Genomic DNA, 144,179 nt, shown 5'->3' on the forward strand with positions numbered 1-144,179 from the left:
AAGAAACTGACATTCAGAGGAGGCAAAATAACTTTTATCAAGTTGGAAAGCTAGTTCCTTTGGAATATTTTAGACTTCACATCTAAAGGGGATTTTTTTTTATTACTATGACTTAGTTGATCAATTTAGTTGCAGGCTTTATCCATTTTATCCTTCTATTCTCCTAACCCTCTATTCTCATTCTTCAGCAATAATCTCATTCATATTTTATACAACATTGGCTCACACTTTGTAATTTTAATTTTACAGCTTACACTTCCAAAATACTTATATGATTTCTCAAAAAAAACATTGAAGATACACTTTTGGAATTCTGAAGTGTTGGCAATTGGTTCCAGTCATGGGATCAATAGAGTAAAGCTTCAGTCACAGGCATTTTGAACCAAGAGGAGAAGCTGGCACCATTTCCCACCCTCTCTTATTACTCAAGCATGAGTGCAAAAATAAGTAAATAAACAATTTTCATCAGAAATACTAGCATATGTAAAAAGAACAACGGATTTATGACATAAATGTTATTTTCACATTTCCTTTACCGAATTTCTGTGTATATTGCCCTTAAAGCTCAACATGGTAAAACTTGGGTAATTACTTTCTCCACCCATCTTCCTCTTCCATCTCTTCTCTCTAGCATCTTCCTGGCTTGGCCACAGAATTATTTCCAGTTCACACTGGTCTCCTCAGGGTCCCTCAGCTCATTCTGGTCTTCCGTTCTGTATTATATCTTTGTAATATAGTCTTTTGAAAAACTCCCCATTTAATCCTTACAAATACCCCACAAAGTGTGGCCAATGGTATTTTCAAAGACGGCCACACCAGTGTATCCCAACCACGTGTTCTTCTTACAGTATGATGTTGCCACTCCTCTGTCTGTGTTTGCTCCTCTTGAATCTGGGTGGGCCTTGGACTATGGTGGACGTGACTCTGCATGATGTATGAGGCTAGGCCGTAAAAAACGTTAGAGTTTCTCCCCAGCTCTTTCTCCCTTGGGGGTCTTCTGCTGCCATCTAAGAACTTCAGCTATCCTGAAGCTGCCATGCAGAGATTACATGGAGAGAGGGAGGGAGGGAGGGAGGGAAGCAGGGACAGAAGGAGAGAGACAGGGGAAGAGAGGAGGGAGGGGGGAGGGAAAGAGAATTAGAGAGAAAGGACTCCCAACTTCTCCAGTCCCAACTGTTTGAGCCTTCCCAGACCAAGCACCAGACATGTAAGTGAACAAGCTTTTAAATAATTCCAGCCTTCATTGTTCAGACCACCACAGCTGAATACCCAGTAGAGAAGAAATAAGCTACCACCTTCATTCCTTGCCCAGACCGTGGCAAAATAAATGTTTTCTTCTTTTGAACCATGAAATTTTCTTGTTTTAAACCATCCTGTTTGGGGGTCATTTGTTACACAGCCATAGAAACTAGCCAAGACATCATTCTACTTTTAGGATTCATTTCGGTACAGTTGAAAAGTCAGTTTATACTTGTTTAAGCTTAAAAACATATGTATCAACTTATATAACTGAAAGGTCCAGGGCTGTTGCTGATATGCTTTTAACAAGGACCATATATGATGTCCCCAAGGCCCAGATCCTCTGCATCTCTCTACTGTGTCCATCCTACCCATGCTTTCAGTCTGTGAATGTGCAATAAGGGTTGAGCAGCTCCAGATATTTACACTGTCAGATTCAGTTTAGCAGCAGCAAACAGAACTCCACTTCAGTAGTTCAAACAAAGGTCATAAGCTTAATCCCAGTGACTAAATTTGATTTGTCCCCATCCCTAAACCATGGAATGTGCTGATCAGCCAGGCTTGAGGCACATATATGGAAAACCAGGAATTCATTCATATACACCAGAAGTATAGGAATTGAGGAGGCTATTTCCCCCAAAGAAATCTCTGGATACATAGTCCGGGAATAATTGGGTATTTGTTTTTTACTAGCTAATGTTCACTGACCCCAGCTAGTAAAAAACAAATACCCAATTATTCCTGGACTATGTATGAGAAAACAGATTTCAACAGTGTTCCTCAGCTGTAGCGCTACAATTAGATGAATAACTTTGGCATTTGTTGCTCCACGATGAGCTGAGTCAGGATTTGCACACAGGTCTGCCTGATGCAGAACTTTCTTTGCCTCAAACAATGATGAAATAGCATTTCTACTCTCCTTTCTTTTCTTCTGATTTCTTGTACTTCACGAAGAGTAAGAAATTTGAGAAATAAAATCTTTCTGTTGAGAATAGGAACGTTCTGTGACATCAGAGAGGTAGTTTTCAATTATACTGTTTACCTTCTTCCTTAAGCTTCCTCCAGCTTTCTAGTGTAACATCAAGCAATACTTCACTGTCAGCCTGCTGTCACTAGCATGGCTTGAGATTCTATGCAAGAAAATGTCTTCAGAACTTGTTTTTAAAGAATTTATTCTATACCAACAGAACAGCACGTTTTCTTTTTTATAACATCTTTATTAAGGTAAAATTCATAGGTGATACAGTTCACCCATTTAAAGTGTACAATTGAATGGTTTTGTTACATAAACAGAACTATGCAACCATCACCACAATCAACTTTAGAATATTTTCATCACCATAAAAAGAAAGCTGGGGGCTTCCCTGGTGGCGCAGTGGTTGCGAGTCCGCCTGCCGATGCAGGGGACACGGGTTCGTGCCCCGGTCTGGGAAGATCCCACATGCCGTGGAGCGGCTGGGCCCGTGAGCCATGGCCACTGAGCCTGCACGTCCGGAGCCTGTGCTCTGCAACGGGAGAGGCCACAACAGTGAGAGGTCCGCGTACCGCAAAAAAAAAAAAAAAAAAAAAAAAAGAAAGCAGCTACTTACATTCCCCTCCTCTACTTCACCAGCCCTATGTCTCTACAGCTTTACTTCATCTGGACATTTCATATAAATGGGATCATACAATTACGTAGTCTTTGTGACTGGCTTCATTCACTTAGCATAATGTCTTTTTGTTGCAGCGTGTATCAGTACTTCATTTCTTTTTATTGCCAAATAATATTACATTGTATGGATATACCACATTTTGTTATCCATTTATCAGTTGATGAACACTAGGGTTCTTTTCACTTTTGCAATGCTTCTGTGAACATCCATGTACAAGTTTTTGTGTGAACATATGTTTTCACTTCTCTTATCCAAGAGAAGTGAAATATACCTAAGATTGTAATTCCTGAATCACATGTAACATTTTGAGGATCTGCTAGACTGTTTTCCAAAGCCGTTTTACCATTTTACGTTCCCATCAGCAGGGTATGAGGGTTCCATTTTCTCCCCATCCTCGCCAACACTTGTTACTGTCTGTCATTTTGATTATAGCCATCCTAGTGGGTGTGAGATACTATCTCCTTGTGGTTTTTATTTGCATTTTCCTGGTGGCTGATGATGTCAGGTATCTTTTCATGTGCTATTGATCATTTGTCTATCTTCTTTTGAAAAATATCTTTTTATTCTTTGCCCATTTTTTAATGGGGTTACAGTATTTGTCTTTTTATTATTGACTTATAAGTGTTCTTTATGTATTCTAGGTATGATTTACAAATACTTTCTCCCATTCTGTGAGTCAGATTTTCACTTGCTTGGTGGTGTCCTTTAAACTACAAAAGTTTTAATCTTTGATGAACTCCAGTATACTATTTTTTCTTTTGTATTTTTTCTTGTGCTTTTGTTGTCATATAAGAAACAATTGCCTAATCCAGGTTCACAAAGATTTATGCCTGTGTTTTCTTCTACGAATTTTATAGTTCTAGGCTCTTACATTTAAGTGTTTAAAATAGGTTCCTGGACCCAAATCCAATGTGGGTGGCAGGGGGGAGGTCCCTACACACCAGCAAACAATTATCAGACACCAGCAGGGTGCCCAAGAATTCACCTCAATTCTGATATTATCTACCCAGAGATAGCATCATATTCCACAGCTTGAGGGTTCAATTCTCTAATACTGCCCCACCCATCCACTTCAGATGCCAGTTGTAAGCCCAGGTTATTACTTGTATTTCTGATTGGCTGGCTATAAATCAGAGGTTCCCACAACCACCTCCTCCTCAAGTTCGATTAATTTGCTAGAGGGGTTATAAAAATATGTAACTCAGGAACACCCAGATGGAAAAGATGTGTAAGGCAAGGCTACGTGGGAAGAGGCTTGGAGCTCACATGTGCTCTCCGAGCGCACCACCCTCCCAGCACCTCCATGTGTTCACCAATCAGGGAGCTCTCCAAACCCTGTACTTTCTGGGTTTTAACAGAGGTTTCATTACATAATTGTGATTGATTAAATCATTGACAATTGGTGATTGATTCAACATCAAGGTTCTCGCCCCTCCCAGAGGTCAGGGGGTGGGACTAAAAGTTTCAGCCCTCTAATCACATGGTTGATTAGCAAACAGGTCCCATCCTTAAGTCAAAAAGTCACTTCAGTAGCATAACAAAAGATACCTTTACTGTTCTCATCACTTTGGAAATTCCAAGGGTTTGAGGAGCTCTGTGCCAGAAACAGGGTGAAGACTATTTCTTACTATAAAACATAATATCACAGTGTTCCATGCATTTTTAGTTAATTTTTTGCATATGGTATGAGGTAATTGTTCAATTTCATTCTTTCGCACGTGGCCATCTGGATGTCCTGTCATCATTTGTTGAAATGACTATTCCTTTCCCATTGAATGGTCTTGGCACCCTTTTCAAAAATCAGCTTACCGCATGGTTTATTTCTGGGCTCTAAATTCTATTCCATTGATCTAAATGTCTATCCTTATGCCAGTACCACACTGTCTTGATTACTATAGCTTTGTGGTAAGTTTTACAAATTGGAAGTGTAATCCTTCAAATTTGTTCTTCATTTCCAAGATTATTTTGGCTATTCTGGGTCCCTTGAATTTCCATATGAACTTTAGATCATCTTGTCAGTTTCTTTATGACTGTTTTTATGTTTGTTTCCATCTATTTCCATGCATAAATCTTGTTCATTATAATAGAGACCACCATTGATAACTTAAGCAAGTTCAGATGTAATTTTTGCCATAGATTTGTGGTTGCCTGTTTGATCTCATCCAGGATGTTTTCTCAGGTAAAGTGGCGTCTCATTTATAATCAAAATCTTGTTTGAATCTTAGTCATCAATTTCACAGCCTGAATCATTATCAGACCAATCAGTAAATGTGTTTTTTCATCCTCCTATTTGTTGCATCTCTTCAGCAAATAAAAGAAAATCAAGTCTTGTTCTTCTGGAGGATTCAGTTGATTTAATGCCTCATCAGGCACAGACGTTGACTCCTTCAGTTTCACTGGAGATACACAGTGTCCCTCTTTTTACTTCTATCCGAGGCTTTGAGTCTAAGTCAGCCAAACCAGAAGATAACCTCTAGATATTGCTTGAATATTAGTTGTTTCAGTATTTTTCTTTGGACTCAGTAGACTTCCAATTCTTGAAGAATTTGGGGCAGACACTATATATGAACCAGAGACTTGGTCTGATATGAATGCAAAACAGCAATTTTTTTAAGGTCTTCCATCAAGAAATAAGTTCCTTGCAACATGTGAAACTATTTTTTTTTCTTTCTTTTTTTTTTTTTTTTTTTTGCGGTACGCAAGCCTCTCACTGTTGTGGCCTCTGCCGTTGCGGAGCACAGGCTCCGGACGCGCAGGCTCAGCAGCCATGGCTCATGGGCCCAGCCACTCGGTGGCATGTGGGATCCTCCCGGACCGGGGCACGAACCCGTGTCTTCTGCATCGGCAGGTGGACTCTCAACCACTGCGCCACCAGGGAAGCCCTGAAACTACTCTTAATTAGAATAAAATAAATATCTGCTCAACCTTAACCCTTGCATTAAACAAGTGATTATAACAGATGAAAAAGAAGATTTTCATCCTTCCCATGTCACTAACATCTTCCCTCCAGAAGCGCTCCACTTACTGCTTACTAAACCGATGGCCCATTCATCAACTGACAGGATACCGCCTTAAACAAATGTGTCTATTTCTGACTCAGGAAATGGAAGCTTCTAGAGTGGAGGATCTCAATCAGTGGCATGGCTAAAGAGTAGAAGTTCACTGCAGGAAAACCACATTTAAAGCATTGTCAAAACACGTGTGTCTGCTCACTATTTCCCGGGCTACCCCACTCCTGGAATACAAGGATAAGGGTAGAAGAAATAGGAAGGTGAGAAATATTTATCTGGGAAAATTTCACAGGTCAATCTGATAGTCACTGTTCTACAGTCATGCAGAAAGAAACAAAAGTTTCATAAGCCACCAGGAGCCAATCCTCCATCCCTGGGGGAAGAAGAGAGAGAGGAAAAGGGGAATGGGCTTAAAATCAATACTTTGTTTAATTCAAATCATACAGAAAACGAGAAGCAGAAATGGGCTACTCAGTCTTTTTGTAAGAGCTTCTTTATTTTTATACAATTTTTTTATTTATTTTTTGATTTTTTTAAGTCTTTCTTGAATTTGTTACAGTATTGCTTCTGTTTTATGTTTTGGTTTTTTTTTTTTTTTTTTTTGGTTTCTTTTTTTCATTGCTTCTTATTGCTTTATTTGTGCTTTGGTTTTTTGACCACGAGACATGTGGGATCTTAGCTCCCTGACCAGGGATCGAACCCACAATCCCTGCATTGGAAGGCAAAGTCTTAACCATTGGACTGCCAGGGAAGTCCCTATACAACTTTTAAAGGTTACACTCATTTACAGTTATTACAAAATATTGGCTATATTCCCCATGTTGTACAATACGTCCTGTAGCCTATCTTATATACCCAATAGCTTGTACCTCCCACTCCCCCACCCCTATATAGCTCCTCCCCTTTTCTTCCCACTAGTAACCGCTAGTTTGTCCTCTGTATCTGTGAGTCTGCTTCTTTTATTCACTAGTTTGTTTTATTTTTTAGATTTTACATATAAGTGATATCATACAGTATTTGTCTTTCTCTGTCTGACTCATCTCACTTAGTACAATGTCCTCCAAGTCCATCCATGTTGCTGCACATGGCAAAATTTGATTCTTTTTTATGGCTGAGTAGTATTCCATTGTGTGTGTGTGTGTGTGTGTGTGTGTGTGTGTGTGTGTGTGTGTGTGTGTATATACACCACCTCTTTATCCATTCATCTGTTGATGGACACTTAGGTTGCTTCCATGTCTTGGCAATTGTAACTGATGCTGCTCTGAACATTGGGGTGCATGTAATCTTTTTAAATCAGTTCTTGGGTTTTTTCAGATATATACGTAGGAGTGGAATTGCTGGGTCATATTGTAGTTGGGCTACTCAGTCCTGCCAACCAAAAGGGCAGAAGCAATGAAAGGACCATAAGAGTAGAGCAAATAAGTTGAAAAAGATAAAGAAACATATATCAGAAAATAATTGATGACATGAAAAATAAGAAGAATGGTAGAGCAGAGAGAAAAGAGAGAGCGAAGAGCTTGTCCTAGGGAGTCAGTCAGGATATGAGAATTTACGCAAGAGACCACTGATTTAAAATGGAATTACAGACACAGAACCAGGGAAGAACCCTTGGGGAATGGCTCTAATTTTATTTTTGAAGAAGTGAACAAGGATTTGAGAAGAAGCAAAAAAGAATAAGTAGCAAATTTAAAGAACTCTTTTTAGAAGAGAAAATAAACTTATGAGAAAGAAAAAAATGAAAGAATAGCATAAAATGTTCAGCATGAGAGACCCATTCAGTTTAAGACATCTTATTTTCCAAGTACATGAGGCCAACCTGTCCTTGATGGAGACTGTATAAAGTTAGATCTATAAACATCAGAGTTGTATCTGGCAGGGAGAATAAGAGTGAAATAAGGCAAGCAACCAATTAATTAGCCTCCAGTGCTCTTACATAGAATTTCAAGAATCTACCGGGTAAGCCACTTTTTAAGGAGATGATGTAGGAGACTTTTTTAATATTTCCCTGAGGGAAGAAACAGATCAGTTAAGGAATACAGCCAGACCAAAGGCACTGCTGAATTTTTGTGTGTACTTTCAACTCAGATAAAATCATGAGTGCTGTGTTTCCAATTTTCTTATTAGGTACTATTTGCAATACTTTAAATTTTTCTTTTCCAGTTCCACAGATGTTCTGTTACGCAGTTAGCCAACAGGAAGTGATTTTTGTAACATGTTTTGTTTTTTACAACATCATCTTATTTTTTATTGACGTTTCAGTGAAATTATTCATCACTGTATTGATTGGTCCACCTAGAAACTAGGGAGATTTTGGTACTGAGGAGCTGGAGTGAGATGGTTCCAGGTCCAAACCCTACTCTATCACTTGCTAGATGTGTAATTCAAGACAAAGTATCTCATCTCTCTGTTCTAAGGTAATCCCACCTCAAAGGAGTAAATTAGGCAATTTTTATAGAACATTCATTACAATGCCTTGTACATAGTAAATGCTCAATAAATAGCCATTATTGTTATTAGTATTATTTTTTGGAACAATCCTTGTCCTAAAAACAAACAAAAAGCCTATATTCAAAAGAAAAGGAAGGAAATAGACACTTAGTAGCATTAGGAAGAAGAAACGGGCTTAGTCTCTTATTTTAAAGTAGGGACAATAAAAACACTAAAGTGGCTGTGAAATGGAACAGCGCATGTGAAGTACCCCACACAATGATCGATCAGTGTACTTAATGACAAGCACCTGGTTAGTGCTGTATAGAAACGGGCCTTTTCACTGCTCTAAGTTGAGAAGGGTGATCGTGCTATATCAATAACCAGCAGAGGAGTCTGGCCACACTGACACCGGGTCAAAAATGGTAATCTTACAGTAGCACCATGACCATGTCAAAGTACTGCAAAGCAAGCCCTATGTTAATGCAAAGATTTGCCATTATTAGAACGGAGACTCAGATCAAATATACATAACTGAAAAAAGAAAACCTTTTGGGTGAGTGGTTTTGCTTCCAAGCAAAAAGATCTTGGAAACTTGAGATGGAAGAAGCGGGCACCGAGGAAGGAGAAAAGAACCCAGAATGGGGAGATTCGAAGCCCGTGTTGTCTGTTTCACAACTGAATCAGTTTACTCGAGCATTTGGAATCAGGGTGTGGAGAAACAGTGTGGTTGCCTCCAGGCAGCTGAGTGAAGCAGACTTGGAAGGGCTTTGGCACTGGGCAAGTGAGGGAAAGGAAGCCAAAATGGAAGTGGACCTGAAGGGGGATGGAGGAGAGGCAATGCTCTTTACAGTTGAGCTGACCTGAACATCAGGAGAGGTGTTTTCCTGAAAAACAGAAAATTTAACCATTAGTCGATGAGCTTTGTGCCTGGATTTGGGCTTTTGTTGAGATGCGTTGGTATCACATGGAAACATCTGACAAGTCCCTTCTCATGACCCAACATGGGAAGCCAGATTGATTTGGAAGGTTATGCTGTGGTTTGGAGGCTATTCAAAGTTTAGTATTTTGTTTTATCAGCGTATAGAGCTCCAAACTGAAAGGTTTCTCAGTAAGTCCAACATAACCAGTCTTTCCATTGACATACGGACAGGAAGGGCCACTGCACGTGGGGGTGGAGGCTGTGCCTTGCCCACAGAAGGTCTCCAGAGGGGTGAGTGGGAACAGATCTAGCCTGATCTTTTCACCAAGATGCAGGACAGGAGCTTTTTAGTAACTCGTACAGTCGTTCTACATGAGTTAACAGCGGGTATGGGAGTTGATTTCTGTTGATTCGCTTAAGCCCAAGGTACGTTTGTGTTTAGGAGCCGTTTGGACCTAACAAACAAACAAATGAACAATCAAACCCTAGAATCATACTTGGCACAAGATGAGCACAGTATGAGAGGCTTATGGACATGGGACTGAAACTGACAGAGGGAAGGGAAGATTCATGTCTCTCCTTTCATCTCACACTTACGTCATGGGCCTACAGTCATCCCTGGGTGGAACGTAAATGGAATTCAAGGTATTGCCTCACTCTCTTTCTCTTGATGTCAGGATACTAGCAGATACTCTCAAAAGAGGTGATTGAAGAGAGTTTAATGAAGGGACCTTCTACAAAAATGTGGACAGGGTTAAGGGAAACCAATAAAGGATGGTGATTCCCCATGGTTGGCAATCTGTAAGTCAGAAGTGACAAGGGAGGGAGTAGTTACCAGAATTTCCAGGGATGAGCTGCCCTTCAGGAGCCATGACCTTTTGTAGAGAAGAAACACAGTCACAACCAAGAGTGCCTTTCTTCCTTATAGTACCGTCGTAATGGCCCCTATGCCACTCAAAGAAGAATGTTCTGGAGTCAAGGTCAAATGGATTCTTCTTCCTTTCCACCAATATTCAAAAAGCTTTACACATTTTAAAGTGCATATTGAACTCTGACTTTCTTTTATAGTTTTCTGTTTTTCTATTATTTCTGATTGCTTTTAATTTTTCTTGTAGAGGAGCAGTACCTCCCTTCTTCTCCATGTTATGAATGGATTCCAGCTTCTTACTCATGCTAACTATTTCATGGAAGTCATTCCATTTTTATTCTTCTTAAAGAACACTGACTCTCCCTTTTAATTTGGATTATTGATTTCTAGGCCTGCTGAAGAAATGTTGTTCTGAGACTTATTTGTAAAAAATGATTATAAGAAGTGTAAGTAATTGTATTACTGGGTTAGCTTATCTTTTCCTTTATCCCACACTTTTTCCTAGATTTTCTCCCTTGATTAGATGAATAATATCACTTAGTGATATGCAAAAGAAGATACGAGTGACATCTGTTTTTTTAAGTGCTAGGTTTTTTTTTACTTGATTCTAATTTATTTTATTTTTTTATTGAAGTATAGTTGATTTACAACGTTGTGCCAGTCTCTGCTGTACAGCAAAGTGACCAGTTATACACATATAGACATTCTTTTTTTATATTCTTTTCCATTATGGTTTATCACAGGATATTGAATATAGTTCCCTATGCTATTCAGTAGGACCTTGTTTATCTATCCCATATGTAATAGTTTGCATCTGCTAATCCCAAACTCCGAGTCCTTTCCTCCCCCACCCTCCTCCCCCTTGGCAACCACAAGTTTATTCTCTATGTCTGTGAGTCTGTTTCTGCTTTGTAGATAAGTTCATTTGTGCCATGTTTTAGATTCCACATATAAGTGATATATGGTATTTGTCTTTCTCTTTCTGACTTATTTTACTTAGTATGATAATCTCTAGTTGCATCCATGTTGCTGCAAATGGCATTATTTCATTCTTTTTTATGGCTGAGTGGTATTCCATTGTACATATGTACCACATCTTCTGTATCCATTCATCCATCAATGGACAGTTAGGTTATCTCCATGTTTTGGCTATTGTGAATAGTGCCGCTTTGAATATAGGCGTGCATGTATCTTTTTGAATTAGAGTTTTGTCCAGGTATATGCCCAAGAGTGGGATTGCTGGATCTTATGGTAATTCTATTTTTAGTTTGCTGAGGAATCTCCACAGTGTTTTCCATAGTGGCTGCACCAACTTACATTCCCACCAACAGTGTAGGAGGGTTCCCTTTTCTCCACACCCTCTCCAGCATTTGTTATTTGTAGACTTTTTAATGATGGCCATTCTGACTGGCGTGAGGCGGTACCTCATTGTAGTTATGATTTGCATTTCTCTAATAATTAGTGATGTTGAGCACCTTTTCATGTGCCTACTGGCCAGATGTATGTCTTCTTTGGAGAAATGTCTATTAAGGTCTTCTGCCCATTTTTCGGTTGGGTTGTTTTTTTGTTGTTGAGTTGTATGAGCTGTTTGTATATTTTGGAGATTAAGCTCTTGTCTGTCGCATCATTTGCAAATATTTCCTCCCATTCCGGAGGTTGTCTGTTCGTTTCTTTTATGATTTCCTTTGCTATGCAAAAGCTTGTAAGTTTGATTAGGTCCCATTTGTTTATTTTTGCATTTATTTCTATCTACTTAATTCTAGAATGGCTTATCTGGTTAATGTGGAATGGGCTTTTATATTTCTTGCTGGCTGCTAACTGAGAGAATACCAACCTTCAGCTACAGGTTAGATCATCTTTAGATGTAATATAATCTGAAAACCAAGTCTTTAATCACCTTGAGATAAGATAAATTCTTGACTGTCATGAGTATTATTCCAACTGCTAACATGCTGTTGGTTTCACCATTTGGACCTATGCAAAAACCACTGCCTGCAGGATAGCAGAGTGACATGAAGTATGGGGAGTGCCAGGGGAACCAGCACCAATGATGAAAAGTGAGAACAGCCTGTACCTCGTCTTCCTCACTTATCTGTGATTTGAACCAGGCCTTAGGCAAAACACTGAAGCCCACAAAGGGAGCTAGGGGAGATGTAAAACAATCTTGGCAAAGAGTCCTTGATATGAAGGGCCTCATCCCCTAGAAAGCACATGCCACAAATGTATTTTAAAAAGAAAAAGGCTGGGCTTCCCTGGTGGCGCAGTGGTTGAGAGTCCGCCTGCCAATGCAGGGGACACGGGTTCGTGCCTCGGTCTGCGAAGATCCCCCATGCCAGCGGAGTGGCTGGGCCCGTGAGCCACGGCCGCTGAGCCTGCGCGTCCAGAGCCTGTGCTCCGCAACGGGAGAGGCCACAACAGTGAGAGGCCCGCGTACCGCAAAAAAAAAGGAGCACCTCCTTAATATTGCACCCAAAGCACCTCTCTTTCCACACCTTAGTCCCAGCCCTGATTTTAGGTTTTGTGAGTCACGCAGTCTCTGTAACAATTTCTCAACTCTGCCATTGCAGGGTGAAAGCAGCCATGGATATGTGAATAAGTGAACATGGCTGTGTTGCTATAAAACTTTATTGATAACAGGTGACAGGGTGAGTTTGGCCTGAGGGCCATAGTTTGCTGACCCCTGCCCCAAGCTCAGGAGCCACAAATACAAGGAACACAGTTGGGCAAGAATAAAAAAGACCACAGTAAATAGAGCTGGACCAGAGGAGACCCTCCCATTCAGGGTGGTTTTCCCTACTCCATACTGAGCAGTGGGCAGCAGTGGCATTTCCCAAGTCCTGCAGAATTCGTGACATGTTCCAAAATGTCTTTTTTGTTTTCTCTCACATTTGAACGTGGTCACATTTGGCTGACTATAGAGTTTTGGTGTAAAAATAGTTTCCCCTCAGAACTAGAGACACTGTCTGTTGTCTTTCAGTATCTTGTATTGATGATGGAAAATTCATTGATATTCTGCCTCATATTTTTTTGTCAGTAACCTCTCTTTTTTCCTCTGGGAACTTTTAGGATTTTCTCTTGATCTTCAGAGGGAAGAGAAAAATCCACAAGAAAGAATAGTGAATGGGAAACATAAAAAAAAAAAATGTCAGGACAGGATCCAATAATATGAATGAATTAACTTCCTTTATCAACAAACAGAAAAAAACTATTTTTTAAAAAATCCAGTCATATGCTTTTCGTAAGAGCCGTATCTAAAACAAAATGACCCAAACAATTGAAATAAAGTTTTCCAGAAAAGATATCCAGGGTAAATGCTAGTAAGAAGGAAGCGAGTATGGTGATGTTAATTTCACATGCAGTAAATTTCAAGATGAAAAATTTTGAAAAAGAGGAATATTTATATTGATGAAAAGAACAAGCTACAAAAACAGAACAGTCAAAACTTTTACCTGACATAACTTGGAAAGTATAAAATAAAAATATTAATACAAAAAGAATTTGACAAATGCCCAAACACAGTGGGAAACTCATATATATATCAGAAATTGATAGATCAAGTAAACAGAACTTAAGAAAGAATGAAAAGAATTTGAATAATATAATTAACAAACTTGATCAAAAATATATTTTAACTCCCCTCCAAAAAAAGAGCAGGCACATTGTTTTCAAACACCAATGAAATAGCTACAAAAATTGAACATAAACCCAGTCAAAGAGAAATATCTCCAATTCCAAGAAATTCTTGAAAGCAGAAATCATAATCTTGATTCTCTGATATCAATGAAAAAAGTTAGAAATTAAAAAGATGACAGAAACGCTTACAATGTTTCTGAAAAACTCTTAAAGAGGAAATTAAAACTAATATTAGAAACTGCTTCTAAATAAACTAAAAATGAGAAAAAAAATTATCTAAAACTTAAGTAATATACCCAAAGTCATACTCAGGGGATAATGTATCAACTTAAATAATATATTAAAAGTCAAGAACAATTAAAAATAAATTAACTCAAGACACTAGAAAAAGAAAAACAGAATAACTCAAAGAAAATAAAAGCAATTAATAAAGAACTAATATAAAACGTATTAAATAGACAGTACAACTTGTTCAGTAAGATCACAAGTTATTTCCTTGAAAGAGCAATGAAATAGATCTTTGGCAAGTGTGATGATGACAAGAGAGAAACACCAAATAAACCACATAAGGAAGGGAGACAGCTGTAGAGATGAAGGAGGTTTGTTTTAACTTCTGGAGGTTATTGAAGACCAGTATCTCTATGAAGTGAATGATCTTATTGGAAAATATACATAACAAAACTTTTAAAGGGAGACAGAGAGAGAAACTATATAGATGAAACAAACAAAGTTAGAAGGTATCTAAAAATTTTATGCAAAAAGACACGCTCTGGGGAAAGATGACAGTGGCAGCATAGTTTTAAATCTCCACAAATCCCTCCCAAGAAACAGAGCAACTAGGATGGAGTTGAAATCTGCAGGAGGAGTAGGAATTAACTAGGTAAACTTGGGGGAAAAAAAGGCATCTGGGGAAGAGGAATAATTTATGCAAATGCCCTGCGACAGGACAGATCGTGGCATATATTGGGAATTGAAAGAAAGGCCAAATGCCCTGTGTGATCCCCATCTCTTGAATATGGGTGGGAACTGGGCTTTCTTCCACCTAATAGAACATGGCAAAGGTAACAAAGATGGGCCTGATTACATGTGCCTGATTTCATTCCATAAAATTGCAACCCATCTTTTTTTGAATTTATTTTATCTTTATTTTTGGCTGTGTTGGGTCTTTGTTGCTTTGCATGGGCTTTCTCTAGTTGCAGCTTAAGGAGCTAATTCGGTTCTCAAAACAAATTGTTTTCCCCAAAAGAACTGTATGATTTGTATGACAAGTATACCCTATAATTGTAAAATAACTTGTTAAATTTCTGTTGTTTGACCTAATTTCACCAATTGTTTACTTAACAACTGATTATGTGGAATCTACGTGGAAAAAAGATGCTCATTGAATAACTCACAGGCAAAAAAAAATTGTGTAAAGAATTTCTCTATGTGAATAAATAATTTTGATTTTAAAAATTGTCCTAAATGGGGAAAAAAAAAAAAAAAAAAGAAACTGAAATCCTTGGTTCAACAGTCAGTCCAGGAAAATGGACAGCTGCCAACAGCCACATGTGCTTGAAAGTGGATCCTTCCTCCCTCAAGACTCCTGTGAGACGGAAACCCTGACCAGTTCCTTGATTACAGTATCATGAGACCACGAAGCTGAGGACCCGGCTAAGCCATGTCCAGACTTCTAACCCACAAAAACTGTGAGCTAATAGACACGTGTTGTTCTCAGCTGCTCACTTGTGGTAATATCATTATGCAATACATAAATAAGTCATGACCAGAAGGCTAATCGTCACTCCCATGAGGGAGAGGGCTGTGGAAGTGATGGTGTGTGACTGCCAAGGCTAGGTCTTAAAAGGCAATGCAGCTTTTCATCTCACTCACTAAAATACTCTCTCTGGAAGCCTTCAGCCACCATGTAGGCAATCTGGTTGCCTTAAGGTTGACACATTGAGGGTTTTCCAACCTAGTGCATGTAGAGGGACCACATGAAAAGGCCCTGAGATACAGAAAAGGAAGAAAGCCCAGCCATCCTCAGTTGTGCCAGCCCTCCACTGATCCAGCTCCAGCCTCCGTCTGAGACCCTAAGCCGAGAGCACCAGGTAAGTCCTTCCTGAAGTCCTGACCCACAGAAACTGAGAGAAAGAACATTTTTTTAAAGCTCGAGTGATTTTTTTTTTTAATATACAGCAATGGGATAGCTAGAAGAGATAATAATAATAAAACGTATTGGTCTAAGTTGGAGAATACTAGAAAATCAACTCATTATTTTGAAAACTAGCTAATAAAAAAAGCAGAATCAAGCATTTATTTTGCTTTTCTTGTATGAACTATATATCCAGATACCCAAATAGTTTATGATGGGCAGTTTCCCTCTATAGACATATTTCTGCTAAGAGCTGAAAAACAGTGATCGAATGAGTTAATAGAGTGAATGACCCCCAGATGAATTAATAGATGTAAACATTAAGCTTCCATGGCTGTCAACATCACAAAAGGAGTGAACACAAGACATACGTGCCTCCTGATGGAAGAACATACCACCTATGACGTAGTCTTGCCAAGAGACTAAATAAAACATTTAAGGATCAAGCCTCTAGATTTAAAGGAGCTACCAATTGACAGGAAATACAGAGTCTAGAGGAAGACGGGAACCTACATCACAGGGATGCATTCAGCAAAAGCCAGACCTGTGGTGTCCAGTACTGTTGCTATGAGTCACATGTGACACTTTGAGCAATTGAGTCCAAATTAAGAAGTGACATAAATGTAAAATGCAACACTGGATTTGTGTCCCCAAAAAAGAATGTAAAATATCTTGATAATTTTTATATTGATTACATGTTGAAATGATAATATTTTGGACATACTAGATTAAATAAAATATATTATTTAAATATATTTCACCTGTCCCTTTTTACATTTCTTATTGTGGATACTGGAAAATTTAAAGTTACACATGTGGCTCTCATTTTATTTCTATTGGATAAAACTAATTCAGACCACAGGAAACTATATGGCAACCTAATTTCCTCAACAAGTAAGTTGAAAGAATAAAAACTATAAAAGAAAAGCAAGATTAAAACAGACTTTAAAAATATATCAGACAGCGTTTCCCTGGTAGTGCAGTGGTTAAGAATCCACCTGCCAATGCAGGGGACACGGGTTCGAGCCCTGGTCTGGGAAGATCCCACATGCCGCGGAGCAACTAAACCCCCGTGCCACAACTACTGAGCCCGCGTGACTAGAGCCCACGCTCCACAACAAGAGAAGCCACCACAGTGAGCAGCCCGCACGCCTCAGCAAACAGTAGCCCCTGCTCACCGCAACTAGAGAAAGCCCGCGTGCAACACTGAAGACAAAACACAGCCACAAATAAAAATAAATTAAAAAATATATATATCGACAATTCCAATACATGGATCTTATATTTTTTTTAATGTTTGTTTTTTTTAATTTTTAATCTTATATTGGAGTATAGTTGATTAACAATGTTGTGTTAGTTTCAGGTATATAGCAAAATGATTCAGTTATACATATACATGTATTCTTTTTCAAATTATTTTCATATTTAGGTTATTACAGAATATTGAGCAGAGTTCCTTGTGCTATAGAGTAGGTCCTTGTTGGTTATCTATTTTAAATATAGCAGTGTGTATATGTCAATCCCAAACTCCCAATTTATCCCTCCCCACCTCCTTTCCCCTTTGGTAACCATAAATTTGTTTTCTAAGTCTGTGAGTCTGCTTCTGTTTTGTAGATATGTTCACTTGTACCATTTTTTTTAGATTCCTCATATATGCGATATCATATGATACGTATCTTTCTCTGACTGACTGACTTCACTTAGTATGATAATCTCCAGGTCCATCAATGTTGCTGCAAATTATTTCATTCCTTTTAATGGCTGAGTAATATTCCATTTTATATATATACCACATCTTCTTTACTCATTCATCTGTCAGTGGACATTTAGGTTGCTTCCATGTCTTGACTATTGTAAACAACGCTGCAGTGAACATAGGGGTACGTGTACCCTTTTGAACAATGGTTTTCTCTGGATATGTGCCCAGGAGTGGGATTGCTGGATCATATGGTAGCTCTATTTTTAGTTTTTTAAGGAACATTCATACTGTTCTCCATAGTGGCTGTACCAATTTACATTCCCACTAACAGTGTAGGAGGGTTCCCTTTTCTCCACACACTCTCCCACATTTATTGTTTGTAGACTTTTTCTTGATGGCCATTCTGACTGGTGTGAGGTGATAGCTCACTGTAGTTTTGATTTGCACTTCTCTAATAATTAGCAATGTTGAGCATCTTTTCATGTGCCTTTTGGCCATCTTATGTCTTTTTTGGAGAAATGTCTATTGAGGTCTTCTGCCCACTTTTTGATTGGGTTGTTTGTTTTTTTGATATTGAGCTGCATGAGCTGTTTGTAATTTTGGAGATTAATCCCTTGTCAGTCACCTCATTTGCATATATTTTCTCCCATTCTGTGGGTTGTCTTCTCATTTTGTTTTTACTTTCCTTTGCTGTGCAAAAGCTTTTGAGTTTAATTAGGTCCCATTTGCTTATTTTTGTTACTTCCATTACTTTAGGAGACAGATCGAAAAAGATATTGCTGTGATTTATGTCAAAGAGTGTTCTTCCTATGTTTTCCTCTAAGAGTTTTATAGTATCAGGTCTTACAGTTAGGTCTTTAATCCATTTTGAGTTTATTTTTGTGTATGGTGTTAGAGAATATTCTAATTTCATTCTTTTACATGTCACTGTCCAGTTTTCCCAGCACCATTTATTGAAGAGACTGTCTTTCCTCCATTGTATAGTCTTGCCTCCTTTGTCGTAGATTAAATGACCATAGGTGCGTGGGTTTATCTCTGGGCTTTCTATCCTGCTCCACTGATCTATATTTCTGTTTTTGTGCCAGTACTATGCTGTTTTGATGACTGTAGTTTTTTAGTATAGATGTGGACCTTATTTGTGATTCAAACAGACAAATTGTAAAATGTCATTTAGGAGACAACTGGAAATTTGAATACTGATTTGATTATATTAAGGAATATATTCAAATAGCCAAGGAATTATTGTTATTCAAAGAATAATATTCCTTGGAATATTCAGGCAATATAGTCAAGGAATTGATATATTTTGTTTGATAAATGTACTGTGGTATGTTTTCATAAAGAGTTTTTAATCTCTTAGTGATCCATATTGGAATATTTACACATGAAATCATGTAGCATCTAGAATTTGCTTTGAAATAATATTTAAAATTCAAGCATACCTCATTTTTTTGCCCTGTGCTTTATTGCACTTCACAAAACCTTTTACAAATCAAAGGTTAATGACAACCCTGTGTTGTCAAGTGATAATTAGCATTTTTTAGCAGTTAAGTTTTTTAAATTAAAGTACATACATTGTTGTTTTTAGATATAATGCTAATGCATACTTGAGAAACTACTGTGTAGTGTAAACATAACTTTTATATGTATTGGAAAACCAAAATATTCATGTGACTTGCTTTATTGCAGTTTTTGCTTTATTGCAGTTTTTGCTTTATTGCAGTGGTCTGGAATGGAACCTACAGTATCCCTGAGGTATGCCTGTACTAGATTTAACAATTGACTGTCAGTTGACAATTGTTGAAGCTGGGTGATGGGAGCATCAAGTTGCATTATGTCATCCTCTCTATTTTTGTATATGTTTGAATTTCTCAATAATAGAAAAGTTATTAAAAAAGAATGAAAATGCACCAGGCCAAGTCCTTTCACAGAAGAATTCTAACAAGAAATTATGTTGTATGAATTTTCTAGAACATTGGAAAATATGCAAAGCTTCTGAACTCATTCTTGGAGATTAGTATAACTCTAATATTAAAAGCAGACAAGGGGGGCTTCCCTCGTGGCGCAGTGGTTGAGAGTCCGCCTGCTGAGGCAGGGGACACAGGTTCATGCCCCGGACCGGGAAGATCCCACATGCTGCAGAGGGGCTGGGCCCTTGAGCCATGGCTGGGGAGCCTGTGTGTCTGGCGCCTGTTCCCCACAACGGGAGAGGCCACAACAGTGAGAGGCCCGCATACCACAAAAAAAAAGAAAAAAGAAAAAAAAGCAGACAAGGATATAGTATTAAAGAAGAAAAGAAAACTCTAGGCTAATATCATTCCTGAACATACCTGTGAAAGTCCCACGTATAAGAGTAACAAATTGAATATGGAAATATATTAAAGAATAATACAACATGACCAAGGTAAGGTTTATTCTAGGTAAACAAAGTCAGTCCACTATTGGGTAATCACTCTGTGTAATTTATGGCACTGAAAAATTAAAGGAGAAAATAGTATTTTAGAAAAGTCAATGCTCATTCATGTTTAAAAAACAGATTTATATCAATAGCAATCTAGAACATAAAAATCAGCTTATACTTTTTACCCGTTACTTCTGAATTCTATAAATGTTCTAGATAACTTATGTGTTCAATACTTGTTTAATTTTAAAAAGTTTAAGTCATGTACAAAAGTTATATGATCAAATGTATGGCATAATTTTCCAGCTCTCCACTTTTATATTTCCAGCAACACAGCCTTTGTTGCAAGATCAAAAATAATATAAACTTCTTCTAAGTGGGTAAAAACAAATAGGATAAATAAGTGTGAAATGTATAAATTTATTTCCTCATTGATTTTGAACACATATCCATTTACTAATTGGAATTCAAGGCACCCATGGGGTATTTATTCCCTCCCAATTTATGTAAGTCATCACATTTCAGTAGATTCACACACATCATTAATTAGTTTGAATAATTTCATTGAGAAGAGCCTTGTGAATTCCTAGTAAACGTAATGATTGTGGCACACAGCTTTAAAGTCATTCTTTTTTTTTTTTTTAATTAATTTTTGGCTACGTTGCATCTTCGTTGCTTGCCCGCGGGCTTCTTCTAGTTGCAGCGAGAGGGGGTTACTCTTTGTTGTGGTGCACGGGCTCTAGACACGTGGGCTTCAGTAGCTGTGGCATGTGGGCTCCGTAGTTGTGGCTCATGGGCTTAGTTGATCCGTGCATGTGGGATCTTCCCCGACCAGGGCTCGAACCCGTGTCCCCTGCATTGGCAGGCGGATTCTTAACCACTGTGCCACCAGGGAAGTCCCTAAAGTCATTCTTAAAAGTTGAATGTTGTTGGCACATGAAGGACTACACTAGAATATCCAGAATGTGGGTGTAGAATAAGGAAAAAGTCATCACCTGAAAGTGAAAACAGAATGTAATCGTAATACCAATAGCTGAAGAGACAACTTACAGATGTGTTGTTGGTAGAGTTGGAAATGACCAATCCCTGTGTCAAGAAGACATGGCTCAAATGCCACTAATATAAAATGAAACTGTTCCTTCTCTCCAACTGCACTGTAGCTTGCCTGTCACGTTGAAATGGTACCTGTGGAATTTGTCACTGTTTTCCAATACTCTCCAAGAGGAGGCTGCTTTGATTCTAGAAGACCAAGAGCTCTAATCTGGATAAAAGTATCCCCAGAATAAAGAAAGCTAATTTCCCAGACTTAGATGACTTAATGGAGATATCTTTTGAGAGCATCTAACACTCTGTGTCCTATTCTGTATCTGTCAAGCAAATTATTAACACGTAAACTGGTTTTAGAGGGAACCTGCTATACAGATAACAGGATCCCATTGTTAAGTCGGGTTTATTTCACATGGCAATGTATTAAATTTTCCCTTGAGGAGACCAGTCTATTGTTTGTCGGTTTAGTTAGTGTTTCACAGTCCCCTATAGGTTGATCAGCTTTCAGCAACCTAATGGAACTACTTTTGGACCAGCTCTAGTACCATGGAGATACCCTTAAGCTATTTTTTTTACATAAAGATCATTGTAAAGCAATTATACCCCAATAAAGATGTTAAAAAAAATGGAGCACGAAATTACCAACAGAAAGTCTATATAATATAGTTGATGTACAGTGAGCAGGTCACAGATAGTTGGAAAAAAAAAAAAACATAGTAGTTTCTCTTTTGCCTCTCTCTTCATTTGCAATAGATATTTTCAAAATAAGAAAATATCAGTAGTAAATATCCAACTTACTAATATTTATTTAGTGTTTGGACATTTTCTAAAAATGCATTTTCTTTGCATATGCCAATAAATGAACAACACCAAAAGAAGAAAATTATAGACGATGAAATTTTGCAAGAATTGGAAAGAAATTGTTTCTTTTCAAAAAACGATTTGTCTATTCCCAACAGCTTGATTTGACTTGGTCTCAAGTTACCCTGTGACTATAGAAACACAGGATCAGAACTCACTCTGGGGACAGGAAACCAGCACCAGGCAGAATGAAGCTGGGGAAACTGAGATCTACAAAGACTGGTCTGAAACAAATGGCCAGGAAACCCCAGAAATAAAACTGAAGAACGGAGAGCAACACAACTCTTTCTAATTATGGAAGCATTTGGGGACCAGGTATCCATGTAGGCATCAGGGCACAGGAAGGAGAAATCCGATAGTAGTCAAAACTCAGTAGGCGGGGCTTCCCTGGTGGCGCAGTGGTTGGGAGTCCGCCTGCCGAGGCAGGGGACATGGGTTCGTGCCCCGGTCCGGGAAGATCCCACATGCCACGGAGCAGCTGGGCCCGTGAGCCATGGCCGCTGAGCCTGCGCGTCCGGAGCCTGTGCTCCGCAACGGGAGAGGCCACAGCAGTGAGAGGTCCGCGTACTGCAAAAAAACAAACAAAAAAACTCAGTAGACAAACAGGTCGTCTCATAATTGTCTAATAGAAATCTCAAGTTTTAACTGCCTAAATTTAACTCTTACTAATTTGATTCCCCTAAAATTTTTTCTGAAGTTGTCCACAACTCATTTAATGGAACCACCCAGCAGTTAAAGCCAAAGCCTAAGAATCATTAATTCCACTCTTCACACAGCCCTCAACAATCTCCTCCTCTGTTGCACACACATCTTATGTCTCAACAAGGCCTGTTAACTCTACTGGCAGATATCTCAGATCTGTCCATTTCTTTCTCTTTCCATTCCTGCGATCTCAGTCCAAGCCACTTCCATTTCTCATGTGGACTACAGTGGTCATTTAGTTGGGTTCCTCACTTACTCTCTTACCCCTTGCAGTCTGTTCTGCATACAGCAGCCATCCAATGCAAAGTTGGTGAGCAGAGTTGAAATAGCCAATTCAGACCATGGGATCAAAGCCTCACGTTGAGGATGACAAAACAAGACAGAGCGTGGATTCCTGAACCATTCTATCATCTCTGCACTGCTTATTCTCAGAGAAAGAAGTAAACTTAAATATCATTTAGGCCATTGTGTTTGTTTGTTTGTTTCTGTTACAGCCAACTAAGTGTAACTGCATCCTAATACAGATTTTCTGTGGAATGATGTGCTCGACAAGGGACATGGATTTAAAGAGGTAACATCTGTCCAGTGTTTCTCTGCCTTCCATGGAGGACCCTGTAGACAGGGTACCATCAGCCCACAGGGGGCTGCAGCCTGTGTATCCTGGGCCCTAAGAACAGCAGGTAAGCAGTGGTTCAGGGTGGGATGTCAGCAGAGCAAGGCTAAAGTACGGTTTTTGAAGCGATGTGAAATGACCTTCAGAAGGAGGGAAAACTAGTTCTTGGGTTTCCCCATAAGATTGTTTGCCCCTAGAAGGCAGAGTTTCTATCATATCATTCTCTGTAAGCCCACGAAGATCTTGAGTATAGTAAGTACTCAGGAAATGGAATAAAGGCCTTTCTAAGATGCAGCCATCTCTTTGAGCCCAGGCTGAGCTTGGTCTCCTTCTTTATCAGTGAAAATTATGAATATTTACATTAACTAAATCAATTACAATTCCTATGTTTACTATTCAACCTCTAGGCAAAAGGTATTGCCTTCTTTTGTTTATATACCAGCTAGAATAGTACCACATGGAATGAAATGCTTAATAAATGCTTTGAAATGATAGTGATAACAATTTATTGAACAGAAACTCTTCTTAATTTTTTAAAGTCTAAGCATTAATACATTTAAAGCATCCAGATGGTAACTGAAAACTATTATTGACAATATAAGAGCCAATACTGTATTAGATTCAGTATAATGATACAGTGAGCACAAAATGTAAGATTATAAAGTAATGAGAGTAGTTGAATAAATATATATGAGAGTAGGTCATTGTTTAGTGATTACTCCTTAGAAATACTCATGATCACTCTGGAAAAAAGTATAAACATTTTTTCTAGCCAACACACATTTTTCTGAGCCTGCATAGGGAATAAATGTGGCTTTGCTTGCTTTAAAGTAGCAAAACTGGGGAGGGTGGGGGAAGGATGGGAGGATGGGTGGCAGAAACAGGACTTTAACCTACATATCCTGCTTGGGTTGCTTCTGAGTACCAGGCAGGCCACTAGGGTTCCACTGACGTTAAGATTGCCTCGAGCTGTTGGAAGAAATTATGACGAAAACTTTAGGAATGATGGAACTACCTGGAATGGTGAGATTATTACCCTCTAATAAGGAAGGAGACAGAAGAGGCAAAGTCTAGGTACAGATTCCTTCATGTAGAGAGAGAATGAATTCACTCTGTGACAGGAGGTCCCTGAGGCACCTGGACTTCTAGCAGGTAGTGATAAGGAGATTATTGTCATTACCCACGCAACAGTCATTTCTTTTTTTTAATTTTATAGGAGTATAGTTGATTTCCAATGTTGTGTTAGTTTCAGTTGTACAGCAGAGTGATTCAGTTATACATATAATACATATATCCACTCTTTTTGAGATTCTTTTCCCATATACAGAGTATTGAGTAGAGTTCCCTGCACTATACAGTAGGTCCTTATTAGTTTTCTGTCTTATATATAGTAGTATGTGTATGTTAATCCCAAGATCCTGATTTATCCCTCCCCCACTCTATGCTTCCCCTTTGGTAACCGTAAGTTTGTTTTCAATATCTATAAGTCTGTTTCTGTTTTGTAAATAAGTTCATTTGTATCATTTTTAAAATTAGATTCCACATATGAATGATGTCATATTTGTCTTTCTCTGTCTGACTTACTTCACTTAGTATGATAATCTGTAAGTCCATCCATGTTGCTGGAAATGGCATTATTTTGTTCTTTTTTATAGCTGAGTAATATTCCATTGTCTATATGTAACGCATCTCCTTTATCTACTCCTCTGTTGATGGACATTTAGGTTGTTTCCATGTCTTGGCTATTGTAAATAGTGCTGCTATGAACATTGGGGTGCATGTGTCTTTTCGAATTATGGTTTTCTCTGGATATATGCCCAGGAGTGTGATTGCTGGATCATATGGTATTGATAGTTCCATTTCTAACCCCCTTCTTCCTTGACAGTGGAGCTTTCCTCCTATTCCAGAAACTGAATATGCCAACATTCTCACCTTTGCATTCTCCCTTGCATCTAGGGCGTGGGCATACATCCAACTCTGGGCAGTAGGGCCCAAGGGAAGTCTGTTGGGGGCTTCTGGGAAAGATTTTTCCATCTAATAAAAAGAGAGACGTGCACATGAAACAAAACCTCACTTTCTTTTCTCACTTCTGCATGTTTTTGTGTGAAGTCATGATACCTGGAGCTGTGGCAATCATCTTGTGACTTGTGTGACAAAGACACTTCTTTAATAATATTGAGGATAACAGAGGGGGAAAAAAGAAAGAGCCAGGAATCTCGATATTTTTGAGTTACTGAACCCACCCTTGAAAAACCTACCCCAAGACTTCCTGTTGTAGATGAAATTAAGCCCCTATTCCTTAAGCCACCTTTAATAGCAATAGTGTCACTCCTGGCACCGAAAGTATCCTATCTGAGAAAAGTGAGGGGAGGTCTGTTTATTGAAACAGGGTGGTACCATCCCAACACCCTCTATGTAAGCCCTTGGAAAGTTGTCCCAAGTATTTGAGATGAGAGGACAATGAAAGCCAGAATTCTTTTTAAAGGTGTATTACGAGCCGTAATCACTAGTGGGCCAAGAGCCTTACCCAGCACTACCATTTACAGAAGTACAAAGCCACTGCATGAGCACAACTGCAGGGCATGTGGCTGCAGAAGGATGACAAGCAGACTAGAAGAGGCTACCATGCATCAGAGCAAAGAGCAGAGAGAATGACCCCCAATCCAAGAGTGGTCACTGCATTGAAATGAGTGTCTTTGAAACCTTGGGAAGGGAGGAGCTGTAATAATTTGGAAGGGGAAGAGAAGACTGTAAATACTAAACCATTTTGTTTGTTTCCCAAGTTCTTGATTATCCCACAAGGTTGGTGTGACTTGGAGAAACAAAAGGAAATCTAGAACAATGACTTCTTATACAAGCGTCTAATGTATCATAGGTGTGGCTCAGCAGAACAGAACACTTAAAAGACCTTGGACCTAAGGAGATGGCGGGGGGAGGGGCAGGAGGTGGATCCAGAGCATAGGTGAGGGAGATTAGCCCGGGCCAGAGAGAAGGGCATCTTTCCCTGAGCCTGGAGAAAGAAGAAAACGTGTGTAGAGGCTTATATCTGTCAGGATAATCCTAGTTATGCTGTGGTGACAACCTCCAAAATCATCACGGTTGACAACGAGAAAGGTTGATTCTCGCTCACATTACACGTCCAGCACCTGTTGGCTCTGATTTGGTTCGGTGTCACCCACATTTCAGAATTTAGGATCATGGCTCAGCCCCCAACTGGAACCCTGCAGTCTTGGTGGCAGAAAGAAAAGAGAGAATGGCAACCACGCCTGAGTTAAAGCTCCTGCAGGGAAGTGTTGCATATCAGCTCAGTCCACATTTTCATGGCTAAAGCAATTCCTGTGGTCATGCCTGAGTTTAATAGCACGACGATGTGGAAGAGGGACTTTGAATACGGGTGAACAATGCAAAAGAGAGGGAGTTTGAACATGGGCAGATGATATAATCTACCACAAGGTCCATCCTACTTTTGCCGGTGATAGAAATAGCTCCATTCAGCCAGTAAATATTTACTAAGCCCCTGCTGTGTGCCTTGCACTACACGTGGCTCCGAGAATAGACTTCTAAAAAAGACAGACCACTGCTCTCATAGCTATGGTAGTTTAGGGAGTTCCTAGTGATGACCTTGGTTTTTCTTACATAGGGGACTCTATCGTCTGCTAAGAGGGAGACAGTTGTTTGAGGGTAAAGAGTTTGAGGAAGGAGGTAAACATTTCAAAACACTGCTGAGCAAAATGGGAAAGACTGCTGAATGGGGGTTATAAAAGGACTGCCAGGCAGCACCACATTGTCCTGCTGTGGATGACAGATTCATGGCTGTGTGATGTTTCCTACTGGTGCTCAGCAGCCGGGATACTCTAAGGGCAAAAAAGGTAAGGGTCTGAGGGCCAACTAGGAAATAAGGGGGCCACAGATGATGCTGACACTAGAAGGAACAGGGCTAGGTCTAGATAAGGAGGAAAGTGAAGTCTTATGGCCAAATGCTGAGCAACAAAGTTCCAGGAGGAGAGTGAGTGAGTGAATGAGAAAAGCAGGATATACTGACCAGAGAAAGCAAGGCTGCAATGTAAAGTTTCACGGGTGGAGCAGTTCTTGGTAGAGAAAAAGTCCAGGGTGTGTACGTTGGGTGGAAGGTGGTTGATCTTTATCCAGGCCTTGATTGTTCCTTGATTGTCATATCTATATGCAGTTTTACCTTGATTTTACAGTCCAATGCTGAATATACTGGGAATTATGAATCAGCTACCTGTATTGTTTTATTTCCCCCAACTCCAGATCCCAGTCACTTCATAGCTGCTTTGGAAAAGAACAGAGGACAAATGTGACATTTCTTTTTGAAGTCTTCATGCTTCTTTGTACATTACTATGTATATACTAGGTGTTTTTATATTCCTATTGAACTTAATTGTATTCCTTTTCCTGCTTCCTACTCAATAGCAAGAAACTCCTTTTGACATTGGGCTTCTATAAATGTTCAGCAACTTCAACACAACTATCCTTTCTTGTTTTTTTTAAATTTTTCTTTGAGTATAGTTGATTTACAATGTTCTGTTAATTTCAGATGTACAGCAAAGTGAATCAGTTATACATATACATATATCTACTCTTTCTTAGATTCTCTTCCCATATAGGTCATTACAGAGTATTGAGTAGAGTTCCCTGTGCTATACAGTAGGTCCTTATTAGTTATCTATTTTATGTATAGTAGTGTGCATATGTCAGTCCCAATCTCCCAATTTATCCCTCCTTTGCCCCCTGGTCATCATAAGTTTGTTTTCTACATCTGTGACTCTATTTCTGTTTTCTAAATAAGTTCATTTGTACCTTTTTTTTTGGTTCCACATATAAGCAATATCATATGGTGTTTATCTGTCTCTGTCTGACTTCACTCAATATGACAATCTCTAGGTCCATCCATGCTGCTGCAAATGGCATTATTTCATTATTTTTACAGCTGAGTAGTGTTCCATTGTATACATGAAACACATCTTCTTTATCCACTCCCCTGTCCATGGACATTTAGGTTGCTTCCATGTCTTGGGTATTGTAAGTAGTGCTGCAATGAACATTGGGGTGCCTGTATCTTTTCAAATTATGATATATGCCCAGGAGTGGGACTGCTGGATCATATGGTAGTTCTACATTTAGTTTTTTGAGGAACCTCCTTACTGTTCTCCATAGCGATTGTACCAATTTACATTCCCACCAACAGTGTAGGAGGGTTCCCTTTTCTCCACACCCTCTCCAGCATTTACTGTTGATTTTTTTTTTTGATGATGGCCATTCTGACAGGTGTAACATGATACCTCATTGTAGTTTTGATTTCCATTTCTCTAGTAATTAGTGATATTGAGCATCTTTCCATGTGCTTTTTGGTCATCTGTATGTCTTCTTTGGAGAACTTTCTATTTAGATCCTTCACCCATTTTTTGATTGGGTTGTTTGGTTTTTTTTTAATATTGAGCTGCATGAGCTACTTGAATATTTTGGAGATTAATCCCTTGTGTATCACTTCATTTGCAAATATTTTCTCCCATTCTGTGGGTTGTCTTTTCATTTTGTTTATGGTTTCCTTTGCTGTGCAAAAGTTTTCAAGTTTAATTAGGTGCCATTTGTTTACTTTTTTATTTTCATTACTCTAGGAGGTGGATCAAAAAAGATCTTGCTGCGATTTATGTCAGAGACTGTTCTGCCTATGTTTTCGTGTAAGAGTCTTATAGTATCAGGTCTTACATTTAGGTCTTTAATCCATTTTGAGTTTATTTTTGTGTATGGTGTTAGAGAATTTTCTAATTTCATTCTTTTACATGTAGCTGTCCAGTTTTCCCAGCACCACTTATTGAAGAGACTGTCTTTTCTCCATTGTATATTCTTGCCTGCTTCATCATAGAGTTGTTGACCATAGGTGCATGGGTTTATCTCTGGACTTTCTTTCTTCTTCCATTGATTATATTTCTGTTTTTGTGCCAGTACCATACTGTTTTGATTACTATAGCTTTGTATCAGTAGTATAGTCTGAAGTCAGGGAGCCTGATTCCTCCAGCTCTGTTTTTCTTTCTGAAGATTGCTTTGGCTATTTGGGGTCTTTTGTGTTTCCATACAAATTGTAAGATTTTTTTGTTCTAACAACTATCCTTTCTCTAAGGAGAGCAAAATGGTGTTTATCTCCAAATCGTGTAAAGTAAAATGGGAACATGGAAATGGAAACATAAGAAAACAGAATGGGGAAAGAGGGGGAAAATATTTTAAATGATTTCAAGAAAACCAGTCTTTAGTTTTCTTGAGATATAATATATACACAATTCACCAATTTTAAGTATAGACTTCAATTAATTCTGACATATGTGAACAGTTGTGTAATCACTATCACACATATCATTTCCTTTACCCCAAAAAGTTTCCTCATGCCCCTTTGCATTCAGTCAGCTTCCCTTAGCCTCAGCCTCTGACAATCACTTTCTTTCACACTAGTTTTGCCTTTCTAGAATTTTATATACATGAGATCATACAGTATGTAGCCTTTTCTGTTTAGCTTCTTCAAGGAAACCAGTCTTCTGTTGAAGATATGAAAGCAGCTGACAGGTTAGGAAAGGCAAGGAAAATAACAAAGTTCACCAGTCCAAGTGCCCATCAACTTTGGCTTCATCCTAAGTAATGATTCCCAAGAAAAAAATTGAGTTTTGTGTGCTAGTTATATTTTTCTAAAACTCATTAAAAATAAATACATAGGGCTTCCCTGGTGGCGCAGTGGTTGAGAGTCCGCCTGCCGATGCAGGGGACACGGGTTCGTGCCCTGGTCTGGGAAGATCCCACATGCCGTGGAGCAGCTAGGCCCATGAGCCATGGCCGCTGAGCCTGCGCGTCCGGAGCCTGTGCTCCGCAACGGGAGAGGCCACAACAGTGAGAGGCCTGCGTACCACAAAAAAATAAAATAAAGTAAATACATAATAATTGAAATAAAAATGCATATCTATGTACCACTGATATGTACCACATACTACCATCAGTGATAAAAACTCTCTTAGGGAAACGCTGCATGAAAATATCTTGACAGTCTTTTATAGTCCTAACAGTCTCATTCTCTCAGTCATTGATTGTGGCCATTGAGTCTAAAAGTGGCCATCAGCAAAATTTATAAGTAATTATGACATCCAAATCCCCACTCATAGCATCATAACATGTACACATTTTCCTTACTTTGCCCAGGAAAATAGTTAGTTAGAAGAGTGTAGCACAGTCAGACCACAAGACCATAGAAAGTGTACCAGAACATTTTGTAATGGAAGGTCTATGAACAATCCATGTATGTGTGCTAATTCTTCCTGTATGTGGGTTACATTTACTCTATCATTTCTATACTTTTAGACTAAGACTCAGCAGTTTTCTGTGCATCTCTATGTGATTGTAGAGGACCCAGCAAACTGAGTCAGGGGTGGGCAGCGCTGATAATCAGATTCACAAAGACCCATGTCTTTCTGTAGATGAGACCTTTTCCTTACAAAATTAGAACTCTGGGGTGTCCCCAAAGGGCCATGGAAGTTTGAATAAGAAAAAGATTCAAGTTTAATTTAAAAATTCCTCTTTTACATTTGTCTTCGTGACAGCTTTTGCTCCTTGGTTAGGCTAGAGAAAGTTATGTAGGGTAATGGATAGGACCATTGTCAGGCGTTCCGGGTGGGTGAGTCCCACACCTACTTCTCCAGTGTTATTACTGAGGTGAACTCAGGTTTGATTAGAATATCCGAGGCAACTTTGAAATACAAAAGTGTACCAAAGGCTGTCTGGAAGGGTGTGTGGAAACAAGATGGTGCAGGAAAACCCACTTTGATCAAATGTATGAGTCACAGGCCTTTCATAGCTCTCTGAGGAAGATAGACAAGGAGCTGGATGCCCAATTCACCAAGCTTGACGGGCTGTTTGGTAGGAGTGGCAGATTAATCCAGGACTTTGAACAAAGTGAGGGGGCCCATTTGAGTCTTTGTTTTCGTCATCATTTGTCATGTTGCGGGGACCTATGAGAAACAGTTTCTCAGATCTTTTATATGCTACTAGATAAACATACTAAATGCTAGCTGTTAAATTGTCCTTCGGGGAGGCCATTTCAAAATGAAACCTTGACTTTGTATTTGGTGATAATTTCATAGTTGTAAATCCTGACTAACTCAAAATTGTTCCTGCTTAACCATGTAGTTACATATAGAGTGTGTCTAATTCTACCTTAGACAAATGGTCATTTTCTATTGGTAACATGACTTCATTTTCCTCTCTGGAGGCTGCTGTGAGGGTTTAAGTTGCTAATATGGGTGCAGGCTTTATGAGTTTCTGCGTTTAACAAGCAGTGTAATATTAACATTTTTACTTGCACTGATATTAAGGCTTTTCACCTTAAAACTGTAACTTCAGCTCAAAGAATGCAGTTCAAATTTTATTTTGCTTTTTTAAAAAAATGCTACCATAAACAAAGCCCTCTTTGTAATCAGAATTCTTTTTTTTTTTTTCCTGCATAAGGTGCATAGAACAATAGTCAGTTATATACATACATGGATTCCAGGAAGCTAAGCAAAAAGCATTTATCATTTAAGTAAAGCAGGTTATAGAAATTTTAAATGAATGAAGGAAAAAAAGCTCCAAATTAAGAGGAGCAAAAAGGATTATTTTTCTTCTTTGAATGGCACTGCTTAAACTAATATAACAGAATCTCCCCTAATAAAATTTTTTATATTTTAATTATTTAAATAGTTTTAAAAGTAATTTCCCCTAGTAAACACACGTAAGGTCAACCAAAAAAGCCTCGTTTGTCTTAAACCTCGTTGTTGAAAATAATTCTAAATGCATTAGCATTTTTCACTACCTTGGTGAGTGCCTAGGGATATCTCACTACTTCTGTGATCTTTGCTTGTGCTGCATCTACCTATAGATGGAGGCATTTGTCAGGAATCTGTACTGACTCCGTGACATTGTCTGGACTGAAGTTGCTTTTAATTGAAGCGGTGTCAGTTTTCGGGCAATGAAACTCTCAATTCACAGCCTCCACCCCGACCCCCCACCCCCATAAAATGAGACTTTCACTAATTTGAATGACAATCTGTAAAGTTCCCGTACTGGTTTTCATTAAATCGCTTTTTCCCAGCTACTTGTATCTTGTAAAACCTAAATCTTAAAAAAAAAAAAAAAAAAACAGCTATTGATCATGGGGACAAAGGGAATCTTAGTTTTACGCAAAAATGCAACCACGTATGAGAACTGCGCAAATAGATGGTCCGCATTTGGCTGAAGTCATCCGACGTCGTTTCACTCGTTTTTTTATTTCCAGGTTGCCAACCCGTTTCCCAAGATTGAGCGATTACAACGATGACAAACGTCAGTCTCACACCCTGTCAAAGACTTGGCTCGTTGCCGTTTACTTCTCGGCAATATTAGATTCAACTAGGTCTTGTCCTTTGATTATCTGTGAGGATTGAATTCAACCCCCGACTTTGGGCGCAGTCTATTTTCTCGGGGACAGTCTAAGCATCCTCAAAGGATCAAGAGCTCAGCCATAGAGCCGGAGGAAAGCGGAGTCGATGCGTCAGATTAAAGGGGACCCCCAGACCTATTCCTCACCGCCGCTCTTCAGATTTTAAAGCGAGGGTTAGGAGGACCAGGAGGGACACGAGGGATGGAGGCAAAAGGCTCGATCCTTAATCCGAGCCAGAGACAAAGGTGAGTACGTGCGCGAGGGGGACGGAGAGACGGGCAGAGGGAGGCTCCTTGGCCCCTAGCCGGGTGGCGTGACTTCAAGAGGACTCAGAAAACGGGCCAGGACTGGGTAGGATAGGAAGGTGCCAGCGGGGCGGGCGAACCGGCTAATCGCAGAGGTGGCGAGGCTGGGAACGCCCCCTCTCGGCCCCGCCCCACTGCGCCGGGCAGGGAAACGAAAGCCAAGCCGGCGCCCGGGTCAAGGGCCGGGGCGGCCTCGCAGCCTCAGGCTTCCCGGGATGGGCGTCTCCGAGAAGGGAGCGTGCCTCACGTCCTACCCGCCCCGCCCCCTGCGCGCTGCGCACGCGCGGCCGCGCCCCGCCCCTCGCGTCCCCGCCAGGGCGATGGGGCGGGGGCGGGGAGTCGGGGTGAGGAGGCCGCCGGAGTCCCTAGACTGCGAGCGCGCGCGCCGCCTCCCCCGCCGCGTCACGGCTCCCAGGCCTGCCCTCTTCTGGTCCCTCCTCCCGGCTCCGTTTCCCCCTCCTCTCACCCTCCCTCTCCGACAGAGCGGTGACTTAAGCAACGGAGCGCGGTGAAGCCCATTTTTCTCCTTCCTCGCAGCCGCGCCGGGCAGCCCGCGGCGCGCGGCCCCTACACTCCGGCCCGAGATGAATGCTGCGGCAGAAGCCGAGTTCAACATCCTCCTGGCCACCGACTCGTACAAGGTAGAAGCTCGGGGCGGGGGCAGGTGACGGAGGAAGAGAGGGCGCGTCGGGGACCAGCGCGAGGCTGCGGGGCAGGGGCGGCCGGGCTGGGGTCGTGGCGCGAGGCGGCCCCGAGGGAAGGCGCGGCGGCGGCGGCGGCGACTAGGGGCAGGTGAGGCTGGCGCCGCAGTGGGGAGGAGGCGGATGGAGGAGGGATGGAGGGATAGACGGCAGGAGGCGGGGCCTGGGGGTGCGTGGTTGGGGGGGGCGCGGCGAGGGGCTGAGGCGGGCCCGAGCTGGTGCCGCTCGCCTGCTGCCCGGGGCTCGGGGCGGCTCAGCTCGGCTCAGCGGGCCGGCGGCCGGGGTGGCTGGGGCGTCACCGGCCGAGCTCACGCCTTCCGCAGGAGCACGGCCTTTTGGCCCCGGGCCGGGCTGAGCGAGGGCTCGCCCGAGGAGCGGGTCAGTTAGGTAACGGCCCCTGGGGTTCCACGGTGGAAAGACTGAGCCGGGTTTGAGAAGTGGGGTTTCCCCCGCGGAGCTGAGTCGAGCGCGCTCACGCCTTAGCCGGCAGGTACGCCCCTTCCCGAGGAACGGGTGGGCGAAGTCCTAGTAGGGGTGCCAGAGCAGCCAGCCACGTTCCTGTGCCTGTGGCCCGGCTGGGTCCCCCGTCCCATTCCACTGGGCTCCGTTTCAGACTCCCTTGCTCCTGGTGATCACTCACGCTCCGTACCTCTTCTTGGAAAGGCCGATCTGTCCTTATTCCATTAGGATCCCTGTGAGGTTTCTGTGAAAAGGAAAGTGAAACACGAGGTGTTAAAGGAACTGTAGTTAACCTTGGAGAACTTGTTGAGAGAGAAGCGACACAACATTCTCTTACTATGGCTATTGGACGCTTGCATGTATAGCTGACCCGTTAATTTTATTTGAAACTCACACACATTAGTAAAGGGAAGAGTGATTAAAGAGAAATCCGGCAAATATCATTTCCCCTAGTTTCCAAATTATATGAAATAAACTGGATTATACTTTGCTAACAAGCTTTGTTAGCCAGGACACCTAAAAGATGATATGTCAGACTGGAAACTCCACTTTCGCAGAATAAATTTTCGTTTTTACTTGAGCAGCATGGTAGTTTGGAATATAGTGATTAAAGCATAATGTTTTCAGATTTTGGTTTTTGTTGCGGTTTTTGTTGCTTTTTGTTTTTTCTTAAATATTCCAATAAAGTATTTTGGAGAATCCCATTTTACTTAAGTTCTCTGTTGAACTTTCCTTCCCAGCTGGTTTAAGATTCTACTTATGATAATTTAGGTGGGTTATTATTTAAAGTAGAACCAAGTTTCTTTAACAAGTGGTCTTTTAAATGGAATTTTAAAGTGGAAATCTACACAATTGCAAGGATATCATAGTGCTATCAAGGGTATTTTTACTTGTGCTCCTCTTGTGGTCTCTTAGTTCAATTATAGTGTTTTGACTATTTTTAACAGTGATTTTAGAATGGTCTCATGCATAGTTTTCTAGAACTTTATCCTTAACTAAATCTTTAAAATAATTTTCAGATTTTTTAATGTAGTAACTTATTTTATTGAAAATGGGAAATATAAACGGAGGTTGATTGGTCCAACTTTTAAAAAAAACAAAACAGACGTTTAAAGTATATATTCAGGGCTTCCCTGGTGGCACAGTGGTTAAGAATCCGCCTGCCAATGCAGGGGACATGGGTTCGAGCCCTGGTCCGGGAAGATCCCACGTGCAGCGGAGCAACTAATCCCATGGGCCACGACTACTGAGTCTGCACTCTAGAGCCCACGAGCCATGGCGGCTGAAGCCCGTGCGCCTGGAGCCCGTGCTCTGCAGCAAGAGAAGCCACCGCAATAAGAAGCCCGCGCACCGCAACGAAGGCCCAAGACAGCTAAAAATAAATAAATACGATAAATAAATTTAAATAAATAGATATTCATTTCTGTAATCTCATACTTTATTATACATAATGATGAACTAAGGAAATAGGTAAATGTGGTTGTTTCTTCTGTTTTTATCCTGGGTTCTTGTTATAAATGAAAAGGACACTTAAGTGTTAACCATTTATATTTTCAAAATGGTTTAAACATTACAAAACAGTGTGCAAGCTTCTTTCGTTTGTAGTTCCTCTAGCCATTATATATAAGGAATGTAAATTGCTTTAACATCAATTTCCTGGGATGAAAGGTAAGAGTGGTTACCTTAAAGTTTTCTAATTTGCTAGCAAGGCATACTTAACAACACTATCAGAATTTGCATCTATTTAGTAAAGTTTATTCCTGTACATTTTCAGGTCAGACTGGTGTATTTTATCCCATTTCGAATATAAAACCTTTTAAGAAGATTATCACCTGCGTAAGATATTTCATTTCCCTCCCTTCCCCACAAAAAAACCCTCAAGAGGATTCAGTCAGGATGATATGTTTTATACCAGTGGTTTACAGCAGTACAGTAAAATAAGTAGTGTATTGCACACTCACAATTTAGTCGTTTAAGTTTCATTTTCCTTACACTTTTAGTGGTCCTTATAGCCTCTTTAGTATTTTTGGCTTTTTATCTTCTTAGATGAAGAGGAGACAGAAATGGTAATCTTGAGTCTAGAAGTAGTGAAATTACACTTTTATTAGGAAATTACATGAGAATGTTACATGCATATCCTTATCAGTACTTGCATACTGTTGGCCAGTTAAAGTAGGGAGCTAACAGCTTTAGATGTATTGGTGGAAGAGAGCAGGATATTGTTGATTTATTTTTTCTAGAACTGAAGCAAGGATAATTGGCTGTCTAGGCACTAGAGAAAGGTGTTTTGCAAGTAGATGGGATAGTGTCCAAGTGCATGACAACATGTGGGAATTTTGTTTTCACTTGTATCCTTTCCAGAGGGATCAGGACAATTTGGGCCAAAGGAGAGGCATTTAAGATACATACTCATTTCTGTAATCTCATACTTTATTATACATATTGATGAACTAAGGAAATAGGTGAATGTGGTTGTTTCTTCTATTTTTATCCTGGGTTCTTGTTCCAAATGAAAAGGACACTTAATCTTAAGTGTTAACCATTTATGTTTTCAAAATGGTTTAAAGTAAAATTATCTACTGTGTTATATCTACATTGTGCTAAGCCAGCTAGAGAAAGGTGCGTTTGGGCTGGCCTTAGCCATTGCAGTGCTTAAAAAGCATTTGGAACGTTTTTTTGTAAAAGAGACAGGTCATTTTTTTCAGTTATTTCTGGGATAGCCATTGATCAGTTTCTGAATAACCGGATCATTAAAAGATTCATTTCTGTTCCATTCTTCCTTCCCCTTCTATGTAGATAATGTTTGTAACAGACTACAGCAGAGAATCATTTAAACATTTCTGAACATTTTACCTGTTAGCAGATTAAAATGGATGATGTTGTCAATTGAGCCCTAGTTGGAAAAGATAATGTATAGCACAAGAAAGTAATCCCTAAGCAATTTACAGTTTAAACCACATCACATGTTAGTTATGAAATGTGCCGTCCAGTGTGGGTTGCTTCTCAAAAGGTCATTTAAAAATGGTTATCTAGAACTCAGCACATTTTCATGCATTAATTTAATAAATATTGGAGACCTACTACATATTATAAAATACGAAAGATGTCCCTTACAATCTAAGATGGGTGAAAGTTGATTTTAGAAAAGTTATAAGAGGCTGTATAATTCATGTATGATGATTAAGCACCCAAGTTAGCTTTTTTTAAAGAAGAGCTTGCTTCCTCATTAGTAGCGGAATAACAAATCTTAATTTGGGGCTTTTTGGAGGAAAAGATTTGGGGATAGATGACAATCTTATGGGCAAGTTAGTCCTGCCTTGGACTTTTAGCTATGCAGTGTCTTCCTCTGAGCTGTTCCTGTTTTTCATAGTTGCTTCTCTTTCACCGCTTCTGAACAGGCACTTAAGTATGGTCACAGCAGCAGCCTAAGCCTTGTGAGACACGTGGTCCTGCTGCAGTTTGTATGTCAGAGAGTACCTGTTCATTCTTAGGATAGAGTTTTTCCAGTAAGTTTTATATTATAAATTATAGGAAAAACTCAAGCAACAGAAATAAAATCCTGCATGTAAATCATGAACATACCTCCTAGGAAGATTGGATTAGGTCAGTAATGATTGTAGAGTATCTTGCAAAACAAAAATACCAGAAACTGGTATCCTTTTTGTCAGTATGAAATCTCTCTTAAAGCTGCGGCAAAAAAAGGTATAAGTTGCCAGGAACTCTGCCCGATTTAAGGGAAGAGGCAGCATAATGATAATGGCTGGTTTTACAATTTATCACCTTCACCAAAATAATGTAATCCAAAAATCCTTTAAGTTGTATTTTGAAGTTACTACTTCAAAAGCCAAATAGCAATGAATTATTTTCTGGGGCAACAGAAGTCCAGGGCTTGACAAATCTTGAATAATATTGAAAAGAAGAAAGAATCAGTTATGATTTTTGCTGTTTCTGGCACATCACCTTTGAAGAGGCAGAGAGTCTTAGCCAATGGAAGTGCCTCTTATGAGTGCCCTTAGATATTACATAGGTAACATAGCTTAGTTTGTGACTTTGAGTCTGTTATTCCACGTGCTCTTCCATACACATGGTGCTGTTAAAATGTTGGCTTGTGATTATTTCTTAGTGATTAACTGTAAAAGGTGGTTAGTAGTAGTTGCCTTTGGTCGTGTGATCCCATTGTGGGAGGAAAGCTCTTGGAAATATATCACGTCACCCTTATGGGAAATCTAGAGAAGCTCAGGAGAAAATTATACTTCGCTGTCACAGAAAGATTCTATGCAACTTAAATATTTCTCATACCTCTCTTGAACTGTTATACAGGGATATCTGGGATTGCAGTTTTTAGAAGCTTATTTTTTCATGAAGTAAATCAACCACATAACTAACTGTGAAACTAAGTTTTATTAGAAGAGCTACATTTTCCTGTGTGCCTCTGTTCTTACCACACATATATTTAAGTACTGGCAGTACTCTGTTAGTTGCAGGAAGGCTATGCCACTTGAGGAAACATTTTTAGGGGTAATGTTTGCTGAGGATATTATGAGAAATTTGTTTTTTTTCTCTTCATCTTATAAGTAATTTTAAATTTATTGTACAACTCTTTTCTCTAGTAATGTAAGTCAAAGCAGTGCTGAAAAACAACATGATTTAAGGGCTCCCTTTTGGCAGGTCACTTTAATTTTGAATATTATGAAACTTTTTGTTAGTGTTTACTTAACATATTTAAAACTAAGCTCTTGATTTCCTTACCCAGTCCTTCCAATGGCTTTCCCCATCTCAGTAAATGGCACCATTATTCACTCAGTTGTCAAGCCAAAAATCTAGGAGACATCCTTAATTCCTTCCCCTCTTTATTCCCAAATCTAATCTATCAGCCTACTTCTCCAAAGATACTGAGCCAGTCTCTCACCCAACCTAGTCTTTGGCAGTAGCCTTTTAATGCTCTGTGTCCACTCTGGTCACCCATAATCCATTCTCCATCTCTGCCAAGCTGATCCTTGTCAGAGGTGAATCAGATCATATTCACTCCAGCTTAAAGCATGCTAATGGCTTCCCACTGCACTTCAGGTAAAATTCAGGCTCCTTGGTAGCCTGTGAGCCTTACATGATCTTGTCTGTGCATCTCTCTCTCTCTGACCTTACCATGTGCCGCTCCCCATTCTCTAAGCACCAACCACAGTGGTCTTCATTCTCTTCCGTCCCTGAAGTCAAGATATTTCCTGTTTCCTCGTCAGTAAATCTTGTTCACATGTTACTATCTCAGAGAAGCCTTCTTGGCCTCCTCTTTAGTCTCCCAGGCCCCTTCTAGTCCATCATTTTCTTTTAATTTTTCATAGCATCCATCTAGCTCAAATTATTTTGTTTATGATCTCTCAGCCCTCCCTAGCCCTATGGGAGGAAGGACTAGTCGGTCTGTTTTACTTCCCCATCCTCAGCATCTGAAGCAGGGCCTGATACACAGTTGGTACAGACTATATATTTGTGAATGCAGGAACTATTTATAAAATAACAATTTATTGATTTGTATTTCTGCTATAGTTTCTCTGGTTTTAAATAATTTCAAGCTCTTTTTATCATAATTTACATTCTATTCTTCTGGTATTTTCTAATTCAGGTATTTTCTCTTTCATATAGGTTACTCACTATAAACAGTACCCACCCAATACAAGCAAAGTTTATTCCTACTTTGAATGCCGTGAAAAGAAGACAGAAAACTCCAAAATAAGGAAGGTGAAATATGAGGAAACAGTATTTTATGGGTTGCAGTACATTCTTAATAAGTACTTAAAAGGTATTGTTTTTCCTAATATGTTTAAAACACTGCTTTTATATACCTCATCATAGTTTTCCTCCTATATTGTTGTATTATTTTAAGTACCTTTTTGAATAGTCTAATTTTGATTTTTTTTTAATTTATTTTTGGCTGCATCAGGTCTTCATTGCTGCACGCGGGCTTTCTCTAGTTGCGGCGAGTGGGGGCTACTCTTCGTTGCGGTGCGCGGGCTTCTCATTGCGGTGACTTCTCTTGTTGTGGAGCACGGGCTCTAGGCGCGCGGGCTTCAGTAGTTGTGGCTCACGGGCTCTAGAGCGCAGGCTCAGTAGTTGTGGCTCACGGGCTTCGTTGCTCCGCGGCATGTGGGATCTTCCTGGTCCGGGGCTTGAACCCATGTCCCCTGCCTTGGCAGGCGGGTTCTTAAGCACTGCGCCATCAGGGAAGTCCTAGTTTGATGTTTATTTAATTACCCTAACTATTTTAGGGGTTGTTTTGGAATTTTTAGAAATCTGTTAATTTGAAAGCATTAAATTTTATAATTTGACTTATGTGCTTGGTGTTCTAAATATGACAAAGATTTTCTGAAACTAGTAAGATTGGGAATAAATTTAGAAAAGTGAATAATTTTCTGAGGCTAATCTGGTTTGTTAATAGACGTTAGTCATTAATTCAAAATAAAGGATTTGTTACTGACCTGGGAACTCATTTTGAATTGTGGTAGCAATTATAATTAGAATATGTTTTGCTAGTCAGTTTTACCTTAAAGGCCTATTTTTCAAAACTACCTGTAACGGTGGACTTAGTCTCAAATGCATTTTTTTTTTTAAGTTTTTGGCCACACCCCACGGCATGTGGGATCTTAGTTCCCAGACCAGGGATCGAACCCTTGCATCCTGCATTGGAAGGCAGAGTCTTAACCACTGGACCACTAGGGAAGTCCCTCAAATGCATTTTAAAGAAGAAAAAAATCCCTGAAATAATTTCTGTGCTTTCTTATTTGAAAGTCCATTTCTAGTCTTATTTTGTAATGGTATTTGGAGGGGGGAAACAGTGCCCAAGATTTTTATACATTTTGGAAAATTTCATTTCTAACCTTTTCACATAAAAGTAATCTCAGAATTGAATACAGAATAACTTGAATTTTATGCAGATGATGACATTTTTCTGTAACCTTGGCAATTTTAAGATCAGATAGTTCAGATATGTTATACTATTGAAAACCTACTTGGATATCCAAAGTACTTCATTGCAACAAGATTACCCAAGATATTTTAAATGAATTTACTAGCGATCTTATTTAGAGAAAGTTACCAAAGACTAATGTCACACTTCAATTTTCTACAGCTTAAAAACTTTATAAAATGTTATTAATTACAGCTAAAATATATTGTGTGTTATAGGCCAGCATTATTCTAAGTGCTTTAATTCAGATGTCTTAACTCATTTCGTCCTCACAACCACTCTAAAAGTAGGTACTCTACTATTATCTTCATTTTACAGATAAAGTTAGCTAAAAGTATATTTGGGGGGCAAAAACTTAGGCATTGTAAAAATTATTGGATTATCAGCCCCAAAGACATCCTTTATGAATAAAGTGAGCAGATTCACCTGGAAAGCCAGCTATCAAAGGCTTACTCTCAAATCTGAAGACTGTATAAATTAATAGAGATTTTTAAAAAATCTCCCAAAAGTTAATTTATTACTGTGATTTTTTAAAAATACTATACATGTAATAATCTCTTCTATTGCAAATTTGCTTTTCAAATAAGAAATTAACATTTATGCTTAGAGCGAGTGGTTAGAAGGGCAAATTCCTTTTCTGACTCTGCTGTTGACTCTGGGTGAATCATTTAACCTCAGTTCTTGTCTTTTTAATCCACAGAATGGGCGAAATAGCTAGAGACATTAATCCTATGACAACTCAGCAACTCACAGCATGCCTTTAGAAATGTAAACAGGAGATGTTTATTTTTTTAGGTAAAGTAGTGACCAAAGAGAAGATCCAGGAAGCCAAAGAGGTGTACAAAGAGCATTTCCAAGACGATGTCTTTAATGAAAAGGGATGGAACTACATTCTTGAGGTAAAAAATGGTTTCATGTTTTGACCTATGTATTTTGGTTTTGCTTTTAGTTCAGAATTTCTTGCCATGGAATTTGAATAGAAGATTAGACTGTACACAACACAGGTATTCAAACCTTGAACAACACAGGTTTGAATTGCATGGGTCCATGTACATGTGGAGTTTTTTCAGTAGTAGATACTGCAGTACTACACAATCTGCAGTTGGTTGAATCCGCAGATGCAAAATCACAGATGCAGAGGAACCACAGTTACAGAGGGCTGACCATAAGTTATACATGGATTTTTGACTGTGCAGAGGAGGGTGGGTGCCTCTAACACAAGCATTGTACTAGGGTCAACTGTAATTGTAACTCTTTTCTGTCTGTGACCCTATAAATATAATGGCTATTTAGACATTCTTGTGAAAAGTTAATGTTTAATTTTTTTTTCCTGGTAACACATCATTAGTATCTAAAATCTATAGCATATCTAAGTAATTTGTTGTAATATGTATTATAATTTAAATAACATTTTTCAGAAAGGTAATTTAATCCTTTCTTTGAAAATACATTATAATTAAGAAAGAGCATGATTATTTGGCAATTTGAAAATTTAAGCCTATTTTCTGGACTGTACATTATCTAAGAAAATAGATGCTGTGAGTCTGTCTCTATGCAATACTTCTAGGACATTTCCCTTACTGAATAGTTAGAAGAATGGTTTGGTGCAAATCTATGAAGTTAATTTTCATTCTTTATTGTACTGTAATATTCCTACCTAACATGTTTGGATTCCTTGCTTAAACTTTTGGGCATCCAAAGACATGGGAATTGAGTCATAAGTGTTGAATGTCCCCTGGTGGTTTTCTCTGTTACAAAGATAGGTTGGGAATGGGATCTATTGGCATCTTGCTATGTTAAGTGTTCATTATCTTTAAAATGAATGTCTTTTTCATTGTAAACTATCAAACACAAAGTAATTAGAAATACTTTAACTTTCCTGCCTGTATCGTAATATTGATTTTACTGTTTGGTAATTACTGGTCTTTGAAGAAGTTGAGTAAGCACGCTGCTAGTTTTCCCATATCTTGAGTAAGGTCAGTAAAATATGTTGGCTAACATATTTTGATTATGTTGGCTAACTCATTTGGTTGACACTTAACCCATTTGGTTTGTTGTGAGGATTATAGTTATAGGTAAGTTAAGTGCTGTGCTTAGTAATAGAATTCTCAGTGGTCAGGGTGGTAAACCTTTTTATTTTATATTCAGAGAATCTTAGGAATTCATAGATTCCCTAGAGATAATCTTGTGTAACCCCTTTTACAAGCATGGAGTCTGAGACCTTGCGATTCTAAATTACTTGCCCACAGTTTCCTACCTGCTTTTGCATCCAAGCTAGGATTTTAAGGCATTATTCTTTCTGCTGTAACGTGATTTTTTTTTATTCTAGTTACCTTGTCCCAAATCACATAAATAAACCTTACTAGCCAAAAGTTAGCCACAGCTTTTAACTTTAAAAAGGGGGAGGCGTAATTAAATATCTAGTAACATACCATGTAGCCACTATATCCTCAGCCTAATTTGGGAGAGAATTGTTGCACTTGGATATTGACTGCCAAAGCTCTAGAAAGTATACTTATGATTGGTCTGTCTACTACCAAAATGGTATCAGGTCTACTACCAGTATAGAGAAAACCTATTTAAGATTCTTCTACTGGCAAGGAGTGCTCTCTTTTTCTTATTTGTTTGTTCATTTTGTTGTGCTCTCTAATAGCAGTCCATTATTTTATCTTTCAGTCTTTAGCCTTTCTTTTATGAAAATGACCTACTTAGAAGAGAGATAGTCCTCTTAGAATATGTTGGAATAAACTCTTTTTTTGGAAGGAATAGGAAAACAACTTTTTTGTTTTGAAATCAGTTTGAAATTCTCTTCAAGTGACAAATTTTCTTAACAGAAGTACTTTTACAGCATAAAATTTAAAAATTAATGCTAGTACTAAACTGTTAATCATTTTAGCTAATTTTATTTCAGGAGGATAAGGATATTCTGACCAGATTACTAGCAATATAATAAGATCTACAATTGCAATTTCTATGACAGTAAGTTTAGCTTCTGTAAAATATAAAGAACCTTATTTAAACAGGTAATGGCATACCACCTGCTGAATTAATAATTTCATTATTGTCTCTTACCAGAAATATGATGGGCATCTTCCAATAGAAGTAAAAGCTGTTCCTGAGGGCTCTGTCATTCCCAGAGGAAATGTTCTCTTCACAGTGGAAAACACAGATCCAGAGTGTTACTGGCTTACAAATTGGATTGAGGTGAATTGTTTTGTTTTGTTTTGCTTTTCACTTTTACTTAACATTAATTGTAGATGTAAAAACCATTCAACTGGGATTCTAGTTTAAAAAATGCTACCAATAAAGTTATGTAACCTCCTAAAATTTACTAAACCTTTCCAGGCCTCAATTTCCTCACCTATAAAATGACAGTTGGACTAAATAATCTTTAAGTTTCCTTCCAGTAAAATCTAGTCTTCTGAGATCTTAAAATCAAATTGTAAAGAATTATTACTGTTAAAGCTCAGTTGGCCTCCATCTTATTTGTTGCAATCCTAAATATATACCATCATAGAGAAAGATTACAAAAACAGCACAGGTGTATTTTTAGTAACTTAAGACATTTTATGGCTGTTCTGTTCCAGTTAGACTAAAAGAATTTTGTTCAGCTTCTTAGTAACTGTTTTCTTTATTCTTACCTAATCAGTTTAGGGCCTAGACTCTACCACCTGGTATTTCTCATTTAAATATATTCAAGATTCACTGATGGTTTTAATTTCTAATCTCAAAAGGAGAGTACATTATAGGCTGTGAGTTTATATTACAGGGCTTTGTTTGCTTTCCTGGTATCTGTACTTAAGCAATCATGTTTTCACAGCCTCATCGCTTTGATATTAATAATCTAATTAGATTATCAATAGCTTAGATTTTTATCTATAAGAAGAAATATCCTAGGAAGTAACCGTAGAATAATGTCACCCCACTATCTGAGAGGTGTTTACTTAGTGCTTGGTACTTTTTGTCTTACTAATGTATTGGTTAAACTAATTTGTTCTATTATAAAATAATACATTTGAGGTTCATTTATAAAGACTGGAAAAAGTTTAGAAAAAGTAAGAGGTCAGGAATATTTTTGAAATACATTTTTGCTAAGTCGACAGGAACTTTCTTTTTAGACTCTGGGTGGGCCATCAATTTATAATAGCCTAACAGGCTCTGAAACAGTGAACAATTAACTAAAGTAAAGATTTAAAATAGTTTACTTCTATGTCTTAAAACTTTGAATTAACTCATGAACTCAGAGTAAAAGGAAACATATTATTAACAGTTCTCATGCTATTTTACTGGCAGATGTTTTATTTTGAGGGGAAGGCATTATAAAGAGTAGAAGAGCTCTGAACTGCATCATCTAGTGTATCCTTTACGCTCAGTGCCAAAAGGTCCCACACAGATAAATCTTATTTTGAAAATCATCATTTGTGAATCACCTTGCTTCACTTTTTTTTCTTTTTAGTTTTCTGATTGAGGATTTAGTCAATAAGTACTCTTCCCCTGTGTTGAATTGGAGTTTCATAAAGCAGATGTTCAGCAGAGAACTAGTTCCAAGTCTGCCTTGCTTTTCATGTATGTTTTACTTTATCCTCTTAAGAAAGTGAAAAACACTAGCCTTAAAAAAAGTTTTTTTTTAACTACCTGTTTTAATAATCGTTATTTTGGTGTATTTCACTATAAAAAAACCGTAAAGTAAAAAAGTTTATATACGGCCATCTTAACAGCAGTTTGTTAGCAAATAGAAAAATATTTTTAGTTTAAAAATTATTAAACATAAAATCCAATATGAGGCTGTTAGATTTTGAAGAAAAAAAATGCCCTGTTTTCATTTGCTTATTGAGTTTACCTCCTATTCTAATGTATATTATTTAAATAATTTCATTCCTTGGTAGGTATTTTTATCTAAGGCACAAAAATGTATGTTCTGAAACAATCCCTTTGTGATAGAGCCTATGTTTTATAAAAAAACTGTGTGTAATCTAAATACCGAGTCTCCAGAAGCCGCTTTCTCAGAGTCACTTTGCCTCTTTCGTGGGTTTCTGTGTGGAGTTAGAGGAGGTTCATCTTCCTCTTATCCATCTCCAGCCCAAGTTTACCACCTCATAAATGGAATCTGTTACCAAATCCAACAAACTTCTTATTTAAAAACTTGAGATTTTCTTCAGGAAATCCTTGATTTAAAACATTTTAAATAACAGTACTAAGTAGTATTCCTTCCAGTTCCCTTTGCCAGTATGTGTACAGTGTGTGTGTGTGTGTGTGTGTGTGTGTGTGTGTGTGTGTGTGTGTGTGTGTGTGTGTGTGTGTGTGTGTGTGTGGTGTTTTTTTTGTGGGTTTTTTTGGCCACACTGCGCAGCTTGTTGCATCTTAGTTCCTTGACCAGGGATTGAACCCGGGCAGTGAAAGCGCTGAGTCCTAATCACTGGACCGCCAATGAATTCCCGGTGCAAAGTTATTAATAACATTCTTTGATTCACTGTACACTGAATTTTAAAATCCACTAAAATTATTGAATTGCTTTATCAATTTCAGTATCGGTGCTAGAAGAAACCTTAGCCCTCAAATCAGATTTTAAAGCATGTTTAAGAGAGTCTAAGTGTTCTTCAGAGGTGTCTCAGACTTGTGAGGGGCTGAAGAATGAACATATTGGGCTAAACTTAACCATTTCTTCCAACCAAAAAAACAAAACAATACCTTTTTGCTGTTAAAAAGAAGACTTTAAAAGTATTACATTGATCAAATGCCCTCATTTCACAGATGAGGAAATTGAGCCCTGAGAGGTGAACAGGCTAGTTAACAGTGTAGGTCCAGTCCCCTTTCGACTATACCACACCATTTCTTATTCTTTAAAATTCCTTATCCTGGACAGTAACGTTATAATGAACACTTCTTAAATAAAACTTGCAGGTTCATTTACTTTAGTCTTAGTTTTCAGCTAAAAATTTTATCTTGATTTGTGTGGGCAAATTGCTGTTTTGCAGAAGTTTCCAACAAGGCCACTTTGTTAGACCTTGAATTAACCCAAACTAACTTGCCTTTTTTTCCCTTGCTTACACCTACAGTGATCTTTTTTAAAGGGGAGTGATTTTATTAAGAGTATAATTTAAGCTGATTTTGTTGGACTATGAAAAGGAAATGGTGATGTGAAGGATCACTGTGTCTCATAGTTATTTCTCTCCTTCCCTGGCATTTTTCGAGGGGTAAGGTCAATCTTCTACCTTTATAACTCAACTAGAGTTTTTCACATTATGTTTTCTATCTTTCTCATACTCCTAGATAATATCAGTCTAAGTTAAATTAAAAATGTGAGAGTTGATTGAATTAACTTCAGCAAATGAGTATTGATTACAGTTATATACCCAAAAATTGCTGGGCACAGAAATTAGAGTAAGTTATGTCTTACTTAAGGGCCTTTGGAGGAGGAGCAATTTATTCTTAACTAACCACTAATATAAGTAAGAATGCTGAATTGGTAGCAAAAATAGGGAATTCTGTCTAAGATATCATGAAGTGGAAAATAAGCTTTTAATAAGGGACAGGAAAAGGTGAGGTATTCTTAGAATGGCAAGTAGCCCAAGGGAGACTATAGCATAAAAGTGGAAAATACCATAAGGGATAAATCTTTAGATGGTAAACAAGGCAAGTTTGTAAAAGCCCTCAAATTTCAACACGAATTGGCTGTCTTCCTCTGTGGACAATAGATAGCCATTAAAGGATTTTAAGGAATGGCAAAACCTGAATAAAACTCTTAACTTTAGAAGGATAACCAGTGCAGTATAAAGAGTAAGTCAGAGAAGCTAAAGATTAGAAGCAGGATAATCATGGGCACTGGCAGTGGAATCACTGCAATTACGAAAGAATAATTTCAGGAGTGGAATGCTTAGACAGAGGTGATTTGTCATAGAGTTCAAGTTAGGAGTTGCGTCAGTTTTCTACTGTTATGTAACAAACTACCCCAAAATAAAACAACTGCTATTTCTCATGATTCTGTGGTTGACTGGATGGTTCTCTGCTGGTCTTGCTTGGACTTATATGAGTCTGCGTTCAGCTGAGGGTTCAGCTCGGATAAAACAGTCTGAAATGGCCTCACTCCCATGTCTGGGCCTCAGCTCAGGTAACTGGGACTGCTGGACCTCTTTTCATGACTTAGGCTTCTTTATAACACAGCAGTCTCGAGGTTCTAAGAAAATGAGAGTAGAAGCTATAAAACCTCTTGAAACAGAAGCTTGGAAGTCATAAATATGGCTTCTGCTACATTCTGTTGGTCAAAGGCAAATCAAAAGGACAGCTTGGAATCAAGGGATGAAGAGATAGATTCCATCTCTTGATGGGAGGAGCTGCAAAGAATTTGGAGCCATAGTTAATCAATCATAGGAATCCAATGCTGCAGTTTTTCTTAGGTGACTGAGTTGGGAAGTCCAAGGTTAAATAATCTTTTTGTTTGTTTTTACTTATTTTATTTATTGGTCACTTAGCTGGTATTCAGCAAAAGATTGTTTTGTAAAATTTAATTAAGGAAGTAAATAGCTTTTTGAGTGAGCACAGATGTTGTTGTCAGCTTAGCAGCTCTTTCTAAAACAAATTTGAAGCTGCTTGTAATAGCAGACTATCTGGTTTACAAAATAAAAGATAGAAAATTACGATCCTAGAATGGAGGAGTGAATTCCTAAGCTATAATAATTAGTATAGTTGCTGTGATTAAGCATCAGACTTTCTTTGGAGTTTCCTGGCAGCCAAGGAAAAAAGGGAAAGCAAGGGACAGTTCTTAGCAGAAAGTAGGAACCCAGCAATTCTTTCATTTCCTCACTTGGGAACCTGTGTAATAGGAACTGAGTTACAAAATAGACAGCGACCTCACAAGTTTATAGCATATGCAGAAATGTTTCATGTGGCTCTCTTATAATGACTTTTGATAAAAGCCAAGGACATAAAGCATAGCTCAATGAATAGAATTGTCTAGTGCTACACAAAAATACCTCAAGTACATAACCTACCAGTAGTCATGTTAGATCCGAGGAAAAATTAGATCCAGTACTACCTAGAGGAGTAAATAAATAACTTATTTAGATGTAGACTATTTAAGATGTAGACTATTAAGACCAGTGCTGGTCCATGAACTGTTTGATGCAGGTCCACATTAAATACGGAAATCAAGGATAAGCGTTTAGAAACTTTGATGGCAATTGCCTCAACATCCAAGTGTGAGTATATTTTATAAAACTATTGGTCCACAATAGATTGAAAATGAAAAAATACATTGGTCCTTCATCACAGATAGTCTTTCCAAATATTATTTGCTACTTTGGAGCTTTGGATGGAAAATAGGTAATTTGACATTCTTTACTGTTAAGGACCGAGTTTGCTTATCCTCTGTGTTGCGGATTTGAGAGCTGAGCTCGGCACTGTATCTGAAATGCATGTGGTAGGCGTCCTGCCATACAGTTGAAATGTCCAATTGGTATTTCTGGTAGTATGGAAGTCCAGGACATACCTCCAGAGAAAGCTAGGATTTTCCTCAGAAAGAACCCAATTTTTTATGTATTAATGTTTGTGGTTGATTTTATTACTACAGACTATTCTTGTTCAGTCCTGGTATCCAATCACAGTGGCCACAAATTCTAGAGAGCAGAAGAAAATATTGGCCAAATATTTGTTAGAAACGTCTGGTAACTTAGATGGTCTGGAGTACAAGTTACATGATTTTGGCTACAGAGGAGTCTCTTCCCAAGAGGTAAGAAACTGAAGTGAACTTCAATTAATAAAATGTGGATTGTCGGTTAGGTTACGGTTACCACTGTAAAGTTTTTGGGAAGTTACTGGGATTGATCTTGCTTCTAAGCAGGCCACATTTTGAAATTCCAGAGATTCAATCAGAGATATACATTAAATACCTAAGATGTGTTAGCCTATTTTAGAAATACCTGAAATACAGCCTTCAGTAAACATCCTTGTCCTTTACGTATTGGATGGATGGATGGACAGATGGATAAACAGATAAAATAAATATTAGCAGATGTCAGATAATGCTACAGGGAAGCCAAGGCAGAGTAAGGGAAAAGGAGGTGATGGGAAGTGGGGGTGGATCGCTATTAAATAGGTCTCTTTGAGGAGGCAACAGTTGAATCCTTAAATATTTAGGAAAAACTGGATCTTTGTCATAAGAAACTATTATCTCTGATAATAGTTAAATATCTCTTTAGGAATAACTGAAGACGATAATTGCTTTGGGGGCTATGCTCTATACCTCAAGTATGGGTCTTTTCTTTTTCTTTTTTTGGATTTTGGTTTATGGTTTATTTTCCAGACTGCTGGCATAGGAGCATCTGCTCATTTGGTTAACTTCAAAGGAACAGATACAGTAGCAGGAATTGCTTTAATTAAAAAATACTATGGAACGAAAGATCCTGTTCCAGGCTATTCTGTTCCAGCGGCAGAACACAGGTAAAATTCGGTTTTCATCCTCCTATTATCTAACCTTGGTTTTCTATAACTAAATTTTTTCATTCTGGTAACTCTGGTAACTTGTTTAACTACAGAGCCAGGTAGTACAGTAAATCTTCATGAATTTAAGCAATACTAATTCAGTATTCATACTCTGTATAAAGACTGGTCTCGGGGAGGTAGAGAACTTGTAACTGTCCTAATAGAAACAATTTAGGAGCTTTTTTCCAACTCATATATATTGCTCTGTAGGTTTTATTGTAAGGATTTTTTTAGCTTCTCTATTGCCGTGTGCAGATAGGTTGTATTCATTAAGTCTAGAAGCCCTCACTGTGAAAGCTGGTCACTGTTTTCCCTTTCCCTGCTTTCTACATGACTTCACTTATCTTTGTTCTGGAAGTTATCTTCTGAACCCAGTACCCTCAATTATAGATGAGCAAGTTAGCCCCTTTTTTTTTTTTTTTTTTTTTTTTTTTGCGGTACACGGGCCTCTCACTGCTGTGGCCTCTCCCGTTGCGGAGCACAGGCTCCGGACGCACAGGCTCAGCGGCCATGGCTTACAGGCCCAGCCGCTCCGCGGCATGTGGGATCTTCCTGGACCGGGGCACGAACCCGTGTCCCCTGCATCAGCAGGCGGACTCTCAACCACCATGGAAGCCCGCAAGTTAGCCCTTTTGTTGAAAGGAAGAGTGTTAGAGTCTTCTTACGCTTCCTTATCTGATTTTACTAAAGCATCTCAAGTTAAACTAGAAGACAATTATGATCTAGGCTATAGCTGCTCTGATCCTAGAGTTAATTTTATTGAAAGTTAGTGGAGTTTTTAAAATGTATGCCAAACCTTATTTCTGGTTCTTATAACAAAAATTATTTAATGTAATTAATTCGGGGCAGTTTATTAAATTCTACTCATACTTGAATATTGCAGGGTGTTAAAACCAGCAGTGAATAAAGCTGAGCTTTGATCTCAGGCAGTCTACTGGGTGCTACAAGGGATAGAAAGATGTAAAGAATTAATCCTATCTTTTGGATTAAAAATAGTACACTAGCAGCGTTCTGCTCTGTTAAGTGCTTTTAAAGAGGTACAATTAAAGTGCTCTAGCAGTGCAAAGGAAGGAGAAGTAGGGTCATGTGCCACTGATAGGGTTGGATCAAGAAAGGTTTTATAGAGATGGTATGCCAATCTTGACTTCTTGAATGATTGGTAAAATTTAATGGCAGACATTAGATTATTCATTCTCTAAGTATTTATTACATGCCTACCATGTGTTAAGCATTGTCCTGAAGGAGCAAGAATGAAAGAGGCAAATATGGATGTGTTTAGGGAATAAGGGCTGAAATGTATTTTGTAGGGACATTTTGTAGGGAATGTAGGGTAGAGTGGAAAGACAGGTTAGTAAACACCCTCAAATTTATTTTGATATTGAAATGTTAACTATTTGCTCATCATGCTAGATTATTCTAATTCCATTTTCAAATGGGAGTGGGCATTGAAGTTTTTGAGCAAAGAAGTGATGTCATCAGAGAAATACTGTCGAAAGAGTAATAGTGGGCTATCTTATGAATTGAAAAATAGAAATGAAAAGTTAGGAGGATTTATAGGAAGCTGTTGCAATAAGTTTGACAGATGATGAGGTTCAGATCCAAGTGGCTAAATAAATGGAAAGAAGGGGATAAACATGAGCATTGGCTAGGGAGATGAAATTGCTGGAACATGATGATTTGAATTGGGGCTCAGTAGAGGGTACATTCAGCTAACATATATTAGCATTGCTTTATTAGTAGGGACATGAATACTTTCACATGTAAGTTTCAAGACTGGTGAAACTGGGAAAATAAGAGTGACATTAACAGACCAGGATTTTAGGGTTGCAGTATTTTTATTTTTGGTCTTAGATATATGTACACCTTTTAAAAAACTTCTTGTAGTACCCATATATTAGACTCTTCATTGATGCTTTTGTTTCAGAGTAATAATATCATGAGTATGATACTATACATCTGAGAATAAAGGTGATATCTTCTTTAGGGCTTTATGTTAAAACAGGTTGAAAATCTATTGTATTTTTATAGTCTTGTAATATTTACTACACCTGCAAATTTGACTCTTTAATGTGTCAGATGTTCTTAAATAGACAGGTCGTTTAAACAATAGCAAAGTATAGTGAAAAGAGCTGTAGACTGAAAGTTGGGAAATCTGAGTGACCTTACAGCTGACATACTGGGTGGCCTTGGGCAAGTCATTTATCTCTCTGTTCTTCAGTTCCTCCATGCAGGAGGAGCTAAAATTTTACATCTCCTACATCAGAAGGTCATTGAGGGAAAATGAACTAACATCCAAGATAACTTTAAAATAAGAAAACACTAAAATTTAGAACATTGCCATTATTGTTATAAATATTTTCTTAAAGAATATATGAATCTGGACTTGAAAATATTCAATTACATAACTCTTCCTCAGACTTTGGAAAGGTATCAAATTAAATTAAGTAGAATTCATTGAACAAATATTTATGATTTCCATATACCAAATATTATACTAGATGTTATTATGATTAGATTATGTGGAGGGTGCTATGGGGAATGTCTGTGGGACGATGAGATGAAGAAACTCATTTTCCTCCCTAACAAAATGGATCTGTATTCCAGAAAAAAAAAACCTGGGCTAAGGTACAGATTTTGGAAGCTCTCACTACAAAGGTATTTTTTAAAAGCTTTTGAGTGTTTTTCACATAGGGAGGTATAGAGAGAGACCAGTGCCCCAGGTCACATTGAGAAAGGAGAGCATCTAGGGGAAACTGAAGAGGACCCATAGAAGTATGGGGAAAAAAATCAAAACATGGGATATGTCATTGAAGTCATTGGGAAAGAAAGCTTCAGGAAAGTTCACATGCCAAAGAGCAAGTAAGATAAAGACTAAAAATGAACCATTAAGTTTGCTAGATGTGATACACACAAATAGCAGAGTTAGTTGACTGTATTGATACAATGCTAGTAAAAAATAAGGGCATAAACAGTGACCTCTTAACTCTAAGAGTTTGTTCTTACATTGCAAAGCTCTCCAGTGTTGGTACTTTTTGAGCTTAATTCTCTCCCTTATAAAGGGGACCATAGCAATTCTTGATATGAAGAAGGGGCTTCTCTTTATCCATGTGTTAATTTTCCCTTTAGCCTGCAGATACTTGCATTAAGTGGAGAGTTGGCATCATAGCTACTTTGTTCACTGTAAAATGAGTTTTATATAAATATGCTATCTCTCCATTTCAGATGAGAGTAGTTCTGGGTAGCTAAGTCTTTACACCCCTGAAATGTGCATGCTCTGCCATCCCCCGCATAAGAAAAGTTGTTTACTTCAGTCCTTTAGAAAAAAAATAAGAATAAAACAACAATTTCAAAAATAAATTAGTATGACTTTTCAAACAGTTTTGAGATAATCTTATATCTGCATGGGGTTAAATGAATGGGTTGTTTTACTTTCCATCATTTTACTTCGGAAAATGGGGTAGAGGCAAAGACTAGCAAATTAGGGAGAAAGAAAAACTACTTGGCATGAGAAAATGGTAACAATTCTAACAATTCTTTAAGAATTTAAAAAAATTTTTATGTTATATATTGGTTAACCAGCAAGTACTTAGGTTACATGTCATTAATCTGTTCAAAAAGAACCACCATTATTGAGGACAGTGTAAAAATCACTATAATAATACTTGCCTAATAGAAACTCACACGCTTTATTTCCCATCTTAATTATGTTTTGCTGAAACTAAATATTATAATTCTTATTCCCGGAGCATATATTAAGTACTAGTGGATAATCTGTAAGTGAAATAAATGACTACCTGTTACTGGCCAACTGAAGATATAACAGGTAAAGAGTTAGTTTACTGTATCTATGCATGGTGTAGTATAAATAATTGCCTAAGTAATTGCTTTTAAGTGTAAGATTTTGAAATGTAAGAAAGATAAAATGTGTCCCTTCTATTATTGGTATATGGTTTTGAAAATGCACAGAAGGGAGCCAAATGCTTGCATGGCCTAGCAGAATAATGGGAGTATGTGTTCATTCCTTCTAACATCTCAGTGTAACGTAGAAAGTGTCTGCAGCAGGTACTTTTTAGCTCACTCATTTTAAATGGGTAGGTTCAGGAATACTAAAAAAGAAGATAATGTAGTTTTATAGTTGGTTGAACATGACTTAAGAGTTTAAATAACTATTGGAGAGGAATGAGGTTACTTACAGTCTTAAAAATTGGCCAAGGAGTGGTTTGGCTCAGATACTCAGTTAACCTTTTGATGTGCATTTATTAAACTAAATCACTCACCTTCTCTGCAGTGTTGAAGGTGTAGTATAGTAAACATGAGATATGATTCAGGAACATATAATGTGTCTGCCTAAGTAAATCTGTATTTTCATTTTGTTTTCTAGTACCATAACAGCTTGGGGGAAGGACCATGAAAAAGATGCTTTTGAACATATAGTAACACAATTTTCATCAGTGCCTGTATCTGTGGTCAGCGATAGCTATGACATTTATAATGCGTGTGAGAAAATCTGGGGTGAAGATCTAAGACATTTAATAGTATCAAGAAGTACAGAGGCACCACTAATAATCAGACCTGATTCTGGAAATCCTCTTGACACTGTATTAAAGGTAAATTTTAATACGTAAGTTGACTATTAAAGTGCCTATAGACCAGCTGCATCGACACTACTTTTAATTTCATTTATACACACACCATTTCAGAACTCTCTGGACTAGTCCCCTTATTTTAGAGTTGCAACCCAGAGAGTAATAGATTTGCCCAAGGTCACGCATTAATAACAGAGAAAGGATATCCAGAGTTATGGATTATTTATATACTGTCAAAGAAACAGTTAAGTACTGTTGAATAGATATTTTCTTTTTACCTTCAAAATTAATTAATAGTGTTAACATTTTAACCAGTCCTGTGATTTGGTTACCAAGTTTGTGGGTTCTTTCTTTTTCCTTTATCATTGCAGTACCTTTGAAGGTTTTAGTGCAAAAGAAATATGTGCAATGTAATGTGGAATAAAAATAATTTGGAAATAGTTTTCAAGTAGAGATTCATTACAGATACTGTTGATTCTCAATATAGCCTTGTTGCATTGTTTTTAGTGTTTAGGACTTGGTTTACCTTCTCTGAAAAGCACTAATAAGAGCAGGTTATTGATGCTTACTACTAGGAAAGTATAGTGCTGTGCGTGCTTTGCTTTAGCTGTGTCATTATTTAATCTCTATGAAAATCCTATGATCAATATTACAATCTCTTTTTTATAGACAAAGAGACCAGCTTAGAGAGGTTAAAATAAACTTGCTTCAGGTCACATGACATGTAAAATAAGCCAAGTATCCAACGTAGGTCTTTGTGGCTGTCATCTTCCCTCTTTACCACACTGTTTCCCAGCTGATGATTAGGTGATGAATTACCCCTTAAGAAAGTGGGGTGTAGAATCAAGGAGGTCTTTTCCTATCCTGTTAATAGGCCGTCTGAAGGTCTGATCTTAGCCTGAAATGTGAACAGATTTGGTTTTAGCAAACTGAACAGGTTGCATGTTTTTCCTGTTACCTAATAAAAATATCCAAACCTAGTTTCAAGAATCAACAAAGTTATCAGTATGGAATGTTTTCATTGTTAGAACAATTTATTTAGGAAAAGGGAGTGATTGTTGGGTAGATCTTTGGAATCTCTGACCAAGCTTTCTGAGAAATTTTCAGTCAGTGTTGAGGTATTTCAGCTGCTCCCAAACTTGCAGTAGTTAATGAATAAGTGGGACAACTTGGCATATTAAGCAATTTGGTTTTAAAAATGGGTGTCATTGTTAAGTGAGAAGCACCTCAGAGAAACTACGGGTTATATATGCTTCATTTCCAGCTTTATCTGTGTATCATGATTTCTTTGAACTTTGTAATTCAGGTGGATTCGTGTCAGACAAATTAAATTATTGGGCACAAGCAGAAAAAAATCCAAATCAAAAGTATAATCATCTTTTTTAAATGATGTTTTATATACCTTTGAAAAATATTATATTTACCACTGTAAGCTCCTAATGTTAAAGGGTTTTTTTTTCCTGAATCTAATTTGAAAAATGTGAGGGAAAACTACTTGTGTTCTGAGCCACTTTACAGTATAAGTTGACTTGGTAGAAAATTGCATGCCTGTTTCTAACATAATCAAAAGGAATTGAGACAAATAGTATTGTAAAATTTAATTTGATTAATTTTTATATTCTCGACCTTGCTTTGCTAACAGTCTTGGGTTTTTTTAAACTTTGGAAAGCTTTAACACTTTTTTTTCAGTATTAGTTATTTTGTGTTTGGCTGTGTATTTTTCCATACAGGTTTTGGATATTTTAGGTAAGAAGTTCCCTGTTACTGAGAACTCAAAGGGCTACAAGTTGCTGCCACCTTATCTTAGAGTTATTCAAGGGGATGGAGTGGATATTAATACTTTACAAGAGGTACGGATTTTATATTAAAAGTTTCAATAAAGCAATCCTTATAATTAAACTCCTTTTTATTAGTTTGATAAAGAACACATTAATAATTTAAGTACAGCTGTGACTCTTTTAATAAGTGTTTAAGATGGTTTATGTCTTTTCTGTTAATTGCTTAAAATTTAAAATATAGAAGTATATTTAAAATATATTAACTTAAAATACAGAAGTACCGGCCAAACCATACTGCCAGTCCTCATTGGCCGCCCTGGATGATGAGCCCAAAGAAGTGTCACTAGGAAACAAGAAAATGCCAGTCAAGGAATATTTTTTGTATATACAACAAAAAGTCTTGACACTGTACAAATAGGTCTCAGTTTTAATAGAATGGAGCTTCATTCTAACAAACAGTGTGAAACTTGAATGGTATTCATCTGTGCTTTTTCAAAAATTATTGAATGGTTTGTCACCTCTTCTAAATTTTAACATTGACTGTTACCACTATTAGCCAAATAGCGTATGTTTTATGCAATTTAAAACTTTTTCCTCTTTTGTTTCTCGGATAAGCTTCTAAGGAACTCAATTTTTATGGAGTATTTTGGGTATTAAAGACTATCAGCGATACCACGCTGTAGACTGTCAGCTACTATAAAGCACTGAAATTTTAATGTATATAGTTTCAGATGGAATCTTCTGTTTGAAAGAGTTCAGTGTGGTTAGATTAAGGTCAGTACCCAAATTATAAATAGTTTGTTTTCCAAAGATTCATTTAGAAGTAAGAACTATTGGGACCTCCCCAGCAGTCCAGTGCTTACGACTCCATGCTTCCACTGCAGGGGCCAAGGGTTCCACCCCTGGTCGGGGACATTGCACATGCCGCACAGGGTGGCCAAAAACAAAAAAAAATTAAACTAAATAAATAAAAGTAAGAACTATTGCATATCACTATCAGTACTTCCGTGGCGATATGCATTTAGAGTTTGAAAATGATGTCTGGAATAGATGTCTTGCAATAACAGAAATGAGGTTTCTTCTACCAACCCTCCCAAACTGCCTTGCCTAAGAAAAGTAGAAACTTCCCCAGCTCTTCTAAGGCTTTGATGTGAAAAGGAAGGAAGAAAAATCAGCAAGGAAGAGGACCTGAGCATAGAAGTCTCAGCTGGCATGTTTAATTGCAGTTGTCCTGTCGCTCAGCTGAATTGAAGGTTTCTGACCTTGGTATCAGTTAAGAACTAGTACGCATACCTCCATTGTAGCGGGTACCCTCACACATACTTATCCCCCTTTCAGATGAAGAAATGTGGGCAGGGTACTGTATATCAGAATACGCATTAGCCCAGTACGCTTCCCGTTGCTTATACCTACCCTTACTTGTTCTTAGGGGCAGCTCTTTAAGTTCGGTTGTTCCATCAGGTATTTGAACTTCCCTTTAAAAACTGAAGCTCTTTGGCTTTCCTTTTTTTCTTTTTGTTTTCTTTTTTAAAGTTGAGAATCAGTTCAGAACTCGAACTTTTTTTTTTTAAACTCCATGATCAAGAAGTTAAATATTGAGACAGATATTCTCTGGCATTGGTGAAACCTTAAACAGAATGGTCAGAGAATGAATAGTTGGTATTAATGCAGATGCACTCTTTACCTAAAGGGGGTAATACCTGCTACCTGCTTTCTTCATACTGTAGGTGGGTCAAAGTAAGTCTTTAGAAGCAAGAAAAGGAAATTCATATAGCATTTTTGCTATGTCTAGTCAGATTTCCTTCTGATTTGTATGTGCAAATATTTTTAAACAGTAATTTTTACTCTAATTCCATAATTTCCTGTAACAATAGAAAAATTCACTTTAAATTGTCTAAATTTCACAACTTTTGGCAAAGCTATATGGGAAGAGTATCTTATTGGTCCTAAAATACAGAGATATGACATTAGGTGATACTGTTCTTTGTGATTTACTCCTTCTTGTGCTTCTGAGGCTTACCTAAAATCAGGTGACAGTTCTGAAACTATTTTCTCTCTATATTTTACCCAAATCTCCTTACCCTCCATCTTTATCTGTTTCCATTTCTTCTCCCCCATTTTTTTTTCTTCTCCCCCATTTTTTTGTTCTACTCCTTGTATTTCTTCAGTATTGAAATGCACTTTTTAGAACATGCCTTAATTTTGTGTTGTCTTATAAGGTTTTTATTATTATTTTAGTTATACTTAGTTTACAGTTAGTTCAGTGAAAAATAAATCTGAATTCAGGGCCCTTGAGTACTTTTGGGTTCAGGTATAGTAATAAAAGACATGAGACTGGGTTTATGTACAACCTAAGGAATCACTTTAAAATAAATTGTATATGTTTCCATCTTGATTCCTGACATATACCAGGAGAATTAGATGGCTGAGATATTTTTTTAAGTGTGGGCTTGTTAAAAGATGAAGGTCCTTGGAGTTTATCTATCTGTGTCTTGCAAGGTTGAAAATAAGGGTAGATAAAAGGTCAGTTTGAGACTTTTGGTATTGGGGGGAATATGGCAAATTTATATTAATGATACACTTAAAACTATTAGACTTGCTTACGGTTTTCTGATCACTTCTGAAAGTTCTGTTTAAATAAAATGAAACGGGACTTTCCAGTTACTTCCTTTCGACTATTCTTATAAAATTAAAAATGGTTATTAAATTTTATTTGCCACCTTCTACCATAAAAGTGATGGAATATGTTAAATAAGACAGATGCTAGGTAAATAAGTCCTGCTTAGGAAAAAGAAATACAAATGATGATAATAATGTAGATTAATAAATTAATGCAACTTTTAAATTATGTGTCCCTTAACTATTCTAGTTGCTGGAACTCTCTGTTCATATAGGTCTCTCTTTCTGGCTTTTAGATGATCATTCTCCCAAAAATGATCCAATGATAAATCTTAACACCCAGTCAGTTCATAATTTTGCTTACGGCACTGGAGTACCAGCCAGAGTAAGATGACTGCCAGTGTCTCAACTGTTACGCAGGAGAGGGTGTTTTATACTGTTTTACCACCAATATCCGTTGACTTTTAAATGCCCCATTACATATGACATGTGATAACATGTATTGAGATTTATTAGTGATGAGGAGTGTCATTTCTAGAATCTAGTAATTTGGGGCAAACATCCAGGCCCCATTGCTTGTGCTACTGGCATCTGGGCAGTAACTGCAAGAGGTAGATGAGAGTTTACTCAAGTAACCTTAGGTATTTATAGCTATTATTTTTCTCCCTCTCATTTCCTCCATTCCCCCAACCTAAACCACAATCACTGTGACTACAACACAAATTCAGGAACTTTGAATGAAATCCCCTCCTTCTACACTTATCCCTTGGGCTGCCCTTTTTTGGGGTTGGTGGGTCTTTTAAAAGAAAAGAGTGGAATGTAACTTTGTGTAGACCTTATTCTTATCTCATTATTTACTGTGTTATAAAACAGCTTTGGATGGTTTATTCATCAATATGGCTCATGGATAATTAGCTCCTTCCTCTTCCAAATTACTTGGCTTAAATTTATTTATTTATATCTTATTTTTAATCTAGATTGTGGAAGGCATGAAGCAAAAAAAATGGAGCATAGAAAATGTTTCCTTTGGTTCTGGTGGAGCTTTGCTACAGAAGTTAACAAGAGATCTCCTGAATTGTTCCTTTAAATGTAGTTATGTTGTAACCAATGGCCTTGGGGTATGTCATTGAACTTTTACTCTTGTGTTGTTAATATTTATGTGTGTATGTTGAATGTACTTATTGAACACAATAGTCCAAGTATAATATGGTCCTGAACTGTTACTGTATTGTCAGGTACCCCTGACCTTGAGGCAGAAACAAAGAAGGAAAAGAGACGGGGGGTGATAACTTGACTTCAGAAAAAAATGGAGATTTGGGGAAATGAGAGATTATTTAAGAGAGATGATGCAGGTCAATTCATTTCCACTACTTCAGTATATACCTTTGAATCAAAAAGTTGACCATATTTGAACGAGAATGTCAGCTAACCTAGCCATCACGTATGTAAACACTGTCAAAGAATGTTTTAGGAAGGTGAACTATGACATGTGAGTTGTGTTACTAGAATCGTGTTCTGGTAGCCTTAAAACAAGGGAACCCAAGCTGCAAGCAGCTGAACAACAGTCTCCCTAGCTCTTCATAAGCTCTTGAGAGTCTGTGTATTAAAGGGTGTGTGTAGGGGATCCTAAGAACACAGGGGTTGGTTCCCTACCTTAGTTCACCACCATCTTTCTTTGGCGAGTTCTGGGATTGCCTCTTCTGCTTCTCTTCTTATAGCCATCTCCAGTTGCTTCTTCCTTTCTGATCCTGAAACATTGTGCTCTAGGTTCTCTAGGTCTTCTTTGCTTCTGAGAGTAACAAGGTAATAGAATAAAAAGTAACAAAAGGGAAAAGGTTATGAAATAGGAAAGGCTTTATCATAGTAAACTCCTCGTTCCCTTGCCACAGATTATATAATTGAGTTGACATAGATTGATTTTTCAGTAACACACATGTGCTGTACTTAGATCAGTTTAAGGGCAAGGCATAATACAAAAGGAGATACCTTAAGGGTCACATTGTTAACCTCAAAGACTTACTACAGATGGAGTATTAGTATTTACACTGGTAAGAAAGGATATCCAAGATTTGGATTTTGTTCATACCTTCTTCATCACAGAGGACTCTGTCCTCCAAAACAGGCTAGAGTCTTGTCTCTAAAAGCCAGGTGTGGATTGGTTTAATTATACGTACAAAGTGCCTTAAAATTTATATAAATTAGGTACACACTTTTTTTTTTAATGGGTGTTGAGTGAACATTTCTGATGATTAGTCTTGTATTTCTCCAACTTTCTTAATTTGGATTCCAGATTAATGTCTTCAAGGACCCGGTTGCTGATCCCAACAAAAGGTCCAAAAAGGGCCGATTATCTTTGCATAGGACACCAGCAGGGAATTTTGTTACACTTGAGGAAGGAAAAGGAGACCTTGAAGAATATGGTCATGTATGTATCTATGCTGATTTGGGTTTTTTTTTTTTTGGTTTGGTTTGGTTTTTAAACAGTAGTAGGTTGACTCTTCAAATTAAGAAAGGAAGCTTTTATGTTTTATTTAAAGTGTTTACAGTTGCTGACCTAGCCTTCCAAAATACGATGAAAAGCAAGAAATGGCTAGATAGTAAATATGAGACTTTCACATACATTGGGTGAAATATTTTGTAACATTCCAAAAAAAATTATGGTTTTCTACATAGTGATCAGCAGGGAGTGATTGGTGAGCTTCAGGGAGTTTGCATATATTTGATCTTACTCTTATTGCCAATTAGCAGTGAATCGTTTCTGAACGGGAATAGTTAAGAATACTTAAAGGATGTTCTTCTTAGACTGCTCATAGCTATTTATGTTATAGTAAAACTTTGGTAATTTTACTAGATAAAAGAAGGGCTATCCAAATTCTAAAATGTTGTTAAAGACAATTCCCTTTTTCAAAACAATAGAATCCAGTTCAGATGGTTTTCTTTAGTCTCATTTGATTCTCCCAGCAGCTCTAATGACTAAAAAAGGCAAGTTACGTTATCTTAGTAGTGTAAGATGTGAAAACAGTGAGACTTGATTCAGATTATATAACTAATAAATGGTGAAACCTAGACTTAACCAAGTTTTCTGATTTTAGTCAACCAAACTAGAAACATTTATAGTATGCTAAAGTAGTCTCTCTGCTCGTTAACATACAAAAGTACACTTATATTCCTGAACTCAATAGTTATAAAATTTCTGTTTTTAAGCCACCAGATTGAAAAAGAAAATACTTTTTTAGAGGAAAATTACTCATGAATATTCATATTCTCAGAGGAGGGTTTACACTAAACATAAATACACTAACTTATTACTTTAGATGTTTTTAAACTTTTGATCCTTTATACCACATCACATATTTTGCTTATGTTACTTTTATTATATTCTTTTAAGATTTTGAGCCAGAATTAATACAATATGATTTTTCTGTTTAATGAAAAATATATATAAGTCCCTAAAACTTTTAGAATTAGATTCCTTTATATAGCCTGTTATGCAGTTCTTTGCATAGCCTTCACTTAACTCTTGTACTACCAAGACTTTGCCGAATTGGCAAAGTGACAAAAGTCACTTTAGACATGCTCATAACTATGAGTAAAACAGGCATTGATTTTAAGAGTATGTGAGTGATACTCGAGAACATTTGAGTCACTAATCAATTTATGATCATCTAGACCTTTTGATTTAATAGGAACCACCTTTCCTCAATAGATTAAAGTTAAATTTATAAAGAAAATGTCACAGCAAGAGCAGTGTGATTTGAAGCAACACAAGGACAGATAAGATTGTTTCAAGATGGTGGAGTGGGAAGACCCTGAGCTCACCTCCTCTCACGGGCACACCAAAATTACAGCTATTTACAGAGCAAATACTGACGAGGAAGACCAGAATCTACCAGAAAAGATCTGCAACTAAAGCTATAAGGAAGGAACTATGACGAGGCAGGTGAGAGGGGCAGAGTCACAGTATAGTCAAGACCCACACCTGCAAGTGGGCAACCCACCAACAGGAGAAGAATATAATTTCAGAGGTTCTTCCAAAGAAGTGAGGGGTCTGAGCTCCACCTCAGCCTCTCCAGCCTGGGGCAGGTCCTGCACCCGGAAGATAAGCCAGCAGGGCTTATTTCGGGACACCCAGGGGGCTGTGGGAAATAAGAGACTCTACTCTTAAAGGGCACACACAAACTTACACATGCTTTGAGACGCAGGGCAGAAGCAGTAGTCTGAAAGGAGCCTGAGTCAGACCCAGTAGCTGACCTTGGAGACACCTTGGGCCCCTCAGCTAGCTGCTCTTGGATCCAGCCCCACTCACTAGCAAGCCAACACAAGCTTCAGGACACCCTGGACCCCACAGCCAGCTGTTAGCAGCTGGCCCTACCTACCAGCAGTCTGACACCAGCCCTCAGGACTTGGCTCTGCTCAGCAGTGGGCTGACACTAGCCCCGGGACACCCCCAGGATTCCACAGCTAGCAGCCTTATAACTCAGCCCCACCAACCAGCCGCGAGCAGTCTACACCCAAGGCCTGGCAACCAACAAGACTGGGAGCCAGCTGCATCTACCAGACTGCCTGCTGTAGTCAGTCTTCCACAACAGAAGGACCCAAGCAACCCACATAGGAGGAGCCCTAGAGCAGCATATAGCTCTGGTGACCAGAAGGGATTCACTGCTGGGACACAGAGGAGTTCTACAAAAGGCAACTTCTCAAAGGTCAGAAAACATAACCAGCCTACCACGTACAAGAGTTCAAGATAATGATCTTAAAAATGATCAAAGAACTCATGAAAAGACTGGCTAACCAGAGTGAGAGTTTAGAAGTTTGTAACAAAAAGTCAGAAAATATAAAGAACCAGAGATTAAGAATACAATAACTGAAATTAAAAATACACTAGAAGGAATCAACGGATGAAATGATACAGAGGAATGGATCAGTGAACTGGAAGACAAAGTAGTGGAAATCACTGAAGCTAAAGAGAATAAAGAATTTTAAAAAATGAGAACAGTGTAAGACACCTCTAGTACAACATCAAGCAACTAACATTTGCATTGTAGTAGTCCCAGAAGGAAGAGAGAGAAAGGGGCAGAGAACATATTTGAAGACACAGTAGCTGAAAACTTCCCTAACCTGGGAAGGGGAAGCACAGAGAGCCCCAAAAGGATCAAATCCGAAGAGGACCACACCAAGAAACACTGTAATTAGATTGTTAAAAGCAGCAAGGGAAAAGCAACAACTTACAAGGGAACTCTAATAAGGCTGTATAATCTGACTTTTCAGCAGAAAGTCTGCTGGCCAGAGGGATGGCACAATATATTTAAAGTGATGACAGGGTGAAACCTACAACCAAGAATACTCTCTACCTGGCAAGGTTTTCATTCAGATTTGAAGATATCAAAAGTTTTACAGACAACCAAAAGCTAAACGTTCAGCATCACCAAGCCAGCTTTATAAGAAATGTTAATAGGAGTAAACATGATAATTACAAAAGGAAATACCTCATCAGTAAAGGCAGTTATATAGTAAAGGTAGCAAATCAAGCATATACTAAGGAAGTTTAAAAGACAAACAGTAAAATCACCTATAAGTAGTTCAGGGATACACAAAACAAAAAAGATACAGAATGTGTCAAAAGCAGTAATGAGCCTAAATGTAAGACATGATACCGTGAAACTCCTAGAAAAGAACATAGGCGAAGCACTCTGACATAAATCATAGTAGTATTTTCTTAGTCTCCCAAGGCAAAAGAAATAAAAGCAAAAATAAACAAATGGGGCCTAATTAAAAGTTTTGGCACAGCAAAGGAAACCGTCAATGAAACAAAAAGACAGCCTACATTGATGGGAAAAATATTTACAAATGATATGACCAGTGAGGGGTTAATATCCAAAATATCCAAAAAGCTAATGTAACGTAATATCCAAAAAAACCAATCCAATCTAAAAATGGGCAGAAGGACTGAACAGACATTTTTCCACAGAAGACATCCAGATGGCTAACAGGCACATGAAAAGATGCTCAGCATTGCTAATTATTAGAGAAATGCACATCAAAACCACAATGAGGTTTCACCTCACACCTGTCAGAATAAATGGCCATCATCAAAAAGTCTACAGATAACAAATGCTGGAGAGGGTGTGGAGAAAAGAGAACCCTCTTACACTGTTGGTGGGAGTGTAAACTGATACAGCCACTAGGGAGGACAGTATGGAGATTCCTCAAAAAACTAAAAATAGAGTTGCATACGACCCAGCAATGCCACTCATGGGTATATATTCAAAGAAAATGAAAACATTAATTTGAAACCTATATACACCCCAATGTTCACAGCAGCATTCTTTACAATAGCCAAGATACAGAAGCAACCTAAGTGTCCATCAACAGATGAATGGATAAAGAAAATGTGGCACATATATACAATGGAATATTACTCAGCCATTAAAAAAAAAGAAATTTTGCCATTTGCAACAACATGGATGGACCTGGAGGGTATTATGCTATATGAAATAAGTCAGACAGAGAAAGACAAATACTGTATGTTATTACTTGTATGTGGAATCTAAAAAATAAAACAAATGAATATAACAAAACAGAAACAGTCTTACAGATACAGACAACAAATTAGTGTTTACCAGTGGGGAGAGGGAAGCGAGGAGGGGCAGGGTAGGGGAGTAAGAGGTACAAACTACTGTGTATAAAATAAATAAGCTACATGGGCTTCCCTGGTGGCACAGTGGTTGAGAGTCCGCCTGCCGAGGCAGGGGACACGGGTTCGTGCCGTGGTCCGGGAGGATCCCACATGCCGCGGAGCGGCTGGGCCCGTGAGCCATGGCCGCTGAGCCTGCGCGTCCGGAGCCTGTGCTCCGCGACGGGAGAGGCCACAACAGTGAGAGGCCCACGTACCGCAAAAAAAAAAAAAAAAGAAAAAAGAAAAAAAGAAACTACACATAACTGTACATCACAGGGAATATAGCCAATATTTTACAATAACTTTAAGTGGATTATAATCTAAAAATAATAAATCATTATGTTGTACACCTGAAACTAATATTGTAAATCAACTATACCTCAATAAAAAAATTTTAAATAAAAAATAAAACATAGGATAAAAAGGAAACAACATAATGACAAAAATGTTAGATAACGTTGTATGCTCCTCACCTTCCGATGAGATGGAAAACTTCGGCATAGTAGATTACTTCTGTGGATTTTTCAGGAAAAACTAGAGGCAGATAATTCCTTATTGAGACAGGGATGGCTTTACCAGACTCGAAAGGGAATTTAGTCCTAATTCTCTTAATTGGTCTTTGTTTTATCCTTGTGTGGATCAAATGGATTACACGTATCAGTGACTTCCGGAATATACACAGAGTTTTTAAAATCAGTGGCTGTGCATTAGTCAAGAAATCAATTTATGTTTCTGTTCTGGGTTTGGTTGCTTGTTTTCAGTGTTGGCTTTGTTTGCTTGCTTGCTTCTTTAAGGCCAAAACTCGTGATTAGAAAGTTTAGTAAATTCCAAATTGAGAAGTTTAATCGGTGTTGAGTCTTGGCTAGGAATGAGGGAAGGTCTGGCAGGCTTTCCTTGCTGATCTGTCAGTCATGCTTATCAGTGACAGCCATAGTTCTTCTGGGCAACCAAAGCAGTAAGCATCTTCCACCTGAAAAAAAAGAGATGGGTCAACTAGGTTTTTTCATTTTTCCTTTAAGGAACACTGTTTTAAGAATGTACTACGCAGATCATTCCTTTCCATAAAAGTTAAATATCTCTACATCCCATTTTAGATCATGCCTGCTCTACCAGCATTCTTTGTGAATAAAATCATTTCATAATTTGAACAATATCAACATCTCTGTGTATTTAACTAACCTCATTCATCAAAGCATTAAGAATTTTGATAGTCTAATATCATTAAACTTTAATATTGTTATATTTGTGCAGGATCTTCTCCATACTGTCTTCAAGAATGGGAAGGTGACGAAAAGCTATTCATTTGATGAAGTAAGAAAAAATGCACAGCTGAATATCGAACTGGAAGCAACACCTCATTAAGCTTTGTTTTATGACTGGGTATGTGTGTGCGTGCCTGCGTGTGCGTGTGTGTGTGTTTACGTGCATGCACACACGTATACACCTGTGTGTGTGAGTATGTAATACATAATGTTTATTGTACAGATGTGTGGGGCTTCTTTGTGTTTTATGATACATTTCAGCCACATTATTTGTTGGTTTATGGACATACTGCCCTTTTCATTTTTTCTTTTTTCCAGTGTTTAGGTGATCTCAAATTAGGAAATGCTCTTAACCATGTAAAAGATAATTGCTAAAGTAAGCTTTTTAGGGCCCTTTGCCAATAGATAGTAATTCAATCTGGTATTGATCTTTTCACAAACAGAACCAAGAAACTTTTATATATAACTGAAGATCACATAAAACAGATTTGCATAAAATTATCATGATTGCTTTATGTTTATATTTAACTTGTATTTTTGTACAAACAAGATTGTGTAAGATATATTTAAAGTTTCAGTGATTTAACAGTCTTTCCAACTTTTCATGATTTTTATGAGCACAGACTTTCAAGAAAATACTTGAAAATAAATTACATTGCCTTTTGTCCATTAATCAGCAAATAAAACATGGCCTTAACAAAGCTGTTTGTTTTATTGTACAATTTGAAAATTACGTCAGGACATACCCAATAGAATTACTAAACCTCACTGCCCCTTGTAGAATATGTATTAATCATTCTACATTAAAGGAAATAATGGTTCTTACTGGAATGTCTAGGCACTGTACAGTGATTATACACGTTGGTCATTGTATTGTACCAGTGAAATGCCAAATTGGAAAGGCCTGTACTGCAATTTTATATGTCAGATAATGCCTGTGGCTCTAATATGCACCTCAAGATTTTAAGGAGATTTTTAGAGAGAATTTCTGCTTACACTCTAGAATATATACATAAATGTAAAATATTGACAGAAATGGAAGCAGTGTATTTTAAAGTAATTACACTTCTGAATTTATTTTTCCTATTCTATAGTTGATATGACTTAAATGAATTACTGGAATGGGTAGTGAGTGTACTTATTTTTAATGTTTTGATTCTGTTATATTTTTCATTTTTTTCAAAAATTAAATTGGATATTCAATTTTATGGACATCATTTATTAATTTTAAACTGAATCCCTCAATAAATAATGCTCAGGCAAGTTCTTAAATGAAGATAAATTATCCCAAATGAAAAGCATGATGACATGAGTTTGAATAATCTGAACCAGAAGCGGAAAGTTGGCTAAATTCGGTGTTCAACATCAACGTGTTCTAGAGTGATTAAACTGCTAGATTCGGAGTCAGTCATCACATTGGACTAGAGACCAGGATGTTTTAGATGTCCTTTCTGTTCTATGGCAGAGATTGGCCAGCTGTGGCCTGCAGGCCAAATTCGGACTACTCTTTCTATAAATACATATTGTCTATGGCTGCTTTCTCACAAGAACAGCAGAACTTGAGTCATTGCAGTAGTGACCCTGTGACCCACAAAGCCTGAAATGTTTATTATCTGGCCCTTTACAGAAAAGTGTGTCAACCCTGTTGTAAGAAAAGGAGTGTGCCTTGAGACGGAGTTTTTCGCTCTTTTGTCTTTTCTCATTTAAGAACCTGATATTAGAAGAGTATTTAGAAAAGCTTTAACAACATGACATTAAAAGTGAAATTTTAAAAATGGAAAAGCCATAAATCATTTGGCCTAAACAGTTACATGAGAAAATATTTTATCACTAGAGTAATCTAATTAGAAGCGAGTTATCTTTATTAAACATCTTTTATATGCATTATTAAGAAGAATATGGGATTTTGCAGATGATTCTAAACACCTGTCTAATGAGAACAGTAGGCATCATTCACACTTCTAGTAAGAGTTTTCATCCTGTAATCCCTGGTAGAAAATAATTTTAAGCTGATTTATTATTTTTTAAATCTAAGTAAAGAGTAGGAGTATTAAGAACACACCTTTCTTCACAAAATATGCTAAGGGGCTTATAGAGAAGAAAAAGAAACTATTACCAGTAACAACTTTGATAACTACCCATAATTTTGATTTTGCTGAAACACTGCAATTATACTGCAGATAACAGTCTTTATACACTGTGAATTTCAGCCGTTTCAGAGTATCTAGAGGAGTTTTATTTTAAAACTTTCAGTGAATGCTAAAATCTGTACATTTGTACATGGCCATAGATTGGGGGATGGAATGATTAACTCTGTTAGCTCTTAGCCACTTGGAATTGATGAATCCTGAATCTCCATCACGTAAGCACTTAGTATTTGGCCATCCCCATTCTGAGTAGAAACTGGGTGACATAGATATCAAATAGGACTCTGTTGTGTCACCCTTAAATTAGCCTGACTCTTGCAGACAAAAGCAAATGGCATGTGTGGGTTTGCTCAAGTCATTAGATTTGCAGTTTACAACAGTCAGTCCCCCTCGGTTCATAATATCCTGAAGTATTATTTGTATTTTAAATAGGAGATAGGAGTTCTGCGTTAAGACTCTTTATTTGTACTCTATACTTAAAGTAAAATGGTTTTAATGATTATCCCTTATTTCCTTTCTTGAAATAAATTGTCATGAAAAACATTTTATAATGAAATCCATCTTGGAAAACTAGAAAGAGAAAAATGGCAAGGTAATTATTGTTCTGTTTGCCATAATTTAGAATTCAAACTTAAACAAGTATTTTGTAGTTTTACATTCCTTTTTAACCCATCTAATGGAGAATGTCAGCTTTTCTCCCAAGTTGTATGTTAAATCAATCTAATATGTATTCAACATCAAAGATAAACATGTAATAAACATGGAAATAAAGTTTAGCTCTATTAGTGAAATGTTAAATTTGACTGTGTGCTTCAAATAATGGCATTTACAGAGTTACCTTTTTTAGGTATTCTTCCAGTTCAAAGAATTAGAGAATGAAAGAGGGAGAAACATCTAGGATGCCTTACTTTCTGCCTTGTGCACTCTATGGCAGTGCCTTTTACTAAGGACACTGGAGGAAGATCAGATTTGGGGGCAAAGAGCACAATTCCTCAGGTAAGATTTGAGATGCCTTTGAGACATTTAAATGTGGATTTTAGGTAGCTGGAGATACTGATTTGGATATGAATGTGATGTATAGATGGTCATTGGAGACTCAAGAGAGGATGCTTCTCTAGGCAGAGTATAGAGTATGGCATGGCAAACCACAGGCTATAGGCCAAATCCAACCCACCATCTGTTTTTGTAAATAAAGTTTTATTGGAACAGAGCCATGTCGATTAGTTAAACTATTGTTCATGGCTGCTTTCATGTCACAGTGGCAGAGTTGAGTGGTTGTGACAGACCTTATGGCCTGCAAAGCCTAGAATAATTTATTATATGGCCCTTTAAAGAAAAAAAAATGTGCGGATCTCTGCTATAAGAAGAGAGGGCCCAGGGCAACACCATAGGCACTCTCAAAAGTTTTAAGTGGCAGATCAGCAGGCAAAGGAGACTGACAAGCAGTAGCTAAAGAAATGAAAGGAAAACCAGGAGGAGGAAAGTCATGGAAGCCCAGGGAAGGGCTTTTTTTTTTTTTTTTTTTTGCACAGGTGTTGAATACTGCTGAGAAATCAAGTAGAGTGAGGGATTTGAAAGCATCTATTGGATTTGACCTCCTGGAAATAACTGGCAGCTTAGAGACATGCCCTTCCAGGTAGTAGAGGAGGTAGATGTCAGAAAGAAGCTACCCTTTGCACAGCTCCCAAATGTTGGAAGTGTGAAGGAGGAGAGAATGAGGCAACAGTGTGTCTCCCTTTCCCTTTTTAGGTACTGCTTTATCTCTGAGAAGGACCCAGGAAAAAGGGAGAAGTGGAAGACCAGAGAGTCAAAAGAATCAGCATGGTACTGGGTTCCAAAGAAAGTGGAGGAGGATGGGGTCCAAAGGATTGGCTTCCGATGGACAGAGTGCTTTTAATCTAGAAGAAAGGAGAGGCTAGTGCGTATGCAGGCTTTGGTTTTCTCTGAAATTTGAGACCAGGGCAGATGGTTGAAAATGCACGTTTTAAAACAGTTATTGTGGAGAGTAAAGTGCCCAGAGGTGTTGGGTCCTCCACACCATTCTGTAGTTCCCCAACTAGTTGGTGATTGAGAACTTACACTGAAAATTTGCCTCTTGTGGTTTTATTTTTGTTGCCCTCCCTAGTAACACCCTGATGCCTAGGTACAGACGCGCAGAAAATAGAGATAACTTGGAGTTTTGCCAGATAAGTCTGACTAGAACAAAGGACAATAACTGAATAATTATTAAAATTGAGTTGTTGAAAAGGGTCCTACGGTACTTACACTGAATAGGTAAGGACGTCAAGGCAACACACAGTGTTGGGAAGACAGTAGACAGCCCAATGGACAGTCTGACGACAGCTCTGGTCTACTGGGAGTTGTTGAGCAAGCAGCTTGGGAAGGACAGAAAATGCTAGCCTGAGACCAGGATGCCTGGATTAGTGATCTGAGAAGAGCAAGTTCGTGGTGTAGTACGATCCAAGGCGTGACCTTGCAGTGGCTACATGAAGTTAAGGAAGATCACTGGAGACGAAACAAGATCACAAAGCCTAAAAAGACAAGTGGGTTGGACGGGTGGACATTAAGATCATCCAGAGTCATAGTGGAGAGGAAAACTAAGTCAGGTGGCAGTGTGTTCAGTGAATGAAGGGAAGGGAGCAGGGGGCAGCAACAAGGAGGGGTGTGAGCCTCAAAGGGATCAGGCAGTGGAGACCGCTGACGCAGGCAAGCCTGCAAGAGGAGGAGCTCTGCCTCCTGGAAGGGTCCAAACATGCGTGGACGAGTAACAAACTGATTAAAAAGTGCTTTGTGTATTGCCAAAGGCTTGATGTCCTTTACCAGATGCTTAAGCACTATTTGTTGAGTTAATGAATAGACGGAAGGAAGGAATGATCTCGGTTTAAAATTTCTTGGTTTTGCTAGCTTGCTGCAGCATCCCCTTTCAACTGACATAGGGCCCAGTGTTCCAGCCTTTAAATACATTTTTGAATTTTTGTTTTTAATGTTTTAAGAGTCACATTTTCTTTTTTAAAGAAACCAAAGCATTCTGCGCCAGTTAAAATCGGTCACCTCTTATTCAGGTTATTCCCACCTCAAATTATTTTATTTTATTCAAAAGTTTCTCTAATTATTATTTATTCCCCCCAGAGACAACTCTATCTTAATTGGTTCACAGTTCTTCATTCCATTAAAACTTATTTATTTGTTATTCCAGCAAAGAGAAATATATTCTTGAATGGAATTTTAGACTCACTCCAATTACCAACTTCACCAAAATTTTTTTTAACTAACATGAAAATGGGTCCTTGGTAATCGAGAATTTTGCCTGCGTGCTCTCACGTGGGCTGACTGACCCCTCACCTTATTGGTATATACAGGACTCTTGGTGACTTAGTTGGTATATTCACAAGGGATCTTTTTACCACTTTTCAGGGCTCATACTGTTCTCTTGGCGAGTAGAATAAGCTGTCAATTGACTTTTCTACCAGTTTATAGCATAATCTTTGCAGAAAAATACAATTTTGGTTTACATTGATTTATGTTCATCCCAAAGAAGCATCTTTCTTTTGTTGGCAGCAAAATACTATTAAAAATATAGTTATCCTGACTTACTTTATTTTCTTTATAATTATTATAATTGCCTACTGAGCTGTTACTTCTTTGAGGTAAACTAGGGAAGACGTTCTGCAGTTTTTATTAAGATGGATGGATCAGCTGTTGGGCTGAGGAGCCCTGCTGATGGACTGACTACGAATTTAGTTCTTTTTAGCTCTTCCTAAGTAGCCTGAACTCTGAGCCTGGGAAAAAACAACTCTTAATCTTCACCCTCTCCCTTTCTAGTCCTTCCTCCTCAGCCAACAAACATGTTCCTGTTTCTCCAGTCCTTAAAAAAAAAGTCACTCCCTGATAGCACCAGCTTAGTCGCCCTTCTCCCTTTCATATCCAAACTCTGTGTACACTTCCTCTCCATTTACTGCCTCACTTGCTGTTCATCTCCCATCTGGTTCTCATCCCTCATTAAACAAAACAGACGCCTCTTGATTGTCAAAGGAATATGTTTAGTTCTTATCTTACCGGAGGATCTCCCCTGCATTTGCCACTGTTAGTAATTCAGTCCTTGAAACTGCTTCATCTTGTGCTGGAACAGTTCAGGTGCCTTCTCTCTCTGGGGCTCTTCTTCACACACTTTTCAATTTTGGCGTGTCCTGCTTATCTCCTTATTTATCTCGGCTGATCTCAGCCACTCCTGCTCTCAGCAATCACCTGTTTATTCAAGCCTCCACGCATTTCTCTCTCTAGCCCAGACTTTTCTACCTGTGATGCATTTCCACCCAGATACCTACTCACATACGACGAGGCCAAACTTATATTCCTCCTGATTCTCTACCTCATTTGGGGGTTCAGCCAACCGCCCGAGCGAGAGTTCCCTCTCCATTACCCTGCACATGTCTTCAATTACACATTCCTATTGATTTACCTACTAAATAATGTTATAATCTGTCTTCTCTCCCACTCCCACTTTAGGTGCACAAATCTCTTCCTGAAGCAATACAAAACATATCTAACTAGATTTTACATCCTTAGCCGCCTCCCCGCCGCTGCTGTGTACTGCCAAAAAAGTGTTCTAACAAAATCGAATCATTTCAGTCCCCTGCTTAAAGCATTTGGTGTTGTCTTTAGCCCACGATAATGCTCAGAATCCAACCTAACCCACAAAACCCTCCCTGATCTGGCCCCTGCCACACACGCAGCCTCATGTCTTGCCCTCTGTTTTCTGTGCCAGCATCACCTACTTGCTCTGCCTACACACACTCCTGCACGTGCACACACATCACACCATTTCCCCACTCCTCTCCTTACTTATGCTGCATTTGACTAACTCATTTTAGGTGTTAGGTGGTAACACCCCCAAGAATCATGCAACAGCTCGCTCATCTGCCATCCCCACCCCACATGCCCTTCCTCTGGCCTCCACAGGTACTGAGTGTATTTCTAAAACAGCTCTTACAATCCATGGTTCTGGGTCCTGCATGAGGAATATAGAATGGTGTTTTATTCATCTGTATCTCCTGCATTCAGTACATTTAAATGTTTGTTGAATAAATGTCATTAAGATGAACACTTTTCCACAGTGTTTTGGTACCCTTTGTAGTACCCTGAACACTTTAATAAGTGTTGAAAAACAAACAAACAAAAAAAACAAGTAGAACATTTTACTAAGTTGTTTTTTTAAACACGGATAACTTTTTCAAAGCATGTTCACATATTACTGTCTTTTTGGAAAACCCTTAGAGTAAATTCATGAAGTGTTTGTTTCATCAAAATATAGGTTAGAAAACTAACATATAAAGAGGATAAATTATTTGCCTAAGATTTCCTTGTATGTACTTAAGTAGTTCATAACTTTCCTTGGACCTTAGACCTCTGAGACTGTGCTTACAGCTGTGGGCCTTCTTCAGAGAAAAACTCTTATTTGCAAATAAAACATTTTGCATATAACTTAAGGGGGTTGCTACACAGACTCCACCATGAGAACTCCTAGTTACGGGCAGACGTCGGAGATATTGCGGGTTCACTTACAGACCACCTCAAAAAAGCAAACGTCACAATAAAGCGAGTCTGGCTCGCTTTTGGCTTTCCCAGTGCCTATAAAAGTTATGTTCAGACTATACTGCAGTCAGTTAAGTGCGCAGTAGCATGTCTAAAAAGACAATGTACATACCTTAATTAAAAAATATTTTATTGCTAAATTCTAACCATCATCTGACCATGTAGGGTTGCCACAAACCTTCAATTTGTAAAAAAACAAGCACAGGAAAATAATGATGTATGCCTGTAATTGCAGAGCAGAGATTAAGGGTGCTCTCTACCAAATGCCCTTCCCTCTTTATTTGAACGTCTACTGGTGCTCTTAGAAATTTTAAGGTTTTAATCACCTTAAAATCACCTACAAATCATTGTTTTTGTAACAAGGCAAAGTAAGTAAATGTGATTTCAATTCAACTCGCAAGGGGTTCTGCAGACTTCATTGATGCAGATTCCAAAATTGGTGGCTATTTTAAATGTCTCTTTCACAGATGGAGAAACAGAATCTTCTCTGTAAACCAAGCAACACCAAACTTCTGACAAAAGCTTTCTCTGTATTTTTATAACTAGACGATTCTGTTTCCAGAAATGTAAACAGACTAGGTAATTCTGACTGCCTTCCACTAAAAGCCAACAAAAACTAATGGGTAACTTTTTTTTTTTGTATTTAACTAACAAACATCAGCAAGAAATGACTAGGTCAAAATCCAAGTGAAAATGGGATGTGGAATAGAGAAGCAAGTACGGAAGGTACTTTTGTCCCGGGGCATCTACCAAACCTGAGGAGTATGAGCTTCAGTTTCCAGGGCCCGACGGGACATGCGAACAGAAATCAAAGACCCTTTATAAAGCAGGTCCTGCAAAGGGCTACTTCCGGATGATGGTGAACCAGGAGGAAACCTTTACCCCAACACCACTAGGGCCCTGCAAGAAAAGTTGCTTTAGCTCTGGGCAGACCGAGTTAAGAAAAACCTCTGACAAACTGTCACTGCAAGCTAGCCCTTGCACCTAGTTGCAACCCAAATTCACACCCTGTACATGTTACAAAAGCCTCAAGCTGTAAATTTAGATTAAACTGGACTGGGGGAATTCCCTAAATGCTGGCCAGAATGCAGATCCTCTGAAAGGATACTGTTTCATCCTAAGCCTCAAAGGACTCCCAAAATAATATTCTAAGGAAAATGAGCAACTCAAAAAGTAATCACACAAGGAAACAGAACACCATGAATGAGAGTGACCCAAAAAATCCAAAAGTTTCAGATACGGAAATTATGAGACATAAAATATGCATAATATTTTTGTTAATGAAATAGCTTGAAGCTACTTGGAATAGGAAATCTTTTTAATAACAGATTTGAAAAAGGGATTAATGGAATTTGTATAAATAAAAAATACAGAAACAGATTATCAGATTAGACAGCCATAGAGGGAACCAAAGGGAAGACAGGTCGGAAGGAATTATTCCGAACGCAACACAAAACAAATGGACGAAATCAAAAAGAAGGTAAGCAACATGGGAGAGGGGAAGGGCCTAAGGTATGTCTAATCAGAGCTCTAGAAGAAGAAGAAAGAAAATGGGGTAGAAGCTATATTTCAAGATCTGAGGGTTCAGGATTTACCTGAACTGATAGAAAGCAACAAGTGAAAGATTAAAGAAGCTCAGTGAATCCCAAGCAAGATACACTTTAAAAAGCCACACCCAGACATGTTATAGTGAAAGTGCAAATCAACAATAGTACACTAAGTGTCTTAAGAGCAGCCAGAGAAAAAGAGATTGTGGGAATTCCCTGGCAGTCCAGTGGTCAGGACTCTGTGCTCTCGTTGCTGAGGGCCCAGGTTCGATCCCTGGTCAGGGAGCTAAGATGCCACAGGCTGCAGTGGAAGCCAGGAGACAATGCGATGACCTAAGAGGAAATAATTACCAACGTAGAACCCTACTCCCATGAAATATAATTTTCAAGAATGAAGATACATTTTCAGATCACCAAACTCAAAGGTTGTCCCTAGCATACCTTCACTAAAGAAAATTCTAAGAGATGGATGAAGAGCAATAGAAGTAGTAAATATATATGGGGCGACTAAACAAAATTGACTGTATGAAACAACGATGGTGTCTTATGGATTTAAATTAAATATTTAAAATCTATAGGCATAGCATAACTCAGGAGCAAGGTAAATGGAATTCAGTGTTCTACGGCACTTGAATCGTCAGAAGGTGGTTAAACTTATTGATCAATTTTAGACTTTGGTTAAGTATGTATATTGAATTAGTAGGAATAGGAACAAAGTATGTTACTTTCAAACTAACAGGAAAAGATCAAAATTTTTCAAAAGGTGGCCAAAAGTGAGAGAAAAGGTAACAAAAACAAGGGGGACAAAAACAGCAAAAGAATAATAATAGGATGCATGCTACATACATTCAATATATATAACATATGTCAATAGTACATAAACATATCCTACACAAACACACAATCAGTTAAAAGAATGTTTTTTTAATCCAACTATTTGCTGCTTACAAGAGACATGTCTAAAGTATAAGATGCCAAAAGGATGAAAATTTTTTTTTAATTAAACAGTTTACTGAAAATAATTGCTGCTATTTACCTTTAAATCAGAGGACTTGTTTGCTTGGGATTTCTGAACAAGGCGGGCTGAAACTACACATTACATCACTGGGCTCCCAAGCCGTGCCAACCAAGTGTGGCACAAGGAAGAGAGCCTCCCTGCTCTGGCTCAGAGCTGTATTTACCAAGCTTTGGGGATAATATGTACCTCTGGCAAAGAGCTGTCTCCCCTCAGATTATGCTGATGCCCGGGAAGCCACATTTAGGGATGTCAGTGGACGCTTTACTGCAGGAAAAGATGCATCTGAGAAATAGTGCCTCCTGTTTATTTTTGTCCTGAACCCTTTAGCTTCCCATGTTTGTATTTTTCAACTCTACTGTCTGTATCTTTGAGCAGTGTTTACATGCATTCCCCTTTGCATCAGTAGGTGGAGTAGGAGAGGGTAGGGTAAGAATTACCTGTGGGGCTTTTCTGAAACGTACTCTTACTCCTGAACATCTGATACGTTGCTGGATATGACAGGTACAAGTGTCTGTGTAGTTTGTTTCTTGTTTTGTTTTTGTTTGTTTCTAATTTTTTTTTATTGGAGTATAATTGCTTTACAATGTTGTGTTCGTTTCTGCTGTACATGAAGTGAATCAGCTGTAAGTACACCTATATCCCCTCCCTTTTGGACCTCCCTCCCACCCCACCCCCATCGCATCCATCTAGGTCGCCACAGAGCACCAAACTGAGCTCCCTGTGCTGTACAGCAGGTCTGTGTAGTTTGGATAAACCACCAGAGAATTCGTAAACACCCATCATCTCTGGTTGAGACTCACTGCTCTATATAAACCACTACCCAAATATTGATGCAGAACTATAAGCGCTTTACAAACCTTATTACCTCCATCCTAAAACTTCACCAGCAGTGTCCTTTCTGCTTAGAGAACAAGGCACTGTGAAAGATGGCCAAGAATGGTTCTGTGAGGTTTATACAACTTGACACCACCCTAGCCTGCCTGAGGAAACAAAGGTCACAGCATTTTTCCTACAGGGAGGAAAGAGGACAATGACTTCAAACCACCTCCATCTAGTAACAGCAAAACGTGTCCTTTCGCAAGTGAAACAAAAGTAAAAATAAACAAATGGGACCTAATCAAACTTAGAAGCCTTTGCACAGCAATGGAGACCGTAAACGAAACAACAAGACAACCTACAGAATGGGAGAAAATATTTGCAAATGATGCAACTGAAAAGGGCTTAATTTCCAAAATATACAAACAGCTCATACAGCTCAATAGCAGAAAACAAACAAACCAATTAAAAAATGGGCAGAAGACCGTAATTGACATTTCTCCAAAGAAGACATACAGGTGGCCAGTAGGCACATGAAACGATGCTCAACATTACTAATTATCACAGGAATGCAAATCAAATCCACAATGAGGTATCACCTCACATCAGTCAGAATGGTCTACAAATCATCTGTCAATACAATGCTCATCAGAAAGTCTACAAAAAATAAGTGCTGGAGAGGGTGTAGAGAAAAGGGAACCCTCCTACAATGTTGGTGGGAATGTAAATTGGTGCAGCCACTGTGGAGAACAGTATGGAGGTTCCTTAAAAAACTAAAACTACAGCTACCATATGATCCAAAAATCCCACTCCTGGGCATATATTCACAGAAAACTCTAATTTGAAATGATACATGCACCCCAATGTTCATAACAGTACTATTTAAAATAGCCAAGACATGGAAGCAACCTAAATGTCTGTCAACAGATGAATGGACAAAAGTGTTATGCGCACACACCCATATACACACACAGACACAATGGACTATTACTCAGCCAGAAAAAAACACTGAAAATGCCATTGGCAGCAACATGGATGGACCTAGAGATGATCATACTAAATGAAGTAAGTCAGAGAAAGACAAATATATGATATCACTTATATGTGGAATCTAAAACATGATACAAATGAACTTATTTACAAAAGAGAAATAGAGACATAGAAAACAAACTTGTTACCAAAGGGGAAAGGGGGTGGGGGAGGGATGAATTAGGAGTTTGGGATTAGCAGACACCAACTACTATATATAAAACAGGTAAACAACAAGATCCTGCCGTAGAGCACAGGGAACTATATTCAGTACCTTGTAATAAACTATAATGGAAAAGAATCTGAAAAAGAGTAGATGACATATATAAAACAATCACTTTGCTGTACACCTGAAACTAACAACATTGTAAATCAACTATGCTTCATTTTTTTAAAATGTTCTTTCCTCTCCTCTTCACATATGATAACCTGGAAAAAATTAACCTCTAAAGAGGTTTCTAACAATAATTTCCATGTACAAAAGAGATCTAGGTCTATGCTATCTATGTTCTCCACAAGGGGCAAGTATTGCTGTTGTTACCAAGAAATGACAAAAAGCATTTCTGATAAACAGAATTACAAGTGCTGGCCTCGTCAGCCAGGACAGCGAGGTGCCCAGGACTCCTCTGGAAATGAGTTTTTCCAGCCGCTGGAGGTAGGTGAGGAGAGCTTTCTGCCACTGGGAGTCACTAGCCCATTGAAAAAAACAGGATCCCAAAGCTCACAAGCAACTTCATTTAGCATTGTGTACGTATGTGTACGTGTGTGTGTGCACGTGTGTGTGTATGTATATGCACAGAGAGGGAGAAATACCTCATTCCCTGTCAGCTAGTTTTGAAACTAGGAACAGAGAACAAAGTAATATATGTGCCACAAACAGTTAAAAAGCTATTTCAGTGCCATGCTATATCCAGGGACACATTAACTCTTAATAGGCAAAAAATATAGCTCATTGGAATAAATAAATAACTACTTTGGCAGGCCCTTATCTGTTTCCCCACTAGATGCTATGCCCTGTGCTGGCAGGCACAATGCCTGACCTTCTGGCCGCGCATGCCTGTCTCAGGCCTAAGTTGGGGCCTGACCCCCGGAAGACATTCACCAGGTACCTGCTGAGCGAATGGCGCTTCATAATCCTACAGCACTCACTTCTTCCTCCCTCCATCCCTCATGGTCCAGCCACATCTCACCCCTCCACCTGCCTCTCCTACTCCATGCCCCCAGGTCCTCGTTACCTGGAGCCAAATACTCATGCTTTTGAAGGCAAAAAGGTCAGTGGGAATGGGTCAACCATTCAAGGAGCCCTCATTCATCTGCATCTTGTGGGGAATTCCAGACTAGAATTTCCAGCTGCTTTATGCAAAAAACGGTCAAATGAGATCGTTCCCCAACAGACCCCCAGATTACTACAAATGGTACAAAGATCTCCGCAGGAATTCACTGGTCAGAAGGCCTGAACTCCCAGGGTAGTCAGAACTCCCTAAATAAAATCTCTGATCCTCCACACCATAATTTTTGCCTGTTTGTTTTTTTCTTTTTGACAACAACCTTCAGTAAGAAACACATTTCAGGGCTTCCCTGGTGGCGCTGTGGTTGAGAGTCCGCCTGCCGATGCAGGGGATGCGGGTTTGTGCCCCGGTCCGGGAGGATCCCACATGCCGCGGAGCGGCTGGGCCCGTGAGCCATGGCCGCTGAGCCTGCGCGTCCGGAGCCTGTGCTCTGCAATGGGAGAGGCCACAACGGTGAGAGGCCCGCGTACCACAAAAAAAAAAAAAAAAGAAACACATTTCATACTGCAACTCCGTCACGCACGTATACGTATGTTACTGAAACCCTTACTTGGTACAGTGCCCTCTGATACAGCCAAATCTGCTGTTTGGTTATATCCTACTCTACTGGGTTTCTTTAATGCTGGTTCTAGCCCACAGAATTGGGATCTTGAACCACTAATGGTCATGACCTGCAGTTGAAAACCACTGGCCTAAATGGACCCAGTACAGCATCACCCACCCCGGTCTTATATGCACAAGATCATAGCTCTCCAGGAAGCCCCACATCATGGGGGCTCCTAAGCCAAACTTAGGGGCCCCAACTATAACCAGATGAGCTTCAGGAATGTGGTGAGTAAACAAACTTTCTCACTGTGCCATTTCCTAGGTGAAGAAAGAAATGAAAACTTACGCTCGCTAACTCTATGTTATGCTAGGTACTCTATGTTATGCTAGGTACTTTGCGTGAATGGCCTTCCTTAACCCCCTCAGCAGCTCTCTGTGGTAGTCGTCATCCCCACTTTGGAGGTGAAACAACTGACGAAAACAAAGAGAAAGTAACCAGCTAGTAAGGAACAGAGTGAGACTTCCAGCCAGGGCTGTGCGACTCCACAAGCCACCATGCTCACCTTCCTGACTGCACTACATCAGCCACGACGAAGAGTCCTTCCTTCTTTCCCTCACCCCTGTGCCTGTCCACGTGCAGCATCTCACTCCAGATCTGGCCTGCTATCATTCCTCCAGGAAGGCCCCTCCAAGAGCCACTCTCCGCCAAACTCTAGACGTACAACTGCCACTTTATTTTGCCACGAGGTTCTGCAGTGCTTGGTCAAGTGTGTGCAGTATGGGTGCGTGTGAATGCGTGCGTGTCTACTGCTCTTCTGCTGCCAGAATCACACACCGGCTTTCCATCAAGCAGCGCCTGCAGGTCTCAGGGCTGTATGTCAGTCTCTATTACTTTTCTTCGGGTGCCTCATCTGACCCAGCTACCTGAGGATGACTAGCTAGGGCATTTCCATCTGTTTTTAGTTCCTTCTGACTCTGACCTAGGCTGTTCACTGAGGAGCCGGTCGGAGCTGGGAAGGGCTGTATCAACCTCATCAAAACAACTTCTCAGGCAGCTGACTGCCTGCAGATTTGGGACAAGGGGTGAAAAATAAGAAATCATGTGCAGAGCTTTCCAAGTGGGGAAAGAAAGAGCAGGCAATCCAGAAGGTCCACCAACAATCCAGACAGCTACCTCAGCCAGCTCGGGCTGTGGGTGAAAAGAGGGCAAAGAACATAAAGAGGGAGGTGAGGGCACCCTAACAAATCTGCAACCAACCAACCCCTAAGAGCAAAACCATGAACAGAGCCAGAGGTGGGCTCTCCACCCTGACCTCTTCCTTAAGCTCTCAAAGGTTTTCCAGTGTACGTGGTACCGTGGGAAACTGGGAGCAACCTGTGTAGACTGTGCACTTGCAGATCCTGCACTCACACCCCGGTAAAGGGGGCTGAGCCTATTAGACACAGGACAGATCCCTTTGATCGGAATATGTCCTTCCTCAGACTGGAATACTCAAAGCAATCTAACTGCCCAGTGCCAATTCAGCACATATCCTGATCCAATCTCATTTTTGAAAACTTTTCTAAATTGACTGGTTTAAGAATATGCAGAGAGAGTACAGATATACAGAGATATATGGAATATATAGAATATTCAAAGAGATTATACTTAACACTTTCACTCTAAGAGACCCACATTAGGAGTGATAATTAGTACTTTGCAGAAAAACTGTCTTTCAGTGTATGAATTTACACATTTGCTTAAAGAAGCTCTAGCCCGAAAGAACAAATCAGGTCTTTCCAAATAATTTGAACTAGTATTTCTGTTTTGATTTAAGTAGACTAAAAAGAACTAGTTTCTCAGCCTATCTCTGTTTTTCAGAGTAATGTGAGAAAGATAGCATTCTATAGCATAGTCGATGACTTCTTTTTTGTTTCCACAGCTTATCACATATCTGAAGATTTATATGTTTGTGTTCAGAGCTAGCTCCTTTTCAAAAGTTTTTGACACTTAAATAACCCATATATCTATAAGCACATTTCTTAATGAGGAATAGTAGCATCTATTCCAAACAAATTTTTAGCATAATCAATGAGCTGCTTCCTATGATAGAATATCAGAATTGAGAAGGAATTCATTTTCACCCCATTCTAAATGAAACCCAAATTTCATTGTTTGTAATATATTTCATTACAGCTAAAAATAACAATGTTTAATATCATCAAATACCTATCTAGTCAGTGTGCAAATTTCCTCAATTGTCTTGTAATTCTTAAAAGTCTGTTGGAGGGAATTCCTTGGTTGTCCAGTGGTTAGGACTCTGCGCATCCACTGCAGGGGGCCTGGGTTCAAATTCTGGTCAGGGAACTAAGATCTCTCAAGCCACATAGCACAGGGGAGGAAAAAACAAAACAAAACAGTCTATTGGAAGCACATATGGAACATTCTTCAGGATAAATCCCATGCTAGGCCACAAAACAAGTCTTGATAAATTTAAGAATACTGAAATAATGTCAAGCATCTTTTCTGACCACAATGGTATGAAACTAGAAATCAATTACAAGAACAAAAGTAGAAAATTCACAAATATGTGGAGATTAAACAACATGCTACTGAACAACCAGTGGGTCAAAGAAGAAATCAAAAGAGAAACCAAAATATATTGTGAGACAAATGAAATTGAAATACAACATATCAAAACTTATAGGATGCAGCAAAAGCAGTTCTAAGAAGGAAGTTCATAGCGATAAATGCCTACATTAAGAAATGAGAAAGATTTCAAATAAAAAGAGAAAGAGAGACAATCGAAAAGAGTGATGAAACTAGGAGTTGGTTTTTGGACAAGATAAACAAAATAGACACACCTGTAGCCAAACTCACCAAGAAAAGAGAGAGGACTCATATAAATATCAGAAATGAAAGAGGAGACATTACAACTGATAACCACAGAAATACAAAGGACCATAAGAGACTACTACAAACAATTATATGCCAACAAATTGGACAACTTAGAAGAAATGGATAAATTCCTAAAAACATACAACCTACCAAAACTGAATCAGGAAGAAACAGAAATTCTGAACCAACTAATTACTAGTAAGAAGATTGATTTGGTGATCAAAAACCTCCCAACAAAAGAAGTCCAGGACCAGATGGCTTCACTGGTGAATTCTGCAAACATTTAAAGACAAATTAATACCAAACCTTCTCAAACTCTACCAAAAAATAGAGGAGGAGGGAACAATTCCAAACTCATTTTATGAGACCAGTATTACCTTGATACCAAAACCAGACAAGGATACTACAAGAAAAGAAAAGTATAGGCCAATATCCCTGATGAACACAGATGTAAAAATCCTCAACAAAATATTAGCAAACGAAACTCAACAATACATTAAAAAGATCATACACCATGATCAAGTGGGATTTATTCCAGGGATGCAAGGATGGTTCAACATCTCCAAATTAATCAGTGTGATACACTGCATTAACAAAATGAAAGATGAAAATCATATGATCATCTCAATAGATGCAGAAAAAGCATTCAACAACATCCTTTCATGATAACAACTCTCATCAAAGTTGGTATAGAAGGAACATATCTCAACATAATAAAGGCCATATATGACAAATCCATAGCTAGTATTATACACAATGGGAAAAAACTTAAAAGCTCTTCTGCTGTGATCAGGAACAAAATAAGGATGCCCACGCACCACTTTTACTCAGCATGGTACTGGAAATCCTAGCCAGAGCAATTAGGCAAGAAATAAAAGGCAACCAAATCAGAAAGGAAGCAGTAAAACTGTCACTATTTGCAGATGACATGATATTTTATATAGAAAACCCTAAAGACTCCATAAAAAAACTGTTAAAAATAATAAATTCATTAGAGTTGCAAGATACAAAACTCAATATACAAAAATCAGTATGTTTCTTTACACTAATAATGAACTATCAGAAAGGGAAAATAAGAAAACAATCCATTTACAATTGCATCACAAAGAATAAAATACCTAGCAATAAATTTAGCCAAGGAGGTGAAAAATCTATACTCTGAAAACTGTAAGACATTGATGAAAGAAATTGAGGAAGACACAAATAAATGGAAAGAACATCTGTGCTCATGGACTGGAAGAATCTGTATTATTAAAATAGTCATACTACCCAGTGATCTATAGATTCAATGCAATTCCTATCAAAATTCCAATGGCATTTTTTCATAGAAATAGAACAAACAACCCTAAAATTCAGATGGAACCTTGAAAGACTGAGTAGCCAAAGCAATGTTGAGAAAGAATAACAAAGCTAGAGGCATCACACTGCTTGCCTTAAAACTATATTATAGGGGCTTCCCTGGTGGCGCAGTGGTTAAGAATCCGCCTGCCAATGCAGTGGACATGGGTTCGAGCCCTGGTCCGGGAAGATCCCACATGCTACGGAGCAACTAAGCCTGTGCACCACAACTACTGAGCCTGTGCTCTAGAGCCTGTGAGCCACAAATGCTGAAGCCTGCGCACATAGAGCCCATGCTCCGCAACAAGAGAAGCCACCGCGATGAGAAGCTCGCGCACCGCAACAAAGAGTAGCCCCTGCTCGCCACAACTAGAGAAAGCCGGTGCACAGCAACGAAGACCCAACACAGCCAAAAGTAAATAAATAAAATAAATAAATTTATAAAAAAATAAAGTGAGATTTATTTTTAAAAACTATATTATAAAGCTATAGTAATCAAAAAAGGACGGTATTGGCACAAAAAGAGACATATAGATCAGTGGAACAGAATAGAGAGCACGAATATAAACCCATGCATATATGGTAAATTAATTTATTACAAAGGAGCCAAGAACACTCACTGAGGAAAGGACATTCTCTTCAATAAGTGGTATTGAGAACACTGGACAGCCATGTGCAAAAGAATGAAACCGGGCTACTATCTTCCACCATACACAAAATCAACTAAAATGGATTAAAGACTTGAACATAAAGCCTGAAACCATAAAGCTCCTGGAAGAAAACATAAGCTCCCTGATGATGGTCTTAGAAATAATTTTTTGGATTTGACACCAAAAGCAAAGGCAACAAAAAGCAAAAAGGCTACAAAAGCAAAAATAAACAAGTGGGACTACATCAAACTAAAAAGTTGCTGCACAGCAAAGGAAACCATCAACAAAATAAAAAGACAATCTAAAGAATAGGAGAAAATATTTTCAAATCACATATCCTATAAGGGTTAATACCCCAACTATATAAAGAACTCATATAACTCAGTAGTAAACAAACAAACAAACCCCAAACAATCTGATTTTTAAAATGGCAGATGATCTGAATAGACATTTTCCCAGACATACAGAGGCTCAACAGGTGCATGAAAAGGTGCTCAACATCACTAATCAGGGAAATGCAAATCAAAACCACAATGAGATATCACCTCACACCTGTGAGAATGGCTATTATCAAAAAGATTAGAAATAATAAGTGTTGGTTAGGATGTGGAGAAAAGGGAACCCTGGTGCACTGTTGGTGGGAATGTAAATTGGTACAGCCACTATGGAAAACAATATGGAGGTTCCTTAAAAAACTAAAAATAGAACTACCATATGATCCAGCAATTCCACTCCTGGGTATATATCCAAAGAAAACAAAAACATTAATTTGAAAAGATATATGCACCCCACTGTTCACAGCATTATTTATAATTGCCAAGATATGGAAGCAACCTAAGTATACATCAACAGATGAATGGCTAAAGAAGATGTGATATCTCCCTCCCTCCCCCCCACCCTCCCCCCCCACACACAATGGAATATTACTCAGACATAAAAACGAATGAAATTTTGCCATTTACAACATGGACGGACCTGGAGTGTATAATGCTAGGTGAAATAAGTCAGACAGAGAAAGACAAATACTGTATGTCATTTCTTATGTGTGGAATCTAAAAAAATAAAACAAACGAATGTAACAAAACAGAAACAGACTCATACAGAACAAACTAGTGGTTACCAGCGGGGAGAGGAAAGGGGGGAGAGGCAAGATGGGGTAAGAGGTTAAGAGGTACAAACTACTATGTATACAATAAATAAGCTACAAGGATATACTGTACAGCACAGGGAATATAGCCAATACTTTATAATAACTTTAAATGGACTATAGTCTATAAAAATACTGAATCACTGTGTTGTACCCTGCAACTAATATAATATTTTAAATCAACTATATTTCAAAAAAAGCAAAAATAAATATATAAAAATAAATAAAATGAATTATATGTGTTTATTTGCTCTTGTATTCAGTATAGTTTAATCTTTATTTCTGAAATGATTTTAAGTTTCCAATACTTGTCTGAGGTAGTTCTGTCACCTTTATTTTCATATATTCCTATTTTTCCAAATACTTCACGTATGAGTTTCTGTACCTTTGATTTATATTGTTCTTCCACGCTTCTATCATTTTCTTATTTCATTTTAGCTTTTTTTTAATTTAGCTTATGGTTTTCATCTCTTTCGTGACCATGTCCTTCTTGTGTGCTTTCATCATCTGAAGGAACGTTATTCTGCTCCTTATATTTTTTCTTGTAAGAACTTTGTATGGACATTGGCCACAGTCTTTTCCAGTTGCTCCTATTTAAGTGAAATGAATTTTCCTTTTACTCTCACAAAGGGTGGCTGCCAATAGTCATTTTTCTAGCCTCACAGCTCTAGAGCTCATTCTGTTCTTTTGGAATAAGGAATATGGCCTTAATACTTTCTAAATTATGCTCCTTAATACTCTCTAAACTATTTCTTACCCTCACCCATTTTTTCTGCATTCCCGCTTTCCTTTGTCCCTATTTTCCTTTTTCTGCTCAATTTTGATCCTACTCCCAGTACTTTTTCCTCAGTGTGAAAGAAAGCTTAGTAGGAGAAGAAAAAGAAGGTGCAGCAGTGATTTATGTAGCCCGTAAAGCCTACTATACTTACTCTATGGCCCTTGAGAAACCAATTTGCTAACCTCTACTCTAGAGTAACTTTTTCTCTGGAGGGTTCCTCCACATTCCATATAGTCTAGGTGGTGCTGTCAGTCACAGTGCACCATCACAGCAATGAGATGGGACCCAAGCAGGGTTAATAAATGGAGTCTTCCATAGAATTAATAAGCAGACATTAGAAGAGAGGTCTTTCTTTTAGGGTACTTGGCTATGGGTTTGTGAATCTCAGGCCGCTTGTGGACACTGCTTTTAGCCACATGGAGGAAGCCTATGTCCAAGGAGAGAAAAGAAGGCTCAGATTATGAAGGAAGTTGGGGTCATTCGAATTCTCTGAATCAAGCTGACACAGCTGCATCCCTGGACTTTCCAGTTCCATGAGCCGATAAATTCACTTTTCTGCTTGAGCTCATTTGAGGTAGACTCTGATATTGCAACCCCAAAAGCCCCAGGCTAACACAGTTGCATGCATGAAAACACATGTACATGGCCACTTAAAGGATTTTTCTCAAATTATTCACTCCTCTTGTTTTTCTTGGGGTTTTTTTGTTTTGTTTTTAGCTGGAAGAGGATTAAAGACAAAAAAGCTTAACAAGGGATGAAGGAGAAATTACTTTGTGAGCAATAGAATTCCTTAGCTAAGATTTTGTAAATTAGTCTATATGTTTTAAAAGTATGCAATAGGGACTTCCCTGGTGGTGCAGTGGTTAAGGCTCTGCCTGCCAATGCAGTGGACACAGGTTCAATCCCTGGTCCAGGAAGATCCCACATGCCACGGAGCAACTAAGCCCGTGTGCCACAACTACTGAGCCTGAGCCCTAGAGCCCACGAGCCACAGCTACTGAGCCCACATGCCACAACTACTGAAGCCCATGCATCTAGAGCCCATGCTCTGCAACAAGAGAAGCCACCACAATGAGAAGTCTGCTCACCACAATGAGGAGTAGCCCCTGCTCGCTGAAACTAGAGAAAGCCCACACGCAGCAACAAAGACCCAACACAGCCAAAAATAAATAATATATTTTTTTTAAAGTATGCAATAGGGCTTCCCTGGTGGTGCAGTGGTTGAGAGTCCGCCTGCCGATGCAGGGGACGCGGGTTCATGCCCCGGTCCGGGAAGATCCCACATGCCGCGGAGCGGCTGGGCCCGTGAGCCATGGCCGCTGAGCCTGCACGTCCGGAGCCTGCGCTCCACAACGGGAGAGGCCACAACAGTGAGAGGCCCACGTACAGCAAAAAAAAAGTATGCAATAAATAAGTTCAACTTATGGTTTATAACTAAAATGAAGGGAATTAATTGGGTTAGTGAGAACAACTAACAGCACAAGGGCCAGTGCTGACACAGTTTGAATTTAAAAATATAAAAGACTATTTTGTGGAATGGAGCCTATCAGAATCATCAGTGGAGTTTTTAAAGAACAGATTTTGAAAGGCTATGCCAAGGAGCTACTGCAGTAACCCTGATAAATAGAAAAGTTTGGGAATGACTGATCTAATATGGGCACCTTAATCTTTTAAAAATTATGTATATATTTTGCTTACTTTAGGGTTTTTATTTTAATGATAAAGGTTCAAATTCCTTAGTTCTGTCATCTCCAAATATACATTCATACCACTACCAGGTGGTTTCACCAATGCTACATAACAAGTTTTCAGCTGATTACACGTAGAGGTAATAAAGATTTGGGTAAATTTTGTAGATTTTTATACCAAGGTCAGGTCCCAAACAAAAATTAACAATCACTAGGGTATCAGAAAGGCACCGAGCAAACATGGAAGATTCGTTAAGAGGTTTTATGATACTATCAGAGCAACAGTCTCTTTATCTTGAATAAGAGAGTGAACCAAAATCTGACCCAGATAAATAATTTAGGAATGGCTTTAACTAGCTCCTGATGTGATTCTCCGGATACTAAAATCATTCGTGTGTAAGCATGACAGATGCGAAGCCCTTGGGCTCTTGAAAGCAACCTCTCTTCTCTCTTCATTAGAGTGGCTGAAAAGACCACCAGATGCTCTCTTAGACACTACAGCGACAAGAAGCCCAGGATGGCTGCAAACTCACCCTGCAAACCCCAAGGATGAAATAACGCTCAGTGGTTCCATGGAAAGGACCCAACTGGCCATCAGTGCCACCAAGTGGGAGTCTCTGAGCCACATCCACGAGGGAGGGCCCATTCAGTTCTGTTGGTAAGTGCACTGTAATCTGTCCACACAGAGTTCTGTTGTTCTGCTTCACGCCAGAAGAGAAATGTGTGAAAAAGAGGGCCAGCCAGGAAGATACAAACCCCTATTATTTTCTTTTGTGATTTTTTTTTAACAAAAGAACTCATTTCTGTACCTTTTTTCTTAAAGTCTCTGAAATCAAAGGGGCTTAGCTCTTGATACGGATGAGGGAGGGGATCAAAAGGATGCCAGTCATCCTGTGTTTTGCTTAATTTGTTCCAAAGCAGTGAATGCACTTCTCCCAGGTTTGATCTTCTAAGAACTGAATTTGGCCATTTCCCAGACAGCTCTAGAAGTTGGCTAACAATCATAACTTGGGTCACAGGTTGAAAATCATTCTTTTTTTTTTTTTGGAAATAATTCTTTGAATAACCCTCCTGGCTTTCCCACACATCCTGTCCCCAACCACTTCCTATAAGCTCAGGGTGACTTGCAGCAAAAGTTTTTCATTTACTTCTGCTGTTAACCCAGCCTAGAAAGAGGAACTCCTGCCAGGCCCTTTATAGTAGCAGCAGCCGCAGTAGTTACTAGCAACAACAACAACAAAAATTGACAAATACTATCACCTTTGATTTCACAGCAGTCCCATGAGGGAAGGTAAGTACTATGATCTTTTCTTTTTATAAATTTATTTATTTTATTTATTTTTGGCTGCACTGGGTCTTCATTGCTGTGTGCGGGCTTTCTCTAGTTGCCCCAAGCGGGGGTTACTCTTCTCTTGCAGAGCACGGGCTCTAGGCGCTCGGGCTTCAGTAGTTGTGGCACACGGGCTCAGCAGTTGTGGCGCATGGGCTCTAGAGTGCAGGCTCAGTAGTTGTGGCTCGCGGGCTTTGTTGCTCCATGGCATGTGGGATCTTCCCGGACCAGGGCTCAAACCTGTGTCCTCTGCATTGGCAGGTGGATTCTTAACCACTGCGCCACCAGGGAAGCCCCCAGTACTATGATCTTCTGAGATTCAGAAAAGTGAATCTAGACAGGAAGAAAGCAGGCCCTTTAAATTCAAGTCTTTTAGCTGTAACTCAGTTCAAGGATGTGGACCCTGATGTTCAAAGAGGTTATATCACCTACCCAAGTTACCTCAACTAATTAGTCACAGACCCTGAAGCTGACTGGTTAAATAACTAGTAGAACCAGAGAAAACTACCTCTCAAATGTTACGAGGAGTCTGAACCTGCGTAGCTGGTGTTGCTTCCAAGGGCTTCCCATGGGAGATGCAATGGCTTCATTCTGTCACACGCTAGAGAGCTCACTGGCGACAGAATGGGGAAACGGATTTTAAATTGACATAAGAAAGAGATATCTAATATACTTGAGAAGTGGAGAGATGGTCATGCCCAGCCTAAAAATATAGGCCGTTCGAGGAGACCCAAGCCACCTCTGGGCTCAGAAAACATCTCAGGTCCCTTCCAGGCCCAAGGTTTCTGAGTCCCTGGAAAAGCAGGGAGGAAGAAGAGAGGCTTTGAAAGCAGACGTCATGATTCCGTGAGAATGATGGCTGCGTTTTTACTCTGCAGGGTGAATAAAGAACAGATATTCCCTAATTTTCTGAGATCCAGGTAGGGCGAGGAAGGAGAATGGAGTAAGAATTAATGCAATGAGAGCTGGAGACACAAAAGAATGAGGGGAACAAGCAAGTAGGGAGGAGAAGAAAAAAAAGGAACGCGTAAAATTTCCTCAGAGGGAACCATTTGAAAGGACACTGCATCTCAAACCCGATAATACCTGACAAACTCAACTTCAGGTATATTCCAGAGAAATAAAAAAAAAGGTATCACCTAATTGAAAAAATTCAAAAACCTATTTTTAGTCCACTTCTTCATTCCTTCCATACAGAAATATTTAACCACGTATTGTGATTGCTGTTATGGGCTGGCGGAATTGTGTCCTCCAAAAAAGATATGTTGAAATCCTAACTCCTAGTACCTCAGCGTGAGACCTTACTTGGAAATAAGGTCTTTACAAGGGTAATCAAGTTAAAATGAGGTCATTAGGGTGGGCCTAATCCAATATGACCAGTGTCTTTATAAAAAGGGAAATGTGGGCATAGAGACAGAGACACACAGGGAGAATGCCACATGAAAATGAAGGCAGAGAAGACAGAACGCCAAGGACTGCTGGCAAGCCACGAGCAGCTAGGAGAGGGGTGTGAGACAGCTTCTCCTTCAAAGCCCTCACAGGAGCCAACCCTGCAGACACCTTGATCTTGGACTTCTAGCCTCCAGCACTATGAAACTGTAAATTTCCATTGTTCAAGCCACCCAGTTCCTGGTACTTTTGTTATGGTCTCCCTAGCAGACTAACAGAACTGGCTCTTCTGAGTTTCACCTTTCCTGGACACACACTTTCCAGTAAAGGTCTGGAGTGCTCTGAAATTATGAAGCTCAAAAGCAAGTTAGAGCAGGAACTAATCATAGAGGTCACTGAGTACAACTCTTGTTTCACAACAAGAAAATCAAAATCCAGGAAGGGTGAGTGACTTGCCCATGTTTTCACAGTGGCAGAACCATGACTAAAGCCCAGGCATCCTGAATTTTTTTTTAATAGATTTTGTTTATTTATTTATTTTTTGGCTGCGTTGGGTCTTCGTTGTTGTGCGCAGGCTTTCTCTAGTTGCGGCGAGCGGGGGCTACTCTTCGTTGCAGTGCGAGGGCTTCTCATTGCCGTGGCTTCTCTTGTTGCAGAGCACAGGATCTAGGCACACAGGCTTCAGTAGTTGTGGCATGTGGGCTTCAGTAGTTGTGGCTCGCGGGCTCTAGAGCGCAGGCTCAGTAGTTGTGGTGCACAGACTTAGCTGCTCTACGACACGTAGAATCTTCCTGGACCAGGGCTCAAACCCGTGTCCCGTGCGTTGGCAGGCAGATTCTTAACCACTGCGCCACCAGGGATGCCCCAATGTCATCATTTTGATTTTATAAATAAGAAATAGGCTCAGAGAAGTTAGGTGTCTTGTCCAAGGTCACACAGCTAGGAAGTGGCAGAGTTAGGCTTTGAACCCAGCTGATATCCAGGTTGGCTCTTTCCACTACTTTGTATTTATACCGGGGTGTGCACGTCACTGCCTGCATGTGGGTTGTGACATTTGCTATTTTTTGGCTGTAATTGATTTCATCAGTGTAATTGCATGACTTTTACTTTATGACATCTTTATCCAACCCTCCATCCCTTACGGCCATGTCTGGCTTTTTTTAATAAATTGTGGCAAAATATTCATAACCTAAAACTTACCATTTAACCATTTTAAGTGCACAGTTCTCTGGCATTAAGGGCATTCTCATTATTGTACAACCATTCACTGCTATCCATCTCCAGAACGTTTTCATCACCCCTGAAAAAATACAGGCTGTTTCCCGCGTTGCTGTGTCATCCTTGCACACGGGCCACACTACTTGTCTCTGTATTATTCCATGTGCTGCCCAGGTGAGCACAGCGGGCGTGCGACTCAGCCGCTGGTTTTCTAATTCTTGGCTCCTCTCCAATTTTTCTTTCTTCTTTTTCTTTCTGTGACCTGCTGCCTGCTGCTCAGTAATGAAACGGACTGTCCTATTCATACATGTGCCTGTGCAGAGTCCCGAGCCAGACGAAGGAGAAAGCAATGTGATTGTCTGTAAAATGGCCTGGCTTGGACCCTGCCTCACCAATCCCCAGGAGCGAACAAGGAACGAGGAAAAGATTCGCAAACTGCCTAATTCAAATCTGAATCAGTTAGTGACTCTGATTTGCTCTACTTTGGGATCACTGGGGTGAGACTCCGAGCGCTGCCCGGTGCTAGGCTGGAGGAAGAGATGGGGTTCATCAGGTCTGTGCCCCCCTTGATTCACAGGTAAGACCAGTGAGGATCCAACAGGCAGGACTCGGGACCCTACCCAGAGCTCCCTCCACCTTGACATCTGCGGGCAAGTCTCACCCAATACCCTCCCTTTTCCTCTTAAGTCTATTTGAAAGCCTTTCTCTCCCTAAAAGCCTCAAGCCCCATCAGCTTCTCACACAGGCCATTGACCCCTCTGCCCCACAGGCCCAGTGCTAGGGTGCTACGAGAAGACCTTAAAAAAAATGGCACTGTCGTGGATGCTGTGTTTTCCTAACTAGATCTCCACGTCAGGACAACAGGGTTGTTTCCCCAGCTACTGGGAACATCGTTGACTAAAGCCCTCAGCTGCTGGCTTTCTCTGGACAGCCCCCTCCCAGGGCAGATGGCAGCCTGCCTCCAGCGACCGGCACCCCAAACTGGACACCATGAGGACCATCCTTGCTCCGAGCTCTCTATGTGGCTGCTGAGTCCAGCCTCTGTCCAGTGTGGCTCCTTCCCCTCCCCCATGGGTGCTAGCCCAGCATCTCCTCGAATAAACCTCCCGCACACTAATCACTCATCAGAGCCTGCCACCAGAAGCCAACCGGCCACAGCCCCGAAATAAAAACGAGGAGGTTTTAGCTAATAAACGTTTAAAGGACAGTTTACAGATGCCACTTAAGTCAACTCCATTAATTATTCCCTTTCGTATTATGAGCATCTAAAGTGTCATTACCTCGAATAATAATCTGTAGGTTACAAGTTCTCAGTTTACGTAAATTCCCAGCCTCTATGTAGTAGTTGCAGAGAAATCTTAGCTAATGGTAAATTATGATTTATTGATTTATTTTGGCTTGCAGGATCCTAGTTCCCCAACCAGGACCACTGCAGTGAAAGCACCAAGTGCTAACCACTGGACCACCAGGGAATTCCAAATAATGGTAAATTAAAGGCAGAACTTACAGCCAAATACTATCAAAGACAAAATTATTAGACTGAACAATATGAAATTGCTAATGTGTGACTGCTCTGGGGGTCTGTAAAAATGGCAGTTTCCTATGGTTCAACGTAATATCCTGTCAAAAATGTTTACCAAAAAACTATATTTAATTTGGGACGTAGATGTATTCTAACGAGTTTGCCTTCCAACAGGAAGCATGTACGAGCTATGAAGATGTTAAAAATGGCCTTGCCCTTTGGAATATAGATGCTACAAGCAGAACATAGAGATGAAAGTCAAGATAATGCCAAGATCTGGGGGCAAAGAAAGGAAACTGACCCACAGACCTATGTGTCACTCTATGACTCATGGTCCAGCTTGAAGTACTCACTGCCTCTCGGGGTTTCATCCTCACTACCACCTCCCATGTCCTCTCTCCATTTTCTCCTTTCCCTTTCTATTCTCACTCTCTCTGCTAGAGGCCTTCCTTGTCTGCAGGAAAGCATGGCAAGGAGAAGGACCTATGGTTTAAGGGGAGGAAACACATTTCGCGCTAGTCTCTCTCCTTTCCATGAAAGGCTTTTTCATGATGATACCAACATTGAGAGTTTCCTATGTTCATTACCCTTTCAGGCCCTTATGACAATTCCCCAAGTCTCTACAAATAAATGAGCTGATTCACTTCTCCAAAAATGCTTTGTCCCCACAAATACTTATTCATGGGAAGAGGCTCTGAGGTTAGTCTGTTCCTCTCAGACTATTTTGTTTATTGATTACTTTATTGTGCTGAATCGACATTAGTACGCATTTGGGCCTCTGATTTATACTTTATGCAACTTTGAAAGTCTAATGATTGGTACAGAGAACTCAAGGCTCTTGCGATGTGGGTTCCCATCACCATGCTTACCCGAACCTGGACCAGCTGCCTCCCCTTCTCCCTGACCCCATGTGGGGTGCCCATGAGAGTGCAGGGATCAAGGGGCACAGGGCCAAGAGGCTCTCATCTGCCCAGGACACCCTCCAGGACCTGGTGGGGGCACCCTGAGGCTGGGCGAGCCAGGCCAGAGGAAGAGGAACAGGATAGAGGCCTAGGCCTGGTCCTTGAGAAACTAAAATCTTGTAGGCAGGAGCATTCAACAAGAAAACCTACACCTGCTATCAGTAAGTAGGTGAGGTCCTTTAAAAAAAATATGAGTCTGCAAGTGTGAAGGCAATGATTGGTGGAAAGTGGGGCATCAAGAAGGAAACTATACACACACACACACATACACACACACACACCATTCCAATCGCACAACCCAAATAATCCCACAAATATTTAACTGCTGTAAATATTTCTTTAATGTTGAATCATTATGTTGTATACCTGAAACTAATAGAATGTTGTATGTCAAATATACTTCAATAAAAAAATAAAATTTCTAAAAACTTCTCTCATTTCGTTTTACTTGGAGTTAGCAGAAAGAAAGTGAACGGAAACTAGAGGAGTGGCTGAATTTTATACATACATATATATATATATATATATATATATATATATTTCTTCAAAATAAGACCTATTAGTTACTAAGGAACACTTCAAAAAGATTACGAAAATATGAGTCTGACGTTAAGGTTAATGGGTATTTTTTTAAGCTTATGCTTCTTCACGTCCATAAGTTTAAGTTTCCAGATGCTGAGCTTAAATGACTGTCCAATCAAAATCCAAAGTCCTCAGGCTCCCTGACTTCAGACTATATGACAAAGCTACAGTCATCAAAACAGTATGGTACTGGCACAAAAACAGAAATATATATCAGTGGAACAGGATAGAAAGTCCACAGATAAACCCACACATCTGTGTTCACCTAACCTATGACAAAAGAGGCAAGAATATACAATGGAGAAAAGACAGTCTCTTCAATAAGTGGTCCGGGGAAAACTGAACAGCTACATGTAAAAGAATGAAATTAGAACATTCTCTAACACTATACACAAAAATAAACTCAGAATGGATTAAAGACCTAAATGTAAGACCTGATACTATAAAACTCTACGAGGAAAACATAGGCAGAACACTCTCTGACATAAATCACAGCAACATCTTTTTTGATCCACCTCCTAATGCAAATAACAAAAATAAACAAATGGGACCTAATTAAACTTCAAAGCTTTTGCACAGCAAAGGAAGCCATAAACAAAATAACAAGACAACCCACAGAATGGGAGAAATATCTGCAAACGAAGCTACTGACAAGGGATTAATCTCCAAAATATACAAACAGCTCATGTACTCAATATCAAAAAAAAAAAAATCAAATCAAAAAATCGGCAGAAAATCTAAACAGACATTGCTCCAAAGAAGACATACAGATGGCCAAGAGGCACATGAAAAGATGCTCGACATCACTAATTATTAGAGAACTGCAAATCGAAACTACTATGAGGTATCACCTCACATCAGTCAGAATGGCCATCAAAAAATCTACAGGGCTTCCCTGGTAGCGCAGTGGTTGAGAGTCCGCCTGCCGATGCAGGGGACACGGGTTCGTGCCCCGGTCCGGGAAGATCCCACATGCCGCGGAGCGGCTAGGCCCGTGAGCCATGGCCGCTAAGCCTGCGCGGCCGGAGCCTGTGCTCCACCACGGGAGAGGCCACAACAGTGAGAGGCCTGCGTACTGAAAAAAAAAAAAAAAAAAAAAAATCTACAAACCACTGATGCTGGAGAGGGTGTTGAGAAAAGAGAACCCTCCTACACTGTTGGTGGGAATGTAAACTGGTAACAGCCACTGTGGAGAATGGGATGGAGGTTCCTTAAAAAATTAAAAATAGAGCTACCATATGATCCAGCAATCCCACTCCTGGGCATATATCCAGAGAAAACCATAATTCAAAAAGATACATGTACCCCAGGGACTTCCCTGGTGGTGCAGTGGTTAAGAATCCACCTGCCAATGCAGGGCACACGGGTTCAATCCCTGGTGCAGGAAGATCCCACATGCCACAGAGCAAGTAAACCTGTGTGCCACAACTACTAAGCCTGCACTCTAGAGCCCGCGAGCCACAACTACTGAGCCTGCACGCCTAGCCCATGCTCCGCAACAAGAGAAGCCACCACAATGAGAAGCCTATACACTGCAACGAAGAGTAGCCCATGCTCATCACAACTAGAGAAAGGCTGCACGCAGCAATGAAGACCCAATGCAGCCATAAATAAATAGATAAATAGATAAATAAATAAAAGATAAGGTAAGATACGTGCACCCCAATGTTCATTGCAGCACTATTTACAATAGCCAGGACATGGAAGCAACCTAAGTATCTATGGACAGAGGAATGGATAAAGAAGATGTGATACGCATATACAATGGAATATCACTCAGCCATAAAAAATGAATGAAATAATGCCATTTGCAGCAACATGGATGGACCTAGAGATTGTCATACTTAGTGAAGTAAGTCAGACAAAGAAAGACAAATATCATATGATATCTCTTATATATGGAATCTAAAAAACGGTACAAATGAACCTATTTACAAAACAGAAATAGAGTCAGAGATGTAGAAAACAAAGTTAAGGCTACCAATGGGGAATGGTGGGTGGAGGATAAATTGGGAGATTGGGACTGACATATACACACTACTATATATAAAACAGAAAGCTAATAAGAACTTACTATATAGCACAGGGAACTCTACTCAATACTCTGTAATGACCTATATGGGAACAGAATCTAAAAAAGAGTAGATATATGTACATGTATAACTGATTCACTTTGCTGTACCGCAGAAGCTAACACAACATTGTAAATCAACTATACTCCAATAAACATTAACTTAAAAAATAAAAAATATAAAATAGACAATAAATATAAGCTTTGACATGAGAACAAAAAAACAAATCCAAAGTCACCAATACTATGTTAAAAACCACAAAATCATATTTCCTTTTTTTTTTTTTTTGAGAGGGAAAGAGAAACAATGAGAACAAAATTTACACCTAAGTTTATTCTCTGGGTGATTCTTCAAAAAAATTATTAGGGAAAAGCTGATATGTAAAGAAAATATGCTATAAAAATGGCAAACCACTTTCAGGAATAAAAAAGCACACTCAACACAGGCAAATGTGTATACCGAGTACCTATTACAAGTTCAAACAGATTGTATCGACAGATTGTATTGCTATTTAATTCAGAGGGTGTATCACTATTTCTCATATACACTAACTGCTCAAAATCTGACTTGCTTCATATTCAGACCATGACTTTCTTGTAGAGTGTTTCCTTTTATTTCTCAGAATATCTAGTGGCCATTCTTTTTCTTGTTGTGGAGGGAGAAAAAAAAGACTTCTGCCACCATCTCATTGATCGAAGGCTGTGGTGAGACTTCTAGATCCTAATCACAAGACTTGTGTTATATTGCCCACTTTCTTCCTGAAAACTGTTTCCATGGAGCCCTCTGACTTTCTGTTCTAATTTGGACTCACTGCTGTCTAGGTGTGCGACGCAACTGTCATTGTCTTGGGATGTCATGTCACTGTCCTCCTAGACTGGTTTCTTGGAGCCCACGTTTTTCTCTTTCTTGGGTTCCTTTTCTGCTTGGCTCTAGTACAGCGCTGAGTAGCTGTTCTAGAAAAAGGATAGAGAAGACAATCTTTCAGAGTCCTTGCCTGTGTCTGAAGGTATTTTTAGGCTTCGCCTAGCTGGAGTATATTTATATGTTCAAATCATTTCCCTCAGAACCTGGAACTTGGTGCTCCCTTTTCTTTTAACGTCCAGTGTTGCTGATTGGAGTCTTCTGAGCCATTGTGGCTTTAGTCAGGCGATTTTATGTTTTCTTCCTGAAAACTTTAAGGATACTCTTTTTTTATCCCTGTAGGGCAGAAGTGTCACCAATATGTATCGAGATGGGCCCTTTCAATCTGAAGACCAAGTCATTTCTCTCTTTTGAGAAAAGTCACATCCTCTCTCCGTGTTCTCTTTCCGTCTTCCGAGACTCCTATTAGAGGAATTGGAGGGCAAACTGCTTCGATCTTTTCCCAACCTTCTTTTATCTCTTTTGACATCATGTCTCTAAGTTTCAGAAGATTTCTTTTTTCAACTTTATCTTCCAGATTTCGAATTCAGTCCTTGGCTGCATCTATTTTATTTTTCAGACTTTTGTGGAATTTTGAAAAATTTTTTTTTTTTTTTTGGCCACATCACACAGCATGTGGGGTCTTAGTTCCCTGACCAGGGATCAAACCCACACCGCCTGCAGTGGAAACATGGAGTCCTAACCACTGAACCGCCAGGGAAGTCCCTGAAATTAATTTTGATAATCATATTGTCAAGATTTCAATTTCAAGAATTCTAGTTTTCTGACTATCCCTTTCAATGGCAACTTGCTTTCAGTTTATGGATATAATGTCCTCTTGAATCTCTCCCATCTCTACTGAGACCACCTCAAAAGTTCTCTTCCTCCCCAGCATTATCTCGTTTTCCCCTAGCAGAAGGTTGTTCTGCTTCTTCACGGTTCAACTCCTCCTTTGCACTGATGGTTCCCTTTAATTACCTGGTTATCTTTAGCCTTACACATTGACAAATGGACAGCCAGTTTGTCCTGGGCCTCCCCTGAGCTGTGTTTTGAGTAGTATTTTGCACGAGGTGAGGACTAGGGATTGGGAAAGTCTGGGTGAAGCATCCCAGGTTGATTTACGTGTGTTTTGTGTTTATCCCCTCCTTCAACTGTGCATCCTGTTAATAATAGGTACTGTACGGGGCTCCAGGGAAGTGTCACTGCGGTAGGGCCTCTATTTTAATACTGTTCCTAACACTTCATTGCAGATTTGCATAAGTAAGCAAATCACAGTCAAGACCAAGAAGTTACCATGACTAGGAAAAGAATGTCATGCTGGGGATAAAAGAGAGAGAGAGATGAAAATGGAAGGTTTAGAGTGCGTGTAAGATGACTGACAAAGGGTTTTTAATGGAGGGAGAGAGAGGCCAGTCTGATGGCAAATGAGAACACTACCACTCCCACCATCTGCTGCTACCTTCCCAAAGAGAGACTTGAAGACTGACTTCCATTTTTTACTTGCCTCTCCAAGGAACAGAAATATCTGCTCCTGCCTCTTCACAGGGTCCTGCAGAACTGAGAGAGAAGCTGTGAAGCAATCGGAAAGAAAGGAGGCCCTAATGTTCAGGGTCCAAGGACCCAGCACAGCCCTGGCAGGCTGCTCGTGCTCTGGCTCAGCGCCCATGTGGGCGGCTGCACTATTGCTCAACATCACCATGAGGAGGCCACGTCCCTTCCTAGCTGACCTTCGATGTAACATCTCTGCTGCTTAGCCAACTCTGATTAGGACAGCAACTTTGATAAGCTTCACACGCTATCAGAACTTTTTCTTTTAAGGTTACTGCTCATGGAAATTTTCAAACATATTCAAAAGTAAGGAGAACAGATAATGAATTCTCAAGTGCCTATCACCCAGTGTCTTAGTTCATTTGGGCTGCTGTAACAGAAGAGCATAGACTGGGTGGCTTACAAACAACAGAAAGGTATTTCTCACAGTTATGGTAGCTGGAGGTCAAGATCAGGGTGCAAGAACTGCTGAGTTCTGGGACTTCCCTGGTGGCACAGTGGTTAAGAATCCACCTGCTAAGGCAGGAGGCACGGGTTCCAGCCCTGGTCTGGGAAGATCTCACATGCCGTGAAGCAACTAAGCCCGTGTGTCACAACTGTTGAGCCTGCGCTCTAGAGCCCAGGAGCCACAACTACTGAGCCCGTGTGCCACAACTACTGAAGCCCACATGCCTAGAGCCCGTGCTTCGCAACAATAGAAGCCACCACAATGAGAAGCCCACGCGCCGCAATGAAGAGTAGCCCCCACTTGCCACAGCTAGAGAGAGCCCACTCACAGCAACAAATATCCAAGGCAGCCAAAAATTAATTAATTAATTAATTAATTAAAAAAATAAGAATGGTTGAGTTCTGGTGAAAGCTCTCTTCCTGGTTCACAGACAGTCCTCTTCTCGCTGTAACCTCACATAGGGGAAGGGAAGGGGCTAGGGAGCTCTGTGTGGTCTCTTTTATAAGGGCACTAATCCCATTTAGGAGGGATCCACTCTCATAACCTAATTACCTTCCAAAGGCCCAATCTCCTAAAACCATCACACTGGGGGTTAACATTTCAGCATATGAATTTCAGGTGGATACAAACATTCCATCTATAGTGTTGGGAGGAGGAAATTCCCCCTCTACCCCTCTTGAGTTCTTGTGGCTGGACTAATAAAATTGGCACAAGACAGATTAAGAGAAAAGAAACTAATTTTAATTGTGTGCACAGAGGTCTCATAGAAATGGAACCTAAGAAGTAGCCAAAGTAGGCAGCTTTTATACTTTTTAGACAAAGAAGCAACAAATTTGTGAGGAATTGACACAACAAAGAAACTTGGGTTTGAGGTGCTCAATTAGTGAAAAATCTAAACAGAGTTTGGGCTTGGGGTAGTAAATTAAAGAAGTAACAAGATTTACTTTTACAGGCTTCTGGGCCCAAACTCCCTACCTCTGGAAATAAGGGTGTCCTTCTACCTGCAGGTGTAAGGAGTACACCTTTCACATGAGAGATTGATCTCCTGCTTTGGAGGAGACAGCAGAGGGTCACAGTGTCCCTCTTGCATTGGCCATTTCTTAAATAACTTTCATTCAAAATTATCAGTATGCCATTGAGGCACATCTTGGGGCCACCTACTAGGCCCCAATAACAGCATCCAACTTCAACAACTATATCAACATTTTGCCAATTTAAGAACCTGCTTTTGGGGTGGGGATGGGGGAAACAAAGAACCTACTTTTAAGAAGGACTCATTTTTCAAAATGAGACTCTCCTTTTTCATAAGCATGCATCCAAGCTCCACTCCTGGAAATCCTATGATCAAGCCCAAGAAAACACAGTTTTAAAGTGCTTCATAAGTGATTCTGATGCCCACAGAAAATTGAGAGCCATTGCTGTAGTGAAATGAGAACAAGAGTATGACTCTAGGATATACACGGCACTCAAACATCTTTGATAAATAAGAAAAGACCCAGGAGACATAAAAGAAAAATGGTTACATCACTCTATATAAAAAAATGTAAATGGAAGTATAACAAAAGATCACAAGAGAAAAGGAAGACAAATAATAGGATGAGAGACATATTTTCAACACAGATAATATCCTTAATTCATGGAGATTTCTTATAAATTAGTAATATTTGTTTATTCAAAATAGCAGTATTTGTAAAATCCCATAGACAAAAGCTGTGAACAAACACAGACTGTTCAGATGTAGAAGAGTCCGAAAATGGCCAATAAATCTACGTATAGATGCACTGTCTCTTTAAAGATCAGGAAAACACAAATTAAAATAATAAGAAACCGTTTCCACCCATCAAATTAGCCAAAATTGAGATGATTCCTTATCTCCCAATGTTGGTAAGGTTTGGAGAAGAAGGTTACTCTGTTCGCTAATTAATAGGACTATAAATTGCTGCAAACTTTTTAGATAGTAATCAGACACCATGATTTAAAATGTGTAATGCCGTGGAACAACTAAGCCCGTGTGCCACAACTACTGAGCCTGTGCTCTAGAGCCCGTGAGCCACAACTACTGAAGCCCGCGCACCTACAGCCCGTGCTCCACAACAAGAGAAGCCACCGCAATGAGAAGCCCGCGCACCGCAACGAAGAGTAGCCCCTGCTCGTTGCAACTAGAGAAAGCCCGTGTGCAGCAAAGAAGACCCAACGCAGCCAAAAATAAAATAAAATAAATAAATTTTAAAAATAAATAAATAAAATAAAACGTGTAATGCACACACTCTTGAACCCAAAAATCCTACTTGGGGGCATCCAGCCAGGAGAAATAAAAGTACAAGTATATTAAGACCTACGTTTCATAATAGCATCTACAGCTAACATTTACTGAGGACCTACTATGTGCTGAGAGCTGTGCTAAGTGAATTACAAAGGATGCTTTAATTTATCTGCATGACAACTTTATGAGATAGTTCCCATTATCTCAGAAAAAGACTAAAATTTAGCAAACTTAAATATGTTGCCAAAGGTTTAAAAGAAATGTGCTACTAAATGTTGGAGTTGGGGGCTTCCCTGGTGGCGCAGTGGTTGAGAGTCCACCTGCCGATGCAGGGGACACGGGTTCGTGCTCCGGTCCAGGAAGATCCCACATGCCGCGGAGCGGCTGGGCCCGTGAGCCATGGCCGCTGAGCCTGCGCTTCCAGAGCCTGTGCTCCGCAACGGGAGAGGCCACAAGAGTGAGAGGCCCACGTACCGCAAAAAAAAAAAAAAAAAAAAAAAAAAAGGTGGAGTTGGAACTTGAAACCGGTAAACATGACTGCAGAGTTCATGCTCTTGGCCATTGCAATGTGCTGCCAAACTGGAAACAAATAACGAAAAAAAAAAACTAACCCCAGTGCCCTGGAGAGAGGAACAGTCTTTCCAATGAGCTCAACCATTAGAAACGCAAAATGTCCCACTTTGGTATCACAATTAAAATCCACTTTGGGGGCAGGGAAGTTGGAACAAATATATTTTCCATAGACACAGAAAGAAGAAGTTGTGATGAGGAAGAGACAAGTATGAAAGTCTTCGTGGATGGGAAGAAATTTCTCTGCAAGGCAACCTCAACTTCTCCCTGTAAATGCCTGGTTAGACTTCTAACCAGGCCACGGGCAAGATGCATTTCCCCCAATTGCCCTTCAGAAGCAGCTGTGCTGGCCTCACCCCAGCTGGCCCTCCCAAGGAAAAGGGTTGAGTGTATGAGCAACTTTTTTAATTGGCACATGAATGCTGAGTATGAGGATTCTCAGGGCACTGGAAGCATGCCCTCAATTTTCCTGGAAAATGACCACTTGTTTGTTTCATCTCCTTGGAATGTGCAGAGGAGGTCATGAATACTCTGTCTTTACCAAGCCCCTGGCTGACCCTGCCCTGAGACCTTAACCCCTGGTGGAAAGGAGACAAGCTTCTTACCAACGGCAGGGTCACTGCCCCCACCCTCTGGGTTTCAGGGCTGATTCTCCAAAGCTACTTCCTTCTAGGTTTTATGTCCAAAATGTGGGAAAAGATTCCACAGATAAACCATGCGCCAGAGCTGTAGCTCTGGGTCCAGAGTACCTAGAAGCACTAAACTATGCTTTAAAATAGAATTATTTAAAACAATGATCAGTATAAACAAGTCGCAAGGACCAGTGCAGTGTGTTATAAAGCAGGATTATATTAATCCAATTCTGTGCACCTGAAACCAATAACAAATAATATAAAATAAACAAGTAGTAAGTATTAGCCTGATAATCTATTTAAGAGACTGTGACAACCACGGTCCCAGAGTTGTTGTTTTTTGCTTATCATCAACTGTTATTGATAGCTACTTAACCTAACCTTGTTCTCTCTTCAGACTCACGGGAGTAAACACGCCTCTAACTGGTCCAAACCCCTGCCTTACGGTGAAAACCTTTGAAGCGTATTTACTGCTCAAGCCCCAATAATGTGGTATTTCCAGACAGACTCTCCCCACACCAAAGTCCTTGTAAAAGTTCCTATTAAGTTCTTCCTTTTCTTGTAGGAAAAGGTGGCTCATTACCAGCCTGTCCGAGAAGGTATGATGCTGCTCCCGTGATATGCCCAAGAGCCCTGAGTACCCTGAATGACACACATCTTCCCAACCTTTGACCAAAACAGAATGAGAAGAGATTGGCCTGCAGCATTAGCTAGGTGGGAAGTGCCCAGATTCGGGGCGGAATACTATTTGGGTTCAGATCCCAGCTCTGCCACTTAACTAGCTATGTGAACCTGGACAAGATACTTCACTTCCCTGTGCCTTGGTTGTACCATCTATAAAATGGGTTTCTCCTTCACAGATTTAAGGAACAACTGAGAAATTGTATGTAAAACATATAGCACTATGACTACGCAGAGGAAACCCTCAGTAAACGTTATTTTTAATTGTTTTTCTCTCAACTCTTTCTTCATCTAGAAAATCTGAAGCGACTGTATTTCTCCACTTCTTAGGGTTGTCAGGAGAATTAAATGAGATGATGCATGTACTTTTCAATGCCTAGCACATGGTAAGTAAGTCATCAATAAATGTGAGTGGCTCATTTTAAATTTTATACTTTTTATTTCAATTTCTGCTTGAATCAAGTACTTAGAAATTAGAACACAACTGATTTCCCTATTAAGATTCGCAGGTTTACTGCAGTGTTATAGTCAGTCCTTTTTTTCTTTTCTTTCCTTCTTTTTTTTTTTTTCTTGAGCAAACCTTGACACTGTGAAATGCTAGCCCAGTGATCTCAAGAAATAGCAGAATCTCTGGTTTCCTAACTGTGTAATCAAATAAAAATGTCTTCCTTTTAGAGTATTAAGATTTCCATAGGGTAATGAATGAAACATGCTTTGTAAGCAATAAAACAACGCAAAAATGTAAGACTTCATCATTTTCCCAGGATCAATGAGGACTTAATAAATATAAACAGAGCATAATACAGACCTATAAAGTGGTTTCTCCATTGACTAGAGCGGGTTTTTATTTCTGAGTAAGTTTTAAATGGTTAAGAATCTCGCGGTTGAAGCTAAATAGGACAGAATTCCATCACAACCATCAGTTAATGAGTGTGTGTGCTTTGGGAAAATGGTGCCAAAAGAATAGGAAATAGATGTGCTTTCTTCATATGGAGAAAGGGGCTAAACCTTACCTCTAAGTGCCAGGCCAAGTCTTTTGGCCACAGATTAAGCTTTGGCGTTTTGTGGATAATATTTGCTTCTTGCCAATTTTTATTCTAAATCTCAATAAACTCTCTAATGTAGATAAGGAGCTAAATGTCTGACGGTCTCTGAGTCTAACTTCCTCTCTGTTTCTCCCTCTCCCTAAAAATAAATCCACAAGCATCAACAAAATGTGGTAGGCACGTGTTCACATTTCTACTAAAAATGAATATTAATTAAGTCAAGGAAAAAAATCCATTCTTCAAAACTGTAGTTGGTAGGGATTTTTCTTGTTCTCCCATTTTTCTTTAAAGCATATACTTTTTTGGTCTATTTGAATTTATGAATTATGTCTGAGAAAATTAAAAGAAATCCAGGATGCAAGAAAATGAATCTGTTTTACCTTTTCCCCTTTACCTGTATGCAGGCAGTAGCATTGGTAACCCAGATAGCTAGCCATTAGGATCTCCGTGTTAATCCACCCCTAAAATATTCTACTATTAGTTCCATACCAAATGCATTTGTGCTGATGAGGAAGATGCTTGGAGCAGTCAAAATTTTGATAAAACCCATGAAAAAGGAAGAGGAGGAAATGCTTTCGTCTCACGATGAGCGCCCTCAGTGTGCAAAGAAACTGAAGCCTATAGCCCTCTGCAGTCAGTGTGAGATCAGAGAACCTCCTCCTGCTGTCTCAATCTATTCTTAATTGCCCTACTTAAAAGAAAAAAAGAGAGAGAGAAATATAAATTGGGGGGTGTGTATGCAAACATTTTCTTCACTGTGTATTTACTGATTGTCTACTCTAAGCAGAGCACTGACAGGCTTAGGGCGCTAGCCAGCACACAAGGAGAAATGCTCTGCTCTGTTGCAGAGATTTCCTTCCAGAAAAGCGGTTTAGACGGATTAATGGGCCCTTATCCCCACCCACCCACCCCTGCCACCCCCCACCTGCAGACTGTAATCTGAAGCAGGTCGTGGATCCCCTCCTTCAAAACCTTCCATAAGGGTTACAGAGTCATCCCTGGCTCTTCACGGTTGGAATCCAATCACTGCAGCACACCCCGCCCACACTGAGTTCTCTAGCATCCCCCAAATAAACCACATGTGACTGTACCCAGTCCTATCTCGAGCTCTCTTCTTTACTGCTAGAATTGCTGCTGCTTTTCCCCTCCCACCTGCACCCTGCACTTCACCTTCCCCAGGGAGTTTTCTCTATGCTGGGCAGACTTGTCCCGCCAGCCTCTGCCGCAGCAGGGCTCAGCTCCTGCCTGCCAGTCCAGGAGACACTGTCTCTGCTGCTGTGTCATTTTCCATCATTCTCCCTGGCTCTACCATGAGCCGAGGAGGCAAGGACTGTGTTTTTAATCCTCTGTGCCCTCAGAGCCGAGGGCAGAAATACTCAAGAAATCTGCGGTCTTGAATTAAGTAGAATACAATAAGGCAGCCCGGACTTCCCTGGTGGCACAGTGGTTAAGAATCCACCTGCCGTTGCAGGGGACACGGTTTCGAGTCCTGGTCTGGGAAGATCCCACATGCCACGGAGCAAGTAAGCCCATGCACCACAGCTACTGAGCCTGCGCTCTAGAGCCCGTGCTCCGCAACGAGAGAAGCCACCGCAATGAGAAGCCCGCGCACCGCAATGAAGAGTAGCCCCTGCTCGCCGCAACTAGAAAAAGCCTGCACACAGTAACGAAGACCCAATGCAGCCAAAAATTAATTAATTAATTAAAAAAAAAAAAGGCAGCCCTGCTGACTGCCTTCAGAGGGACCGCTAAAGAGTCATAGAAGTCCAGTGGAAGGAGAGAGGAAACAGTCTTTGAAGTTACAGAAAGGATTCTTTCCACCAGCCTTAAGAACTGGCGGTGCCAACAGATCAGCAGATTCTCAAATCTCAGAAATGCACAAGGATAAGGGGCACACGCTCCCATCATTGCCAACAGAAACCCTTAGCTAAATAAACAGTGAAGTAATAGTAGTAAAATCAAAATAAACCTTTTTAAAAACAAATAGTGTGTGAGCCACAGCTTTAAGCTTGTAAACTGATTTTTAAAGAGGCATAGGACAGCGGTTAAGAATCATTAGGAATGTCTACACTGTGAAGCAACAAGGTACTGGCTAACCACAAGGCCTCTGAACTAACACAGCTTTAGTTCAAATTCTGGTGCTGCCATTTGGTAGCTGTTAGAATGGCTACCATCAAAAACACAAGAGGGCTTCCCTGGTGGCGCAGTGGTTGAGAGTCCGCCTGCCGATGCAGGGGACATGGGTTCGTGCCCCCGTCCGGGAAGATCCCACATGCCGCGGAGTGGCTGGGCCCGTGAGCCATGGCCGCTGAGCCTGCGCTCCGCAACGGGAGAGGCCACAACAGTGAGAGGCCCGCGTACCGCAAAAAAAAAAAAAAAAAAAAAAAGACAAGAGATAAATGCAGGTGAGAATGTGGAGAAAGGAAACACTTGCGCACTGTTGGCGGGAATGTAAACTGGTGCAGCCATTATGGAAAACAGTGTGGAGGTTCCTCAAAAAAATTAAAAATAGAACTGCCATATGATCCAGCAATCCCAATTCTGGGACTATTTCCAAAGGAAACAAAAACACTAACACGAAAAGATATCTGCACCCCCATGTTCATAGCAGCAATATTTACAAAAACCAAGGCATGGAAACATCTATCAAGAGACAAATGGATAAAGAAAACATTATATATCCATATATATATATCCATATATATCCAATAATATTCCATTGTGTGTATGTATATATATATGTATACATGTACACAATGGAATATTATTCAGCCATTAAAAATGAGGAAATCCTGTCATTTGCTACAACATGGATGGACCTTGAGGGCATTATGCTAAATGAAATGTCAGGCAGAGAAAGACAAATACCATATGATCTCACATATATGTGGAATCTAAAACATACAAAAAAATAAAAACTCAGACTCATAGAAAAAGAGAACAAATTTGTGGTTACCCAAGCCTGGGGTGTGGAGGAAGGGGGAGTAGGAGGAAGGCTGTCAAAAGGTACAAACTTCCCGTCTACAGGATAAATAAGTACTAGGGGTGTGACGTGCAGCATGATGACTGTAGTTAACACTGCTGTATGATATAGAGGAAAGGCATTGAGAGTACATCCTAAGAGTTCTCAGCATAAGAAAAAAATGTTTTTTTCTTTTTTTGCTTTCTCTTTTCATATTTTCTCATTTTGCTGTATCAGATGATGGATGCTAACTAAACTTCCTGTGGTAATCATTTCACAATATATGTAAGTCAAACCATTATGCTGTACATCTTAAACTTATACAGTGGTATATGCCAACTATATCTCAATAAAAGTGGGGGGGATAGGTAAAGGGGATCCAGAATGTGAAAGTTTGCAACTTTAAATAGAGTGGTCATGGTAGGCCTCCCTGAGAAGGTAACTTTTAAGGAAAGAAGGTGAGGGAGGGAGCTCTTCAGATATCTGAGGGAAGAGTGGTCCAGGCAGGAAGAACAGCCAGTGCAAACGTCCTGGGGCAGGGTCATGCTTAATGCATTCCAGCAGAGCAGAGAGTCAAGCGTGGCTGGAGCGGGGCAAATGAGGAGAGTTGTAGAAGAAAAGGTCCAGGGTAGGCCACTATAAAGACTTTGGTTCCTGCTTGAAAGATGGGGATCCATGGTGTGGATTTGAGTACAAGGTCACTTTGACTGCTGAGAATAGCCTAGAGGTGAGAGGAAGGGACAACTCGTAAAGACAGAAGCAGGAAGAGCCTTAGGAGGCTATCATACAAAGCCAGAGGAGTGATTATGGCAACCAGAACAGGGCTGTAGCAGCAGAGGTGAAAAGAAGTATAACGATTCCGGCTACACAGTTGACCTTTGAACAACACGTGTTTGAACTGCTTGGGTCCATTATATGCAGAGTTTTTTCAACGGTAAACACTACAGCGCTACAGGATCCACGGTTGGTTGGGTCCCAGGATGCAGAACCATGGATACAGAGAGCTGACTACAAAGTTATAATGCAGATATTTGACCACACAGAGGGCCTGCACCCCTAACCCCTGTGCTGTTCAACGGTCAACTGTATTTTGAAGCTGAGCTAGTTGGATGGATATAAAAAGCGAGAGAAAGGGAGAAGGCAGGAAGCATCTGGTCTGAGAAAACTGAAAGGATGGAGTTGCCATTAACTGTGGTGCTATTAAGGCTGGTGGAGAAGCCTCCTAGGAGGGTCAGGTAGGCAACTGGGCATTTGGCTATGGACATGTTGAGTCTGAGAAGCCCAGTACATATCTCAGAAAGAATGTCGATGACACAGTTGGAAGTCAGAGGCAGCTGCTGTCTGCAATTCAGGTGAGAAGATATGGGTCAGCTGTGATGATGTGTTAGAAGCTACAGTCCCCTTGAACCTGTGGTTCTCAAATTTTAGTGTTCACAAAAATCACCAGAAATGCTTATAAAATACTGATTCTTGGGCCCCATCCCCAGAGAATCTAATTCAATTAGTTTGGGGTTGGGGGACATGGGTGGGGAGGGAAAGCAGGAAATGTACATTACTGAGCTCTAGGTATTCTGATAGAGTTGACTCATGGACCAACTTCTGAAAAATCTCAGAGTCTCTTCCCTCCTTCCCAACTCAAATATTCCAACCACCTTGACAACATTCACTTAATATCTCCAACGACCCAGAAAAATATACCCTCCTTCAAAATATTAAGGCGGTAGGGGACAGTGGTGCTGGGCAAAGAGTGGTGACACTTGCTGAAAGCACGTTTCTCTTGTTATTTCACTACGCAGAGTCTGAATGTTGGTTCCATTCCCAGCAGGAATTGGAAAGTGGACCCAGTGAGGTCCCCTATCCCTCACATTTGTGTCCCTTCCCTTAAGTGCTATTCACCCAAATCCTACATGCTTTCATGTTGTCCCAGATTCTTTCTGTCTGTCATAGAATAAAATAACTAGGATAATTTGTTCATACTAAAGTGTGAGTGACTCAGTATGTAACTCCTCTCAGAGTTGAGCTGGAAGAGAGGGCAAAAATTAAACAAGGGGATTCCTTTCTTATGGAGGAGTTTCAGACACTATGGCAGACAAAGGAGGAAGGCTAGATCTTAGTATCTCAGTGTGAGTGACCTCTGGTTCCCCTAAGCACAAGACTTGTTGCAACTACCTGTGCTGTCCATGCACAAAACTAATGGTGGCTGCCAGGAGAACATGCCTGAGACCTGACTGACGGAGCATAATTGCCTGATGCCCAAGCTAAGGTGAACCCGAGGCCATGCTGCACACGGGCTAGACACCAGGACAGGCATCCTGCGAAGCCCAGGATGTTTTTGATGGGAGATTTTGGCTTGAACCGTTCTTAATCCTGCCCCACAATCTAAGACTCTTTCTACCCAGCCTTTCTTCCTTCCCTTCTCCTCCCCAGAGCTCAGACTTGCATTACTGTCTGATAGCTCTCCCAGTCTCTTCCAGATCCCCCCATCTTCCTCAAGGCATATTTCCCATTAAATTCCTTGCACATCTAATCCTCTCTTGACATCTGCTACTTGGGGGAGCTGAACTAACACATCCACTTAATCCCCAGGTTCTGCTAACCTGATGTAGCAAACGCCTCTGGGGTCCACTCACATCCCTCAGGCCACCTATGAGCTCACACCCACCTTGTGCTGACAGCATCCCACCTCCACCAAGAGCTGAGGTTTCCATTTTATCTCAGAGCCTTCCCTAACACTGTAGGGGCCTCTTAGCCTGACTGCAGGTACAGATCTGACATGCAGGGAAGTTCACCTCCCAGGGGAAACCCTCAGTCAGTGGAGTCGGAAGCTAGTGTATGCTCCCTTCAGGAGGATAATGCTGGGAGGAATTCTGCACGCTACTCAGCAGGTCCCAGAGGAATCAAGTCCACATTCACCATAGCAAGCAACCTCCATAACACACCCTTATATTGGCTTTCCCTTCTTCCCTGCCTCACATCCCCACTCCCTCCCTCCTGCTTCCTGAAATCACCTCCCAAATAAATTTCTGGTACCCAAGTCCCTGTCTCAGGCTCTACTTTGAGGGGAGTGCAAACCAAAACCCCTGATAACGTGAGTTATAGCAATGGAGTCATGTTAACAAACCTCTCATTTGAGAAAACAATGCTGAATATCTATATGGACTACATGATGTTAAAATTTTCTGTATTTAAGGGCTTCCCTGGTGGTGCAGTGGTTAAGAATCCGCCTGCCAATGCAGGGGACACGGGTTCGAGCCCTGGTCTGGGAAGATCCCACGTGCTGCGGAGCAACTAAGCCCATGCGCCACAACTACTGAGCCTGCGCTCTAGAGCCCGTGAGCCACAACTACTGAGACCGTGTGCCACAACTACTGAAAACTGCATGCCTAGAGCCTGTACTCCGCAACAAGAGAAGCCACTGCAATGAGAAGTCTGCACACGGCAATGAAAGAGTAACCCCCAGCTTGCTTCAACTAGAGAAAGCTTGCGCACAGCAACAAAGCAGCCAAAAATAATTAATTTTTTTTTAAATTTCTGTATTTAAGTATCCTATACCTAATATCAGTCACACAGTAGAACACGGTACTTCCTCGAAGGGTGTGGCGGCCAGACTCCAGGATGGTCCCCACCGATGGTCACCTAGTAATCATGCCATTGTGTAGTCCCCTCCCCATTGAATAAGAGTAGAATAAAAGTGACAGTGTGTGACTTCCAAAGTTAGGTCATAAAGGTCATAAAAGGCATTGCAGGGACTTCCCTGGTGGTCCAGTGGGTAAGCCTCCACGTTTCCAATGCAGGGGCCCCGGGTTCGATCCCCGGTCAGGGAACTAGATCCCACATGCATGCCGCAACTAAGAGTCTGCATGCTGCAAGGAAGACCCGGTGCAGCCTAAACAAACAAACAAACAAATAAATAAATAAAATATTAAAAAAAAAGACACTGCAGTTCCACACTGGTCTCCTAGAGCTCTTACTCTAGGGGAAGCTTCCAGCCATGTTGTGAGGACACTCAAGCGACCCTGCAGAGAGGCCCACCTGAAGGTGGGTGGAGACCTCCCACCAACAGCCAGCACCAACTTGCCAGCCACGTGAGTTAAAGTGGATCCTCGAGCTCCAATTAGGCCTTCAGATGACCTCAGCCCCAGAAGACATCTGCTGCACCTGAACAAGAAATTTCAAGCCTGAATCACCCACCTAAGCTGCTCCCGAATTCCAGATCCACAGAAACTATGAAAGAAAGTACATGATGATTCTGGTTTTTAAGCTAAGTGTTGGGGTGATGTATTTTATAGCAATAAGTAAATAAAAAGGGATATCCTGAGTATTCTGTTTTCCACATAGAACCTCATTAACACTCACAGCAATACTGTGAGATAAGACCCATATGGAAGGAAGGAAGGAAGGAAGGAAGGAGAAGGAAGGGGAAGGGAAGGGAAGGGAAGGGAAGGAAGAAAACAAGGCATTGAGAAATTAAGTGCGTAGCCAGGGTCACTCTCTTAAGAAGTGTAAGACAGGAGTGGAAACCAGGCGGTCTGGCTCCAAAGGCTGTGCTCTTAGCCACCACACTGCGCTGCCTTGGGGGCGGGAGTTGCCTTGAGAAGAAAATATTTGTGTTCCTTAGCTTATTCTGAGCAATGCTTTGTACTCTAAAAAAACTTCTCTGTTTTGGCTCTTACACATAGTACTTTTTTAGAAATTCACTCCAGTTCGGGACATCACTTTTGACTTGGAGTAAACATTATTTTCTTCCAGAAAACACATTTCTAATACTATAGAATATCACCGGGAACAAAATAGTCACTGATCAAACCTTCACTTCACCACCAAGCTATAGACTCTTCAAAGCAAGGCATGTCTCTTTCAGCCCATCAGCAATGTTTACTCACCCTCACTGGATATACGGGATATTGTGGAGAAAATACAAAAACAGCCAACAGTGAATCTTCCTCAAATCCTTACCACCCTACTTAATCTGCATAATTGAAGCTATCTTGTATTTTTGGCCTTTTCCGTTAACCATCTCCCTAGTTCAACAATCAGCTTTTTGCATGCAAGACTAATGGCTTACATCTCTTCTACCCTCCATAGTGCCTTGCACATAATAGGCTTTCAAACCTGTGCTTATTTAAGACATTTCAAACCTTCAAAAATAAAAATCATTCTAGTTTTTCCTTGACCAGCTCCAAATTCCACAAGCTTCTCTTGCCCTGGCATCCATCATTTCTGTGCTGAGAGTCACTTAATCCTCACCCCCCCACCAGTCAGGTCGAAAATAAAACGGCAGAATGACAGTGTTCTGAGGGTTCTAATTGTGTCCAATGGAACCAACCCAAAGACTAGCACAGGGCTATTATATTCAGTTGTGAACCGCACACTTTAGGGGGGACATTGGCAAACTGGAGACGGGTGACCAGAGGGAGAAAGGTCTGAAAACCTAACCATGAAGGAAGCTGAAAGTTGCAGAGATGTTTAGTTTGGAAAATACTATCTTTGGAGCACAAGCCCAAGCATTTGAAAAGCTGGCCTGGGAAAGGAGGATCACGCTAATTCTAACTGAGAGACATCAGAGCCTTACTTCCCCAGCTGTTTCCAATGGGATGTAAATACGGGCCTATCAAGAAAAGAGTCGTATGCTAACACATATATATGGAATCTAAGAAAAAAAAAAAGGTCATGAAGTACCTAGGGGTAAGACGGGAATAAAGACACAGACCTACTAGAGCACAGACTTGAGGAGATGGGGAGGAGGATGGGTAAACTGGGATGAAGTGAGAGAGTGGCATGGACATATATACACTACCAAACGTAAAATAGATAGCCGGTGGGAAGCAGCCGCATAGCACAGGGAGATCAGCTCCGTGCTTTGTGACCACCTAGAGGGGTGGGATAGGGAGGCTGGGAGGGCGGGAGACGCCAGAGGGAAGAGATATGGGAACATATGTGTATGTATAACTGATTCACTTTGTTATAAAGCAGAAACTAACACACCATTGTAAAGTAATTATACTCCAATAAAGATGTTAAAAAAAAAAAGAGTTGGGAGGGTGAATAAATTTGGAAAATGCCTCAAAGGCAACCTCCCTCCTAGATTCACAAAGCACATTAGCATACAAAAGATTCTGGGGCTTCCCTGGAGGGCCAGTGATTAAGACTCCCCGCTTGCAAAGCAGCAGGCGCAGGTTCGATCCCTGGTCTGGAACTAAGATCCCACAGGCTGTGTCGCGCAGCCGCAAAAAAAAGAAAACAAGATTCCGAGAAAATCCTCTAATATAGAAACCTGTGTTAGAATTTATTTACCATATCTATTGTGTACACAACTCTCTTCTATTTCCCATATGATGTCTATTAACAATCCATTCACAGAAACTTAAGAAAAAAATGCCCTAAGAAACAGAACTAGGGCTGGTTTTCAGAAATTATCAGGAGGTAGATTTTGATAAAACACAGTATTTCCCACCATTCAGGCCTGGCCAAAGACAAAATGGGAGGCCTTGTGAGGTCAGGAGTGCTTTGCCACTGAAGCTTTTGAAAACAGGCCAAATGCTATGACAAGTCACACACAGGCAGACCTCAGAGATATTGTGGGTTCAGTTCCAGACCACCTCAATAAGGCAAATACTGCAATAAAGTGAGTCACATGAATTTTTTGGTTTCCCAGTGCATATAAAAGTTATACAGTTAGGGCTTCCCTGGTGGCGCAGTGGTTGAGAGTCCGCCTGCCGATGCAGGGGACGCGGGTTCGTGCCCCGGTCCGGGAAGATCGCACATGCCGCGGAGCGGCTGGGCCCGTGAGCCATGGCCGCTGAGCCTGCGCGTCCGGAGCCTGTGCTCCGCAACGGGAGAGGCCACAACAGCGAGAGGCCCGCGTACCGCAAAAAAAAAAAAAAAAAAGTTATGTTTATACTATACTGTAGTCTATTCAATGTACAATAGCATTATGTCTAAAAAATGTACGTATCTTAATTTTAAAATGCTTTATTGCTAAAAAAATGCTATTATCTGAATCTTCAGTGAGTCGTAATCTTTTTGCAAGAGTAACATCACAGATCACTGATCACAGATCACCATAACAACTATAATAATAATGAAAAAGTTTGAAATATTACGAAATATTATGACAGAGAGAGACAAAGTGAGCGGATGCTATTGGAAAAACGGTGTTGACCAACTTGCTCAACGCGGGGAAAATCTTCAATATGTGAACAACACAGTATCTGTGAAGTGCACTAAAGCAAAGCACAGGAAAACAAGGTATACGTGTAGCAGGCCCAAGACTCTGTGATAATTAGCAGGAAAGAAAAGGAGTTTCCATGTTGGGGTTTCCATGCTCAGTTGGTCTCCCATATGGAATCAGGGATCCCCGCTTCTTTAGAAACAATTAGTCTCACTATTCTTCTGTTCCAATTACACTTACAGCATTATAATTATTTATAAACATGCCTGTCCCTCTAGACAATGACTCTCAGCCCAGAGAACACAGTCCACCTGCTCCTCAGCTGTGTGATGGAAATAATAATAGTACCTATATCAAAGAGTTGTTGGAAATATTAAATGAGTTATTTCATGTCAACCACTTTGAACAATATCTGGCACTGCTCATAAATTTAGCAAATAATTTGTAATTATATTTGTTACAGCAGGAAGAACTTTGAGAACTCCTGCACTAGACATTAAATTCCTTGAGATCAGAGTCCATTTCTTATCCATTTTAGTTTTCATCAAGTATTAGTATCTTAGATACACAGGAGGCACTTAATAAAGGCTTATAAGATGGATGGATGGACTGATAGTTGGTTGATTACTTGGATGCATGGATGGATGGGTGGATGGGTGGATGGGTGGGTGGATGGGTGGATGGGTGGATGGATGGGTGGATGGGTGGGTGGGTGGGTGGATGGGTGGATGGGTGGGTGGGTGGGTGGGTGGATGGAGAGGGAAGGAGGGATAGATGGTTCAATACGTGGATGGAGGGAAGGAGGGATGGATGGGTGAGTGAGTTGATCTTGTCCCCATTTTGGTAGCTCTTCAGGGTATCTGCATGGGTTCAGCCCATCAACATCTCTTTCCATGCCCCCTGCACAGTGGCAGTCCTCCCATGAGGGGCTCTTCTCTCCTCCTTGTAGGGGTACTGAAGTTTTAGAGCAAGGCTCTTCAATTCTTCCACTGAAATAGCCCTATCCATGCAGGAGAACGATCAAGACCTCCTCTGCCTCCTGAATTCTGAGGGCGTGGCCTAAGGTAACCCAAGGCTCAATACTTTTTCTAAGTCTGATTTTTACCTTGAAATCCTGCAAATTTTTCATTTTATATCATAATATATCTGTTTACTTTTAAACCATGTTATAAATGTTTATCAACATGTAAAATTGATGAACCACAATATGTGTGTTAATCCTGTGGCTTCCAGCCCCTCTGACACGCTGATATGTACCTTCAAGAAGTACATGTTCCTCCAGTGCCACAATCCTAACAAATGTCTCCAGGTTCCGTCACCCAAATCCATTTGCTCTATTTTGTTGGTACTGTGTGTAGACTCATACCCTAGAACTTGATGCTTCAGATCCATTTTTGTTCTTGCCAATAATACATCTCTAGCAACATTCTGGAAGGCAAGGAATTTATCACGTTTATTGATATACTTGCCTTGGGCATAAAGGGAGAAGATACAAACATGGAGTCTGAGGATTTTTTGTCTGACAAAGAAAAATGACCATTTATATAACTTATAAAGCAACAATTCTCAATTTGAATACCACTGCCCTGCAGCCCAATTAGCACAAAAGGTCTTTAGAGGTTTTTAAAGGCTATATTACATAGGAGATAAAGGCTTAAGCTTTTTTGAGCCAATCAGATTCTTTACCTCACAGAGATGTGTTATAATTTCAAAATACAGGCCACAACTTCAGGAATATAGTATATAACTACTATAAAATAGTAGTTATAACTATATTCCTTATGTCCAGAAGGCTGGAGAATATACTGAACATGTTAAATAGTGACACTGGAGATATTTTTAAAAGATCCAACTTATAGTGATGAAACTTACAATATTTGTGGTACAAAAAAATGAGATTAAAAGCATAGTAAACATTATAAGAAAAAGATTAATGAATTTAAAGACACAGCAGTGGAAGTTACCCAAAATAAAACACAGGGAGAAGACTAAAATATAAACAGAGCATCACTGAACTGTGGGAAAACATCAAGCGGCCTAATACACATATAATTAGAGTCTCCAAATGAGAGAAAAGAGAGGGAGAAACAAAACTATGTGAATATATCATAGCTGCAATTTTATAAAATTTGACAAAAATTATAAACAGATCCAAGTTCGACAAACTCCTTGCACAAGCACAAGAAATATGAATACAACTATACCAAAGCACATAATATATCAAATTTCTGAAAACCAGTGTTAAAGGGAAAATCTTAAAACAAGACAGAGAAAAAACACATTTTACATTCAGAGGAACAAAAATAAGCAAGATGTTAGAAACTATATAAGTTAGCCCAAAATGAAGCAACATCTTTAAAGTATTGAAAGAAAAAAAACATCTATACCCTGTGCGAGTATCTTTCAAAAACGTAATTGCGGGCTTCCCTGGTAGCACTGTGGCTTAGAATCTGCCTGCCAGTGCAGGGGACATGGGTTTGAGCCCTGGTCTGGGAAGATCCCACATGCCGTGGACAACTAAGCCCGTGTGCCACAACTACTGAGCCTGTGCTCTAGAGCCTGTGAGCTACAACTACTGAGCCTGCGTGCTACAGCTACTGAAGGCTGCATGCCTAGAGCCCATGCTCCGCAACAAGAGAAGCCACCACAATGAGAAGCCGGCGCACCGCAAGAAAGAGTAGCTCCCACTCACTGCAACTAGAGAAAGCCAGCATGCAGCAACGAAGACCCAATGCAGCCAAAAATAAATGAATAAAAAAATTTTTAATAAAATAAATAAAAATGTAAGTGAAATAAACACACTGAGGCATATAAAAGTGATAAGAACTTCTCATTGGCAGTTCCACACTACGAAATAAATGGTAAAGTCCTTCGGAAAGGTAAGAATGAGGAGGGAAAGGAATGGAAATGATGCCAAGTGAAAATGTGGATCCATACAAAAGACTGAAGAACACTGGAAATGATAACCATGTTGGTCCAATATTTCTTCTTCTTATTTAACTCTTTAAAAGACAACTGTTGAAAATGGATAATACATCATGACCAATGGAGGTTGAATCCCAAGAATGCAAGGTTAATTTAACATTCAAGAATCCACCAATGTTTTAAAACAATCCAATCAAAACATGGGCGGAACACCTAAATAGACGTTTCTCCAAAGAAGATATACAGTTGGCCAATAAACACATGAAAAGATGCTCAACATCACTAATTATTAGAGAAATGCAAATCAAAACTACAGTGAGGTATCACCTCACACTGGTCAGAATGGCCATCATCAAAAAATCTAGAAACAATAAATGCTGGAGAGGGTGTGGTGAAAAGGGAACCCTCCTGCACTGTTGGTGGGCATGTAAACTGCTACAGCCACTATGGAAAACAGTATGGAGGTTCCTAAAAAAACTAAAAATAGAACTACCATATGACCCAACAATCCCACTACTGGGAATATACCCAGAGATAACCATAATTCAAAAACACATATGTACCTCAATGTTCATAGCAGCACCATTTACAATACCCAGGACATGGAAGCAACCTACATGTCCATCAACAGAAGAATGGATAAAGAAGATGTGGTACATATATACAGTGGAATATTACTCAGCCATAGAAAGGAACAAAATTGGGTCATTTGTAGAGACGTGGATGGACTTAGACTGTGTCATACAGAGTGAAGTAAGTCAGAAAGAGAAAAGCAAATATCATATAATCACGCATATATGTGGAATCTAGAAAAATAGTATAGATGATCTTATTTGCAAAGCAGAAATAGAGACACAGACATAGAGAACAAAGGTATGGATACCAAGGGGGAAAGGGGTGGGGTGAGAAGGATTGGGAGACTGGGATTGACACTTATAGATTATTGATACTATGCATAAAATAGACAACTGATGGGAACATACTGTATAGCACAGGGAATTCTACCTAATGCATTATGGTAACCTAAATTGGAGGAAGTCCAAAAGGGAGGGGATATCTTTATGTGTATGGCTGATTCATTTTGTTGTGCAGTGGAGGCTAAAACAACATTGTAAAGCAACCACACTCAAATAAAATTTGATTTAAAAAAACAATCTACCAATGTTTTATAAATATAATTCACCATATTAACAAACTAAAATGAAAAACCACATGATCATCTCAATAGATAAAAGAAAAAATGTTTGACAAGATCCAACATCTTTCTGATAAAAACTCTCAGCAAACTCAAAATAGAAAGGACTTTTCTTAATTAGATAAAGAGCTTCTATGAGAAGCCCTTTATCTATTAGATAAAGGGTTTCTCTATGAGAAACCTATCACTAACATCACACACAATGGGGAAAGACTGTATTCAGAGAGAAATGCAAAGGACATAGAATAGACAAACAACTTTGGAAAAGAAAGTTGAAGGAGTAGCACCACCTGACTTCAATGTTATTATAAAGCTGCAGATATCAAGACAGTGTGGTATTAGTGTAAAGATAGACAAATAGATCAATGGAACAGCATAGAACCCAAAAGTAGATCCACACTAGGGACAAATGATTTTCAACAAAGGTGCAAAAGCAATTCAGAAGAGAAAGGACCATTTTCTCCATAAATGATGCTGAAACAACTATATACATATCCCCCCCAAAATTGATTTTAATCCACACATCACACCACATTCAAGAATTAAAACTGATCAAAACTGATCATATACCTAAATGTAAACCTAAAACTATAGGACTTGTAGAAGGAAACCTAGGAGAAAATCTTGTGTTAGGCAAAGATTTCTTAGCTATAATACTAAGTACACAATTCCAATAAATGGAAAAAATTGCTAAATCATACATCACTAGAAATAAAAATAAACATCTGCTCTATGAAAGACACTCTTAAGAATGAAAAGACAAGCCATAGATTGGGAGGAAATATTTTAAAATCATATATCCAATAAAGGACTTATTTTCAGAATATATAATGAACTCTCAAAACTCAGTAGCAAGAAAACAACCAACATAAAAATGGGCAATGAATTTGAACAAACACTTTAGCAAAGAAGATATAAAGATGGCAAATAAACACAATTTTTAAAAGATGCTTAACATCATTAGGCATTAGGGAAATGCAACATCAAGTAACAAAGAGATAACATTACACACCTGTTCAAAAGTCTAAAAATTTAAAAACTAAACATAGCAAGGTTGTTGAGGTGTAAAAGAACTAGAACACTCATACACCGATAGTGGGAAAGTAAAATGGAGCAACTGTTTTAGAAAACAGTACAAAAGTCTTTAAAAATGTTAAACATACTCAGACCATATTCTACTCCTAGGTATTTAGCCTAGAAATGAGGGCATTCATCCCCACAAACACCTGCACATGAGAGTTCATAGCAGCTTGATGTGTAATAGCCCAAAACTAGGAAAAACTCAAATGTTCATGAAGAGGGAAATGGATAAACCAACTGTGGGATATCCATACAGTGGAATACTACACAGCAATGAAAAGGAATGGGCTACTGATACACTCAAGGTTTGATGACTCTCAAAACAATAATGCTGGCTAAAGAAGTCAAACAAAAACACTTACAAGCTGTATGATTCCATTTCTATAAAATTCTTTAAAGTGCAAACTAATCTATAGTGACAGAAAGTTGAGCAGTGGTTGCCTGGAGATTAAAGTGGGTGAGGGGGGGACCTTCAAGATGGCAGAGGAGTAAGACATGGAGATCACCTTCCTCCCCACAGATACATCAAAAATACATCTATGTGTGGAACAACTCCTACTGAACACTAGCAGAAGACCTCAGACTTCCCAAAAGGCAAGAAACCCCTCACATACCTGGGTAGGGCAAAAGAAAAAACAGAGACAAAAGAATAGGGATGGGACCTGCACCTCTGGGAGGGAGCTGTGAAGGAAGAAAAGTTCCCACACACTAGGGAGCCCCTTCACTGGAGAAGACGGGTGGTGGGCGGGGGGAAAGCTTCAGAGCTACGGAGGAGAGTGCAGCAACAGGGGTGCAGAGGGCAAAGTGGAGAGATTCCTGCACAGAGGATCGGTGCCAACCAGCACTCACCAGCCTGAGAGGCTTGTCTGCTCACCCACTGGGACAGGAAGGGGCTGGGAGCTGAGGCTCGGGCTTCGGATGTCAGATCCCAGAGAGAGGACTGGGGTTGGCTGTGTGAACACAGCCTGCAGGGGGCTAGTGCGCCATGGCTAGCCAGGAGGGAGTCCGGGAAAAAGTCTGGGCCTGCTTCAGAGGCAAGAGACCATTATTTCGGGGTGCACGAGGCGAGGGGATTCCTTCCCTGTCTACCCACAGAAGGCAGAGCACCACCTAAACGAGCTCCAGAGACAGGCACAAGCTGCAGCTATCAGCACAGACACCAGAGACGGGCATGAAATGCTAGCACTGTTGCTGCAGCCACCAAGAAGCCTGTGTGCATGTACAGGTCACTATCCACACCTCCCCTCCTGGGAGCCTGTGCACCACGCCACTGCCAGGGTCCCATGATCCAGGGACAAGTTCCCCAGGAGAACACGTGGTGCACATCAGGCTGTTGCAACATCACGCTGGCCTCTGCCGCCGCAGGCTCACCCAGCATTCCAATTATAACTACCATAGCCCTCCCTCCCCACAGCCTGAGTGAGCCTCTGCTTTAACCCCATCCTGTCTGTGAGGGAACAGATGCCTGAGGGTGACCTACACGCAGAGGTGGCACCAAAACCAAAGCTGAACCCCAGGAGTTGTGCGAACAAAGAAGAGAAAGGGAAATTTCTGTGTGCAGTCTCAGGAGGAGTGGATTAAATCCCCACAATCAACCTGATGTACCCTGCATCTGTGGAATACCTGAATAGACAACGAATCATCCCAAAATTGAGGGTGGTGGACTTCGGGAGCAACTGTAGCTTGAGGTTTCCTGTCTGAGACTGGTTTGCCTCTGATTTCCATCTTAGTTTAGTTTTTAGCACTTGTTTATCTTAGTTTAGTAAAAACTCACCAGACCAAACAAAAGAAGAGGAAATAGGCAGTCTACCTGAAAAAGAATTCAGAGTAATGATAGTAAAGAGGATCCAAAATCTTGGAAATAGAATGGAGAAAATATAAAAAATGTTTAACAAGGAACTAGAAGAACTAAAGAGCAAACAAACTGTGATGAACAACACAATAAATGGAATTAAAAATCCTCTAGAAAGAATCAATAGCAGAATAACTGAGGCAGAAGAATGGATAAGTGACCTGGAAGATAAAATAGTGGAAATAAATACTGCAGAGCAGCATAAAGAAAAAAGTATGAAAAGAACTGAGGACAGTCTCAGAGACCTCTGGGACAACATTAAACACACCAACATTCGAATTATAGGGGTCCCAGAAGAAGAAGAGAAAAAGAAAGGGACTAAGAAAATATTTGAAGAGATTATAGTCAAAAACTTCCCTAATATGGGAAAAGAAATAGTTAATCAAGTCCAGGAAGTGCAGAGAATAACACACAGGATAAATCCAAGGAGAAACACACCAAGACACCTATTAATCAAACTATCAAAAATTAAACACAAAGAAAAAATATTGAAAGCAGCAAGAGAAAAACAACAAATAACATACAAGGGAATCCCCATAAAGTGAACAACTGATCTTTCAGCAGAAACTCTGCAAGCCTGAAGGGAATGGCAGGACATATTTAAAGTGATGAAAGGGAAAAACCTACAACCAAGATTACTCTACCCAGCAAGGACCTCATTCAGATTCGATGGAGAAATTAAAACCTTTACAGACAAGCAAAAGCTAAGAGAATTCAACACCACCAAACCAGCTTTACACCAAATGCTAAAGGAACTTCTCTAGGCAGGAAACACAAGAGAAGGAAAAGACCTACAATAACAAATCCAAAACAATGAAGAAAATGGTAATAGGAACATACATATCAATAATTACCTTAGATAAACCCACACACATATGGTCACCTTATTTTTGATAAAGGAGGCAAGAATATACAATGGAGAAAAGACAGCCTCTTCAATAAGTGGTGCTGGGAAAACTGGACAGCTACATGTAAAAGAATGAAATTAGAACACTCCCTAACACCAAACACAAAAAAAACCTCAAAATGGATTAAAGACCTAAATGTAAGGCCAGACATTATCAAACTCTTAGAGGAAAACATAGGCAGAACATTCTATGACATAAATCACAGCAAGATCCTTTTTGACCCACCTCCTAGAGAAATGGAAATAAAAATAAACTAATGGGACCTAATGAAACTTAAAAGCTTTTGCACAGCAAAGGAAACTGTAAACAAGATGAAAAGACAACCCTCAGAATGGGAGAAAATATTTGCAAGCGAAGCAACTGACAAAGGATTAATCTCCAAAATTTACAAGCAGCTCATGCAGCTCAATATCAAAAAAACAAAGAACCCAATCCAAAAATGGGCAGAAGACCTAAACAGACATTTCTCCAAAGAAGATATACAGATTGCCAACGAACACATGAAAGGATGCTCAACATCACTAATCATTAGAGAAATGCAAATCAAACCTACAATGAGGTATCACCACACACTGGTCAGAATGGCCATCATCAAAAAATCTACAAACAATAAATGCTGGAGAGGGTGTGGAGAAAAAGGAACCCTCTTGCACTGTTGGTGGGAATGTAAACTGATAAAGCCACTATGGAGAACAATATGGAGGTTCCTTAGAAAACTAAAAATAGAACTACCATACGACCCAGCAATCACACTACTGGGAATATACCCTGAGTAAACCACAATTCAAAAAGAGTCATGTACCACAATGTTCATTGCAGCTCTATTTACAATAGCCAGGACATGGAAGCAACCTAAGTGTCCACTGACAGATAAATGGATAAAGAAAATGTGGCACATATATACAATGGAATATTACTCAGTCATAAAAAGAAACGAAATTGAGTTATTTATTGTGAGGTGGACGGACCTAGAGTCTGTCAGAGTGAAGTAAATCAGAAAGATAAAAACAAATAGCGTATGCTAACACATATATACGGAATTTTTAAAAAAATGGTTCTGGTGAACCTAGGGGCAGGACAGGAACAAAGACACAGACATAGAGAATGGACTTGAGGACATGGGGAGGAGGAAGGGTACACAGGGATGAAGTGAGAGAGTACCACTGACATATATACACTACCAAATGTAAAATAGATAGCTAGTTGGAAGCAGCTACATAGCACAGGGAGATCAGCTCGGTACTTTGTGACCAGCTAGAGGGGTGGGATACAGAGGGTGGGAGGGAGATGCAAGACAGAGCGGATAAAGGGGTATATGTATACATGTATCTGATTTACTTTGTTATATAGCAGAAACTAACACAACATTGGAAAGCAATTATACTCTAATAAAGGTGTTAATAAATAAATAAAGTGGGTGAGGGAAGAGAGGAACAAGGAAACTTGTAGGGGTGATGGTTATGTTCCTTACCTTGATTCTGGTGATAGTTTCATGGACATACATATATGTATGTCAAAACATATCAAATTGTATACTTTAAAAAGTGGTCCTTATTATATGTCAATTATACCTCAACATAACTGGTAAAACTTAACAAATAACAAAAATAAATGCTAACTTGAGATAGCCTCATCCACCAGGGGGCAGACAGAAGAAGCAAGAAGAACTACAATCCTGCAGCCTGTGAAACAAAAACCACATGCACAGAAAGATAGACAAGATGAAAGATACAGGGCTATATACCAGATGAAGGAACAAGATAAAACCCCAGAAAAACAACTAAATGAAGTGGAGACAGGCAACATTCCAGAAAAAGAATTCAGAATAATGATACTGAAGATGATCCAGGACCTCGGAAGAAGAATGGAGGCAAAGATCAAGAAGACGCAAGAAATGTTTAACAGGGCTTCCCTGGTGGTGCAGTGGTTGAGAGTCCGCCTGCTGATGCAGGGGACACAGGTTCGTGCCCTGGTCCAGGAAGATCCCACATGCCACGTAGAGGCTAGGCCCGTGAGCCATGGCTGCTGAGCCTGCGCGTCCGGAGCCTGTCCTCCACAATGGGAGAGGCCACCAGTGAGAGGCCCGCATAACGCAAAAAAAAAAAAAGAAATGTTTAACAAAGACCTAGAAGAATTAAAGAACAAACAAACAGAGATGAACAATAAAATAACTGAAATGAAAATTACACTAGAAGGAATCAATAACAGAATAACTGAGGCAGAAGAATGGATAAGTGACCTGGAAGACAGAATGGTGGAATTTACTGCTGTGGAACAGAATAAAGAATGAAAAGAAATGGAGACAGCCTAAGAGACCTCTGGGACAACATTAAATGCAACAACATTCGTATTATAGGGGTCCCAGAAGGAGAAGAGAGAGAGAAAGGACCAGAGAAAATATTTGAAGAGATTATAGTCACAAACTTCCCTAACATGGGAAAGGAAATAACCACCTAAGTCCAGGAAGCGCAGAGAGACCAATACAAGATAAACCCAAGGAGAAACACACCGAGACACATAGTAATCAAACAGGCAAAAATTAAAGACAAAGAAAAATTATTGAAAGCAGCAAGGGAAAAATGACAAATAATATACAAGGGAACTCCCATAAGGTTAACAGCTGATTTCTCAGCAGAAACTCTACAAGCCAGAAGGGAGTGGCATGTTATACTTAAAGTGATGAATGGGAAGAATCTACAACCAAGATTACTCTACTTGGCAAGGATCTCATTCAGATTCGATGGAGAAATCAAAAGCTTTACAGACAAGCAAAAGCTAAGAGAATTCAGCACCACCAAACCAGCTCTACAACAAATGCTAAAGGAACTTCTCTAAGTGGGAAACACAAGAGAAGAAAAGGACCTACAAAAACAAACACAAAACAATTAAGAAAATGGTCATAGGAACATACATATCAATAATTACCTTAAACATGAATGGATTAAATGCTCCAACCAAAAGAAACAGGCTTGCTGAATGGATACAAAAACAAGACCCATATATATGCTGTCTACAAGAGACCCACTTCAGACCTAGGGACACATACAGACTGAAAGTGAGGGGATGGAAAAAGATATTCCATGCAAATGGAAATCAAGAGAAAGCTGGAGTAGCTATACTCATATCAGATAAAATAGACTTTAAAATAAAGAATATTACAAGAGACAAGGAAGGACACTAAGTAATGATCAAGGAATAAATCCAAGAAGGAGATATAACAATTATAAATATAAATGCACCCAACATAGGAGCACCTCAATACATAAGGGAACCGCTAACAGCCATAAAAGGGGAAATCGACAGTAACACAATAATACTGGGGGACTTTAACACCTCACTTACACCAATGGAAATATCATCCAAAATGAAAATAAATAAGGAAACAGAGGGCTTCCCTGGTGGCGCAGTGGTTGAGAGTCCGCCTGCCGATGCAGGGGACACGGGTTTGTGCCCTGGTCCGGGAGGATCCCACATGCCGCGGAGCGGCTGGGCCCGTGAGCCATGGCCGCTGAGCCTGCGCATCCGGAACCTGTTGCTTCGCAACGGGAGAGGTCACAACAGTGAGAAGCCCGCGTACCGCAAAAAAAAAAAAAAGAAAAATAAGGAAACAGAAGCTTTAAATGACACAATAGACCAGATAGATTTAATTGATATTTATAGGACATTTCATCCAAACACGGCAGATTACACTCTCTTCTCAAGTGCACACAGAACATTCTCCAGGATAGATCACATGTCGGGTCACAAATCAAGCCTCAGTAAATTTAAGAAAATTGAAATCATATCAAGCATCTTTTCTGACCACAACGCTATGAGATTAGAAATCAATTACAGGGAAAAAACGTAAAAAACACCAACACACGGAGGCAAAACAATACGTAACTAAATAACCAAGAGATCACTGAAGAAATCAAAGAGGAAATCAAAAAATACCTAGACACAAATGACAATGAAAACACGACGATCCAAAACCTATGGGATGCAGCAAAAGCAGTTCTAAGGGGGAAGTTTATAGCTATACAAGCCTTCCTCAAGAAACAAGAAAAATCTCAAATAAACAATCTAACCTTACACCTAACAGAACTAGAGAAAGAAGAACAAACAAAACCCAAAGTTAGCAGAAGGAAAGAAATCATAAAGATCAGAGCAGAAATAAATGAGATAGAAATAAAGAAAACGATAGCAAAGATCAATAAAACTAAAAGCTGGTTCTTTGAGAAGATAAACAAAATTGATAAACCATTAGCCAGACTCATCCAGAAAAAGAGGGAAAGGACTCAAATCAATAAAATTAGAAATGAAAAAGGAGAAGTTACAACTGACACTGCAGAAATACAAAGCATCCTAAGAGACTACTACAAGCAAATCTATGCCAATAAAATGGACAACCTGGAAGAAATGGACAAATTCTTAGAAAGGTATAACCTTCCAAGACTGAACCAGGAAGAAATAGAAAATATGAACAGACCAATCACAAGTAATGAAATTGAAACTGTGATTAAAAATCTTCCAACAAACAAAAGTCCAGGACCAGATGGCTTCACAGGTGAATTCTATCAAACATTTAGAGAGGAGCTAACACCCATCCTTCTCAAACTCTTCCAAAAAATTGCGGAGGAAGGAACACTCCCAAACTCATTCTATGAGTATCACCCTGATACCAAAACCAGACAAAGATATTACAAATAAAGAAAATTACAGACCAATATCACTGATGAATACAGATGCAAAAATCCTCAACAAAATACTAGCAAACAGAATCCAACAGCACATTAAAAGGATCATACACCATGATCAAGTGGGATTTATACCAGGGATGCAAGGATTCTTCAATATACGCTAATCAATCAATGTGATACACCATATTAACAAATTGAAGAATAAAAACCATATGATCATCTCAATAGATGCAGAAAAAGCTTCTGACAAAATTCAACACCCATTTATCATAAAATAACTCTCCAGAAAGTGGGCATAGAGGGAACCTACCTCAACATAATATAGGCCATATACGACAAACCCACAGCAAACATCATTCTCAATGGTGAAAAACTGAAAACATTTCCTCTAAGATCAGGAACAAGACAAGGATGTCCACTCTCACCACTATTATTCAAGATAGTTTTGGAAGTCCTAGCCATGGCAATCAGAGAAGAAAAAGAAATAAAAGGAATACAAATTGGAAAAGAAGAAGTAAAACTGTCACTGTTTGCAGATGACATGATACTATACATAGAGAACCCTAAAAATGCCACCAGAAAACTACTAGAGCTAATCAATGAATTTGGTAAAGTTGCAGGATACAAAATTAATGCACGGAAATCTCTTGCATTCCTATACACTAATGATGAAAAATCTGAAAGAGAATTATGGAAACACTCCCATTTACCATTGCAACAAAAAGAATAAAATACCTAGGAATCAACCTACCTAAGGAGACAAAAGACCTGTATGCAGAAAACTATAAGACACTGATGAAAGAAATTAAAGATGATACCAACAGACGGAGAGATATACCATGTTCTTGGATTGGAAGAATCAATATTGTGAAAATGACTATACTACCCAAAGCAATCTACAGATTCAATGCAATCCCTATCAAATTACCAGTGGCATTTTTTACAGAACTAGAACAAATCATCTTAAAATTTGTATGGAGACACAAAAGACCCCGATTAGCCAAAGCAGCCTTGAGGGAAAAAAACGGAGCTGAAGGAATCATACTTCCTGACTTCAGACTATACTACATACAAAGCTACAGTAATCAAGACAATATGGTACTGGCACAAAAACAGAAACATAGATCAATGGAACAAGATAGAAAGCCCAGAGATAAACCCACACACCTATGGTCAATTAATCTATGACAAAGGAGGCAAAGATATACAATGGAGAAAAGACAGTCTCTTCAATAAGTGGTGCTGGGAAAACTGGACAGCTACATGTAAAAGAATGAAATTAGAACACTCCCTAACACCATACACAAAAATAAACTCAAAATGGATTCGAGACCTAAATGTAAGACCGGACACTATAAAACTCTTAGAGGAAAACAAAGGAAGAACACTCTTTGACATAAATCACAACAATATCTTTTTTGATCCACCTCCTAGAGTAATCGAAATAAAACCAAAAATAAACAAATGGGACCGAATGAAGCTTCAAAGCTTTTTCACAGCAAAGGAAACCATAAACAAGACGAAAAGACAACCCTCAGAATGGGAGAAAATATTTGCAAACGAATCAACAGACAAAGGATTAATCCCCAAAATATATAAACAGCTCATGCAGCTCAATATTAAAGAAACAAACAACCCAATCAAAAAATGGGCAGAAGACCTAAATAGACATTTCTCCAAAGAAGACATACAGATGGCCAAGAAGCCCATGAAAAGGTGCTCAGCATCACTAATTATTAGAGAAATGCAAATCAAAACTACAATGAGGTATCACCTCACACCAGTTAGAATGGGCTCTTTATTGGAGTATAATTGCTTTACAATGGTGTGTTAGTTTCTGCTGTATAACAAAGTGAATCAGATATACATATACATACATCCCCATACCTCCTCCCTCTTGCGTCTCCCTCCCGGCCTCCGTATCCCACCCCAGAATGTGCATTTCCCCCAAGTTCCCAGTTGCTGCTGCTGCTGGTGACTGGAAGACCACAGTTTGAGGACCATTCTTTGTTTCACCTGTTTCCCACTCTCAACTTCAGCCTCTAGCCATTTCTCTTGCCATCTTTGGGGTAAAAGTGTCTGGTAGTGCATGCCATGGTGCCTCCCCCAGGGTCTCCCTTTAAGACCTAGCCCCTCATTCCCTGGCTGCAGGGAGTGTTAGGCACCTCTGCTTGCATTAGCATCAGAAAACTAGACGCTGGGAGACCTGAGTGGCCCTGGGTGTCAAGAACACGGCGAACACACACAGAAAATCCTCCGAGGCAGTGGTGAGGCACGTAAGAGGGAAGCCTTCACTGCCTTCCTGGCTTCTGGCTGGTCACAGGGTGAAGCTGCCGCCGTCACCAGGGAAGTCAGATGGATGCCTGGCGTACTCATCAACCTGCAGGCAGGCTCCAGAAGAAGGTGCACAGGTGTGCACAAGCACACAGGCAGGCAGGTGAGGCGGCGGGGCTGGGAGGGAACAGGGGACGAGGCGGGAGGATTCCTACCCAGGTGAGGGTTGCTGGGATCTCCCAGCCTGCTACCCCCCAGAGGCCAGCAAGTTCCACCCTGTACTCACAACCCCTCAGAGACATTAGGTCTCAGAAATGCAGGGCAAGGAACAACGGTTTAACTAATGCTTGGGGTTTGCTTTTTTTTTATATATATATAAATTTATTTATTTATTTTTGGCTGTGTTGGGTCTTCGTTGCTGTGCGTGGGCTTTCTCTAGTTGCGGCGAGCGGGGGATACTCTTTGTTGCGGTGTGCGGGCTTCTCATTGCAGTGGCTTCTCTTGCTGTGGAGCACGGGCTCCAGGCACGTGGGCTCAGCAGTTGCAGTGCACAGGCTCAGTAGTTGTGGCTCGCGGGCTCAGTAATTGTGGCTTGTGGGCTCTAGAGAGCAGGATCAGTAGTTGTGGCACACAGGCTTAGTTGCTCCGCAGCATGTGGGATCTTCCCGGACCAGGGCTCAAACCCATGTCCCCCACATTGGCAGGCAGATCCATAACCACTGTGCCACCAGGGAAGTCCATGCTTCTGTTTCTTCACTCACTCATTAAATCAACATTTGTTTGAGCTTCTACTATATTGGGCTCTAGGTTAATCTTGGGATCCAAAGGGGGTTAAAACATAATCAATCCCTTTCAAGTTGTTCACAATCTGGTATAAGAGCTGGACAAGAAACAGGCAGTCCCAGCGAAGCACCTTGAGAGGCAGTATACGCCATGGATCACAGCTCTAGAGCCAGAACACCCAGCTCCAAATTCCGTGTGACTTTGGGCAAGTCACTTAACTTCTCTGGGTCTCCACGTCCTTATCTGTAAAATGGGGATGATAGCAGTGCCTACCTCATAGGTAGGTCTGGTGTCAGGTCTAAATGAGTTAGTGTTTAAGATGTACCTGGTGCAGAGTCCTGATTGCTAGCTCTTGTTAATATTGGCATGACAACGAGAAAGGTGCTGAGGACAGCATGGGAGGAGAGGTCAGGAGCCCAGACATAAAACTAACCACCTCAGAGCAGCAGCTTGCCCTCTGTAACACGAGCAGATCCAAACAGAGGATCCCAAGGCCCCTTCCAGTGTGAGAGCTGTGGGCTGGTGCTGCCATCCAGTAGGTACACTGGACACGAGAAATAGCCAGGAGAGTTTCTCCTGCCGTGGACATGGTGGAGTTAGAGAAAGAGGCAAGATCCTCTCTATTTCACTTGGATTCGTAGGAAGTTTGAAAACATCTCACTCACAGCCAAGGGCAGCAGTTGAGAATAGCCAGGGACGTTTCCCATGCTCGGGCAGGCCCCTCCTCCACCCAGGGCCCCCAGGACCCTGGGGGGCTATATCCTCCCCCTCTCTGTGTATCTCCTCTCCTCTCCACCCCTTCAGTGCCACCGCTCCATCTCTGGGCCCATTTTCCTGTTCTATTTGTAATTGCCACTGAGAACCTGCCATCATGCATGTATATACACCTGCTCTCTTGGCCAGAGGGCCTACCAACCCCACAGTACTCGCCAGCTGGGAAATTTCAGAAAGCCTTGGGCCAAGGCTTTTGAGAACACAGCCCTGTCCATGAAGACCCCGGTAAAGAAAGGACACCTGATAACACGAGTGCTGGAGCTCAGAGCAAGGGTGGTGTCTCCCTGGACGGTGACTCCGTGGCGAGCTGGCCAGGAGAGAACAGACCAGCAGGCAGCCCTCACTGTGCAAGAGAGACCATATCCTGCTCTCAGCTGCCTATCAGCGGTGGCCCTGGCCACGTGGATCACGCTTGCTGGACGTGACTGGATAGCATGGTCTCCAGCTCCTGATCTTCCGGGACCCACGTGCCATGAGGGCAACTGATTACGGAGAAAAGAGAAATGACCGAGCAAATACAGAGGGCCCCCAGGGTCTACCTTGTGCTGTCTTATTCTCTACCACTTCTTGCTTTCTCCCTTCTCCCGAACTCCAGTTAAGAAAAAACAGGGGTGGGGGGTTGGGGACAGGGACCAAGTGCTTGGAACAACCTGGAGGCTAATTTCAATCTAAAACATTGGGTCTGAGCCCTGGCCAGCAGCCCTCAGCAACTTCCAGCTCAGCCACCCTATGCCTCTATGGCTGAAAATACCCAAGCATCTGATGAAGCAGCTGCAATTAAATTTAGCCCTGGCAAACCTAGGGCTGGTCTGGGTGCTAGAAGCAGCAGAGTGTACCCACGGATGCAGCCATCGCAGGTGGGAGCGCCTCCAGCTACAGACAACAGCCAGAGTGGTGACAAGGACACACCTAGAGGCAAGTAGAGCCAGGGAAGGGAGATGGAGTGAAGTTCGAGGCCCAACGGATCTGGTACTGCCATCAGCAGATACCCAGCAGGTAGCACGGATGAGTAAAGCATAAAGATGGAAAGAAAAAGGAATGGTAGGGACTGTGATGAACTGAAGTTTAGATTTTTTTTTTTTTTTTTTCCCCAGTACGCGGGCTTCTCACTGCTGTGGCCTCTCCCATTGCGGAGCACAGGCTCCGGACGCGCAGGCTCAGCGGCCGTGGCTCACGGGCCCAGCCGCTCCGCGGCATGTGGGATCTTCCCAGACCGGGGCACGAACCCGCGTCCCCTGCACCGGCAGGCGGACTCCCAACCACTGCGCCACCAGGGAAGCCCTGAAGTTTAGGTTTTTTAAAATAATACTACATCAGCCAAATAAAATCCTGCCTTAGGTCTGCAGACATTCACTGTGACACCCGGGCCCAGCTATGTAGAGGAGGAAACCCCAAGGGGACATTCCACCATCAACCATTCATTCTTTGCTTCTTCAGTCTCCTGTTAAAAGGCAGACTGTGGGCTTTAAGATTTTTTAGCTAACACAGTTAATCTTACTGATCCCTTTGTTTAAGAAAGAAGGAAAGGAGAAAAGAAATAATCAGCATGCATGAATAAATTATTTGGTAAATTCACATTGATTAATACGTTCAGAATCAAATGTTACCTGTATAAAGCAGTTGTTGAATGAAAAGAATATTTGGCTTGCAGTCAGACAGGCTTGAGTCTAACTCCTGGCTCTCCCACCTTCTAAGAAATTAATTAACTTCCCTAAGCTGCAGCTTCCTCTTTGGTAAACAAGAAATAATATGCCTACCTTGGATTGCTATGAAGATTAAATAAAACAATACAGGACAGTGTTTGACATGAGGTCATTCACACTCAATAAATGTTGCATGAATTTTAATCATCTGAGAGCCAGGTTCTGCAGGACAGGGACTGAGTGGAAAGGGAACAGCCCTTCACCCTGCCAGAGCTCTCCCAGAGCCTGGGTCAGGCCTCAGTTTGAGTTGGCTTCTGAGCCACACGGAGCCACACTGCCCCCCTGTGCCCATTTGCCCCACTGCAGCTGCACTTGAGTTGTGCCTCACACCTTTCTCTCTTCCGCCATTGGAGGAGCATCAGGCCTATAGACCTACTTCACCCTTGTTTCTACTCCACGTGAGCCCCTCATGCTGTCTTACGCTGAGCTGGTGGCTTGCTGAAGGTCATTAACTGAGTCTACAACAGCCTAGCTTGTCCAGTCTCCCAAGCAAGCCGGCCACACTGGGGAGCATTTGGTTAGCCTCCCTGATCTAGCGCTTTAGCAGACTTCCAGCCCTGAAGCTGTACTGGGATCCCCTGGGGAGATATTAAAATAGACATCCATTTGTACATTACACCTCTCTCCAGACCTATGGAATCAGAATCTCAGAGGGTGAACTGGAGAATCCATATAAAAAGAAAAAACTCAAGGGATCTCAAATTCAGCCAATTTTGAAACTGCATTGTTTTAACCCCATATTGTGCTGCCCTCAGTCACCTCTCGCTTCTGTCTTGGCTTTGTAAGTAACACAAGCAAGAAAATACACTGCTCTCTGCACAGAAAATTAGTATTGCTATGGAGTGGGAAAAGGGAGCAGTGAGCAGCCAGTGAGAGGGGGTAGAGAGAGAACAAGAGGCACGAAGAAAGACACAGAAAGGCAGAACGAGTGGAAGGAAAACAGGTGTGCACGCAAACACACACACACGCACACACACACACAGAGACAACCCCGCACACATACACAGAGAGAGAGAAAGATGGGGAAGAAAGGAAGAGAAAGAGAGAAATGAGAAAGGAGGGAGATAAACGAAAGCACATTTTCATGACTGTGACAACATTTTGTAAGGCAAGAGATAACTTAAACCCAATCAATGAAAAAATCCTAGATTAAGAAAAAATTGTTTAATCTAGGCATAGGGTTAACATCTGCAACATGCAAATGCTCTTACATGCTGGCAAGGATACAAACAACACAAATGAGAAATGAGCAGAGCTACAAAGAGAAAATCCAGAGAGCCAAGTCAGGAAAAGGTGTGTGAGTTCACGATTGGTTTGGGAAATGCAGATTGTTACTTTGTACCCATGAGGTTGGCAAAAATCAAAAAGCCACTTCCTGGGCTTCCCTGGTGGCGCAGTGGTTGAGAGTCTGCCTGCCGGTGCAGGGGACGCAGGTTCGTGCCCTGGTCCGGGAGGATCCCACATGCCGCGGAGCGGCTGGGCCCATGAGCCATGGCCGCTGAGCCTGCGCATCCGGAGCCTGTGCTCCGCAACGGGAGAGGCCACAACAGTGAGAGGCCCGCGTACCGCCAAAAAAAAAAAAAAAAAAAAAAAAAAAAAGCCACCTACTGATATCTATGTAGATGCAGGAGAAATGATTTCTTTAAATCTTCATGATAAAAATGTAAATTGTCCAAGAACCTTGAAAAGTTCTCAGATACCATCTAACAAAATTTACCTCTCATCATTCAGTCCACCTGTTCCATTCCTGGGACTGGATGCCCTAGAGATAAAATCACCAGTACACAATGATGTATGTTCAAGAATGTTCATGGCAGCATTGCTCATGGTAACAAAAACACTGGAAACAAAGGGGAAGTCCACTAATAGGGTACTGCTGAATAAATGTTAATACACTCAGCCCACTTAATGTCTTATACAGCAATTAAGCAGAATGAATAAAACCATATCACAGTTGGAATTTAAGGGATTGTAAAAAAAACAATAATAAGGCAAAATGTTTATAATATGGTTCCATTTTTGTAGAACATAAACAGTGATAGAAATTCTTATTGTGTGTGTGTGTGTGTGTGTGTGTGTGTGTGTGTTTGCGTACAGGGGTGGCACTTAGCCAGCATAAACTGATACAGCCACTGGATGTTTCAGCTAGTGTTTATTCTCACTGGTTGATACTGTGCATACTGGTTGCTACATATTTTGAACGTCCCTGGTACATATATGTGGTCATATCATTGCATATGAGTACATAAATATGGAGAAAATACAGATAGGTACATATTAAGTTGTTAACATGGATTACTTGGGAAGGAAAATGGGGCATCAGTGGGATGGGGACAGAGGGGTAGCCAACCTAATGAGGAAAAGAAAAATAAATTTTAAAAATGTGTAACATGATCATAATTATGTTATGCACTTATGTAAAATTGTATCTATACGTTTTCATGTATACAGAATTTCTTACAATATAATCATTAAGAGTTTATATTAGTCAGCTATTGTTGCAGTAACGCTGTATAATAAACCAAACCCCAGAGAAGCTATACAAGCTTAAGAATTCTGCCACAAGAGGGAGCAAGAAGTATGGAGCAGGTATACCCACACAAGGTAGGAGAAACCCTCAGCTACAAGAGGACCAACAAACTGTATAGCTCACCTGAAGGCAAGTAAAGATTTAAGGAGGTGTCTGCTGCTTCAAATGCAAAAGCAGCAACACAAAACTACAAGTAACATGAAGAATCAAGGAAGTATACCATCACCAAAGACCCCAGTAATCATCCAATAAGTGAACTGAAAGGCATGAAATTCTGCAATCTAACTGACAAAGAATTCAAAATAGCTTTTTTGAGGAAACTCAATGAGCTAAAAGTGAACAGAAAGACAACTGCAGTGAAATCAGGTAAACTATACATGAGCAAAATGAGAAATTTAACAAAGAGGTAAAAATCATAAAAAACAATTCGGGAGCTAATGAATTCAATAAATGAAATGAAAAATGCAACAGAGAGCATTTACAGCACAATAGACAAAACAGAAAACAGAATAAGTGAGCTCGAGGGTAGGAACTCTGAAATAATGTGATCAGAGGAAAACAAAGGAAAAAAGAACAAAAAAAGCCAAGAAAGCCTACCTGACTTATGGGACTCCACCAAACATAGAAATACCAGAGCCACTGAGGTTCCAGGAGGAGAAAAGGAGGGAATAGCAGGCAGAAAGTTTATTTAAAAAAATAAGAGCTGAGAACTTCCCAAACCTGGGGAGAGACTTGGACATCCATGTTCATGAAACTAAGAGATCACACTATTATCTCAATGCAAAAAGACCTCCAAGACACATTATAATGAAACTGTCAAAAATAAAAGATAAGGAGAATCCTAAAGAGGAAAAAAGATTGTAACCTACAAAAGAACCCCCATTAGGCTACTAGCAGATTTGTCAGCAGAAACTCTACAGGAAAATGACATATGGGATGTCTTCAAATAAAGACAACTGCCAACCAGTAAAATTCTATCCAGCAAAGTTATCCTTCAGATATGAAGGAGAAATAAACTTTTCCAGGCAAAGAAAAGTTGAAGTAGTTCATCAGCACAAGATCTGCCTTGCAAAACACAGAAAGGAGTTCTTTAAGCTGAAATGAAAAGAGGCCAAATAATGACATGAAAACATGTGAAAGTATACAACACACTGGTAAAGACAAATATACAGTCGTTCTGTATATTTGGATGGTGTGTTAATGAATTAACTATACTATAAAGACTAAAGGAAAAGAGTCGCAAAAATAACTACAGCTGCTATAATTTGATAAAAAATGTACAATGTAAAAAGAGGTAAATCATGTCATCAAAAATATAAAAGGGGGGAATTTTTATATGCCATAGAAGTTAAGTTGCTATCACCGTAAAATGAACTATTTTATTTCAAAGACGTTTTATGTAAGATGCATGGTAAACATAAATCAAACACCTAAAGTAGATTCACAAAAGATAAGGAAAGGGGGAAAAGAGCACACCATCACAGAAAATCACCAGTTTACAAAGATGGGGGAAAAAATGAAAAGAGAACAATAGGACTACAAAAGCAATTAATAAGGTGGCATTTATAAGTCTATATATATGTGTGTGTGTGTGTGTGTATATATATATATATATATATATATATATATATCAGAACTTACTCTAAACAGCAACAAACAAACCCAATAGAATATAAGTAGAAGACCTAAATAGACATTTCTGCAAAGAAAAAATACACATGGCCAAAAGGAACATGAAAAGATGCTCAACATCGCTAATTATTAGAGAAATGCACATCAAAACCACAACGAGGTATCACCTCTCTCCAGTGAGAATGGCTGTCATCAAAACCTCTAGAAACAGTAAATACCGGAGAGGGCTTAGAAAAAAGAAAACACTCCTATGGTGTCAGGGGGAATGTAAATTGGTAACAGCCACTAAGGAGAACAATATGGAAGTTCCTTAAATAGCTAAAAACAGAGCTACCATATGATCCGGCATCCCACTCCTGGGAGGACATTTCGACAAAAAAAATAACTCGAAAAGACACATGTATCCCAAACTTCACTGCAGCGTTATTTACAATGGTGGAGACATGGAAGCAACCTAAATGTCCATCGACAGAAAATGGATAAAGACAATGAGGTCCATATATACAACAGAATATTACTCAGCTATAAGAAAAGAATGAAATAATGCCATTTACCACAACAAAGAAGGACCTAGAGATGATCATACTATGTGAAGTAAGTCACAGAGAGAAAGATGAGTATCATACCACTTATAGGCAGAATCTAAAAACTGATACAAATGAACTCATTTACAAAATAGAAAAGGCTAACAGACTTAGAAAACAATCTTAGGTTACCAAAGGGGAAACCTGGGAGGGGAGAGATAAATAAAAGGTTGGAATTAACATATACACACTAATATATATAACATAGGTCATTAACAAGGACCTACCATATAGCCCAGGGAAATCCACTCACCACTCAACGATAACGTATATGAAAAGACTCCGAAAAAGACTAGATATATATCTGTATGTGCCCGAATCAAGTTGCTGTACACCAAAAACAAACAAAACAATGTAAACCAACTACCCTGCAATATAAATCAAACACTGAATTAAAAAATAAAACGAAATGACTACTATAGTCCGTGCAGACCTCAGTGACACTGGCTGGTGTCACATCCCTGGAGCCTGAGCAGCCATTGGTCCCAAGACTACACTGTCTGAGGGCTGAGGGAGCTGGGAAGTATGTGCCAGGAAATGAGCCCACATTGGACCCACAGTGTCTGAAACTCTCTGGATGAAACCACAGTCTCCAGGCTCAGGCAAGCCCTCCACAGCTAAACCAAGCCTAGTGCACCCAAGCGATGGTGGACCCTTTGGTCTGGAAGAGCACTGAAAAGTCACATGGTCCCCACGTCTCCCGATGCTGGGGTGCCCACCTCCAGCCTCCTTCCTCAGATTCGCCCCAGCTATGGACGCCAGCACCCTCAGCATAGCAGTTTCGCATGGGTTGGGATTTGGGGAGAGGTGGGAGAGGGTGAAGGGGAAGGGGGACAAAGTCATGAGACACAAGGGAGAAAGGGAGACACAAAGGGAGACACAAGCCCTTGGGTGTTTCTTGTGGCACACTCCACTCTCATTTCCAACTCAGGAACGTGACTTTCACTAAGGCTCTGGTGCCCCAGTAACCAGAGGTGGGCATGAAGAAATCCTGCCGCCTTGTGTTCTCGTAACAATTTTAAAAGCGGTGCTTATCGGCATTTAATACTCTCAAGGCCTGCGGGGCTGTAAATGATGCCTGCCCTCAGAAATGGCCTACGGTAGGTAATCGACTACAAATTCAAGACAGGGCAGGCTTTCAGGAAAACTCTCTCAAGAGGTAAATTTTACTCACAGTTTAAAAAGAACAACAAGCACATGAAAACTTCCTCAGCATTGCTCATTATTAGAGAAATACAAATCAAAATTACAAGGAGCTATCGCCTCCCAACAGTCAGAATGACCATCATCAAAAAGTCTACCAAAGGTAAATGCTGCAGAGGGTGTGGAGAAAAGGGCCCCCTCCTAAACTGCATGCGGGAATATAAATTAGTACCAGCCACTGGGGGAACAGGATGGAGGTTCCTGAATAACCTAAAAACAGAGGTAGCCCTTAATCGGGCAATCCCACTCCTGGGCGTATATCCAGAGAAAACTATAATTTTTTATATTTTTCCCAGTGTTCATGGCAGTGCTATTTGCAATAGCCAAGACATGGAAGCCACCATAAAGTCCACTGACAGGAAAATGAATAAAGAATATGGGGGTACATAGGCACACGGGATTATTACTCAGCCATAAAAAAGAATGAAATGATACTACTTGCAGCAACATAGATGGACCTACAGATGATCATACTAAGTGACGGAAGTCAGAGGTAGAAACACAAATACCATAGGGTATCACTTAAGGGTGGAATCTAAAAACTGATACAAAGGAACTCATTTACAAAGCAGAAACAGGCTCACAGAATTAGAAAGCCAACTTAGGGTTACCCAAGGAGAAACATGGGGTGGGGGAGCGATAATCAGGAGTTTGGGATTAACATATACCCACTAATATAAATAAAATAGATCATCCACAAGGACCTACGGTATAGCACAGGCAACTCTACTCAACACCCTGTTAATAACCTATAGGGGCAAAGAATCCAAAAAAGAGTAGCTATACATCTATGTATACCTGAATCAAGGTGCTGTACACCTAAAACCAACACAGCATTGTAAATCAATTATGCTCTAATATAAAATGAACATTACTTTAAAAACTACAAGGAGGGGACTTCCCTGGTGGTCCAGTGGTAAAGAATCTGCTTACCAATGCAGGGTACGCAGGCTCGATCCCTGGTCAGGGAACTAAGATCCCACGTGCCGCGGGGCAACTAAGTCCACAAGCCCCCAACTAGAGAGAGAAAAACCCGCACATCACAACTAGAGAGAAGCCCACGCGCCGCAACGCAAGATCCCACGTGCCGCAGCTAACACCATACGCAGCCAAATAAATAAATAAATATTTTTAAAAATACAATGAAATGCCTGTAATATTCCCCTGAGGCCACGATGACCTGGGCTGCTCTCACATCCCTGGAGCCTGAGCAGCCTTGGGTCCCAAGGCTGGACTGTCCTGAGGCTGAGGGAGCTGGAGAGGATGTGCCAGCTAATGAGTCCCCACTGGACCTGTCGTGTCTGTCCCGTCTGGCTGAAACCACAGTCTCCAGACAGCTAAACCAAGCCAAGTGCACCCAAGCGATGGTGGACCCTTTGGTCTGGAAGAGCTGTTTAAAGTCACCTGGTCTCCACGTCTCCTGGTGGTGGGATTCCCACCGCCAGCCTCCTTCCTTAGGGTGGCCCCACCTACGGCTGATAGCGCCCTCAGCATAGCAGTTTCGCACGGGTTGGGATTTGTGGGGGAGGCGGGAGAGGGTGAAGGGAAACAGGGACAAAGTAATGAGACACAAGCCCTTGGGTGTTCTGGCACATTCCACTCAAATCTACAAGCCCCAAACAGGATTCCCCCTAAGGCTCCGGTTGCCAGGGTAACCAGAGTTGGGCCTGAGGAAATCCTGCCGCCTTGTGGCCGTTTCCTGAAACAGCAACCTCAAAAAGATTTCTTATGGGCCCTTAAGATTCACAAGGACGGCTGGGCTCCAAATGATACTTGTGCTCAAAAAATGTCCAACGGTAAGTGTTTGAAAATAATTGAAAACTGGGCAGACTTTCAAGAAGACAATTTGAACAGGTAAATGCTACTCAAACTGTTTATAAAAAAAACAGCCCATGAAAACATACTCAACATAGCAATTATCAGAGACATGCAAATCAAAACTACAAGGAGGGATCACCTTGCACCGGTCTGAAAAGCCATCATCAAAAATCTACAGTAGGGCTTCCCTGGTGGCGCAGTGGTTGAGAGTCCGCCTGCCGATGCAGGGGATGCGGGTTCGTGCCCCGGTCCGGGAGGATCCCACATGCCGCGGAGCGGCTGGGCCCGTGAGCCATGGCCGCTGAGCCTGCGCATCCGGAGCCTGTGCTCCGCAACGGGAGAGGCCGCAGCAGTGAGAGGCCCGCATACCGCAAAAAAAAAAAAAAAAAAATCTACAGTAGGGCTTCCCTGGTGGCGCACTGGTTGAGAGTCCGCCTGCCGATGGGGGGGACGCGGGTTCGTGCCCCAGTCTGGGAAGATCCCACATGCCACGGAGCGGCTGGGCCCGTGAGCCATGGCTGCTGGGCCTGCGCATCCGGAGCCTGTGCTCCGCAACGGGAGAGGCCACAGCAGTGAGAGGCCCGCGTACCGCAACAACAACAACAAAAAATCTACAATGAATAAATGGTGGAGAGGGCATGGAGAAAAGGAAACCCTTTTATGGTGCTGGTGGGATGTAAATGGTAACAGCTATTATAGAGAACATTATGGAAGTGCCTTTAAAAGTTAAAATAGAGCTACCACATGAACCAGTAGTCCACCCCTAAGAGTAAATGTGGAGAAAACCAGAATTCAAAGAGACATATGCACCCAAGCGTGCACTGCAGCACCAGTTACAATAGCCAAGACATGAGGGCAAACAAAATATCCGTGCACAGATGAATGGCTAGAGAAGAAGTGATAGATGTATGCGATGGAATATGACTCAGTCATGTAAAAGAATGAAATAATGTCATTTGCAGGAACATAGATAAACCTTGAGAAATCATACTAAGTAAA

At 40.1% G+C, this 144,179-nt stretch overlaps 1 protein-coding gene and 1 pseudogene across 2 annotated transcripts; one reads left to right on the plus strand and one right to left on the minus strand.

Annotated features, from left to right (window-relative positions):
* The first annotated feature begins 23,151 nt into the window (after positions 1-23,151).
* On the plus strand, positions 23,152-96,797 carry NAMPT (nicotinamide phosphoribosyltransferase). 2 transcript variants are annotated; one of them, XM_033862896.2, is made up of 20 exons: positions 23,152-23,276; positions 32,520-32,908; positions 33,451-33,609; positions 39,763-39,919; positions 41,879-41,982; positions 44,159-44,287; positions 49,650-49,808; positions 50,382-50,518; positions 54,942-55,167; positions 56,877-56,996; positions 60,521-60,661; positions 61,834-61,968; positions 67,471-70,624; positions 71,378-71,452; positions 90,404-90,602; positions 91,219-91,235; positions 94,162-94,339; positions 94,459-94,531; positions 95,286-95,366; positions 95,578-96,797. In XM_033862896.2, the coding sequence occupies exons 3-13, from the start codon at positions 33,553-33,555 to the stop codon at positions 67,579-67,581; spliced, it is 1,476 nt and encodes a 491-aa protein (XP_033718787.1). In that variant the 5' UTR covers positions 23,152-23,276; positions 32,520-32,908; positions 33,451-33,552; the 3' UTR covers positions 67,582-70,624; positions 71,378-71,452; positions 90,404-90,602; positions 91,219-91,235; positions 94,162-94,339; positions 94,459-94,531; positions 95,286-95,366; positions 95,578-96,797. The 2 variants fall into 2 exon arrangements, with proteins under 2 accessions (XP_033718787.1, XP_019796159.1); XM_019940600.3 differs by lacking the exons at positions 23,152-23,276; positions 32,520-32,908; positions 33,451-33,609 and adding an exon at positions 33,983-34,159 and having other exon boundaries at positions 41,784-41,982; positions 94,162-95,366.
* On the minus strand, positions 93,968-94,063 carry LOC117313713 (U6 spliceosomal RNA; annotated as a pseudogene).
* Positions 96,798-144,179: the final 47,382 nt, after the last annotated feature.

Source organism: Tursiops truncatus, chromosome 9 (assembly GCF_011762595.2).
Source record: "Tursiops truncatus isolate mTurTru1 chromosome 9, mTurTru1.mat.Y, whole genome shotgun sequence".
Taxonomy (NCBI): Eukaryota; Metazoa; Chordata; class Mammalia; order Artiodactyla; family Delphinidae; genus Tursiops; species Tursiops truncatus.

Excerpts from the sequence above, each read along its gene's own strand:
- NAMPT (XM_033862896.2), top strand. The coding sequence starts at position 33,553 with ATGAATGCTGCGGCAGAAGCCGAGTTCAACATCCTCCTGGCCACCGAC. Across the intron at positions 39,920-41,878 it reads TCTTAATAAGTACTTAAAAG|GTAAAGTAGTGACCAAAGAG; the intron begins GTATTGTTTTTC and ends TTATTTTTTTAG. Across the intron at positions 60,662-61,833 it reads TTGTAACCAATGGCCTTGGG|ATTAATGTCTTCAAGGACCC; the intron begins GTATGTCATTGA and ends TTTGGATTCCAG.